Raw genomic sequence first — 144,179 nt, forward strand, 5'->3', positions numbered from 1 at the left:
GGATCTGGAACCAACTTCCAAGAGAAGTGGTGCTGGCTCCTACCCTGGGGGTCTTTAAGAGGAGGCTAGATGAACACCTTGCTGGCGTCATTTGACCCCAGTACTTTTTCCTGCCAAGGCAGGGGGTCGGACTTGATCTGCTCAGGTCCCTTCCAACCCTACAAACTATGAAACTATATCTGAAAAAGGACTTTTTATTGTCCTTGATACTTGAAGCTAGCCTAGCTGGAGTTCAGTTACAGCCTTGGCTTTCCTGGTTTGCTCCTTGCAGGACCAGACCAGTGTAGAATATTCCTCCTTGGAGGTGAATCCCACCCTCCACCCTTTGTAGGCCTCTTTTTAGCTGCAGGAGGTCTGCTAGATCCCTGAAGAGCCAGGGGGGCTGCTGTGCCCTCTTGCTGCCTTTCCTCTGAGATAGAATAGAATTAGCTTGTGCGTTGAGGATCACTCCCTTGAGGAGCAACCACTCTTCTTGAACTCCCCTCTCTCTGGGGTCATGGTCCCTTAGGGCCTCACTGACAAGCCTCCTGAGTTTGTCAAAGTCTCCTTTTACGAAGTCAAGGACTTCCGTGTTGCTGACTGACTTGCCAGCTTTACGGTGGATGGCGAAGGTGATCAGCTCATGGTCGCTGTCACCCAACTTCCCATCAATCACTAGGTCACCGATTAGGTCATCCCCTGTAGCCAGTACCAGGTTGAGCAGAGCTTTGCCTCTCGCTGGCCCATAGACTTCTTGAGCCAGGTAGAGGTCATCCACACATGAGAGGAAGCTTTGTGACCACTTGGATTTTGCTGAGTGATCCTCCCACGATATGTCCGGGTAATTGAAGTCACCCATGACAACCATGGTCCTGGAGCATGCAGCCTCAGCCAGTTCCCGGGCGAACTCCTGGTCGAGCTCAGGACTTTGGATATAGTATACTCTGTAGTATACTCGCACCGTTGTGTCCCCTGTGCCATGTTCCCCATGGATTTTAACCCAGAGAGTCTCCAGTCATCCACCCTGGTTGCAAATATCAGCTTGCAGGGACATGTAGCTTTCCTTAACATAGACAGCTACACCTCCACCCCTTTTATCTACATGATCCTTCCTGTACAGGGTATACCATCTGTACCCGAGGTCCAGTCATGGATGGAGTCCCACCAGGTCTCCGTTATCCCTATGACATCATAATTATTTGCATTGAGGAGGAGGACAAGCTCCTTCTGCTTATTACCCAAGCTCCTGGCATTTGTGTACAGACAGGCAAGTGTCCCCTTGGGGGCTCTTGCCTTGCCCACAGATTGTACCAGGGCTGGGGCAAGGGCGGGCTCCTTTAAGTGCCTTGGCCTGCTGGCTTTGCAAGGGTTGCTTAGCAGGCCAGAAGTGACGGTAGTCCCCCCATCTCCCAACAAGCTTAGTTTAAAGCCCAGTGGAGCAGGTCAGCCAATCTGGCTGAGAAGACCCTCCTCCCCAGAGAAGAGAGGTGGAGGCCATCTCTTCCCAGCAGCTCACTGCCTCTCTCGCCAAAGAGTGGGCTGTGGTCACTGAAGACAAAGCCTTCCCGATGACACCAGCACTGCAGTCTTTAGTTAACTACCTGGATCCTCCTCTCCCTCCTCAGCCCATAGCCTGAGACTGGGAAAATCGAAGAAAATACCACCTGTGCCCCCAGAACCTTTAGCCCCACTCCCAAATCCCTGTAGCACATCATGACCCAGCTGGGAGTGCTCCAAGCGTGTCATTGGTGCCCACATGAATAAGGAGCATGGGATAGTGGTCTGTGGGCTGGAGGAGCTTAGGGATCTTCTCCACAGTGTCTTGGATGTGGGCCCCTGGGAAGCAGCAGACTTCCCGGGCTAAGGGGTTGGGATGACAGATTACTCCCTCAGTCCCCCTCAGGATGGAGTCTCCCACGACAAACACTTTGCGTTTTTTCTTGGGGAGAGTGGGGGTGGTAGCTGCATTTGAGCCTGTGTTACCTGTGGGAGCTGGCAATTCAGCAGGCTCTGCTGGGGCTGCAAGAGGTTTGTACCTGTTGCTGAGCTCCAGCAGGGCAGGGGCCTTGGTGCAGCGGGCCTTAGGGCCCGTGACCACCTTGATCCATCCCCCAGTCTGGACAGAATGGGAGGTCCCAGAGTCTTCCCTTGTCCTGGAGGAAGACCGTGGTCTACCCTCCAGCTCCTGAGGGAGAAGGGTCTGGCAGTAGTAGTCTATCTCCTGCTCACAGTCCCTGATGGCACGCAGTCTCTGGATTTTGGCTTGGAGCTCCTCCAACTGGTGCACCAGAGACCCCAAAAGGGAGCAGACCCCACAAGGGGAGGTAACCATGTTCCCGGACACCAGAGCCTGAAAAAGGGACAGGCAGCCTCCGCAGCTGAGAGCCAGGGGCTCCATCTGTGTGGAGCCCAGAACCATGGGTTCTGTCTGTGTGGCTATCTCTGAGGTGCCGGGGGGGGCAGACCACAAGGGGACCCTAGGGGTGCGGTGAGTGCCCATCCACAGCATGCCACTGGTAGGCAGGATGGGCCTGAGTCTATCTACGCTAGAGTTCTATAGTGGTGGATCAGGTGCAATACATTAATTATAAATGTCTAAATTTTAAGGCTAAAAAGGGACCATTATGTTCTAATCTGACCTCTTGCATAATAACAGAGGCTACAGAGCAATTCCTGCATCACTCAGCAATCTCTGCATCAAGCTCTAACTTCAGGTTAAGCCAGACACTGCTTTGTTGAAAGATGGTCACTCTTGGTTCAAAGATGTCAGTGATGAAGAATCTACCACATTTCATAGTACATTGTTCCACTGATTAGTTCTCCTGACTATAACAAATCTGTGCACTTTTCAGCCACAATTTGCTTAACTTGAACTCTGAGACATTGTACATTATAATTCTATATTCCTATATATCTGCCCCTTTAATTTCATGAACACTATCTAATACTTCCTCTCTAATAAGCATATGAAAGTCTTAAGGTGTATGAAGCAAAAGAAGAGAGAGAGTGAGAAGACTGAGTACACTAGTGTGTGTGGGAGGAAGTGGGGGCAAGGCTACATGGGACACTTAATGCCCATTGGACTAATTCTACTGCATATTACCGTGATTGGTAAAAACCATGCTAATGTGCAGTAAATTAGTCCAATGGGCAATAAACATAATTTTAGAAGCATACACCTGTGCTAATGCTCAGTAGTGCCAATTTTGGCTCTTGACATTAGTATCTATTATTACTAAACTTAATGCACCATAATTACAGTGCATTAATGAACATGTAGATGCTCTGTATGTAAGATGTTGATAAAAATTATTCTAAAGCAGAACAAAATGGTAATATATATTGTATTATATCGAAGTGCAAAAGCCATTTTTTGTGTCTTGCAGTTAGACCACAGCTCTGTTGTTTAATATGCTGAAAAGAAGATGTTTGTTTTTAACAGCAAGGCAGATTTTTTCTTTGTCCTTTTTTAGGCTGCAAATAATGGTGCTTGCTGTATAGGGTATTTTTAAATATGAAGGCGTTAGATTTTGAAATATAAGCGCATGTTTCTTATTTTAGTATTTCAGTGTCAAGCAAGGAGAACAGTCTGTACATTCTGAAGACAATTCTGTAACCCTGAACTCAGTGGGAGTTTTGCTGTTAATCTACCTACAGACAGGATTCAGCCATTAATGTATAATTGGTTAAGTGGCTGCCACTACTGGACACCAATTAAAAAAAAGTTCTGGCATTTTGACTGCATCATACCAACCTGAATGATTATACGCCACCTTGCATGTTTTTACATTTGTTCGAAGTTTTAAAATGACCAAAGTTACAAGTTCAGATGAAGACCTAAATTTAGGAAAGCATTTAAGCATCTAAGTCTATATCTATTCAGAACTTAAGCATATTTTTACGTCCCATTTGGTGCATCAACACGTACACTGATGCATTTTAGTTAATGTGCGTTAAATCTAGTTTTTCTGAGCACTTTTACACATGGTCTGGGGTGGAGAGGGGTGGCACTTTAATTAGAGCAGCTCTAATTAAAGTGCTGCTGCATCTCCTGTATTAGTATCCCCATGCTTAAAAATGTCAGTGGGGGCACTTGAATTAAAACTCATTCAAAAAGCTTTTGTACAAGTACCCTGCCACCATTTTTAAGCATGGGGACAGACACATGAGATGCAGGAGGCTGCTGAAGCATGGCAACTGCCATGCTCCAGCAGACATGATTAATTGAGTCTGCTCTGATGAGCTGGAATCCCAGTGCATCAAAGCAGCCCCTGTGCTCATGTTTAAGCACCCTCTCTTGTGACGTACTAGGCAAACATGCATCAGCCTGGCTTAATGTGCACTAATTAAAACAAATGCTTTTTAAGTGATGCTTAATAAGGACTGGCCTGTTTTAATATGCATGAAGTAAAAAGCACAGTTTTTTTGTGAGATGCTTTAATGCACATTAAAATAAGCTAATGCCCATTAAAGTAGATGTGTAGGTGCACCCACTGACTCTGAAAGAATTTAAGCATGGGCTAAAGGCCACGTACTCAAGTCATGAATTGGAATGATTAAACCCCAGATCTTTCCTAACATACAAGCTTTTGGCAGACCCAAGTTGACAGATGGCTTTCTATACAATCTAACAGCAAAACTCCAGTGGACTTCCTATTTTTTTAGGGGAAGTGTGTCTGAGTGAGAGAAAAGACATGTGAACACTTAACTATGATGCTTTTAAAAACTTACCTGATAGCACTTTATGAGGAAGAAATTATATATAGCAAGCGTGGTTATATGGCATAGTAAAATTTACCAACTCATCAGTGGAAGTAAACTTTATATAATGATTGGAAAGTTGTCTTTTGAGGGGTTACTGTGTTTCTAATTCTTGCTGCAATATTAACTGAAGCTTGTGACATTAACAGTACCAAATTTTGTGTATTGACCATAACAGTCAGTCAGATTTCACATGCTTATTCCTAAAAATGCGATGGCTTAATAGAAGAGCAGACAACAAATATGTGCCCAAAAATATGTGACAGACATTGTAAAAGAGACTCCCGAATGTAGATTTCACACAATTCTGAGAAAGAGACAGCGGTGCACTGTAAAAGACCATTTCTAGGGTTCCATCATGCCTGTGCCCTACACTCTTCTCTCACGGGGGCAACTAGAAATTTGCTTTAGCCAACACTTAAAGGACCGGTCTCCTGATGGACTGTTGAAGTCACTTGGGCTACTTAACACAGTGAGGAACTACTATCAACCATACAGCAGGATGTGAACTATACATGAACCATGCTGCAAACACTGAGATTTATACTTTTATACCTCAGACTGTACGAGGACTGATTCTCTCTTACCCTGTACACCATTTTAGTAATGAAAAGGAAGAAAATTTAATAAGAAAAATACAATTTACACCACTTCAATGTTCCTTTTGTCCTGGCACTATATTCAAGGCACAAATCAGACCCAGAAGGATGTGTAAGGTATAGGATCCTAAAGTTCCTGGAAAAATAGACTCACTTGAAATGAATTATTAGACAAATTCAAATTACATGAATATATCTCTTTGTAGTCTGCATCTACTGTCCTGTCTTAAAGAAGGTATTAGATCTATATCCTTCACTAGATCTCTTGTAAAACTTTCCATTTAAGAACAAAGAGCATGCTGAACCTCTTATTAAAAACAAAGTTATAATTCAGTGTTCCTGCATTTCCTCCCATGCCTTTGGGATGGCTACATAGCAAGAGAATTCTGTGATCTTGAGTATTGCATGAGACCATAATTTGGGGGAAACAAAAAAAAATTGGCATTGAAAAATCATGAGTCATCTCTGTGATCCTTACAGCTGTGCTTTGCACTGGGGTAATAAATCATGTGTAAATAATAATCACTTAAATTAAATGTGTAGATGCTAGATAATACTTTCTCATTGTCACCCACTAATAACAGTAATTTTGTTTAGTAAATTGTATTGATATCAAATGTTTTTACAGTACAGCTTGCAATTATCAGGTCATACATTCCATTTTAAAATGACACAGTTTCAGCTGACTTTTCTGGATAAAATTATCTGACAAAAGTGTTTTGCCTCTAGTTTTGTTTTGTTTTTTGCTGTTTGCCTAATCATGGTAAGGAAATGAAGATTAATTTACCTAATCTTTCTCAGATTATATTTATAGCTACTGTCCTAGTACCAGCACACTCCAATGCCAGCATCCTCATCAAATGTACAGTATGTGGGGACAAGATGGCAGACTGGGTCTCAGTCTGGCCCCTGAGAAAGTTTTATCTCCAACACATACAAGCTTTATTCTCATTATAGGGAATTGCTGTGTGTTAGAGGAGCAGTGCATCCCTGTAAGCAGGAGTATGCATTTCCCTGGGAACAAACAGCAATAGCACAATATGTGCCGCTACTGCTTGCCTCTGGGAACTGCCTGTGCATGCACACTCTGGCACATGGCGCGTTGACCCAGGTGGGACAGGGGAGGCTGGGGCCAGCACCTGAGCTGGCCTTAGCAGACTTACTTTGGGTCCTAAGGGCATCTGGGGGCTGCAGCCATGACAATCTGGCAGCGCAGAGCCTGGCCGGCAGCCAAAGCAAAATTAGCAGCACAGGAAATACCTGTGTGGTGTGTGTGGTATGCGGTACCACAGACAATTTTGCAGAGCCTCATACCACACATCTGTACTCATCTGAATGTGCCCAACTAATCTTTATCCCTGAACTTGGTCAGTCCTTTTAATGTGCTGGGCCCAGGCCATTAAGATCCTTCCTAATAAGTCTCAAGGCCTGCAAATTTATTTGATAGTCTATTGGAAGCCAATCTAGAGAACAGATAAGTTTCATTTTTTTCCACAGTTTCCTGTGTTAGTGAACAGTTACTCTGTATTTACTGGAATTGTGTATAGTCTGCTATCTTCAGAGGCAAATCTATTGCACAGGTCTCACTCCTCTGATGTGGAATGGAAGACATTTAGCAGCTGATCAACCCCTTGTCTAAGAATTATATTCTATACATTTTATTTATCAACACATAAATATATATACAAGCTATGTCTGCCAAGGAATCATTGCAACATTTATTATTTTGCAATTTCTAAACATTCCCTTTACCATTTGAGCTACAATTAGAGTCAATACAAACAGAGATGAAACACTCCACATTCACACAATTATGAAAGATGATTTTTTTTGGATAATCCTTAGGCAGACTTGCATTGAGTTGCTACCATCCCAAATAATCCGTCTTCCCATGTACAGGATGAGTTCCAGTTGCCCATCATGCTTAAATAGAGAACCTATTAGGGGGAAAAGATGGCAAGGTCTACTATATCTTAACTGGGTTGTTAAAGCTGATCTTAAATGTGGAAAAAGGAACTACTTATGTTGTCAGCTGCAGCATGAGTCAAAATGCTTAGATTACTGGAGAGAGATAAATATTGCATTTTGTTTATAGTTTGTGGAACTATTGAATTTTTATGGAATTAACATGCAGTAAATACAAAGATATATTTTAAAATAATACAATAAATTAGGTGGCCTATGCCTTCAGGCACAATGTTTTGTGACCTATCAGGGCAGCAAAACAATTCAAAGGATTTGTATTAATACTTTGCAGACCAGTACAGTTTTGTGAGCTCTTCTTCTATACCAATGATCAGCAACAAAACTATTTCATTCCTGATACCTAGCAGCACCAACCACTGGTTTCATATAGTAGTCACAGCTCTCAGTTCCACACATATAAGCTACACATTGGCCTAAAGAACCAATGCCCAAGAGGCACTCTTTGCTGATATAACTGAAGCTATAACAATTCACGCAAATTAATGATCAGCCTTGCACCGAAGAGTGGGTCTTTGCCTGTCTCTTATTAGAAAGGAGCATGCTTTCTGTCGTTTGTGCTGGCAACCTAGCATCCTAGCCTGTGACCCAGCCAGACTGGCCCCACTAGAAAATTTATGGGAGCAGGCTTCCTTTCAAGACTCCCAATCTTGAAAAAAAAGCAAGGATGGCCTTTCTCATGGTGATCTGGCACTTCTGCTCCCAGCATGAGCCGTAGCTCTAAAGCATATAGGCAAATGGAAATGGAAATTACAAGAGCTAAATGAGCTTTCTCAAATTTCAGAAATGGATCTGCCTAGATTTCAGAGAAGAGTTCCATCTGGATTTTATATTATCTGAACCCGTTCCCCATTTTCCACATGTAACAATGGAAAACTGTAGTGCACCGAGGGCTGGCTAAAAAAGTTAGCCTAATATTTTTGATCAAAATATGCTACTGAATTGAAGCTCATGTGTTTCAAGGTATTAATATTGACAGTATTGTAACTAGTAGGGGAAGAACAGAGCACCAGCCCCAAGCACCGACTTGGATGGCATGCCATACTGGCACCACCCTCCCCCATGGAACATTTGCCATGGCAGATGAAGCCTGGAGCTGCCTGACCATAGGAACCAGGCTGCACCTAGTGATGCATCTCCCAGTGGTGTATCTGGGGGAGACAATGTTCAATGGAACAGTCCACCTTCCCTCAGAAGTCTTTGCCACACGAGGCATAGTCTGTGCCCAGTAATGTATCTGAAGGAGAGAGGGAGCGAACAGGACACCAGGGGCAGCTCCTAGGCAGACCATGCAGCATGGCTGCTGCCAGTTTACAACAAGGCAGGTCACCTGTTGGCAGCAGCCTGAGCCTGTGCTGCCATAGCAGCAGTCTCAACTGCAGCCACAACAGCAGCAGCTGCCTCCAGAGTGCAGGGAGCTGAGGCAGCCGAGACCCCACTCCCCAACACTCTTGTGAATGGCATAATTTCCCCTTCCCCGCCCCCTTCCCATGTCCCATGTGGTATACCTCTAAATCTTGAAAGGTTTTTGTGGGCAGGTTTCCAAGGCCCAAGGTAAATTTTTCCAGTTACATTTTCAAAGATAGAAAGAGAAACCAAATTGAAAACTTACCCCTTTCAATCCAAAACAGATATTTTGGCTAAGGACAGAAATTACACATAAACTGGCATAAGTGACTGGAAACTGGTTCCAATCTGTAACACAACAGAAGCTCAGTGCACATAAACCACTTTCAAAATGTCTCAAACTGGTTAAAGAGAAACCTGGATGTAGTCTCAGACTTCTGTTTTAGGTTAACCCTCATCCGTTCTCATGAAACCGTAACCGTTGTTGGTCTCATGGAGCAGAGACTGCTCTGGGAAGACCCCTAGTGGCAGAAAGGAGGAGGCTCAGCTGCCAGTCACTGGGGCTGCACAGGTGCTGGCTGCTGAGGCAACTGGTAAAACCAGCTGACCAGGAAGGGGCAGAGTTTATCCCTTCTTAAGCGCAGGTAGGAGGCCAGGAGGGCAGTCCCTCTCCAGCAGCCATGGGAGTAGGGACTCAGCTTGGACAGACAGAGGGGAGGACTCTGGCAGTGAGAGCATCCCCTGGTCACTGCTGAGGGTGGGGAGCCCTCCTCCCCCCCCCCCCCGCTCTCCCCCCCCCCGCTCCCTCACTCTCTAGTAGGGAGTAGATTTTTGTTTGACTGGACAGTCTAGTTTTTATGTTGTAGCCCAGGGGCTTTATGTTTTATGTTTACTGTTTTGACTGGAGGACCGGGCAAGTCTATTAGGGGTGGAGGAGGCCTCATAGGAGCTCCATGGTAGCATGGGGTCTCCTGGCGCCGGAGAAGGCGCAGCTTTGTTTGGGGGCGCATTGGCCCCAGCCCCAGAGCTAGGGGGTAGTGAGAAGCCCTGGAGCTAGGGGGCAGCAAGGAGCTCCAGAGCGAGTGAGAGAGGGGACAGTGAGGAGCCCCAGGAGTAAAGAGGAGGGCCAGAACATAACAAGGCCCAGGTCAAACCATGTCAACTCCATCTGCGAGGCTTGGGCTGTGGTGTAGGGGAGGAAAAGGAGCCGCAGGTAGTGCCCCCTGTCACCGGGGCGTGGAAAAAATGGGCAGCCTCTTGCTGATTACAACCATCTTCTAATCAAGTAAGATCAAGGCGTGGCAGGAGAGTAAGCAGGCGGTTGGCCCATTACAGGAGGGCGGAGCCACTCCCAGAAAGGCTCCGATATTGATACTCCTGTCACATGGAGTAACTTGTTACCACACCCGCATGAACAAAATGGAACCAGTGACAACAGTATAAATGTACCAAAAACTATTTATTAAACATACAGATTGTTTGAAAGAGTATTTATGATGATTTGAATCCAAAATATTATTTAACTAGAACTATGAACAAAATTTAAACTTTTTTTTAGAGTTTCAAAACTTGAATGAACAATTTGCTAAGTTTGCAGTTCACACTGTTTTCAAACTAACATTTACTTTCAAAAACGTTTCCTGTTTTAACTAAGTATTACATTCCTTACAAAGCAGCATTACTTATTGTGGTGCACACAAGTAAATCATTTACAATCTTCACCTTGTTTCTGGGTTTTGTGGTCATCTGTCCTTGGACAAAAAGCACAACGTCCACTAATGCTTGCTGATGGTTCTACTGGGGTGCATTGTGACAATTTGTAATTTAGGGCAGTCATACCAGACTTGATGGACTTAGATTACTTGTATCCATCATTCTTCATTTCATTTGCCTGTCAATCATCTGTTCTCCAAGATCCTGCAAAAAAAAAAGTACCATCTTCTTAAATGTGATCTTTGCTTCCAGTTTGCATTGGCGGCCCAGACAAATGATGAGTCTGGCAATGGCAGCCACATCCATCATATTGAAAAATAGTGTCATTGGCCACCTGTTGCTTTTTCCGCATGCAGGTGGTCATACAGACTAAGTGGTCAAAGTTATCCATCCCACCCTTATTTTTATTGTAGTCATGGATGATGTCTGGCTGTCTTTGCTCTCCACCCACTGACAGATCATGATGCGTGCTTGACAGCCGCAGCACGACTTTGGACTTCTTTGGAACATTGGAAACTGGGATGAGTTCCCCACCAAAAGCAAAAGCAGAGTGGATGATAGTCTTCCATTAGTTACCATGGATACCTGAAGTGGACATGAATGAGGCATGAATGAATGCTGACCTTTCAGATGCATCCACCCAAAGTGGCCAAACAGGTCAAGGCCTATCATTTATACAGAAATGTGTTAACGTGGGCTTGGGGTAAGTTGTTACCTGATATGGAAAAACACATTCACGCCTTGGGTAACATGTTACCCTGGGTAGTTTTTCATCTACAGAGAGCAAACCATTCATGTAAGCTAGCTGTTCTTTGGAGATATTGTGCACTGCCGTGCCAGTGATCATGTCCTAAAAAGAAAAGTGGTTAGAATTAAGCTTTAAAATACCACACAAAATATGCATCTAGAATAGGAAATTATCCTATTGGAATGTATGAAGGTTAAATTAGTTTCTTGAGCTTCTGTCCCAGACCCCCAATGTTCTGATTCCAGTGTGAAAGTATATTTTGAAAGTTGTCACAATGTGGAATTGTCGTTATCTGGCACATTCTAAAAGCACCATTAATGAACTTGATTCTGATATACAAGATTCCATTGACTTTAATGACTCTAGATTAACACCAGTGTGGGCTCAGATTAAGGACTACTGACATTAGACTTTGATACATTGTATGTATCAAATTATATTTTTTACTAAAATACAAAAATTGTTCCCTGAATATACATAATATGAGTATGTGGGGGAAATTGCCATTGTCCAACATCTGTATTAACATGCTAATTAAAATTATAACTTATGTAAACAACATAAATGCAGCCGAAAAAGGTATAATTATAAATCCATCTCAAATGCAAAAGAAAACATGTTTAAGTGTTGGAGCCATTTCAAGACTTCTGTTAGCTCCTGAAATTATGCCAAAGTTCTAATCTCTGCCTGGGGTAATTTATGCTGCTGGTGAGAGGACATCCAACTAAACATAATATCAAAAAGCCAGTGTGCCTTGTGAATGAGTCTCCAGTGAGTCTGACTGGCTATGTAGGTTTTCCCAGTTTTCAGTACAAACACCAAAAGAAAATCCACAACAGCATATGAGTAGTAATTACCATTTTTTCTCTGAGGGATCTAAGGGAATGCTGTTTACAAAGAGGAAGAGAAAGTGCAACAATATTATATACTGACATTCAGACATGCCAAAATACCATGGGAAGGACATCCTGATAACTTTCTTCAGGAATGTCTGATGGAACTTTATGGAACCTAATGGAATTTCTCTCCCATTAACATCACCTACTCCTCACTAGTCTCTGTACTCTCTCTATATAATTTTCTTTAAAGAAGGTCCATCTCAGTGCATGGAAGAAGTGCATTTAGGGAAACAAAAGATGCAAAATAATTAGATAAAGTGCTGTAGGTAACAGAATTAAAAGTAACTTAATAATTTTAGCACTATCAATTAGAATAAAGACAATACTTCTCCTTGCATGAAAAAAGAGCCACAAAAAATGAAATAAAAAAATGAAATACAGGAAAACAGCACAGTTTTGCATCTATTAAGTACAGGTAGATTGAGCAAATATTTTTTAGTTAAATACAGCTAATACCAATTTCACAAACTTTAGGGTGCTTATAAATGAGTGTGAAGGCTGTTCTAACATCACTTCAGATCCAGGGCCGCTTTGGACGCCGAAGCAGCATGCCTGGATTGAAGTGATAGCTTTAGGCTTTCCAAAGCAGTTTGGAGCTTCCAAACCGTGTCGGAAAAGCTTCGGACAGCTGAAAGCGAAAAGTTAGAAGAGGGAGGGAGAGGGGGCAAAAGACTGGCATGTGTAGGTGGCCAGTGAGAAGGATTTCTCTCTGGCTGCCTTTCCAATGACAGTATCTGGGGGGAGGGACCTAGAAACAGCATAAAAGCCTCTGTTTGGAGGTGTGCTGTGCCTTTTGTAAGCTTGTTTCCGTCAGCAACTGTGTCAGGAACTCAGAATGATTGTGGCTTGCTAGCTCAGTACTAGTTGAACTTACCTGCTCCTTTTTTTGTTCAAAGGAGTGGGTAGGATTTAGCTTGCTTAGCTTTTTACTATTCAATTTATTTCTTTGAATTTATATTTGCTCTTTTTTTTTGGAAACTTTGAAAAAAGAAAAGCTGTATTTTCTCTGCCAGCATGATCCATCACTGTGCAGGGAGGCACACAGATTGTGTGCGCGCACGCACACACACACTACAGAAGAAGAAAAATCAGATATTTATAGAAGTTTTTAGACAGCAGCACAAAATTTTAACATTACTCTTAACACTGAAGCAAACAATCAAAGAAGAGTCCAGTGCATGCATGCAACAGAGGGAATAAAACACAATACAAAAGGAGTCACACACACACACGAGACCTTTTGCAGCACAGGAAAGATTAATATGAAGCATGCTGGAAAGGCAGGTGCCAGGTCTTCTGGCAGGGGAGGGAGAGCGGGTAGGGGGAGAGCTAGAGCTGCAAGCCCCACCCCCGAACACAGACGCATTCTCTTCCCAAGCAGCCATGACATTTTGCTGCCAGTGGAAGCAAGGAGGTGGGAACAGTGTCTGCACCTGACGTCCCTGCACCTGCACCACCTCCCCTCACTCCAGAAGTAGGCACCAGCAGTGGAATCACTGTCTCCTCCACCCCAATGTCATCTCTCAGTGTGAGCCTCCTACTGCCAGAGAGGAGGAGCTGGAGCTGGAACCAGGGATGCTGAGCACACTGGCTCAAGCAATTCTGGGGACTGAGGGGAATCAGAGTTTGTGCTCCACACCCCTCAAGTTTCCCCTAGATCCAGGTCTCCTTCTCCAGAAAGCAGCACCTCGGAGGAGGCTGAGGTTGTGAGAGGCAAGTGACTTAGCTGAGGCAGCTCCTCCTGCTGTTGAAGCCTCAGCCTGCTGAGGAGGGGGATAAGGCAGGATCCTCACCCTCAACCCAGAAGCAGGTGAGTAGCATAGTGTGGGAGCATTTTGAGCTGGCAGATGATCCCAGGTTTGCCATCTGCCAGCACTGCTGAAGGCACATGAGCCAGGGCAAGGAGATGAGACACTTTTCCACCAGTGATGCTGCTGCATCTGAGGAGTCAGCACCCCCTTGCCCTTCTTCCTGCTCAGCCTGGCACCAGTGCAAGTGTGCCAAAAGGGAAGTCCCCAGCTCACTCCAAAGCCCCCTTCCCCCCAAAGCAGAGGCAGGCCACCCTGGACCAGTGGGGGAAAGCTGGACAGAAAGCGGGGTGCATTCCCAAGGCGAGCGAGATCACCCAGAGCATTGGGGAGATGCTTGCTCTGGATAGCCAGCCCTTCTCCCTAGTTGAGTGGCCAGGGTTCAGGTGGCTCATAGCACTTCTGGCCCCATCTTACAAAATGCCCACATGCACCACCTTTAGCAGGATGGTGGTGCCCTCCCTGTATGAGGCATGCAGGGAGTACTTGAGGGAGGAGCTGCACAAGGCAGGGCTGCAGGTAGCCTTGCACTTCACCTCCAACATCTGGAGCAGCCGGGGTGACGATCACGCCTACCTCTCCCTCACAGGGCACTGGTGTGATCAGTCAGGCCATTGGTGGGCTCTACTGCAAGCCAAGGTGCTGGATGAGTCCCACATGGCAAGGGAGATTATGGGGGCCATGAACCGCATGGTGCAGGGGTGGCTCATTGGGCAGGCCAAGCTCACCCACAGGTTCATGGTCACTGACAAAGGGGCCAATATGGTGAAGGCTGTCTGTGATGCCAACTTTGTTGGCATCCACTGTGTGGCACACAGGCTCCACCTCATAGTCAGGGATGCCTTGGAGGGGGACAGGGCTGCCAGTGATGGTTGCCACCACTACTGCTACAAGCCAGCTGATTTCAAAATGCAGGAAGGTGGCAGGCTACTTCCACACAGCATCAAGGGGGGCAAGATGCTGCAGGAGAAACAGGCAGAGCTGAGCATCCTGCAGCACAGAAATCATGCAGGATGTGGAGACTCAGTGGAACTCCACATACCTGATGCTTGAAAGGCTGGTGGAGCAACAGAAGGCCATCCATGAGATGGCACTTGCTTGGGGAGATTGTGATCAGCCCTGAACAGAGCTGAGTAGGGTACCATCTCCCAGATTTTGGTGGTCCTCAAGCCCTTCTTCAAGGCTAGAGACCCTTAGTGCTGGCAATGCCCTCCTCAGCCAGGTGATCCCCCTAGTGAGGGAACTGGAGAGCTAAATGGAGAAGTTCCAGGGGATCAATGTTCCTGGCTGGGGCAGGCCGCTGTCACTAGATGTGCAGGCACTGGTGAGGTGCTGAAGGAGGGCATCAGGATTCCACTGTCCCTGTGTTGAGTCCGTGAGTTTCTGTACGCTACCTAGGAGTCTGATGAAGTCCATAGGCCCAGTGGTTTGTTCATAGGAAAAGTGGTTTGTAATTTGTTTCCTCTCAGGATCAGGCCTGAGAGACTGGAAGCAGAGTATTTTTTGGGTGAGGAATGTGCCACCACAGGTAGTTGGGTATTGTTGTCTTTGATAGATTCTGGGGTGCAGTTCTGGGGGTACTGGAGATAGTTGGCAGTTTTTGTGTTTTGAGCTTTAAGAAGTTGGCTTCAGTTCTGGTGATGAGGTTAGGTGCTTGTTTGAATGTACAAACCACTTTTCAGAGCTGGGCCTATGAACTGCACTTCATCAGCCTCCTAAGGTAGTAGGTACAGAAACTCATGGACTCAATATATACAGTGGAATTCTGGCACACTGCAGACCTGCCAGACATCTGACACCCCAGGCCTCTGCACTTTTACCTGCACTGCTACATCCCCCTTTCCCCCTCCTCCTACCCCCCACCCCAGCCTGTCCCTCACCCCCTGATGCCTCCATTTCCATTTTCACTGACTGGCTTTCTTGCCTGCATTGCAGGCCAGGCCAGCCTCTGGCTTCTTTACTATTCCTTCCATCCAGGACCAACTGTAGTACTTCCTCCAGCCTGACAAAGGGGTTTTCAACCCTAAAGCTTCCAAAGATACATTTTTTTAAGTACTCCCTTTTTTTCATAATAAACATATAGACATAAAAACACAAGATAAGCCATCACACACCATGAGTAACATCATATGTCCAACACAACACACATCTTTACTTCTTGCTTTCAATTCCTTTATAAAAAGAAAGGCTCTGTGACAGTTTGGCTAGGCTACCTTTGATGCTGCTGATGCTACTGGTATTGACCAGCTAAGTTATTTTACCTGCCGCTGTACAGTGGTGGACTGGACTGAGGCTATGGGGAAGAGGAGACCTCACTGGGGCACACTGCCATGTTGTGCAGAGGCCCCAGCGCCAGGAAGGGCGCACCTTACACACACACACAATGTCACCCACCCACATCATGAGTTTTGCCTGTTAAGCCTGTAGCCAGAGGTGCAGGGCCCCAGAAGAAAGGCTCCCCCTGCACCTATCTCCTTGACAGCTGGCAGGTTTTGTGGCCTGGCAGGGCCCAGCACCCAGGCCTGCAATTTTCACCCCCTGTGCCCCAAGACAGATGCAGTCGCCCAAGCACCCACCCACATCATGAGTTTTGCCTGTCAGCAGCTTGAGGTGCAGTTTCCCAGACAGACCCCAGTACCAGACACACACAGCTGGCAGGCTTCATGCCCTCAGCAGGGGCCACCACTCCCTGCAAGTTTTCAGCCCGCTGCTCATCAACACACACAGGGTCATCTATGTCATGAGTTTTGCCTGTCAGCAGCTTGAGATACAGTTCCCCCCAAACCCCTGCACCTATCTTCTTGAAACTTGGCATGCTTTGTGGCCTGAGCAGGGGCCACTACCCCTGCAGTTTTCAGCCCACTGCACCTTACACACAGGGTCATCTATGTCATGAGTTTTGCTTGTCAGCAGCTTGAAGTGCAGTTTCCCCCAAACCCCTGCACCTATCTACTTGAAACTTGTCAGGCTTTGTGACCTCACCAGGGGCTAACACCCCTACAAGTTTCACCCAAATCAGATGCAAAACAACAAAGTTATAGATATTTCATTGATCCCCCATTATACCCTATCGCTGGATCTCCAAGGTGGCTCCAAAGCTTTGGAGCCGCTTCGGCTGGATCAAAGTGGCAAACTGATCCAGAGCTCCAGTTCGGATTGCTGACATCTGAAGTGCCTGGATCTGAAGCCAGATCAAATACCTGACTACTCACACAGGTCTAGTTCCCACCACTGTCCTGGGAGATACTCAGTAGAAACAACCTTGGTCCCTGACTTTTTATCCCATTTCTGGAAGTTGGAATCATCCTGACCTGGTCACTAAACAAATGCTAAGGTTTACCAAAGAAATTTTTCTGAAGACACAAATGTTCTGTCTCTCACAGTTTTCAAGCTACTCTCATTTAAAGAGAGTTATGGACAGGCAGACACACAGACAAACAGACTAAGCTCTATATATATAGATGATAGCACCTACAGAGCCCACTCAAGCTGAATGGGAAGGAAGTACCCTTCCCATGTAAAATTTAACACAATTTTCACAAAACAAAAATTCAAAACTGAAATATTTCAGTTTCAAACAAACAAACCTGAAATTTTCACCATAATGCTCCTGGAAACTGACCTTTTTTGGCTAAAACTCAAACAAATTTGGAAGGTTTAATTTTGTTTCCTGTTTAAACCATCTTTAATAAAATAAAATATAATATTTAACAACAAATTATCCAGATACGTCAGTATCTTCCCTGGTGATCAAAGCCCATTATCATCTAACTTGGGCACTCAGGAGCCAGGAGCAGTGGGGAGAGGAGGGATCCAGGCACGTGTGTGTCTCACATGCACATGTGCCCCCTTACCAAACCCAAGGTGGAGGCAGATGTAGCAGCAGACTTTGGGGCAAAGCATCTACACCAGAAGATAGGCGGGTGATCCAGGCTGACCTGGACAAGCTCAGCAAATGGGCAGACGAGAACCTGATGGTGTTTAACACTGAAAAATGCAAGGTTCTCCACCTTGGAAGGAAAAACCTGCAGCACCCTTATAGGCTCGGCAGTGCTACGTTGGTTAGCACTACAGAAGAAAAAGACTTGGGGGTCATCATTGACCACAAGATGAACATGAGCCTCCAATGCGATGCTGCGGCTAGTAAAGCGACCAAAATGCTGGTGTGCATCCATAGATGCTTCTCGAGCAAATCCCGGGACGTCATTCTCCCCTTGTACTCGGCCTTGGTGAGGCCGCAGCTGGAGTACTGCGTCCAGTTTTGGGCTCCACAATTCAAAAAGGATGTGGAGAAGCTTGAGAGAGTCCAGAGGAGAGCCACGCGCATGATCAGAGGTCAGGAAAACAGACCTTATGATGACAGACTGAAAGCCATGGGGCTCTTTAGCCTGGAAAAGCGCAGGCTCAGGGGTGATCTGATGGCCACCTACAAGTTTATCAGGGGTGACCACCAGGATCTGGGGGAACATCTGTTCACCAGAGCGCCCCATGGGATGACGAGGTCGAACGGTCACAAACTCCTGCAAGACCGTTTCAGGCTGGACATAAGGAAGAATTTCTTTACTGCCCGAGCCCCCAAGGTCTGGAACAGTCTGCCAGCGGAGGTGGTTCAAGCGCCTACATTGAACACCTTCAAGAGTAAATTGGATGCTTATCTTGCTGGGATCCTATGACCCCAGCTGACTTCCTGCCCTTTGGGCAGGGGGCTGGACTCGATGATCTCCCAAGGTCCCTTCCAACCCTAATGTCTATGAAAAGTGCAAGGTGATGCACCTGGGGAAGAACAACCAGCACCATGCCTACAGGCTGGGGATCTCCCTTCTCATAAGTGCAGAGGCAGAAAAGGATCTTGGAGTCATCATTGATACCAAGATGAACATGGGCCGGCAGTGTGGGGATGCAGTCAGGAAGGCCAACCGCACCTTGTCATGCATCCACAGATGCATCACAAGCTGATCCAAGGAGATGATCCTCCCCCTCTATGTGACACTGGTCAGGCCACAGCTGGAGTACTGCATCCAGTTCTGGGCGCCGCACTTCAAGAGGGATGCGGACAACACAGAGAAGGTCCAAAGGAGGGCCACTCACATGATTGGGGGCAGCAAGGCCGTCCCTATGAGGAGAGGCTACGGGACCTGAACCTGTTTAGCCTCCACAAGAGAAGGCTGAGGGGGGATGTAGTGGCCTGTTACAAACTAGTCAGAGGGGACCAGCAGGCATTGGGGGAGTCCGTGTTCCACTGAGTGCTACCAGGAGTGACTAGAAATAACGGCCATAACCTGGCAGAGGGTAAATTCAGATTAGACATCAGGAGGCGCTACTTCACTGTCAGGGCGGCTAGGGTCTGGAACCAACTTCCAAGCTAAGTGATGCTGGCTCCTACCCTGGGGGTCTTTAAGACAAGTCTTGACAATCACCTTACTGGGGTTGTTTGACCCCAGTACTCTTTACTGCCGTGGCAGGGGGTCGGACTTGATGATCTGCTCAGGTCCCTTCCGACCCTACTAATTATGAAACTATGAACCTTTGAACTTTGTCCAGTTAATTCCCCAAGTATCAAACCATACTCGATAAATTTAGCTTTCTTTTCAAAAGGATATTTCTCTTCCTTTGAATCATAGGATCATACAAAAGTACTGAAAGGGATCTCTTAAGGTCATCAAGTCTAGCCCTTTGCTCATGGAAGGCGAGCAATGTTGTAGACATCACATGGCAAGTCAGCTGATGAAAATGGCAGAATTCCCAAGAGATTCAATGACAGCAACTAGCATTGTCCACTATTTTTCCTCTTCTTGTTTTGTCAGGATTACATCCTTGTGTAATCCCAAGTATGCTTTGGATTGCATTTTAATGAATCCAGAAGAAAGATGGAGACAGAAGCAAGATTGAGACTTCTTACATTTGGCATCTCTCAGTCCCATGTCCATTAAGTTGAACCATTTACCAGGAATTTTTACTCTAAACTCATCAGTATTATACCATAGATAGTTGACTGACTTCTGAGACTGAGGAGCAGGGTTGTTTTTATAGATCAATGGAGCTAATAATGAGATGTATTAGTTATAGAGATTTATTAGAGTTCATTTTCTCTCTAACTGCTTATTCCCTTGAAGGTAGTTGGAGCTGCAAGTAATAGGACTGAAGGCTTGGAAGTCAGAGCTGGCAAAATTCTGTGGACTGACAAAGGGAAAATCCAGAATAAGTTCCTTTTAATTTTTTTTATATATAATGTGTTGGCTTACGACATGAGAAGTAGAACTTTTACAACTCTATAAAAATGTGCATTAGTAGCAGATAGGTATTTGCCTTTTCACTTTACAAAGATAGTACCAGTCTTCTACAAAGCCTTTTGGTAATATTTTGGATGTGAAATTTTCTTTGCATATTTATGGATAAACTGTACCACTTGCATGGTTGTAGATCGTACTCTATGCCCGATGATCATACCGACATTAACTTCACTCACAGCACCTTTAGTGTGATTATGTCATACTTGGCTGCATCTGCATGAGACACTGTGCAGTCATTACTGCATAGCCATTTAGTATTTGTATATACAAGTACTAAATGACTGTGCAGTAACCTGAGTTACTGTGCAGTAGCACCAATGAACACCTTTTCTGTGATGTTACTGTGCAGTAGCATCACATCATGGCTTTTGCCACGCAACACTAAAACTACTCTCTCATGTAGATGCAGCCCTTGTGTATCATTTTGAAAATATCACTCTGCCACATCAGTAGGACTAAAACCATAGAATCATAGAACATCTGGTTAAGAAGGGACCTCAGGAGGTATGTGAGTCCAACACACTGCTTAATAAAGGATAACCCTTTTCTAAACCATTCCAGACAAATGTATATTAAATCAGTTCTTAAAAACTTCCAAGGATGGAAATTACACAACTTCTCTGAGTAGCGTGTTCAATGCTTAATCACTCATAGTAAGAATGTCCTTCTTAATATCCGAATTAAATTTCCCTTGCTGCAATTTAAAACCATTGCTCTTTGTCCTGTCTCCTTCAGCCACAGAGAATAGTTGATCTCCATCCTCTTTTCACCCTACAGGTATTTGAAGACTGTTATCAAATCTCCCTTCAGTCTTTTTTTCTAAGGACTAAATAATTCTAGTTTTCAGTGTTTCCTTATAAACCAGGTTTCCCAGGCCTGTAAAAAAATACAGTTCCTCCTGCCTGTATTCAGTGAGTTTCCTTCCACCTGCATAATAGTAGAAGTTGTGGGACAGATTTGAGATCCCAGTAAGTGACACAATCAGGTATTATCAACTCCAGTTCAGCTGCAGGTGTATATCAACACTAGTGGCTGTTTTAATCAATTCTTATTTCTATAGCAAGATTAGCAGGCTACTAAAAAGTCTTGCTCATCTTCCTGAGCCTCTGTAAAATCTTAGCCATCTATCTGTGAAGATGCCAGCCATTACCAGGGACTTTCCTGGCAGTAGTGGAACCAGGAATGTGGCAAGAGGGATGCAGCCCTCCAACTTCAGTCATGCTTTGCAGTTGCAATAAGCTGTCAGCTAACTCCCTGGTTAATACAGGCTCCTGCCAGAACTCCACATGAGCAGTAAGGTCTGAGCTCACCATATGATTGGCATGGGTCTGGCTGGAGCCCCTCCTTTCATATGGCTCCAGAGCCCAAGGGGTGAACACTGGTGATGTTTGCCCTCCCCCTCCCCCTCTCCCATCTCTTTCCATGCTGAATTCAGCAGCAGGTGGAAAAGGAGACAAGCAAAACTGGCAGCACTCACCCACTGGGCTCTGGAGCTGTGTAAAAGGAGGGGCTCCATCCAGACCCTGAACCAAGAACTCACATGGAGCACAACCAAGAGCAGATGCAACCATATGGCCCCGTCCGTCTGTATCTGCCCCTTTTCCTTGGTGGTTCTCTACAATTACTTTAAATATCATCAAATCCCTCAGCAAATTAAACCTTTTTAAAATGCTTAACTGTTTCATTAGTGAAACAACGTAAATGTGTAGGTGGTAAGTAAGTTGAGTGCAGATGTAGCTATAAGTTTGGGGTGCTATTTATCTGCTATTTAGTCATGGAGTGTAACTGGCAGTGCTGACCTGTTACACTGATAACTATGCTTATCTTCAGACCCTGTACACTCTTCACAACACATCCTGTCCACCAGAGTAATGGTGCTGCACACCCTCACTTTGCTGATTATAGACTTTAATAGGACTACAGTTTTGCTCATGCAAGACACTTACCTGATTGGAATTAACTCTATGCTGACCCATCTGTAGACATACAGTCTATTTTGCATCAGTTTGTTACTAAAAACAATCCCACATCCAAGACATCCTTGATTCCAGTTGTTTAAAAGGTGTCACTGTTTGTTGTCTCATGCTGCTGTTGCTAATTGACTGTCTGAAGCAGTAAAGGGAGAGGTTTTGCAAATATGTGGCAACCCTATCATGCTGAGTGATACCATCTTTCCTTCAGCACCACAAGGAGACAGAAAAATTCAGGATCCAAGTTTCACAGTATATGGGACCACTGCGGCTAAGACCCACTAGTTTCTGTAGCCAACAGCACATAAGGGCCTGATGTGGCTAGCTAGCATCATATCCAGCTGCCCCTGACTCCCCAGTGTAAATGACCAGGCTCCCAATTACAACTGAGTTGACTGGGGGCAGCCTTTTGTACAAGCTCACAGCAGGGCTTAAACTCATCTCTCTGAAGCCATGATGAGACACCTTACCCACTCGAGAACCTCATCCTATGTGATTCAAGGGATCAGTCCAATGACTTATGACATCCCACTCTGAACTGCTTGCAAGCAATAAGTAAGCTGGGATATTTTTGTGCAAAAGATTTGTCAGTCATATGCAAATAACACATGCAATCACAGAAATCACAACTGACCCAGAGAAGATGTGCAACCAGAAAAAAAATCATCACCAAATGAAGATTTATTGTGAATCAGTCACACAACATTAGCCCCACTTTGCATTGTACTATGAAGCATGACATCACAATATGATGATGACATTTCAACATCCTGCTGTTATATGATGATGACATACCTTCCTGGTTTCCAGAGAACTGCCTTCAGGATATACTTCTGAAGATTAAAATGTAAGCCTGAGGGAACAAAATCATAATAATGGAGTAATGGTAAACCTAGCTTAAGTAAAAACTAGAAGAATAACCTAGGTGAATAAAACTTTACAGTAGTTCCCAAGATGATGACAAGTCAAAGGGATTACTGCTCAGTACTTATGATTATTGCTGGGCCAAGGATAATTGGTAGAGCTGTGCAAAATTTTGATGACTGTTTCATTTCGATGCTGTTTCGACTTGCTTCAAGCTTGAAACAGCAAAATCAAAATGAAAGAAAAGTCTTCAAAACAGCTTTGAAATGAAATGAGGGCACTTGAAGCTGGGCTTCCTTGCAGCTAAACAGAAACTAAAAGAGGATGGGGGAAGAGGGGGAAGTGCCACTGCCTGAGTCTGCATTCCCTTCAATAGCACCAACCATAACCCTGCTCTCCCTCCACTACCAACAAGCAGCACCAACATGACAGTCTCCTCCACCCCCTTTTCACTTTCCAGCCTGAGCCTTCCAATGCCAGAGGAAGAGCTGGAGCTGGAGCTGGATCTGAATGCCATAACAAGGGAAATTCTGGAGAAGGAGGGGGAATCATCTGCACTTGTGCTCCACAGCCCTCAATTTTCCCCTAGAGCCAGGTCTTCTTCCCCAGAAGGCACTTTGGAGGAGGTTGAGGTAGAGGTTGTGGAGGCAAGTGACTCAACTCAGTCTGCTCCTGTTGCTGTGCTTCTGCCCACTGAGAAGGGGGAAAAGGCAGCATCTGCTCATGCACCTGCACACTTGAAGTGAAGGGGTAGTGTGGTCTGGGATCATTTTGAGCTAGCAGATGATCCCACATATGCTATCTGCCTGCACTGCTGAGCCAAAACCAGCCAGGGGAAAAGGAACGAAACACATGAGCACCATGGGGATGCTGATGCATCTCTCCAGTCACCACCCCCTTGCCCTTGCTCCTCCTTAGCCTGGAACCATGAGACCTGCATCAGAAAGGTCAACTTGCAGCTTCAGAAATGGTGTCTCAAGGTAGGCTTCAGCTTTTTGGACCATGACCCATACTTCAGGATAAGAGACATGCTCGGGTGGGATGGGCTTCACCTCTCCCCCCAAAGGTAAGTACGTATTCTCTTTCAAGTTGGCTGATCTCCTCCAGTGGGCTTTAAACTAGGCTCATTGGGGGAAGGAGAGGATGAGGACGCAGGGAGCCATGGAACACCAAACCAAGAGTCACCCACAAGAACTGCCCAGAAAAGACAGGTGATGAGCACAAGAAATACCCAGGTACAGGACAGGGTCCCAGATAGTCCTGGGATTAGGGGGGCAGTGCATGCACATTCAGGAGGCCTTAAATGCCTCTACACCAATGCTCGTAGTATGGGGAACAAGCAGGAGGAACTTGCCCTCCTGCAAACTAACACAAGCCCAGTCATAGTGAGGCTCATTGAAACTTGGTGGGATCCAACACATGACTGGCCGTTGAATATCAAGAGCTATAGGCTGTACAGGAGGGATAGAACAGGGAGGAAAAGTGGGGGTGTGGCGCTCTACGTCAAAAAGCAATACACATCCTCAACAAACAGCACTGGGTCGGAGGAGGGGCAGACTGAAGTGCCTTGAGTCAGAATACAAGGGGGTTGGGGGTAAAGGGACTTAATGGTGGGTGTCTACTACAGGCCACCCAACCAGGGAGAAGAGCTAGACCAGGCATTCGCAGGTCAGCTTTCAGAGGCAGTTAAGTCAAAGGACGTGGTCATCATTGGTGACCTAAACTATGCAGACATCTGCTAGAAAGAGCAGTCACCCAAGTCTGACTGCTCATGTAGGTACCTAGCTGAGTTACAGGACCTCCATCTAACCCAGGAGGTCCATAGCCCTACCAGGGGAGACGCCTTGTTGGACCTGGTACCAGAGGTGATGACCTGGTGAGGGGGCTGTGGGTGCTCGACCACCTGGGCGACAGCGATCATTGCCTGCTGGAATTCACCTTCTAGTGTGAGGTGACAAAGGCCTGCAGCAAGGCAGCAGCCCTAGATTTCAGGAGGGCAGACTTCAATGAGCTAAGGAGAATAGTCGGGAAAGCACTGAGGTCCCGGAGGGGAAGGGAGGGGAGGGGAGGGGAACCAGGTGTCCAAGAAAAGTGGTTGCTCCTTAAGGAGACAATCCTCCAAGCCCAAAGGGAGGCAATCCCAACATGAATCAAAGGAAGCAGGAGAGCACAAAAACCCCCATGGCTCACCAAAAGCATCCGGGAATGTCTCCTAGCTAAAAGGGAGGCACACACCCAAAAAGAAGGTTCCAGGTAACGTGGGGCCCCTGCAGGACAAGCTAGGAAATTTGGTTGTCACACCAGATGACAAAGCTAACATATTTAATGATTTCTTTGCCTCCATTTTCCTCAGCAGGGACCGGACCAGACATCACCCCTCTGCGCCCCCTTAAACCCCAGGGGAGGCGCACCTAGGCCAAGGGTTAGTGAGGATCTAGTCAGGGAACTTCTGGAGGGACTGGATGTATTTAAATCAGCTGGTTATGATGATCTCCACCCCAGAGTCCTGAGGGAATTAGCTGAGGTCATTGCAGGACCCCTGGCATGGCTGCATGAGCACTCATGGTGCTCTGGTGTGGTGCCAGAGGACTGGAAGAGGGCCAATGTGGTTCCCATATTCAAAAAGGGGAGGAAGGAGGACCTGGGAAACTATAGACCACTTAGTCTTACCTCGATCCTGGGTAAGCTTTTTGAGAGAATTATTGTGGCATATGTCCACAAGGGGCCAGCAGGGGATATTATGCTTAGGGGCAACCAACATGAGTTCATTAGCGGCAGGTCCTGTCAGACCAACCTGGTGGCCTTCTACGACCAGGTCACCAAATCCTTAGATGCAGGAGTAGCAGTGGACATAGTCTTTCCGGACTTTCGGAAGGCCTTCGACACTGTCTCTCACCCCATGCTCATTAAGAAACTGGGGGGCTGTGGTGTCGACACCTACACAGTCAAATGGGTTGCCAACTGTGGCTGGAGGGCCGCACCCAGAGAGTGGTGGTGGATGGGTCATTTTCGACCTGGAGGGATGTGGGCAGTGGGGTTTCACAGGGCTCGGTCCTCGGGCCCACACTGTTCAACATCTTCATCAGTGACTTGGACAAGGGGGTAAAAAGCACCCTGTTCAAATTTGCTGATGACATTAAGATGTGGGGGGATGTAGGCACGTTAGAAGGATGGAATAGGCTACAATCGGACCTAGACAGGTTACCGGGGTGGGCAAATGAGAATAGGATGGGATTCAACACTGACAAGTGAAGGTGATGCGCCTGGGGAGGAACAACCAGCACCATATCTACAAGCTGGGGATCTCCCTTCTCATCAGTGCAGAAGCAGAAAAGGATCTTGAAGTCATCGTTGATGCCAAGATGAACATGGGCCGGCAGTGTGGGGATGCAGTCAGGAAGGCCAACCACACCTTGTCATGCATCCACAGATGCATCTCAAGCAGGTACAAGGAGGTGATCCTCCCCCTGTATGCAGCACTGGTCAGGCCGCAGCTGAAGTACTGCATCCTGTTCTGGGCGCCACACTTCAAGAGGGATGTGGACAACATGGAGAGGGTCCAGAGGAGGGCCACTCACATGATCAGGGGGCAGCAGGCCAGGCCTTATGAGGAGAGACTACGGGACCTGAACCTGTTCAGCCTCCACAAGAGAAGGCTGAGGGGGGATGTAGTGGCCTGTTACAAACTAGTTAGAGGGGACCAGCAGGCACTGGGGGAGTCCCTGTTCCCCCAAGCACTACTAGGAGTGACTAGCAATAATGGTCACAAGCTGTCAGAGGGTAGATTTAGGCTAGATATTAGGAGGCGCTACTTCATGGTCAGAGCGGCTAGGATCTAGAACAACTTCCAAGCAAAGTGGTGCTGGCTGCTACCCTGGAGGTCTTTAAGAGGAGGCTAGATGTACACCTTGCTGGGGTTATTTGACCCCAGTATTGTTTCCTGCCATGGCTGGGGGTTGGACTCGATGATCTGCTCAGGTCCCTTCCAACCCTACCAACTATGATACTATGAAACTATGAAAGAGCAGGACAGGTTGCAATTAGATCTGGACAGGTTACAGGGTTGGGCGGATGAGAACAGGATGGCTTTCAATACTGACAAGTGCAAGGTATTGCACCTAGGGAGAAAGAGCCGGCAGCATACCTACAGGCTGGGGAACTCCTTTCTTGTCAGCACAGAGACAGAAAAGGATCTTGGAGTCTTTTGACCCCAGCATTCTTTCCTGCCCATGGCAGGGTGTCAGACTGATGATCTGCTTAGGTCCCTTCCAACCCTACCAACTATGAAACTATGAAACTATGGAGTGTGCTCACAAAGAAGTCCCCCTTTCACTCCAAAGCCCCACCCCCTGAAGCAGAGAGAGGCCACCCTGGACCAGTGGGGGAAAGGCAGGCACACGCCTTCCCAAGGTGGGCAAGGTCACCCAGAGCATTTGGGAGATGCTTGATATGGATGGCCAGTCCTTCTCCTTTGTTGAGCAGACAGGGTTCAGGAGACTCGTGACACTCGTGGTCCCATCATACCAAGTGCCTGCACATACCACCTTCAGCAGAACAGTGGTGCCCAACCTGTATGAGGCATGCAGACAGTACTTGAGGGAGAAGCTGCACAAGGCAGGTTCGCAGGTGGCTTTACTTCACCTCGGACATCTGGAGCAGCTGGGGTGGAGATCACACCTACCTCTCCCTCACAGGGCACTGGTGCAACCAGTCAGGCCGTCTGTGGGCTCTCCTTCAAGACAATGTGATGGATGAGTCCCACACAGCAACCAAGATCATAGGGGCCATGAACCGCTTGGTGTGGGGGTGACTCATTTGGCAGCGCAAGCTCACACACAAGTTCATGGTCACCAACAATGTGGTCAATGTGGTCAAAATGGTCCATGATACCAACTTTGTTGGCATCCACTGTGTGGCACACAAGTTCCACTTCATTGTCAGGGATGCCTTGGAGGGAGACAGGGTTGCTGGTGATGGTGCCAGCACCATCAAGCTCATTTCCAAATGCAGGTACGTGGCAGGCTACTTGCACCGGAACATCAAGGGGGGCAAGATGCTGCAAGACAAAGAGTCAAAGCTGAACATCCCACAACACAAAAATCAAGCAGGATGTGGAGACTCAGTGGAACTCCACATACCTGATGCTCAAGAGGCTGGTGGCACAACAGAAGGCAATCCATGAGATGGCCTTGCTTGGGGAGATCAGGATTCAGCTTAACAGAGGTGAATGGGATACCATCTCCCAGATCTTGATGGTCCTCAAGCCCTTCCACCGAGACCCTCAGTGCTGGTGATGCCCTCCTTAGCCAGGTGATCCCTGTAGTGAGGGAACTTCAGAGCAAAACTCTGCAAAACCCTGCATCAGTGGATGGAGGTACTGGTCAGAGAGGTGGGGGGATGTGGAAGAGAGGCATACACTGTCCCATGCCAGCACACCATCCACCAGCCAGTCTCCTCCTCCACCACAGGTGCTGCCAGTGTGGGCCAACAGCATGACTTCCATGGTGGGGTCCAGAGGCACCAGATCCCACCACCAGGCAGGTAGCACTCAAGCCTTGGTGACTGCCTACCTCGTCAAAGATGTGGGGCTGATGCTGTGTGACCCCTTGTCCTACTAGGCAAGCCTCAGCCAGATGTGGCCAGATCTGGACACGGTTGCCCAGGAACACTTGTCCTGTACACTGACCAGTGTTTCAAGCAAGAGGGTGTTCAGTATTGCTGGTGATGTAGCTGGTGACACTGCACCACACCTCCTTTGTTCCTGGTTTGGTGGAGCAGCTGGTGTCCTTAAAGGTGAACCTCTCACTCCTGGGGTTCCCCAAGCTCCACGTGCAGACGGAGTGAATGCCACCCTCCTCACTCCATCTGCACTTCCTTCTTTTTTCTTTTACCCTTGGTTTCACAACCATTTAGGTCCCTGCTCTTAGAGATGGAGGGGGAACTCACTGCATCACCAACCAGCAAGAGAAGAACATGTCCCTGCTGAGCTCCCAGGCTAAGATGAACTTGGAGGTATGGACTGGGGCATGGGGAAGGAGGAGGCCCCAGGTCCTAGGCATGACCACTAAAACTGCACTCTGCCAGGGTTCAGAGGCCTAGTGGGACTGCTATTGTCATAGCAGCCCCCAAGAAATGCCAGGACCAAGGACCTCCCTGGTGAAAGGCAGATAGGAGGTGCCTTATAACCTCCAGCCACCACAGGAATCACCTGCAGGTGGTGTATGTGCTGTTCCTGGATGGAAGGAACAGTAAAGAATCCAAAGGCTGGCATGCAACGCAAGCAAGAAAGCCAGTCAGAGAAAATGGAAATGGAGGCATTGGGGGTGAGGAACAGGCTGGCGTAGGGAGGGAGAAGAGGGATGTAGCAGGTAAAAATGGAGAGGTACCTGGGGAATCAGATGTCCAGCAGGTTGTAGTATGCCAATAATCTACATTGAGCCCATGAGTTTCTGTATCCAGGAGGTTGATGAAGTGAAGTTCATACGCTCGTCTGTGAAAAGTGGTTTGTAAATTCCCTTTGAGGTTCAGGCCTGAGAGATTGAAGACAGGCAGTTGGTCGGCCCATGCAAAGTGGCTAGTATTCGATTCAGATTCTGACAATTCAGGGGACAGTGATTTGATTTGATGGTTTGAATCACTCTCCCAAATCAAATCTCAGCTGAATCTGATTCAGAGATTTGGCTGCTGCCAAATTGGCCAAATTTCTGAATTGGACAGGCCCCATCGCCCACGTGCTCTCCCAGCAATGTCAATGGCTGCCCTGCCCAGCCCCAGCTCTCTCTCTCAAAAAAAAAGGCCCTGAACTCACCAGCTCCTGCCAGGGAGCTGTGGCTGGACAGAACAGCCATAGGGGTGGGGGAAAGCTGGAAGAGCAGGATGGGGTTCAGGGTGCTCAGGGGACCTGGGGAAGCAGGCAGGTGATGGGGCCTGGCAGGGGCCCCTCCATGGTCTCCTCCTCCCTCCTCCATCGCCCCCCACTCACCAGTACAGAGTCCGGGTCCAGGTTCCTGCAGCAGCAAGTGGGGACTGCCCAGATCTCCAAAGCTCTCCAAATCTTTTCTGAATCAATTCAGAGAGCTTTCAATCAATTTGGACCTTTTTACTGGTCTCCTGATTCAATTCAGATTTAGATATTCAGCCACCAGATCGGGCCAAATCTCCTCCAGATTGAATCAGCACCCAAAGCTTCATACAGCCCTAGTAGTTGAGTGTTCTTGTCTTTGATAGATTTTTGGTGTGCACTCATTCTGGTGTGCAGTTCTTGCTTGGTGTCTCATACATATTTTCCATTATGTATTGGAGATATGTATTGTGAAGCTATTTCCATGCTGGAGATATTGTTGGCAGGTTTTGCATGTCTTATCCTGACACAGTCTGGATCCATTCAGTATGTTTTGGGCTTTAGGAAGTTTGCTTCTGGTGATGAGGTTAGTGAGGTTCAGTGCTTGTTTGAATTTACAAACCACTTTTCACAAATGAGCCTATGAACTGCACTTATTCAACCTCCTAGGTACAGAAACTCATGGACTCAATATAGACATTGGAATTATGACACAATACAACCTGCCAGACATCTGACTCTCCAGGTACCTCTCCACTTTTACCTGCTACATCCCTCTTCCCTCCCCCCCCATGCCTCCATTTCCATTTTCAGTGACTGGCTTTCTTGCCTGCATTGCATGCCATCCTCTGGTTTCTTTTCTATTCCTTCCATCCAAGGAGAGCACACGCACCAACTGCAGATGCTTCCTCAGCCTGACAGAATTTTCAACCCAAAAGCTTGCTAAAATATATTTTTCCAGCTATTCAGTTGGTCTACTAAAAGATATCAGAATGACCCAAAGAACCTTGTCTGCCATGTCCTTACACCAACACAGCTACAACCTGCACCCCTAGCACCTGCCCTGGTCAGCTGAGCAGAAGGAGGCAGGGCCCTGGGCACATCTAAGCCCCAGGGCTGGGGCTGGCAGGGAGACTTCTCTGGCAGCTTCTAGAGAAGAAGCTCCAGCAGGAAAGGAAAGAAAGGCTCTAGTCTGTGACAGTTTGGCTGCCTGAGATGCTAGTGCTATTGTGCTTCTTACTTACTTGTGTTATTTAAAGTGGTGGCAAAGGCTGTAGGGGAGGAGGATATTTCACTGGGGTACACTACCATGTCATGTAGAGGCCCCAGCGCCAGTAAGGGCATGCCTTAACACACACACAAAGTCACACTTGTCACGAGTTTTGCTTGTCAGCAGCTTGAGGTGCAGTTTCCAAGAATCCCCTCCACCTATCTCCTTGAAAACTGGCATGCTTCATGGCCTCAGCAGGGACTACTATGCCTGCTGTTTTCATCCTGCTGCACATTAATACAGACACATGACACGGGTTTTGCTCTGAACAGTTTGAGGTGCAGTTTCCCAAAAGCCCCACACCTAACTCCCTGAAACTTGACAGGCTTTGTGCCCTTAGCTGGGGCTATCAAGCCTGCTGTTTTCATTCAAATCAGGAAGGAAATGATGAAATTATAAGCATTTTCATAATTCCCCATTACAGCCCTATGGGTGAAACATTGAAGTGCATTGAAACAGCGAAACAGTTTCCACAAAATGAAATGGAAGAGTGCCTCAAAACAGTGTAATGAAATACTGTCCCTTTGAAATGCTGAAACAGAATGGTGCTATTTCATACAGCCATAATAATTGAATAAATTCTTAAATTACTTTCCATTTTACCTCCAGATACATCTGAGGCCAAGAAACATGTGTTACTATATTGCAGTCAGATATCTTGTTCCTCAAGGATTTTAAAGAGCTACTTTCTAGTGTTGTCATTACCAGGGATCCTGGTTTTCCATTTCCCATGGAAAAACAAAGAAAACCATGGATTTACTATTTTTATCAGAGAAAACATGGCTTTTCTCTTTTAGAAGAGAAACCCACAGATTTTCCCCTTTTGCAAAGAGCTCTGCAGGCTGGCAGAGTTCCAGCCTACAAGAGCTGTTTCCAAAAGGGGTGGGGAAACCCTCAACCCTGCTAGGAGGGGAAGGGAGGGGGGAAGGACAGGGCCCAACATTCACACTTACTAGAGGTTGCTTGAGGCTCAGTCTTCTTGCTGGAGGTAAGTGGGGCTGAGGGGTTATGGAGGAGGGCTGTAGGGAAAGCTGGCTTGGAGCTAAGGAAGCAGGGAGGTTTTCAGCCAGCCAGGCACTCTGTCCAGGAATGGGTTTGCAGCCTCCCCACTCCCAGCCAGACTGCTCAGCTGGCTGGAAACCCCCACCACTCCCAGCCCACTGCAACCTCCCTGCTCCATCAGCCCCCAGCCAGCTTGGGCACTCCCCAGCTGGGCACTGGTCTGGAAGGGGGAGGATTTCCAACTGCCCAGAAGTATTGGAGGTTTGTAGCCAGCCAAGCACTCTGGGAGCAGGCAGGCTGCAAACCTCCTCCTGGCTGGAGTGCCCAGCCAGGTGCAAACCCTAGGTCACAAACACTGTGCTCCCCACCCTGCTGCCCTCCCACAGGCTCTCTAGAGTGCAGCGGGTGCAACTGGTGCAGCAGGGCATAGATTTCATAGACATCAGGACTGGAAGGGACCTCAGGAGATCATCGAGTCCAGCCCCCTGCCCAAAGGGCAGGAAGTCAGCTGGGGTCATAGGATCCCAGCAAGATAAGCATCCAATTTACTCTTGAAGGTGTTCAATGTAGGTGCTTGAACCACCTCCGCTGGCAAACTGTTCCAGACCTTGGGGGCTCGGACAGTAAAGAAATTCTTCCTTATGTCCAGCCTGAAACGGTCTTGCAGGAGTTTGTGACTGTTCGACCTCGTCATCCCTTGGGGCGCTCTGGTGAACAAACGTTCCCCCAGATCCTGGTGGTCACCCCTGATAAACTTATAGGTGGCCATCAGATCACCCCTGAGCCTGCGCTTTTCCAGGCTAAAGAGTCCCATGTCTCTCAGCCTAACATTGTAAGATCTGTTTTCCTGACCTCTGATCATGCGCGTGGCTCTCCTCTGGACTCTCTCAAGCTTCTCCACATCCTTTTTGAATTGTGGAGCCCAAAACTGGATGCAGTACTCCAGCTGCAGCCTCACCAAGGCCAAGTACAAGGGGAGAATGACATCCCGGGATTTGCTCGAGAAGCATCTATGGATGCAAGCCAGCTTTTTGGTCGTTTTATTAGCCGCAGCATCACATTGCAGGCTCATGTTCATCTTGTGGTCAATGATGACCCCCAAGTCTCTTTCTTCTGTAGTGCTATCCAACGTAGCACTGCCGAGCCTATAAGGATGCTGCAGGTTTTTCCTCCCAAGATGGAGAACCTTGCATTTTTCGGTGTTAAACACCATGAGGTTCTCATCTGCCCATTTGCTGAGCTTGTCCAGGTCAGCCTGGATCACCCGCCTATCTTCTGGCGTGGATGCTTTGCCCCAAAGTTTGGTGTCATCGGCGAACCTGGCCAGTCCACTCCTGACTCCAATGTCCACATCATTAATGAAGATGTTGAACAGGATGGGTCCCAGGACAGAGCCTTGAGGGACCCCACTGGTCACAGGGCACCATGATGAGTGACTGCCATCAATCACAACCCTCTGGGTCTGACCACGGAGCCAATTTCCCAGCCAGAGGATCGTGGTGGAGCCAAGGCCACAACTGGGCAGTTTGGCCAAGAGGTGATCATGGGATACCAGATCAAAAGCTTTTTTGAAGTCAAGATATATGACATCAATCTCTTCTCCCTTGTCCAGGTGATAGGTCACCTGGTCATAGAAGGAAATGAGATTGGTCAAACAAGACCTACCCGCAACAAACCCGTGCTGGCTATCCCTTAGGATGTTAGCCTGGGCCAGTCCCTCAAGGATGGCCTCCTTAATAAACTTTTCTAAGATCTTCCCCCGGATAGAAGTCAGGCTACTAGGCCTGTAGTTAGCCGGATCCACTCTCCTCCCTTTCTTGAAGATCGGCACCACATTGGCCTTCTTCCAGTCTTCGGGCACTACACCAGAGTGCCAGGAGTTTTCAAAGATCCGTGCCAGGGGCAGAGCCATGCACAAAAGCTGCCTGTCACTGCAGGTTCTATGCTGCCCTGGCCACACTTCCTCTGCGTGCATGGGGGCAGTGCTCATCAGCCCTGCCCCCACCCCGCACACAGATCTGGGGGGTGCGGGTCCCCCCCTACCCCTCAGGAGTGCACGCTGCCACTGGGAACTGGCCCTGCCCAAGCCTGCAGTGGGCTGGCATAAGTGGGAGAGCCAGCTTGTGCTCCTGCTGTAGCAGCCACTGCCTTCCATTGGGGGCAGGAGGCTGTGGACATGGGTCTCTGGCCCCATAGCCCTGGCAGCTGGGGGCCCACTCCAGAAAGCTAAGGGGCACAAGCAGGGCTGGGGGCTGTGAAGGGGGAGTGAGGGACACCAGCAGTGCTGTGGGAGGCATTTAATTTTAACCATGGATTTTTGGATTTTTATCAGAGAATTTGTGATTTCTTGTCATGCAAAACCAGGGTCCCTGGATTACCTAAGTGCCTAGAAGTACTGCAAACTCTAGGGTTTGTTCTTATGCCTGAAGAGAATGTCATTTTTCATACTCGTTAACAGAAAACACAGGCAGCCAGCTTCATTTTACTTCTTTTCAATTGTCAAGCTTGTGAACTGTAAACACATACATAGACAATTAAAAAGCACTGCAGTGATCCAGCTCAGTGGTTGTAAAGCTGTAGCTCAAGAACTACTGATCTGTAGAATCCTTCTGTGCACTCCATGGAACTTCTTCTGTCACAATGATTATGCATTTACCAGTCTTCTTTTAGCTTCTAGCTAATCTCAGGATGCTTTTCAGTCTGGAGGCTTCTAGAACAATTCAAATAAAATCACAGAAACAAAAAATTAATAAAATAAAAAACCTAAGCACCAGCTTTGCACTATCTGCTGCTGCATCTGCCTTTTCTTTTAGTAGTATTTCTTTTGGAATGAGAAAAACTGATGAGCTAGCAATGTCATAGAAAGGCTGAACTGGGACCATTTGATCCCTGCAGACTTCCTGCCTCTGGCAGGGGGGGCGGGGCTCAATCTCACAAGGTCCCTTCCAGCTCCTAATGTCTATGAAATCTATAAACTAAAAAGTTACTAGGAAGGAGTTGAATGATGTCCTAATATATGTGAAGTCCTCCACCACAATAGAAAAACTACCCCACATAAAGGAGCTTGAAGAAATTATTTGCCCATTTTCCATTTCTTTCAGAGTGTAAAGAGGGCAGGGCTTATCAGCTTGCATCCCTGTGCAAGCTCATACCTTATGGTAAGCAGAACTTATAATATGTTAATTTAGCCCTCAGTGAAACAGGAGTAACAGAAGTTTCCAGACAGGCTCTGATTCCCATGGGGGACTCCAATCACCCTGACATCTGCTGGGAGGGTAATATAGCAGTGTGCAGTCAATCCAGAAAGTTTTTGGAGAGCGTTGGAGACAACTTCCTGGTGTAAGTGTTGGAGAGACCAACTAGGAGCCATGCTCTTCTTGACCTACTACTCACAAATAGGGAAGAATTGGTGAGGGATGTAGAAGTGGGTGGCAAGTTGGGCAGCAGTGACCATGAGATGATCAAGTTCAGGATCCTGACAAAAGGAAGAAAGGACAGAAGCAGAGCATGGACCTTGGACTTCAAAAAGGAGATTTTGAGACCCTCAGGAAATTGATAAGCAGGATTCCCTGGGAGGCTAGGCTGAAGGGGGAAGGAGTCCAGGAGAGCTGGCTGTATTTTAAAGAACCCTTACTCAGGGTGCAGGAACAAACCATCCCAGTGTACAGGAAGAATAGCAAACATGGCAAGCGACCAACTTGACTTAGCAGAGAATTCATTGGTGAGCTTAAACACAAAAAGGAGGCTTACAAGTAGTGAAAGCTTGGACAAACTACTTGGGACGAGTAAAACAATATTGCTCCAGCATGCAAGGATGAAGTCAGGAAGGCCAAAGCACAACTGGAGTTACAGCTAGCTCCAAGGGATGTGAGAGTAACAATTAGTACTCCAGCTCTCTAGTGCTAAGTAACTGGAGTTACTAGGGTAACTAGGGTAGCTAGGGTTTCTACATGTTAGCAACAAGAGGAAGGAAAAGTGTGGGTCCCTTACTGAATGAAGGAGGCAACCTAGTGACAGATGATGAGGAAAAGACTGAAATACTCAATGCTTTTTTTACATCAGTCTTCACACGTAATGTCAGCTCCCAAACTACTGCACCAGGCAGCACAGTTTGGGGAGGAAGTGAGCAGCCCTCTGTGATGAAAGAACAGGCTAGGGACTATTTAGAAAAGTTGGATGTGAACACGTCCATGGGGCCAGATGCCATACATCCAAGAGTGCTAAAGGAGTTGGCTAATGTGATTGCAGAGCTGCTGGCCATTATCTTAGAAAACACCTGGTGATTGGGGGAGGTCCCAGATGATTGGAAAAGGGCAAATATAGTTTCCATCTCTAAGAAAGGGAAGAAGGAGGATGCAGGAAACTACAGACCAGTCAGCCTTACCTCAGTCCCCGGACAAATCATGGAGCAGATCCTCGAGAATCCATTTCTAAGCACTTGGAGGAGAAGATGATTAGGAACCGTGAGCATGGATTCACCAAGGGCAAGTCATGCCTAACCAACCCAATTGCCTTCTATGATGAGATGCCGGCTCTGTGGATGTGGGGAAAGCAGTGGACATAAAATACCTTGACTTTAGCAAGACTTTTGATACCATCTCCCACAGCATTCTTGCATGGAAGCTGAAGAAGTATTGGTTGGATGAATAGACTTTAAGGTGGATAGAAAGCTGGCTGGATTGTCAGCCTAAGCAAGTAGTAATCAATGGGTCAATGTCCAGATGGCAGCTGGTATCAAGTGGACTGTCCCAGGTGTTGGTCCTGGGACCAGGTTTGTTCAATATCTTCATTAATGATCTGGAAGACGGGATAAAGTACACCCTCAGCAAGTTCATGGATGACACCAAGCTTGGGGGTGTAGTAAATATTCTGGAGGGTAGGGCTAGAATTCAGAGTGGCCTAGACAAATTGGATGATTGAGCCAAAAGAAATCTAATAAGGTTCAACAAGGAGAAGTGCAAAGTCCCGCACTTAAAACAGAAGAATCCCATGCACCAGTAAAGCCTTGGGACTGACTGGCTAAGCAGGAGCTTTGCAGAAAAGGATGTGGGGGTTATAGTGGACAGTAAGCTGAAAATGATCCAACAGTGTGTCCTTGTTACGATAGCCCAGGTATACCCTGGGGCAGTGGTGGGGTGGTCAGGCAGGGTGCTAAGGAAGGGGTCAGCTACTAGAGCAGCTTCCTCCCCTCTCTACAGAGCTAGGCCACAACCAAATACTTAACTATGTACAATTTATTACAAGAATAAATACAGACACTTAAAAGAAAACATAGAATATTTACAAGGCTTAACATATAATACTATATACGTCACGGAGGCACTGGGGTGCTCCGTGCCTGAGAATGAGGTAAGGCGAGCTGCCAATCACCGGGGCAGCCCAGCTGCCGGTTGCTGGGGCAACCAGGCAGGTCATGTGGCCAGAAGGGGGCAGGGCCGGGCCTTTATAAACAGCCCAGGCCAGAGCCTGACTAGCGGTTCCCTTCTGGCAGCCGCAGGAGCAGGAGCTCAGTGGCTGAAATGAGCAGGGCAGCCAGAATTGGTAGTGGCAGCCTTGTGGTGCTGACTGGCTGCAATGACGCCGGGGATGAGAGCCCCTTGACAAAAGGTAGGGTTGGAGGCCCTGGTGGGGGGCTCAGTGTTTATGTTATGAGCAGGAGGCTCTGTGTTTTATGTTGAAGCCAGGTGGCTTGTGTTGTGTTACAGTTACTCCAGAGGACCGGGTGAGGCTGTAGGGGAGAGAGGAGGCCTCACGGGAGCTCCCCAGGAACTTGGGGGTTCCCGGTGCCCAGCAGAGGCACAGTGCCACAGCGGGCACAGCATAAGGAGTGCCAGGAGGGTGCTCGCTGAGTGGGGGTTGTAGCCCCAGCCACAAGAGGCGCGGCGCAGGCCCCAGAGTGGGGCGGCGGGCGCGAGAGGCGCGGCGCAGGCCCCAGAGTGGGGCGGGCTCTGATTGATAAAGACCCAGTAGGGTCGGGGAGGCCAGGTAAGGCTCCGGCCGCCTGAGCCCAATTCAATATTTACCAGTAGCAGGACATTTGGAGTGAATAGTAGGAGCTAGGGCAGCGGCGACGAGCCAGGCCTAGGGACGCCAGGAACAGGGTGGCGGTGACGAGCCCGGCCCAGGGGGCGCCAGGCGGGCAACGAGCCCAGGGTGCCAGGGGAAGAGCACCTGAGGGGCAGGGGTCCGTACAACGTCCCACAGAACAGCTGCGAGGCTTGGGGTGTGCTAAAGGGGAGGTTTGTAGGCACGCATACCCCTTAAGGGAGGGGCGCACAGAGGCGCCCCATTTGGAGTAGGGGCAAGAACACACATACCGTTCACTAGGGGAACAAAGGCAGCCTCCCATTTAACCTATTAAACAGCAAAGTCGTGGCGGGCGAGGATTCGAGGGTGCCTAGTCCACCCTAACGTGACGGTAGGGGGTGCTAGGGAGTTCACGGCCGCTCCTAGGCCCCACTCCCTCACAATATATAATATTCCACAATTCATATATAATATCAAATATGAACCAAATAACTTACAACCTATACAGCACCATTTACACATAGGGATATTAACCTATATAACCCAAGTAACTTAACCATAATATTTCTTTAAACCTTCACAAGTAACAATACCAATATACACATTGAGGCATTAAAACACATAAACCATATTAACCCCCTTAAAGAATACCCCTAGCTATATAGCCCTTAATATGACAACCTCAAAATAGGGAGTGCACCAAATAGGGAAAGCACCTCCCCAAGGGGTTTCCCTGAATCCCCTGCCCTTTAGGGCCCTGGGCTGTGGACTCCTCACACAACTGAGGGTGGAGGCAGCAGACCCTCCTCACCCATGTCAGCTTCCCCTGTGGGGCCCGCTTCCCCAGTAACTCACACTTCCTCTCTGGAGAAGTCAAGACTCACCCCCTGGTGGCTGATCCCACAAAAGCCTCTCCCCAGTGGCACCTTCAGCTCTCCTCAACAGCCCAGCACCCTGCGCTGGGCACCCAGGGCTCTCTCTTGTAGGAACCAAGCCCTTGCAGGCTCTGACTCCCCAGTCTCACACCAGGGGTTCTCCCCTTTCCCAGGCCATGCTCTGGGCACCGGGGCTCATTTAGTTAAAGGTGGAGCTGCATTGTTGGGCTCTGGTCACTCGGCCTAGGGCCAAGGCTAATGTGAGCAACCACGAGATGCTTCCAAGGCAGTTCTCTGCACGCCAACCTGCATACTGGGTGAGGACCAAGTAGCTGTGAGCTGCTCCCAGGGCCAGCTCGCCATGTGTCGATCTGTACACTGACTGCCCAGCTGCTTGCTGGGTTCGCAGGCTCAAGCCACTTCAAGCAGCTCCTAGAGCCTGATCCTCATGCGCTGATTTGCACACTGCTGAAGCTCAAGCAGGGTCCCAAGGATGGCCATCTCTGGAACTCCTCTCTCCTTGCCATCCCTCGTCATCTCTCTCCAGCCTGCTGAGCATGCTTTTACACTCTTCAGGAGCTCCACCCCTGAAGTTCTCCAGACCTGGCTGGTGCAGTTCCAATTCAAGTCCAGTTGCTCCCTTCGGAAAAGGGTGGGGCATTGCTTCCTTTGTGCTACTTCTGGATTGGTGGGTGGGCTCCACCAATCAAACAGCAGATCCTCGATCCTGGGACTCAACCCAAGCTCTGAAAAGGTAAGCCTGCTACATTGCCAAGAAAGCTAACAGCATACTGGGCTGCATTAGTAGGAGCATTGTCAGCAGATCAGGGGAAGTAATTATTCCCCTCTATTCTGCACTGGTGAGGCCACATCTAAAGTACTGTATCCAGTTTTGGGCTTCCCACTATAGAAAGGATGTGGAAATGTTAGAGAGAGTTCAGCAGAGAGCAACAAAAATGGTTCAGGGGCTGGAGCGCATGACTTACGACGAGAGACTAAGGCAACTGGGTTTATTTAGTTTGGAGAAGAGAAGACTGAGGGGGATTTGATAGCAGCTTTTAACTACCTGAAGGGAGGTTCCAAAGAGGATGAAGCTAAACTGTTCTTAGTAGTGACAGATGACAGAACAAGGAGCGACAGTCTTAAGTTGCAGCAAGGGAAGTTTAGGTTGAATATTAGGAAAAACTCTCACTAGATAGGTGGTAGGCAGACAAGGTTCTTTGGATAAATGTGATATCTTTTATTAGACCAACTAAATAGTTAGAAAAATTGTTCTTTGCAAACTTTCGGACACAAGCAAGCTTCTTCATGCATAGAGAGAGTCTGCTGGTGTTTTGTGTCTGCTCTTGGGTAGAATAGATGTCAAAATGCAAAATGCAGGTCTGTGAAAATGCAAATGCATGGCAATGAGAATCAGAAGGAAAGGGAGACAATAGGTGAGAGACAGGTAGATGGGGGTGTAGGTGGGGGAATGTTGAACTAGTGACAGAATGTAGCTGGTAAAAGGTAGACTGTTTACCGGGGATTATCAGATGGCTGGCAGGTTATAATGTGCCATAAATCCAATGTCTATATTTAGTCCATGATTTTTTGTATCCAGTGGATTTATGAAGTAAAGTTCATAGGCTCATTTATGAAAGGTGTTTTATAAATTCCCCTTGAGGTTTAAAACAGAGAGTGGGGAGAGAGTGGTCATCTTGTGAGAAATATGCACTGGATATTAATTGGATATTTTTGTCTTTGATAGATATTTCAGTGTGCATTCATTCTGGAACACAGCTGTTGTTTGGTTTCTCCTACATATTTTCCATCAGGGCATTTAGTGCACTGGATGGGATATATTTTATTTCCAGAAGTGCAGGTGTAAGATCAAGTTCTGGGCACCAAAATGGCCCCACAATATGCCAACCTTTTTATGGTCCACCTGGAAGAAGAATTCCTCAAGAACTGCACCATCAAACCTATGATATACACAAGATATATAGATGACATCTTCATCATTTGGACTAAAAACCTGCAGTATCCGTTTGATTTCCATCACAAATTCAATAAATCACCACCCCTCCATCAGACTCTCTCTTGAATACTCCAGCACCAACATTTCCTTTATAGATACTATGATCAATATCCAAAATGGTAAAATACAAGCCACCATATACAAAAAAACCCATAGACCAACATACATATCTGCATAGAACTAGCAATCACCCTGAACACACCAAGAAAGCTGTAATATACAGCCAAGCCCTCCAATAACACCAAATTTACACTGTGAAGAATACTAGCGATCATCACCTGGTAAATCTCAAAGGGCTTTCACCCAAGTTAAATGATGAAATACAGTGTGAAGACATTTCTGGATGACTTGAAGTGGGGAGGGGTTGGAAGATAGGATCGGAATTAAAAATGATTAAAGCAATTCACTGAAATCAACAAGATGAAATTCAACAAAGATAACTGTTAAGTGCTACACTTAGGAAGGAGAAATCAAATGTATAAAAGGTATAAACTTGCTCAAATACAGAGGGGAGAATGATTGGCCTAGCTTCCGTACTGCAGAAAACAACCTGGGGTTACAGTGAACCATAAACTGAATATAAGCAAATAGTGTGCTTGTTGCAAAAATAAATTAAATTAAATTAAATTAAATTAAATTTTTAAAAAAGCCAAAAGCTTAAAGGGATATTTTAGCAATTCAAAAGAAGAGATCCTTCTCCTCTGTTCAGCACAGGAAAGGCCTCAGCTGAAGTACCATGTCTAACTTTGGGCCCCACACTTCAAAAAATATGTAGGGATATTAGAAAAAAGTCCAATGGAGAGCAATAAAAATTATTAGAGGTCGGGGAAAATGACTTACCAGAAAAGGCTGAAAGAACTAGGATTATTTAGTCTGGAGAAGAGAAGACTGAAGTGGGATTTGATAAATCATCAAATACCTGAAGGGCAATTACGTAAAGGGTGGAGACTGGCTATTCCCTGAGCTGTAGGGGAACGGGACATTGAGGGCCTAATCCAAATTTTAGGTTGGATATTGGGAACTCTTTCTCACTATGAGGTTGGAACAGGCTACCCAGAGAGGTAATAGGAATTTTTAAGAGCAGATTAGACAGACAACTATTATGCTTTTGTTAGGGAGAATCCTACCTTGAGCAGGGGGTTGAACTATATGACCTCCAGAGGTCCCTTTCCATCATAGTTTTCTATGATTTTATGAAAATGGGAAGTAGCTATCTATACAGAAGTTTTACAGGAAAGTTCTCAGGAGTTTAGTGGATAATTACCAGGGATCCTGGTTTTGCCTGATCTAAAAAAATCCCCAATTTTCAGTTTAAAAAAAGTAAACTCAAATCCACGTTTCCATGATTTAAATGAAACACCACTAATATAGATATATATGTATATAATGGTGTTTCCTTTTAATCATGGAGAAATGTGGATAGATATATATACATAGTGGTGTTTCATTTAAATAATGGGAAAATGTGTATTTGGGGTTACCTTTTTTTAACCAAAAATTGGGGATTTCTTTAAATCAGAGAAAACCAAGATCCCTGATAATCACATGAATATAACTTAACAGTGTGTAAAAAAAAAAAAAAAAAAGCAAATGAGATTCAGGAATATTAAAAGGCACATCACATGCAAGATGGGGGGCAATTATGCCACTTTACTTAGTACTGGTGAAGCTGGAGTACTATGTCTAGTTTGGGACATTGCATTTTAAGAATACTGTAGACATATTGGAGAGAATCCAGAGGACAGCAACAGGAATGATAAGAGTTTTAGAAAACATGACCTATGAGGAAAGGTTGAAGGAATTTAGTTTGTTTAGTCTAGAAAAGAGAAGAAAGGGGGGAGGAAGACATGATAATGATCTTCCAACGTGTAAAGAGCTCTGATAAGAAGGACAGTGAGCAATTGTTCCCAATGGCCACTTGAGGCAGGACAAGAACTAATCAATTTGCTTTGCAGTAAAGGAGATACAGATTAACTGTTAGGAAAAAAAATCTTTTTTAATTATAAGACTAGTTCTACTTAACAGGCTGCCTAGGGAGGTTGTGGAGTATTCCTTAATAAAAGTTTTTAAGGAGAGGTTAGCTGTACTTGTCAGAGAAGGTCTAGGTATATTACCTGGCACAAAGCACAAAGGTAGACTAAATAACTTCTTGAGATCCCTCCCAGCCCTACATTTCTGTGACATATGACACCAGGATTTTTAGATGCTCATATCTCAGCCAATTTGGACAGCTTTTCACAGAGGTAGCACAAGGAACATCTTTGAGACCAAAGCAAGCCTTCTGAAAAAATTCAAATCCCTGCTGAAAAATACAGAAATTCTCCGTGTAAGAGCTGTGAATTTTTTAAATATAAGTAAAACAATATCTATTTCCCCTAACCTTATTTATTCTAAAATCTGAGGAAAAAATTGTACCAAGGCAAATACTTGGCATAGGAAAATATGCTTAAACAGTTAATCTGGCCAAATTAAAAGCAATTTAAAATATGGTTTTACTAAGTGGAATCTACCTAATTTTTAATGCAGAATCTCAACTTCAAGGATCTAGCCAGGATCAGGGTCCTGCTATGCTGTGTAGTCAGTACTCAAAAAGAGCTTACAGTCTAAGCATTTTCTTTGTCTACAAAGACTGGGTGCTGTGATGGTGATAGTTAAATTTATGTTTGTTAAAAGGTCCAAGCATTAATTTGGAAATAGACCTAAATCCAGGAGATTGGTTTAACAATCACAAGCATTAAAAAATAATACTGCATTAGGAGCTATGTTTTTGCTCCTTGGGTCGAGTCTTCCAGGTGTGCTTAATTCATGTCTTCAAGTTTTCCTTCATAACTATAATAATTAGAAACACTCATTAAATACAGGAAAAGGTAAAACAATGTGTATTGTAAGACTCCTGGTTCTGAGAGTTGGCAGCGCTGCTTAAGGCCATGAATCTTATTTGACCTTAAAGCCCCTTAATACAAACAAGGTAAAACAGGTTTAGTGTAGAGAATATGGCCCATTATATGAACCAGTTATCAAACATTTCCCCATTGCAAAGCAACACATTCTTTAATTGCCTTTAAGATACATATTTTAAATAATGAAAGCACTTCAGTTTCTGTGCCACTGCTTATAAAACCCCTACCAGTATAAGATAAAAATGTTCACAAGCAACAAGTAAACAGTAGCTCCAGTCACTGAAAATATTGCAGAGGAGCCACCTTACTGTAACAAATTTGTAATCTTAATACCTGCTGTCAGTTACAAACCATCTTTGTAAAATGGGAGAAGGGATAAAGCATCATCACAAGAAAACAAAGGTAAATTCTTATTATTGAGAGACATGGCCAGGCCACAACAAGTGCTTACCCAACAAGTAATTACATGCACAAATTCTGTAGCTCCTGTGCTTAAAATGCATAACTGTATATCCAGGGCTTCCAAATCAATGGAAATCTCAAGGATTTCAAAGAGTTTTGACCCAAAGGCAGGATTGTTTAGCTACCGGTTTTCTCCAGAAGGGTCATGTTTGAAACAAAGTATTTCTAAAATAAAATGTAGCCTTCGGTTCTGGGTGCCGCATTTCAAGAGGGATGTGGACAACATGGAGAGGGTCCAGAGGAGGCCACTCGCGTGATCAGGGGCAGCAGGGCAGGCCCTATGAGGAGAGGCTATGGGACCTGAACCTGTTCAGCCTCCACAAGGGAAGGCTGAGGGGGAATGTAGTGGCCTGTTACAACCTAGTCAGGGGGGACCAGCAGGCACTGGGGGAGTCCCTGTTCCCCCGAGCACTGCCAGGAGCGACCAGGAATAACGGTCACAAGCTGGCAGAGGGTAGATTCAGGCTAGACGTCAGGAGACGCTACTTCACAGTTAGGGCGGCTAGGAGCTGGAACCAACTTCCAAGCGAAGTGGTGCAGGCTCCTACCCTGGGGCTCTTTAAGACAAGGCTAGATGAACATCTTGCTGGGGTCATTTGACCCCAGAACTTTTTCCTGCCAAAGCAGGGGGTCAGACTTCTTGATCTGCTCAGGTCCCTTCCAACCCTACAAACTATCAAACTATGATTTGACATATATTTTGTCCAAAACAAAATAACACAGCGTGAAGCAACAAAGCAACACAACATAGTTTACCATAATAGACCTATTTTTTTGAGAGTATGCCAAGACTCTGACGTAAGCATTGCAAAAGTGCATGGGGAGGTGTGGGGTTCAGTAAAGCCATTCCCTTCCAGTTATGATATCCTTGTGTTATCAGCTTTTCTTCTGAATGAGCTCCTGACATATTTGGAAATGAAATGAAATTCAGTGTCTTTTCATGATTGCAAAATAGTACATAAAGAATACTGAACACATTTGTTTCCAGTGAAATGTATGCTCGCTGTGGTTAGAAATTGAATCTGTCATCTTGGGTGAAGCAATATTAGCTGGTAGCTGAGGACACGCTCACCTGTATCTTCCTAAGCAACGGGTTAAGATGAGGTCATGTAAATTCTATTCAATTCTGAAAGACATTTATACTACAGGCCTAAACCACCAGATGTAAGTCATCTCCAAAAAACCTTAGGCCATGTGTAGACAAAACAAGAGGTGGGTGTGCACGACACTTTAAAGTGGGCTAAATGCTTTTGTACCACTTTAATGGTGTTGATGTTTGCACAATGTGCTTTGCAGGCTTTTTGCAATCAGTGGCGTATTGCACATTAGTTCCAGCCACTATAGGAAGTTTGGCGATGTAACACGCCTTAAATGACTTCTGGCACAGTGCCTGTTTGCTGAGCCTATTTGCAGCACCCGTTTGCCGCACCTACAGCCACGGAGCAAAGCACCAGGCTCCATGCAACTCTGCAGCTCTGGTAGCAGCCTAGGAAAGCAGGGTCTGCCCAGCAAAAGCAATGAACCTGATCTCCCCCACCCTCCCCAGAGCCTGCCGCCTGCCTGAGCTGCGCAGGGGCCTGGTGCTACCCTCCTCAGCTGCAATGCTGAGCCAGGTGCCTGTGGGCAGGTGCTGCCTTGGGGGGGGGGTGCTCTTCCATGGAGGGTAACCAGACCCACCCCCCACCCCATAGCCCAGGGACTGCTCCCCACCGGAGAGGCAGGTAAGTCAGTGGGGCACATGCACAACACAGGGGTTTAATCAGCTCTAAATTGAAGCGGTGTTTTTCAAAACCCACCATGTCAGTTTAGGGCCCCCATTTTGTCTACACATACCCTAAGCAACCTCAGGTCATCAGGGAGTTTCTAGGATTATCAATGGCATCCTTTCTTGGGACACAGGCATGTGGAGGAAAGATATACAAACACCTGAAGAAATGTCCAATATTTGGTTTCAAGCAGATCTTAACAGCACAGTTGCTTGATTGACTAATTAAAAATAAAGGTTCTTAAATAAGAAAAAATGCTCCTGAGAGGATACAAGAGACTGTAGCACCCTCACCTTTCTTTGATCCCAGAAGGGTTAGGGCCTGTCAGTGTCTGGAAGCATTCAACACCTTGCAAGGCACACAGATAAATTTTTATGACTTGATTATTTAGAAACTTCGTATGTCTGGCTCCAGTAAGGACTTGGCTTTCTGCAGTCAGTAGTTTCTGGGTTGCTCACCTTAGATATGGAAGCCCAATTATTACTGTCAGATAGAAAATATATTAAGAGAGAATAGATATAGAAGGCTGATACTAATTTAGGAACTAATGAATTATCAAGCACCAAACATACACCTATACACTGCTTATTGGGTAGCAAGATTTTAAATGAAAATGGCTTTAACTAAATATTTCTGGGAACCTGAAGTGTGAGTTTCTCATCTTTTTGGATAGCTACATATTTTCAAGTTTTCTGACCATATTTCTTGTAAAAAAATATGGCCTTAAAAATGTCTGTTTTCTCAAGAAATCCTTTCATTTTTTTCATCTTTGTGCCTAAAGTTTTATTCTAAATGCTCCTTATCCAATTTTTTTCCAAGGGTAGACTTTCTCAGTTGGATATGATAATATAACATGCCAAAGCCTGGCAGGTTCTCCATGTTTGGAGGTATTCAAATTGTTGCTAAAATGTTCAGCATCCTGATATCTCTGCTCAGTGAACAATTTCTCATGTTCTGTCCATAAACAGAGACCTGGAAGTCCCCCAGGAATGCAATGAATTCCATCGGGTTCATTCTCAGCTCAGCACTGGATCTGAGCTCCATGCTGGTGCTCTGGGATTCGATCCATTTGCATAATGAGGCTTTGTCTCTGTCTGCTGATGCCATTCGGCTGTATATATCTTTAAAAGCTATTCTCCCCTCACACTACATTAGTGCTCTCTGATGCATCATATATTTGCAATGTAACAAACAGCAATTTGGGGGGCAGGGTTTATATTTATTTGGAGGCACCTGCTTCCTCCTGTCAGAAGACACTTTGCTTCTATGTTAACAACAGTATTCACTTCATGACTCTCTTCTGTATTTAAAGGCACTTGTGCTCAGAATTTTGGTCTACAACTTTCAATATCCAGGCTAGACTTTTACTTTTACTTTGCTGAATTACTTATCCAACACTTCATTGCAGTGCAGTTCTCTAAAACATTTTAAAGTCAGCCACCTACCTCCACTGTGATCCAGCTCGGTGCTGAGTAGCGCCTGAAGTCCACTTCTGTCCTCAATACATCAGACAGCTGAAGAGCACACCTAGTGAATGTTTGACACCAACAGCATACCTAGAGTTCATTATAAAACATGGCCATTAGTGGCGGTGCCCAGCGCTAAGGCTGTTTTCTTTTCCATTTCTCTTTTTTAGCTTTTCATTATCTAATGTAAAATGCATAAATAGTACTTGCTTTGGGACCATAGCCCAAGTTTCCCTCCTCCTGCGAGAGTGCTGTCGTGACTAGGCTACAGAGGAGACCACACTTTTCTTTGCTGTCCTTCTCACCCCATGAATGTGGCATGCTTTGCTATCCAGCAACCCAGCTTCCACTGGAAGGTTGGGGGTGCTTAGTCATTAGAGCATTCTCTTGCAGAGTAGGAGATGTAGTTTTAAATTGCAGGAGGCAGAGAAAAGTGTAAAACTAAGGTCTCCCACTTTTTGGGTGAGTGTTCTAACTACTCAGCTACTGAGCACAATGGAGATACCACTACTGCTACCTTTGTTCAAGAGTGAACGAGACTGGGAGGTGCTTGGCCTTACACACTCAAAGCTGTTCTCAGTGGGTGCATCTACCTGTGCAATTAATGCAATGTGATAAACCTTGGAGCAGCTTACTCCAGAGTACACTGCTCCCAGCCACAGCACCTACACATGCATCTGGGACAGAAGCACTTGGAGCTGGAGCAGAGAAGCTCTGAGCTGGCAGCAGACTCAGGGGGCCATCCCCGGGCTCCTCGTGGTGGCGGAGGGGCTTCCTGGTGCACAAATGTGCCAAAACTGTGAAGCCATGCCACTGCCCCCCCAAATCTGCTACTAGCCCAGAACTGCTGTGCCCTGGCTCAAGGTGCCGCTGTCCAGCTCAATGTCCACCTGTGTTGCAGCGCAGTAAATGTCTCTGCCATAAGATAATATTATCCCTGACAGTACTGTCTTACTGAGTAGTTAATTAATTTACTGTGCCCTAATACCAGGGCATGCGTAGATGGTGATGCTTTACTGTGGAGCTAATTAGTCATCTCCACAGTAAAGCGCAAGTATAGATGCACCCAGGAGCCACATTTACATGAGATGCTTGCTGTGCAGTAACTTGTTACTACTGAAGCGTAGCTCATTAGTACTGCGCAGTAGCATTGCAGGGCATGAACCATGATGCAATGCTATTGCACAGTAATAACAAGCTACTGTGCAGCCGGCATCCCCAGGAAGCCATGTAGGGATGCTACGGTGCAGTAACACTAGTTACTACACAGTCATTTAGTACTTGGGTATGCAAGTACTAAATGACTGTGCAGTAACAACTGTGCAGGCAATGTTTTGTGTAGACATAGCCAGTGTGAGTCTGGGTACTTGGATCCTAAAATGACAGAGGCCATAATGTGCAACCTTGAGTCAGACACCTAAGCCCTGGAGAGAGGCCACAGTTCGCTCACCTCTGTGACTAGCCTTTCCTATTGGTGCCTCCTTGCTCAGCACCCAGGTGCTCTGAATTGCCCTGCTGAGAGCCCCAGGTCCAGTAACACCAAGCTGCCTCACACTCAATTTGCATCATCCTCCTGAATGCTAGGCACTGCAATACCCAACTGGAGGCACATGCAAGGTCAGTTTGGATCTGCCCCATAAAGTCTATGAATGCTGACTATTCTAAATTAAAACATCAGGGCATCTTGCCCTCTAACCATTCTGTTGTACCTAGGCAATAGCAAACATCTCATAAAGCTTGGATTGAGATCCATACTGCCATTTCAGCTACTTTTACAGCAGGTAAAAGGATTGGACCAATATAAAGGACACATCCAGACAAGCAGTGCATGTGAAAAGGTTTTCTGCAGTGCAGAACCAACGTTAAATACTGGGAAATCCTGGCATGTAAAAAAAAAATTATGCCAAGAAAAAAAGCACATTTTGGCTGTCAGCCAGGTTCTGCGCACCTGGATCATGGCCACTGCAGCCCCAGGAAGCTCCTCAGGACCCCAGGTAAGGCTGCTGGGGCCAGCCCAGGTGTTGGCCCCAGCTTTCCCTATCCCCCCCCAGGCAATCTGCCATGTGCCAGGCCACACATGCAGGGGCATTACCCAGGGACAAGTAGCAGTGGCAGAACTATGTGCTGCTGCTCTTTGTCCCCAGGGAAATGCACATGCACACGCATCTGAATGGCCCCGAAGGGGCCACAATGTTCCAGTTCAGATTGGGGAGGATTCCCTCAGCATAGGCACTGTGGAAACAGCACTCCGATTGCCTCCTGAGCAGTCTATCACAAGCTCTGGCATATAGAACCAGGGCTAGGGAAGCGAGGTGCATTCTGTTGGTGGGACAGCAGTACATGGCATTAAAGAGATACTGGGCCTTTCATACCCTGGGGCTTTTCCAAGACCTAGAATAGCTGGAGTATGGAAAAGTGTTTAAAGCAGTATTAGCCTCCTCCACTCCTGGGCTGCAAGTTCTATGCTGTACCTCTTGGATCTGCAGCACAGGACCTTATTTAACCCTTGATGTACATGCATGAAGGTGTTAAAGATAAAGTTTCCATTTGCCCTAAATGTCTTCCCTTTAGGTATTTTTGGGATAAAGGGGAGTGAGCAAGAAAGCAAGCATAATTTAAATTGACTCTATCAAAGTTTTATTCAATTCTACTATTAACTGTGGGAAGCAGAGAAATGATATGGATGTTTTCATGTTTCCATTGACCTGGTTGGCTGAGTTGATAAATATGCCATGCCCCAGAAGTAATTTATATGTTTAGAGGAAGGATCAGAATCTCCTGGGTGGGGCATCGGGGTTTTCAATTCGCACCTTCTCAGCACCCAATTCAGGAGGTAGCTGCAGCCATTTCTCTCTTACATAGGCAGCAACCAACCAGTTTCCTGCTCCAAGAGATTCCTGCAAACAACATCTGATTTTATTGCCATCATGACCAGTGTTGGCATTTCGATTCTCAAGAAAGTATCAGCCCTCCTATTTTCACCTTCTCAAGGACTGGCTTCTCCTTCTCCAAGTCTCTTCCAATGCTCTATATTAAACAGTGTGTTCTTCTTTTCCTCTCATTTCTATTTTGTACTCATTCTTTCTATCACTTGGCTCTAGCTCATGAAGTACTTTTCCCGTGGACATTTTGTGTTTATTCAAGCATTGCTCTGCTCTGTGACTAAAGCACCAGATCTTGTTGCCAACTAGACCTGTTTATTTCATAACACTAAAACACTGATTACTGCCGAGTATGTTGGTGCTTTTCCACAGTCAAGAATGAGTAGCCTAACAATAAAACAAATCATGCTCTGTAGCATGTAATTGTTACTTTCCCCTTATTCACATGAAATCTTACCAACCCAAGTTATATGCTCATTTTAAATAAGGATTACACATCCCTGCAATGAGAAGGGTACATTTCTTGTTTCTACATATTTTGATTCACTGCTCTTATAGGGGCAGAACTGCCTAACCTCTATGTTTGAGGCAAAGCAAGGAGAAGAGAGTATAAAGAGTCTCTCCCTGTACCCTGTATAACATGGGTAAAGGCCAGCTGGAATTGCAGTTCCTGACAACGAAGAGAACACAGGTGTGGGAAACTTTGCCTTTAAGAGGCTCTGGGATGAGTCAGCTGGAACTGGCTTCTGCAATGTGCAATCAGTTCAGACACTGAAGCAGGCAGATTTCTGTCCAGCTTTTTGGATGTCTTTACATGTGCTCTGGGAGGGAGGGGCATTTTAATTAGAGCTGCTCTCTAATTTAAATGAAAAACTGTGAACCCTAGATCTTTCAGCATTTCCTCATGTCGTGCTTCCTAAGCTTTTAATCACTTTCAACACTCTCTGCTGAACTCTTTCCAATCCATGCAAATATTTCTTGATCCATATGATTCAAACCTGGAGCCAGTACTCCAGGTGTGCCTCACCAGTGCTAAATAGAGTGGGAGAATCGCTTCTCTTGATTTGCAAGGGTCTCTGCTGTTGTTAAGATAGTCATCATAGATTGATGAAAAATAAATTGCGTCAAATAAACTTGATGTCCTTCTTCGACAAAGTAACCACCTGGGTGGATGATGGGAATGCTGTAGATATAGTGTGTCTAGACTCCAGCCAGGCTTTTGAGAGGGTCCCAAATGACCTTCTCATAAACTGGAAAAATGTGGTCTGGCCAAAACTACTATACGGTGGGTAGATAACTGGCTCAATAGCTGCAAGCAAAGGGTAATTATTAACAGATCCATGTCAGAATGGCAGGAGGTTTCAAGTTGAGTCCCATACAGGTCTACCCTGCGCTTGGTGCTGTTCAATATTTATTAATGATTTGATACTAGTATAGAAAGCTTCTTGTGCAAATTTGCAGATGACATGAAACTGGGAAGAATTGTAAACACATTGGAGGATGGGTGCTTGATTCAGAAGGATCTTGACAGATTGGGAACCTGAGCTACAGCTAACAGGATGAGGTTCAATGTGGACAAATGCAAGGTGCTACATCTTGGGAAGAATAATCAAAAACATAAATATAAAATGGATGACACCTGGGTGCATGTCAGCACTATGGAAAAGGATTTGGGAGCCTTGGTAGATCACAGACTCAACATGAGTGCAGTATGATGCAACCACATAAAAGGTGAATGCAATTTGGGATGCCTCAATGGAAGCATTAGGTAATGGTAGCACCTCTCTACTTGGCACTGGTTGAGCCTTATCTGGAGTATTGTGTGCAGTTCTGGGCTCCACGTTTTAAAAGGGACATGGAGAAATTAGAAAAGGTCCAGAAGCAGGCAACAAAGATGATAAAGGCCTTGGAAAGCAAGTCATTTGAGGAGAGGCTGAAGGAGCTAAGCATGTTCAGTTTGCAGAAAAAGCACTTAAGAGGGGACATGATAACAGTCTTCAAATACTTAAAGAACTGCAGTAAGGAAGAGGAAAGTACCTTTTGTCTCTTGCCACAGAGGAGGATGCAAACCGATGGCTTGAAGGTGCACCAGAGTAAGTTTAGATTGGATATCTGGACAAACTTCTTCACTGTTAGAATAAATAGGCAGTGGAATGAACTGCCTAGGGAAGTTGTGGACTCTCAATCACTGAAGATATTCAAGAAGAAGTTTGACAGCTGCTTGTCAGGGATGATCTAGGCGTAGCTATGCCTATGTTCTACCATGGGTATTTCCCATGCTTCTGAGCTTTGCTGGTTGCCCCTGCTCCACCTACTTTCTGGTATATGTGTCAGGGTGTTTTAAGCCTTCCCCAGAGGCACTGGGTGTTGGCTACAGCCAAGGTTGGGGACTTAGACTGTGTTGTGCCAATGCCCCTGCTGGGACCAAAGCCAGAGATTTCTGGCTAGAGGATCTTGCCCCTCCACTAAGGGTCAGACCAATCACTATATTTGGGATCAGGATGGAATGGTCAGATTGGTATGAATTGTGAGGGGTTTGCCTTCCTTTGTAGTGAGGGGAGCGGAGTTTTCCTCTACCCAGGCTCTCTTGAGAATAGATTCATAGATTGAAAGGTCTGAAAGGGACCTCACAAGATCATTGGGTCCAGCCCCCCTGCACTAGGCAGGAAAGACAATTGGGTTCAGGTGACCCCAGCAAGGTGACCATCCAGTCTCCTCTTGAAGAAGATTTCAAGGGTAAATGATTGTACCACCTTTGGAGGGAGTTTATTCCACAGTCTGGACACCCTAACTCAGGTTGGCTCCCAACCTTTTTAAACTGCGAACCAGCAAACCACAGGAGTAGAAGTGACCGTGAACCAGCAAACCGCAGACTGGTCCATGGTCACTTCTGGTCCAGAAGCCAACCCTCCTGCAGCCAACCCTTTACAGCCCAGTGCCAGGCCATGAAATGAGGATTGGGAACCTCTGCCCCAACTGTGAAGAAGTTTTTCCTAGTGTTAACCCTGAAATGGTCTTCCAAGAGTTTGTGGCCATTACTCATGGTTTTCCCCAGGGGTGCCCTGGTCAACAGTTGTTCACTGAGCCCTTGAAGTATTCCCCTGATATAGCAGTAAGCTACTACCATGTCCCCTATCAGCCTTCTCTTTTTTAGACTGAAGAAACCCAAGTCCCTCAGACTTTCCTCATATGGCTTGCCTTGCAAGTCTCTGATCATAAGGGTGGCTCTTCTCTGGACTCTCTCCAGCTTTTTCACATCCTTACTGAAGTACGGTGCCCAGAACTCCAGTTGTGGTCTCACCAGTACTGAGTAAATTGAAAGAATCACTTGCTTGGTTTTGCTTGAGATGCATTAGATGATGCATGCCAGAGTATTGTTTTCCCTGCTGGCTACAGCGTCAAACTGATGGCTCATGTTCATACTATGATCTATCATTACCCCTAAGTCCCTTTCAGTTGTGGTGCTGGTCAGCTTGGCACCACTGAGCCTGTAAATATTTTGGGGATTGTTCATCCCCAGATGGAGCATTTTACACTTGTCAATGTTGAACTTCATCTGGTTCCGATTCACCCAACCTGCTAGCCTGTCTAGGTCAGCCTGTATCTGCAGCCTGTTTTCAAGCGTGACCACACTCCCACATAACTTGGTGTTGTCCGCAAACTTGGCTGGTGTGCTCTTCACCCCCACATCCAAATCACTGACAAAGTTGTGGAAAAGCAGTGGACCAAGCATGGACCCCTGAGGGACACCACTGGCCACTTCTTCCCAGGACAAAACAGATCAGCTCATTAGAAATCTCTGGGTCCTACCCTGCAGCCAGTTTCCTACCCACCTAAATGCTGAGCAGTTAAGCCACAATCCTCCAATTCTGCCATGAGAACATCATGAGGTACCAGACCAAAGGCCTTTTGGCCTTTTGCAGATCTCCTCTCCCTTAACCAGGTGGCAAGTTACCTTGTCATAGAAGGAGATGAAATTGTTAAGGCAAGACCTGCCCATGACAAAGCCATGCTGGCTGTCATTCAGAATCCTACCTTCTGCAAGTGTATCATACATAGACTTCTTGATGAATTTTTCCAGGATTTTCCCTGGGATGGAAGTTAGGCTAATTGGCCTATAATTGCCCAGGTCCTCTCTTGAGAATACAATGAAAGCATTTCATAGAAGTAGGATATCGACTTCCACGGTTCCCCTGCTTTACCTTCGGCAGGTTAGGGTGTTAAGTCTGTGTTGTGTCAGGGCTGAAGGTATGTATGTATTATGTAGAGTTTAGGTTATGGATGGTATAGAATGGTTTGGATAGGGATGATCCTGCTTCAGGCAGGGGGTTGGACTAGATGACTTCTGGAGGGCCCTTCCAACCCTAGTTCTCTACGATTCCTGTAATTTAGGGAGTATTTGAATTAAATGTTTAGGTAAGTCACAAGTTAGAAAAGATGCAATTTGTAATAGCATTGCAGAAAATACTCCTTTTTTGGTTAAAAATGTAGCAAGCCCTTGGTCTCCTGAAGATGGTACAATTATTGGAGAGAAGGGGTCCAGAACAATTGTGGAAGGATTTATTTGAGAAAACAGGGAACCTCTTAACAGAGTAGAGCTGAAAAAGTCCAACCTACATTTGGAGCTCCCAGAAAAGTTCCTATCTCCCTAACTCAGAGAGGAGATAGGCAGGGTCACCACTCTGGGACTCACTGGTTATTTCATAGAAAGAAAAAAACAGAACACTTTACAGATGTCTCAATCCAAATTAATTAAATAAAAAGGAAAAAAAATCATTTCCCTACAAGGGGAGAAGTTCCAGAAGAAGTGTTTAAGGCTAATGTTTTCTTTGTTTGATGCATCAGAAGAGATCTTGTAGGTGCCTTGATTAAAATCAGATTATACAATTATGGACACTCCACTCCCCTATAGGAGACACTTACTTCTGACAGACATTTGCATTGTGTTTACAGCCCATGTTCTACTGGAAAGTACATATTTTCTGTGATGCAGAAGGTAGTATGGTTTAGAGAGATAATGTTTTGATAAGAGGGAAAAAAGTAGAGGAACATGACCAGAAGTTATGAGTAAGTTCATACCAGAGCTGCAAAGTTAGTATCAAAGAAACAAAAATATATATTCCATGTAATGGGAATGGGAACACTATACCTGGGGAGGGGGGGGATTAACACAACAAGGCAAATGGGCAGTTTTTCTGTAAAGCTGTAGCCATCAGCAGCATTCTTGCCACAGCAGATAAACAAGGGATACAAGCATTCTTTGGAACTGTGAAATATATGGAGAAATGTGTGTCTATTCTAGCTGCTAATAGGCACTGGAATAACTAAAAATCTAAGGGAATATTCAGAGACAGATCCTGGGGGTGAGCAGTGGCACAGATGCACTCCCCTTTCATTTGACCACATTTTAGGAAAAGCATCTGGGGACTTCAGAGCTGTTTCTGCTCACTCCAGCCAGGCTGGTGGGGAGCCAGGCTCAGGAAAATAAAGTCACAGCAGCAGGAGAGTTGCACTTGCTACCCCATCCCATCAGCATTCCTTGCCAGCCCAGGAGCAGGGAAAAGAAACTTGTCTGCCTGCTGCTTCTGTCTCTAGCTGATCTTGACTCCATGGGTAGGAGTGGCTCTGAAGCCACTGGGAAAGCCAGCAGCAGTCAGGGAAAAGAGGAAACGGGAGGAGAGGGAACTTACATCTGAGCAGACAGGGGAATGGAATAGGGAGGGAAGCCTGAAGGACTTATAGCCTACAGCCTGGACTGCCCACCCTGGTATTCATACGAGGAAGGGGGCTGGGATCCAGGATGCAGCAACCGCTGAAGCACTGGTGTCTCCCCCAACCCTCTCCTTTTTGAAATCTTGATCCACCCATGCCCATATTGTATCCAGATATTGGCTTCAATATTGGACACCAAACAGTGTGAATTCACAAAACTGGCAGTGAAGTTTGGCATTCCCACAGGTTACACATGGTTATTTTTAGCTTCTGCAAGATTTCCTCTTTTACACAGTCTGAGACACACAAAGTGTGTCATGTACATTTCATGATTTATTTCAAAACCCTGGGGAGCATGCAATTCAATACAAATGAATAATCCTTCCCACATCTAAGTGTGCTGAAAGCAATTGTTCCCTACCATCGGGGTTATCCTACCATTCACCAGCCTTGCTTTTCCCACAAGTTTATCCTGCTGGCTGGCAAGCTCTGCAATTACTTTGAAGGGCACTGTGCGCATACCCAGAACTGAATGTGGTTGCTACTCTTATTTTTGCTGTTTTCCACTGCCATGCTTCAAACAAAGGCCTAGTAGCAGCCATGCTCTCATTTTCTATAAGAAATTATTGATGAATTAATTAAAGAAAGATAGAGGAGTAACTGCTGAAACAAAGCCCTATCCTAGCAATCAGAGAGCTGACCAAAGTTAGAGAATACTTTGTACTGGCCCTCAGTCCTGAACACACCCAGTTCCCACAGACTTTAATGGGAGTTAAGAGCGCTCAGGACCAGCATTCCCTCTAAGCTGTGCAGTGTGCATGGCATGCAGGCACGCCTGGCAGCGCGGCATGAGCGCGCCTGCGTGGCCACACACACCACACAGCTTAGAGGAAACGCTGCTCAGGACCTTCCTCCAATGAATGCAAACCCTCTGTAGAGCAGGCCTTCCACTGGAGTCCTTAGTGGCAGTGCACTCCATGTGTGGTGAGACCATTCACGTGCTAATGTGCAATTCAGTACAAAATCTGGTCCTGTTTGATTTGCAGTTTTGCTGAATGGGCTAGTCAGAGCTTTATGTCATACAGTGGCTATATTCTCCTGTATTTCTAACTGAATTCACAGTCAGGTACCAAGACATGCTCAGGTATCAGTCAGATATTTCTTTGAATGGTACATTAGATAAGATTAATGTATTCTGGGGTATAAAAATGAATGTAAGAAATTGTGCATATTTAGTGGGGACATAATGAAAATAAGTAAATAAAAAGAAACAAGATGGCTCTTAACGGAAAAATACTTCTGTTATCTGAAAATAATATTACACAAGTTTCTCTTTTTGGAAAATATCTATTCATTCCCCTCATAAACATTTACTAAGGAGAAAACTATTTCATGAACATATGGCACTTGTCTCTGTTTTGGATGTAAAAACGTCTGGTATTTTGCTGACTTCATTTCATTGTGAGTCACTATGTAGCTTTGTATAAACATGGGGGTATTTTCATCAATTAGAAATAACTGAGATTTTCAGCATAACATTCCCATTGTTTATTTGTACTTTAGCACTGCTCCCAGTGCCCTAAACACTTGTATGCACATATGTGTATAGATGCACAAACAGCCACTAGTCCAAGCAACAGCCGCTGCTCCAAGGAGACTACAATGATGAGAACATTGTCTCCATTCTCTCCATGACTCTGCTGTAGAACCCATGATTGCCTCTTCAGTAAGGCTACTGTTTTCCTCAGAGCTTACAGTCCTTAACTTGTAGCAGTGATATTTCAAGAGGTAAGGTCTGTCAGTGAAGGTCTTTACCCCAAAGAGAAAATCCATTATTATTTAGTTATTGTGCTGTTTGCAGATATTGGTAGTGTCTAGTGCAGGGGTGTCAAACAGAGCCCGTGCAACCATATGAACAAGTCTGTGGATTGCTGCCTGACCACATGCGCCAGACAGTGCCTTGCCTTGCTAGGCTAGATCTGACTCTGCCCATATTGCAGGCAGCACAGGGGGTTGGGCCAGGGAGCTGTATGCAGCCTTCACTGGGCCCCCTGTGCTACGTGCAATACCAGATCCAGCCTGTTTGCTCCAAGTAGCACATGCCCTGGGGCTGGCACGTGTTGTAAGCAGCTCTTCATACTGAACTGGCCACATGCACTGTATTGGCACAGGGGACTGGCACACAGCATGGAGACAATGCACAAGGCCACTCCAGCTGAGTACCATATAGAGCATGCACCTTGTGCTAACCCCCTGTGCCACATGCAGTGCACATAATGAATACAGACCTGTACGCCTCATGCAGCTTGTGCCAGCCCTAGGCCTCACTTTGCGCAGCCTCCAGGGCTGGCATGGGGAGTCCACTACCTGCAGTGCACAGGCTGGACCTGGCACTGAATCACCTGTGCTGTGTGCGGGATGCAGACTGCCTGTACCACCCCAGACTGACCCCCTGTGCTGCCAGCAGCGCTGAGTCCAGCCCACACTCCACAGGCAGCACACCCTGTGCCAGCCCAAGAACTGGTGCATGTTGAATGCAGCATGCAGGCTGGACCCAGTGCTGTGGGCCCTTCACAGTAGGTCAGCCTCTGTTCTGTCCACAGACTGACTCAGTGATGCTCACTGTCTAGCTCAAGAGGCCATATGAGTATGGTACCCCTGATCCAGAGCCTGCCATCTTCAGAGGCTTCCTCCTTTCTGGTAGATTCCAGCAGCACAAGTAGAACCAAATTAAATATAGCCCTGTACTGCAGCAGCAGAGGGAGAAAATGACAATGTAAGCCTCACCTGGCTGAATATCTCTGTACTATTAGGATCCATAATCTTGCTGCTAAAACCTGGGTAGCACACTGGGGTAGCCATCCAGCAATCTATGCTCCTGAGGCAACTGTGATATTCTTACAGTGCATCCCAGGAATTATTGCAATCTAAACCTACCCAACAACATCTCTAAAGACAGCTGAATTTCAGAAATACACCAGGACTGTATGCATAACTGATTTTGGGGTTTGCTGCAAAACCAAAAATATTAAAATTTGGTTTGGATTGAATTGATGCTGAAATTTTCCAGTTTCTCACCAAAACAAAGACCTAAAAATAAATCAGACCTAATTTATATTTCACCTCTAAGGTGCGTAAGTGGCAGTTTGCTTATGTTTCGGTTATGCTTGTGTTTATGTGCATTTAGGTGCCAGAGGCCAGACTGTGGTTAGGGGAGTGATTTGGAGACCACAGGAGTTTCTGAGACATACCCAGTTCAGAGCTCCCTAGTGAGAGTCAGGGATTTTGGGAGGAGACCAGCATAAGAAGTGCCAGAAGTCCAGAGTACAGAGATGTGAGATGGGGCTGGGGGCCAGAAACTGAGCTCTGGGACAATCGACCTTGGGCTAGGGGGGACAGCTAGAGAAATAGGGGCCAAAACCAGGGAGGCAGAAGCTCCAACAAATGTTTGAGACTTGAAGGACTGAACATGGAGTCAGGGCCAAGGGTCCCCTCTTCTAAACATTGACTGACATCTACAAGGCGAGTATGGGGAGCCACTGGAGGCCATGATTATTGCCCTTAAGACATGACTGGGTTCCTCTTAAAGTGGAAACCCACCCTTAGTGTTGGGGGCAAAGTAGTCCTGAGGTTTGGGGTACAGAAGCCCTGAAGACTGTACACAAAGGAAAGGCACCCAGGAAAAGGCTAGCCCAGTCTCAGAGGCAGCCTCCCCAGTTAAAAGGTCCTAAAATCAAGTCGTAGGAGGTGAGAGAGAGGAGGTAAGTGGAGGCTGGAGAGCCTGGGCAGGAAGATCTGACCACTAGGGGGTATCAGATGCCAAGTGGATTGCCTGTCCCATAGGATAGTAGCCAAAGGACTTAATGTTCTGGTTGCAGAATGAAATTAGAAAGAGAACTCTTCCCCTGGAGATTTGTGTCAATATTCACTTTTTTCTGAGCTTATGTATTCATCCTTAGTGTTATTCTGCACTAAGCCTGGTCTCTGAAGCCTGTTTGTCTGCATTATAAATCACAAATTTCTTCAATTAAACTCAGAGAAACAGTTAACTATTTTATTGCCCTAATTGTTATTTTGTAAGTAGACAGGCTGTTTCAAAACACCAACAATGAAGATAATGTTAATACATTATTAATAATAACCACAGAATAAACAATTAATAACATCTGTTAAGGCAATTTCTTTCATAGTATCCTATTTTCTTTACAAAAAGCTACTAAAAGAAAAATCTTAAATTCCCCAAAGAACAAACAGCACCAGCCAAAGATATTTTCTTCTTATGCTAATAAGGCATGACTTCACTGCCAGCAAAATCAAAGCTATTCAAAGATTAACAAAGACCCATCAAAAGAGATGATGAGCAATAGCCAATGTTAGTATTTACTATGGGAACATTGTGTACCTCATTGCCTTCACCCAACAAGGCGGTTTGCAAATATTGTTTGAACACTATGCCATAGTTAAATCCATCTCAAGGTTTCCATCCTACTATTTGTTCCCGAAGAGTTTATTGCTAAACTGTAGAAATGGTTTTGCAGTAACCATCTAGAATTCAACATCTGAGCTTGAAAGAGAGAATACTTTACAGGTTATAATGGGTTCTGTCAACCTTATTTTGAATTTATGCAAGACAAAATAAAGTAGTTTGATTCAAAGACTGGGCACATCTACATGAGATGTTTTAATACTCAACAGACTAATCTACTGCATAGTAAAACACCACTGTCTACATGTGCACAGCATTTACTGTACAGTTAATTAGTCTACTGTGCAGCTGGCCAGTACCTATAGATACAGGTAGTAAATTAACCATCCAGTAGCTACTGCACAGTACCACATGTGTAGATGTTGACTGGCAGCAACTTTGCCCCTGGTCAGCCCAGGCAGCAGAGGGCCACAGCTGTTTGGCTAAGCCCCCTATGCCGGGAGAGCTGTGCAGCTATAGGGGCAGCTGTCTACTGACCTGCTTAAATAGTTTAAGCCCTCTAGTGCCACTCTCTGTCTTGTGTTCCAAAAGCAAGCAAACCTTTCTAGAAGAGGATTTTATATAAATAACAAGGCGCAGATCCATGATTGTAGATGGCATCAGTCTTCTCTTCTCCAAACTAAATAAGTCCAGGTCCCTATCATCTCCTCAGAAGTCATCTACCCCAGACCCCTAACCATTTTCATTGCCCTCTGCTGGGCCCTCCCCAATTCGTCCACAGCCTTTCTGCACTGGGTGACCCAAAACTGAACACAGATCTCCACATGTGGCCTCGCCAGTGCCAAATAGAGGGAAATAATCACTTCCCTTGATCTGCTGACACTGCTTCTAGTAATGCAGCTCAGTATGCCATTAGCCTTCTTGGCAACAAGGGCACACTGTTGGCTCATATTCAGCTTATTGTCCACTGTAACCCCCAAGTCCTTTTCTGCAGAGCTGCTGCTTAGCCAGGTCAGCCCCCAGCCTGTACTAGTGCATGGGATTGTTCCATCCTAAGTGAAGGACTTGGCACTTGTCCTTATTGAACCTCGTGAGATTTCTTTTGATCCAATCGTCCAATTTATCAAGGTCTCTCGAATCCTAGCCCTACCATCCAGCATATCTACTACTCCCTCTGAGCTTGGTGTCATCTGCAAACTTACCAAGGGTGTACTCCATCCCAGCTTCCAAGTTGTTGACAAAGATGTTGAACAAAATTGGCCCCAGGACCCACACCTGGGGCATTCCACTCGATACCAGCTGCCAACTAGACATCAAATCAATGATTACCCTTTGAGCCCAAAGATCCAGCCAGTTTTCTCACCACCTTACAGTCAATTCGTCCAACCCATACTTACTTATCTTGTTATGAAACAGTGTGTCAAAAGCTTTGCTAAAATCAAGGTATATCACATCCACTGCTCTTCCCACATCCACAGAGCCAGTCATCTCATCATGGAGGGCATTCAGGTTGCTCAGACATTCACCCTTTGTGAATCTGTGCTGACAGTTCTTAATCACCTAATCATGTTTTAGTACCGATGACAGTATCGGTGGCTATCCCTTCTTCTGCTCTCTCACAGGCATAGAAGAGTTTTCCTCTAAGACTTCTGCTTATTTGGAGGAAAATTCTCTGTGAAAAGCCTGCTGCTTCTTTTTGGGGCTTGAGATGTGAGGAGCATCTCCCCTCAGATATTTTCTTATCTTGAAGCAAGAAAAGTAGAGTGCCAGGTAGGCACGTTTCTCTACTTTTGATGTCTCCAAAAATCTTGCTTTCTCCATGGGATAAGGGGAACAGCAGTTTCTAGTAGCCATTTCCAAAATATCCCCAAAATATCCCATCTTCATATCAGACCCTCTTGTCAAATGCCACCTTGCTTTACAACTAAACTGGACTATTGCCCATGCTTACTCCCTACAGTTTGGTAGTAGTTTGTATGTAACTTGTATGTTTTCTCTATGAAATAACTCAAGATAACTAGGCTCTGCTATCTAATTTGAATCTTATTTGCATGATGCCATATTGTGTTAAGCTTTATTAAATGCGTCCTAATATTCCATAAATATTTTTCATTTGACCTTGTAGTGACTTTTTCACTGAGCTGCTTGCAAGCTTGTTTCTAAATGAGTAGTATGGGTCTTTTCAAAACAAGGATTCTGTTTAAATGTTCCCAAAATATTTTTTTCTGCTGATGCACTATGAACAACAGGTGACCCTAAAGACCCATCAGAGATTAATGTGCTGGAATCTATGTATTTCTGTGGAATGGAAGACGTCAAAGCTAAAAGCTTCCTTTACCCCACAGATAGTCAGTCTGAGTCCTGTTGTTTTTCCATTTTTCAGAAAAAAATCCTTGGCAAGAACCACAATATTTCCAATCATCATATTTCCAAGAATCTTCTCTTCACATCTCTCTCTTTCTTTTTCTTTTCATAGACTCTTTCATCATAGTAAATGCAGACCTCTCACCGTGATGTGGGCCAGACATGTGCAGGCGCCAAATGGCCTATGGCCTGGGATAACAGCAAATGAGCAGTGAAATCCAGCAATGAAATAAAAAAAGAGTTAAAAGGAATCACAGATGATTTTTTCCATAAAAGTTTCTCGGGTTTTCATTGGTTTGACTCAACCATGTATTTCATTCTGGCCCACTGGATGGCTGTCTGATCATACAGGGACACTGTGTTCAATGCATTCTTACACACAGTTGAAATCTCTGTCAAAACTGCCAGGGTTTGGACAGTTTTTCACTTTCTGACCTAAGTGAAACAGACTAAAGAGCAACTTTTTAGTCTGAGCTCCTGATCACAAATAAGGCAGATGCATGTGTGTGCGCACACACGTGTGCATGTGTATGCCTGAGTGCAGTGTTGCTGTCTAGTGACTGTCCCACAAGGAGAATAAGAGGCATACTACTGTTAGCAGTCTTAGGCACTTTGTTGCTGCTCAGATGACAGAGGTATGTGACTTTGTCTCATCATATTGGGGTGAAACAGACTGATTTGTAGCATTACACCTACAATTTCAGGACTAATCTATGTGGTCTCAACCCAGCAAAGCATGTTAGTATGAACTAATTTTAAACTCTGATGTAGTCCCACTGAAGTCAATTGCCTATTCATATGCCTAAAGTTCAGCAAGTATTTAAGTGTTTTGCTGAATCTGCACCTAATTATGGGTGCCCAGCTTTATGTATTTGTAGCCTGATTTTCAAAGATTCTAAGAAAGTTTGTCCTAAATGTTCTTTCTTTTTTCCATTACACTGCTGTTGGTCCTCACTAGGAAATGGGAGACCTTCTTGCTTATTCCTGAAGAGTTAGAAAATCTGTGTTCTGGAGAATAGGTATTAAGTTCCTTACTTAACAAAAAATACCTCTGGAACAACTGAGAGTGGAATTCTAGCTCTTAAACTCCATCCCAGAATAATAAGGACTAACAATTTAACCCTATAATTGCCCAATTACTACAACAGGGATAACTCCAGGAACAGATAGTAGAGCCTTTAACCTCTAGGTCTCTGAATTGCCTCCAACTCCAAGCTGAGAGTGATTACAAGATATCTCCATGTGATAGCTTATGTGCAGATTCAGTCCCATTTCTAGGATTCCATTACAATTTGGCAGTAGTCTCAGCAAACAGAACAAAGATCACGTAGCTCGGAAAACTTAGCTTTCACCTTCAGAAATCATCCTGTACTCAAGTAAGGGTTTTAAAATATTTGCCCAAGTTTCTAAGTCATGTTTGTCCCACTTTCCAACTCTTTTGCCATGGGATGTAGGGGAAAGCTGCCTGAAGTGGATTATTGGTAATTCCTAGTTAGAAGTTACTATAGTATAAGGGGAATTCTGGCTCTCCTTAATACTTTCCTAATTCCTAATAGAGGGGTGTGTCAGGCAGCTCACAGAGAGGTAGCATGCCTGAGATGCCTCTATACTCCAGCTATTCTCAGATCTCACAATGACTCGTTGGGCCCCAGGCTGTCTCAGAAGGCTCAGACCCCCCATTATAAAGCCACCCTTTCTTCCTAGTCCCCTTCTGATTTGCTGTGGCTCAGAACTGGGACCACTATTACAATGGTGCTGGGATGCTTTTAATGCCTGTGCTATACCTCTTGATGAAGAGCCAAGGATTTCAGTCAAGCCAGCCCCTTCCACCATCCTTAAAATTGTTTCCAATAAAAGAAATAGAAACACTATTTTGTCAAGCCCAGTTGTTTTATTTTTTAGTCAGGAGCTTCTAGGAGGAAGTCTGAATGAGTAAACAGGAAAACAGGAGCTGTTTTTACTTCGCCCATCTATAGAACGAACATCCAAGCTGACATCACGAAAGGGGCCAGCTGAACTGAATGCACCCAACAATTTGTTCCTGATGTGGCTCTGCTGACACTTGAAGTCAAGCACAGCAGGAGTGAAACACAAACAGACTGCCCTTCAGGATTAGACAACTGCAATAAATCCCTGCTTTGTTAGCAAGCAGGCTTCTTGCACATAAATCTTGCAAAACAATGCCAGGCCCAATCCCATTCCCTCTGCTCTGTTATCTTAACAGACAGAGTCAGTGTCTCTTGTTTCCAGGTTGATTATGAAGCAATAATGCTTATAGGGAGTCCTGATTAATGCTCTAATTTGTGCTATTCATGAATAAGATGCTTTATCTCAGCAGGAATAGTGTGCATCAGCTTCCATGTGCACCCTGCCTGCTTATTCATTAAGGTCCTTATCTGGACACTCCTCAGAGCCTTTGGGAGGCACTGGCTTCCACAGGGAGCTTGAGGGGCCACTCGCAGAAGGCACTCTAGTTTGCTGCAAGATCAAGTGCTAAGAACACCGTGCAGAAATGTCCCACAATGCACTCCAATCCTGCAAGTAGGAGGAGTTCAGCAGTGGGCAGGAGTCACTCAGCACCTCACAGCACAAGACTCAACATTTGCATAATGTAATTTGCATTGTAACCAGCAAGATTTAAGTTTATTTTTAGCACTGATAGCCTAGAATTATAGGCTTCACTGCAGCTCTTCACTCAGAGGCACTAGTGGGAAAAAAGGCTGTATAACATTGTAATTTTGTCTCTGTTAGTGGGGTTTTCTTCCTGCAACTTAGAAATCAGCACTTTTCATTCACTACTGTGATCGGGGAAGAACAAGTTTTGCCTCAAAGTTATAAATTCCCTAAACGTTATAATAAAATATACAATGGCTTTGCAGTCTCTATATTGTTAGCATATGATATATGTGTACACAGCATCTTATCTGACATGACCACCCAAGTGATCAATAAAAATTGGTTGCCTGCTATAGGCTGAACAAAATTGTTCTGGAAATCCTTAGATTACTGTACCGTCTTTGCTTAAGGCATAGAGACTCCAAGCTCTTCTGGAAATGGATCATCATATAGGTTTCACTGCATTAATTTTTGTCCTTCCACAGTTTCAACCCCTTAAAATAGAACCTCCTTGTAAACAATATTTATGTTAATTTGTTTATTTGCTACCATAGAAAAACAACAACTGTGGCAACAGTGCTAAGGGAACCAAGCCTGAATAGAAATTAAGAAGTGCCTCTGTTATGAGTAATTTTTGCCTCTATTTTAAACACACAAGAGTAAATTCTGCTTCCAATTACACCAGTCTAAAAGTGGGGTAAAACCAAAGTCATTCCAGTAGATCTAAGAGCAGAATTTAGCCCATAAGATCAAGTTACTACTTTAGAAAAAAAGCAATTCAAAACATTACAAATATCAATCACTGTCAGTTTATTTTATTCTTTCCTTTTATTTAGCTTGGTGCTGACATGCATAAGCTGAATGTAAATTGAATGTCCTCTGGTGTTTTATTACTTGCTAAAAATTTAAAAGCCACAAAACTAGTAGACTCAGTTTATGTTAGAGAACATAACTAGAAACCAGATTTGTTGAAGATAGAGAGGGGTGACTCCCTATCCCCATTTGCACTTCTCTAAAGTGGAGAATAGTATCTCCAGATATTAGATGAGAACATGACCATTTTACACTTAATTTACACTGGCGTAAATGACAACACATGATATGAGGCAAAGGAAAACTAGTTCTAGAATATATCAGATGGTTTTCTGGATTTTGCACCCACAATATACTGGAAGACATAACATTGTGTAGGAGACTGAATCTGTTCCAAATGATTTTGTCATAAAAGTGGTTCATCCACCTCATTTGAGCTGTGTCTCCAATCTGTAATTTGGCAAGAAGGAAAAATAAGGAAACAATAGATTTCTAGGTGATACATTGTGATCTCTTCCCACATTGACTTAGATTATTTTGCAGCAGTCTACCAGCTGGGTTCATTGAATATTGGTTTCCCACAGTATCCTCAGCTGCTGGTTTTAACTCCCCTTCTGCTTTAACCCTACAAAATCCATCTGCCTGCCAGGAGGTGAATATGATTCCCAAAGAGTCACTGGACAGACTTCAGCATTTACTGACTTTATTTAAACTCCTTGGGGACACCTAAATAGAGCTGCACAGAACTAACTGGAGTCTTGGGGAATTTGATCCTGGGCTTAATGTTACTATTTCCAGCAAACACAGAGCTTTTTCACAATGAAAAGGCAGAAACTTCTCCTTATGGCAATGCAAGATCTCCATTTGAATGGCAAGCTATAGGGTCTGACTCGTATGGCTGCATTTAATTCTGACAGACTCCTACAGTATGGAAGCCACTAAATTACTGGAACACTTTGTGGAAACTATGCTGGTATAAAACAGACATAACACTGAGGTCAATGAAGCTAACATGGTGTAAGAAAAAGTAAGTAGTCAGGTTCATTGTTACTTATGGTGGCACACCAGATGTTTTGTGCATCCCAGTAAAGTGTGAAAGAAGACTAGTCTGTTCCATCCAGGACAGCTAGATAAAAATGAGCCTCCTCCATGTCATTTTTGGAGCCATCGCTATTTCATAATTGCTGTAAGCCAGGAGGAAGTGATACAGCAGATTTCCATTTAGATCGTTAAGTGTGTCAAATTGCAGAGAGAGGGCAGATATATTACAGCTTGATTATGCCCCACCACCCAGGGGAAGTGCCAGGAGTTATTCTACCTCTCAGAGCTTTTGCAGTTGCAATGATTTAGGCAGTGTAGTTTACCACCCCCCTGTAAAGTGTTTAGCCCTGGCCCAGACGCTTTCATCTTTTCCAGATGGCTTGGGCCTTGGTGGAGAGGAGGAAGAGGGGAGCAGAGGAGGCCATTATACAGACCCTAAGAAGGGAGAAAAGAGGTCCCTTGTCCCTCCCCCAAACCTGGACACCCAGAAGGGGGCCAGGCACAATCCAGGCAATGGAGCCTGAGGAGATCCTCATGCCTCACTTTTTTTCTGTTTCCACAGAAATAAAAGGCAGTTTCACCAGTAGAAATGTCAACATTTCTATTAAAAAAGGAGTTCCCAGCAGGGGTATATTCATGAAAATGTATGAGCTTGCCCAGAAGAAGAAACTCCTCCAGCTGTCAAGGCTGAACATTAGCTGGTGAGATACTTGGACTCTGTCTCCTCAGCATCACTGAAACCTGTGCAGGCTGAATAGTGTAAAACTCTACCTGCCAGATGCAATTGAGTCTCACACTCAGCTTGCACAAGTGTGAATAACAACATAGCAGTGCAGGGCAGGAGGGTATCAAATCCCACTTACTTCAGAAAGTTTGGAGCAGCCCAAATTCCACCTTATCAGTTATCATGTGAACAACTGACTAAAAGGGAACCAGCTCCTGCATGTTCTGGTATGAGAGAGATACTGACTCGATGATCCTTCAGGGTCCCTTCCAGCCCAAATGTCTATGAAATCTATGAAATAAGGCATATAGGCTAGGCACAGAAATTACACATTTCATAGTTTCCTAGTTAGTAAGGTAGGAAAGGACCTGAGCAGATCATCAAGTCCAGCCCCCTGCCATGGCAGGAAAAAGTACTGGGGTCAAATGACCCCCAGCAAGGTGTAGATCTAGCCTCCTCTTAAAGACCCCCAGGGTAGGAGCCAGCACCACTTCTCTTGGAAGTTGGTTCCAGATCCTAGCCACCCTGACCGGGAAGTAGCGCCTCCTGATGTCTAGTCTGAATATATATAAACCAGTATAAGTAGGAGCCTACCTAATTCACTGTGGCTGCCTCCAGATTTCGTGGTCCTGGTGTAGCATCAAGTGATATTTTCACAATAAAGCACAGTAGCCTGCCCCCCATGTCTCTGATTGGATGGCAGGAACCAGAAGACCAGCCCCTCACCAAGGATTGACTGATGGCCCCAAACTGGGACTTGCTTGTTAACGCAGCAATTAATGCCTTCCCTGGGCTTGATCAGGGAATTAAGCTGGGGAAGGCATTAATTGCCGTGGTAGCAAGCAGTCCAGGACATGGTTAATGCCTTCCCCGGGCTTAATTCCCTGATCAGTTCCCAAGGGGCTTGATCAGGGAATCAATTCCTGGGAAGTCATTAACCAGATCCTAGACTACTTAACAATAATTTGGCAATTAATGCCTTCCCATGGCTTGATCAGGAGATCAGTTCCAGGGAAGCCATTAAACAGTCTAAGCCCCTAGTTAATCTGTAAAATAAAATATCTTATTAAAGTAAATCAATGGACAAAACAAATTTAAATGAATACTAACTATATACACTTTATTAATAATACCATCTAAGTGCTTAATCAAATTCTAAACTGAAATATCTTATGAAAAGAAAGCCGTATTATGCACATGAATTGTAACTAATACCAGCTATGTACACTTTATTAAAGGACATTATAAAAAGGACTTTACTGAAACTGAATGCTAACCTTAAGACAGGAAGTTTAGGTTATGTATTAATGCAAGCGTGCTGCACCCAGCCACAGGGGCTGGATACATTCTCTGTCTCTGTGGGGTGAACACTTGTCCATACACTGAGATGGTATGCTCAGCATCCACTGAGTTCATGGGAATGGTGAGGCAGCATCTTGCCAGTGTGTAAAAATGTGGAAACTGGTCACAGAGTCCCAAAACACTAGCAAGGACACAGGCATCTGGCACTCTTTGACAAAGTTCACATAAGCAGCACATTCACTGTCATGCTGTTTCCCCCATCCCAGGATTGTTTTCAATAGCTGAATGTCACATATCAGCAGAGACACCTGGTTGGGGTCCAGAATACAAAGAGCACTAAGGAAGTGAGTAGCCAGCTGTCTGAATCATAGAATCATAGAATCAGGATCAGAAGGGACCTTGTAGATCTTCAAGTCTGATACCTTGCCTGGGCAGGAGAAAAAACTGGGCTCAAATGATCCCAGCTAGGCAGACATCAAACCTCCTCTTAAAGACCCCCAGGGTAGGAGCCAGCACCACTTCCCTTGGAAGCTGATTCCAGATCCTAGCCGCCCTGACTGTGAAGTAGTTCTTACGGATGTCATGATGGCAGTGACATACCTGTAGTATTGGATCAGCTTCACAGCTATTGCCTGGAACAGCTCCCTTCTGCTGTGGTTTTTACAAGGGCACCTTGACAGTTCTTGCAATGCCCTGTCTTCAGCCCAGCTTATCAAGTCCATCACTCTGTTGTGTGTATGGTGGATCACAGCCTGCCAGCCTTCAAACCAGGTCAGGAGCTCTATGAACCAGGTGGCATTGTCAGCCACAAACATCACTTGAGCTTGAATGTTGCCTCACCCTAGGAGTCCATGAAGTATGAACATGCACTGTGTGCTGGATGTGATTTCCAGACCCTCACTCATGAACTGCCGGTAGTGCTGCACGTGCTTGGCATGGTAACAGACCACGCTGAACCAGGAATTCCACCATGTGAGCACAGGCTCTGGTGGCAGCGGCACAGTGGCACATGAGTCCTTAATTTGACTTGTAGTGGACTCCCTGTACCAGACCTTATGACCTGGACAGTGCTTGAAGGCTTTCTTGAAGGAAAACACCAGGCCATCCACCTCAGGGAACTGTGTGTGCCAAATGACACTTACCAGGGACAGAATGTGTTCATTGCAGGTGACATGAACAGCACTGGGCAGCATTCCTTGGAGTACCTCAGAGAAAGCCCTGCACATGTGCATGGCATTGTCAGGCAGGAATGGTGAGATCTTGTTAAAGTCTACACCATTGCTGACAACTACCTTCACAATTGCTTGGGACATGGTGGAAAAATTGACTGAAGTGAGGTGGACTGGCTCAGTTGAAAACACAGGCAGGTCCCAGTCAGTCCAGATCCCCAGTACAAATAAAAGGTGTAGTACTTAGTTGTCCTAAGGGTCAGTGGCTTCACCAGCCACAATGGAAAAGGAATGATACACTGCCAAGGAAGCCTTCATGGACTCTACATGAGAAGCAATGGCTGCAGGGAGATAGCCCTGGAGAAGTCGGTCGGCACATAGAAAGCTGCCAGCATTTGGGCATGTTTTGGGTCAAGTAGTCCTTTAACTTGGGGTGACCAAGTTTCTCCAGCAGGATGTTGCCCACCACAAAAGCTTCCATGAGGGAAAATGCTACCCCTTGCCTTGCCAACCTACTCTCTGTGGTCTGTTTAAACAGAGAGGACATGATCGCTTGAGTTTTGCTCTGACCTTCAGCACCTGCAGCAGGTTTCCTCTACATGCATGCCTCAGACTCCAAGAGATGATTGATGCTGGCTTTCCTGGATGCATCCAGAATTAGACTGCAGGCAGTACAGAAAAGTCTGCCTCCATCTGAGTGCAGGGTCCCTGCTGGATATTGTCTTGCACGGTCCACTGCTGAAACATATTTGGCAGTCTTGGAAGCCTTCTTCGCATTCATGTCTGCTCTTTCTCAGACAGCAGCAAGCAGACATACTGAAGCAGTAGCAAGCAGGCTACAATGTGGTTAATGCTTTCCCCAGGTTTAATTCCCTGAGCAATTACACAGGGCTTGATCAGGGGTATCAATTCCAAAAGCCGGTACCAAAACCCACCCAGCTTCCCAAGCTGACCCTTCACTGGATCCTGGACTGAGCTTATGTCAGGGACTCAGCCTCTGATTCACTCTCCCTTCTACTCACCCTGTACTCCAGGATGCCAGGGTTTCCCACCCTTTCTGGCTTGCAGCTGCCTTTTTTCTCCTGCTGTTTCACAGGTCATTTCCTGGTTTTTCATGCCCCCCACACTTTTTCCCAGGGACCATGATTTTTCATGAAGGGACCTACCAAATTTGTGATTTACGCAAAAATCCCGAAATCATTAAGTTGGTAAATCCCTAGGTATAAATGATCAGACACCAGTTCAGTTCTATAAAACAACAGAAGTTCAGTGCACATAAACTGGTTTCAAGGTGGTCAAAATCAGATCTAGTTTCAGACTTAACTGATTTAGGTTATATCAGTTTATTGAACTTCTATCCCAGAACCTCTCCAGGTTCAAGTTAACTCTCAGTCCCAGCATCCCAGGATTCTTTGCACCTTCCCTGCAAACCTCCTCCCTTCCAGAATGGATGGGCTAGCCTTGGCCCAAGCTGTCTGATCCAGCCAAACAGGGAGACATGCTCTAGCACCCCCCACCAGCTTCTGACCTGGGCCACTGCAGGCATATGGCTGCATTTCCGGAATCAAAAGGGAATGTCTGTCCACTTGCTTATCAGTTCAGTGCAGCTTAGACTAACCTGCAAAGACTGAATTGATTCAGCCTCTGGCTTTTTCACTGTCTGTACTTAGCCCCAGAACTAAAAGCTGTCCACAGGATCCTGAAGCACCAGTTTTGGCACAAATAGCATGAGCTGGTGACAATCACTCCTTTTAGAGAGATTTTTACAGAGCGAAGAAAGAGTTAAGAAACTCTCTGGATCTCCCCTGCTAACCACAGTGTTCCTCATGGTATCTGATACAAATAAAATATGAACTAAATAGGTCCATACAAAGCATCCCTGAGTAGCTGGCTTGTCCTTTCCTTTTAGGCTTCTCTTTCAAGTGTTTTTTCTTTGATTTCTGAATGAAATTTCTGCCCTGCCTTTGTGGTCAACCATCCCGACCATCTAAAGGTTTTCTAAGAGAGAGTCTCCTTTTCAAGAGTTAGTAATCATGTGTAAAGAATCTTAGACATAAATACTTCAGTGATGTGTTCAAGAATAAGATGCAGCAGAAATACCAAGTACAAAAAAATAGACAAAAGTCTGAAAGAGCTAGCTTTGCTTTTTTTGCTATATTATCCTTTGTGCTCAACAGGTCAATGCCCAGCAACCCCACAAAATACCTAAGCCTGAGGTTCCTAGCTGAGATACAGGACCTCCACTTAATCCAGGAGGTGCACAGTCCCACCAGAGGAAATGCCCTGTTGGACCTGGTTCTGGCCACAGGCGATGACCTGGTAAGGGGCCTCCAGGTTCTTGATCACCTGGGCGATAGCGATCATCACTTGCTGGAATTCACCATCCAGCGCAGGGTGTCAAGGGCCTGCAGCAAGACGGTAGCCCAAGACTTTAGGAGGGCCAACTTCAACAAGTTAAGGAGACTAGTGGGGGAGGCGCTGGGGTCCTTGAGGGCAGGGGAACTCAGTGTCCAGGGCGAGTGGTCGTTCCTTAAGGAAACAATACTCAGGGCCCAGGGGGAGTCCATCCCAACAAGAAGCAAGGGGGGCAAGAGTGCCCGGAAGCCCCCTGGCTCACGAAGGGTGTCTGGGAATGCCTGCTTGCCAAAAAGGCAGTGTAGACCCAGTGGAAGGGGGATGCTATCTCCAAAGAGGAGTACACCTCCTCTGCTCAGGCCTGTAGGGGGGCAGTCAGGAAAACTAAGGCAGACATAGAGCTAGGACTAGCGTCCAAGATCAAGGATAATAAAAAGTCCTTTTTCAAATAGATAGGGAGGATGAAGAAGGCACTGGGTAATGTGGGGCCCCTGCAAGGTACGCTGGGCAATCTGGTGGTTGCACCAGAGGAGAAAGCGGAACTCTTTAACCAATTCTTCATGTCCATTTTCTTGTGCAGGAACTGGGACTTCCCCGCTGGGATGCCAGATGGACTCGAGGGGAACGCCTCCAGACCTCAGGTTGGGGAGGACCGGGTTAGAGAGCTTCTGGAGGGGCTGGACGTGTTCAAGTCAGCAGGTCCAGATGCTCTCCACCCCAGGGTGTTGAAGGAGCTAGCTGGGGTTATTGCAGGGCCCTTGGCACGGCTCTACGAGCGCTCGTGGTGCTCGGGCCAGATGCCAGATGACTGGATGATAGCTAATGTTGTCCCCACCTTTAAAAAAGGGAAGAGGGAGGACCCGGGCAACTATAGGCCCATCAGTCTTACCTCTATCCTTGGGAAACTCTTTGAGAAGATTCTCAAGGAGCACATCTGTGATAGGCCGGCTTCAGGGATGATGCTCAAGGGCAACCAGCATGGTTTCATTAGGGGCAGGTCTTGTCAGACCAACCTGATTGCCTTTTATGATCAGGTCACAAAGGCAATGGATGCAGGTGTTGCCGTGGACATAGTCTTTCTAGACTTCAGCAAGGCCTTTGACACCGTCTCCCACCCCATCCTCATTAAAAAACTAGGTGCCTGTGGCATTGATGCCTACACAGTCAGATGGATTGCAGATTGGCTGAAGGGTCGTACTCAGAGGGTGGTGGTGGATGGGTCATATTCGACCTGAGGGGAAGTGGGCAGTGGAGTCCCCCAGGGCTCGGTCCTGGGGCCTGCACTGTTCAATTTCTTCATCAGTGATTTGGACAACAGGGTGAAATGCAACCTGTTTAAATTCGCTGACGATACCAAAATTTAGGGTGAGGTGAGCACGCTAGTAGGGAGGGAAATACTGCAACAAGACCTGGATAGGTTACAGGAGTGGGCTGACATAAACAAGATGCGTTTCAATACTGGCAAGTGCAGGGTGCTGCACTTAAGCAGTAGAAACCAGCAGCACACTTATAGAATGGGAAACTCCCTTCTTGAGAGCATGGAGGCAGAAAGGGGTCTCGGAGTCATTATTGACTCCAAGATGAACATGGGCCGACAATGCAAGGTCTCGGTTGGCAGGGCTAACCGCACCTGTCGTGCATCCACAGGTGCATCTCAGGTAGAGCCATGGAGGTGATCCTCCCCCTCTATGTGACACTGGTCAGGCCACAGCTGGAGTACTGTGTCCAGTTCTGTGAGCCCCATTTCAGGAGGGATGTGGACAACATTGAAAGGGTCCAGCGGAGGGCCACACGCATGATCCGGGGACTACAGGGCAGACCCTACATTGAAAGACTGTGGGACCTAAATCTGTTCAGCCTTCACAAGAGAAGGCTGAGGGGGGACCTGGTGACTGTCTATAAACTCACTAGGGGGGACCAGAAGGGTTTAGGGGAGACGCTGTTTCCCTTAGCACCCCCTGGCATGACAATGAACAATGGACACAAGTTATTAGAGAGTAGATTTAGATTAGACATCCGCAAGTACTACTTCACAGTTAGGGCGGCTAGGAGCTGGAACGAACTTCCTAGGGAAGTGGTGCTGGCTCCTACCCTGGGGATCTTTAAGAAGAGGCTTGATGACTACCTGGCTGGACTCATTTGAGTCCAGTCTTTTTCTCCCACCCAGGCGGGGGATCGGGCTTGAAGATCTACAAGGTCCCTTCCGACCCTACTTCTATGATTCTATGATACGCTCCTATATATTTTATACTGCAAGAGTCTACAAGAAACATAATTGAAGATAAGTATAAAAGTATCTCTCCATTTTATTTCAGTGTGACTATTTTGCATGATGGTAATAGCAACAATAAGGGCTGTGATGAAATAATTTTAAGAGGGACCCCCCCACACAGCTAACAGTCACCACTGGTTTAAGCCCCCACTTCCATGTTGTGTAGCCACTACATTCCATCCCTTGGCACCACTAAAAAATACGTACTTTTCCAGTTGCCAGTACCTAATTTGTGTGTGAAACAATGCACACTTTATTAGAGGTAAAAGGGAACAGTATCAACTTGGGAAAATATAGTAACAATACATCTATATGAATGATAAATAAAACATTTTGTTGTAATAATTTAACAGTAATCTGTTAACCCTTTTCCCCACCCACCCTTGTGAATATCCAATAGCCAAATGTGCCTTTACAACATCACTTCTCTACTAAACCCAAAGCACAGTTTAGAGGCATTAGGGGTGCTTGTACATGTGAAGGGGGTTTAGTCCTCAGGATTTTATTTTATACCCCCTAAATTGAAACAGTGGATTTTTACTTGAAACCCACCATTTCAATTTAGGGGCTTCCATCACTGCTATGGTGAGGGACCCAATCCTTTTTTTTCTGGCAGAACCTGCCTGCAGCTGGAGGGCAAGCTCCCAGAGGGCCAAGGGGCTCCTGACCTGTGGGGGGCCTTGGGTCTTCCCTCCATAGTGGCAGCATGCCCCTCCCACCCCTGCCAGGGCCACCCAGGTGGGCTGCTCATGGGCCAGGTGCTGCCCTAGCTTGGAGGCAGCACCCAGACAGATCCAACTCGGGAACAAGCTGGCTTGCCCCTGGGGTAGCACAGGGAGGCAGCAGGAGGATGACTGGGTGTGCCAGAGCCAACTCTTCCTTGAGCCTGCTGAGGCTTCCAGCACCCCATGCACCATCTGTGCCACCTTCTCTGGCTGCCAGCACACCCAGCAACCCCTCCTACTGCCTCCCTATGCTGCCCCAGGGGAAGCCAGCCCATTCCCAGGTGGTCTCAGGTGGTGGGAAGGCAGCAGAATCAGTGAATCGGGAGCTGAAAGCCCCAGCAGGCTCAGTGAACAGTTGGATCTAGTTGGGTGCTTCCTCCAAGCTGGGGCAGCAGCCAGCCTACTATCAGCCTGTCCAGGCAACCCTGGAGAGTACTGCTGCTATGGAGTGAAGGACCGGGGCACCCCACGGCTCAGGTGCTGCTCGGCCTGTGGGCAGGATCTGTGAAGAAAACAAAGGGAGCGGGCTGCCAGGCATCTGCTGAAGGGAAAAGCAGAGAGGAACCCAGTCCTTTTTTTTTTTTGTGAAGCTGCCTGCCTCTTCTGTAGCTGGGGAGGTGAGCTGTCAGCTTAAAGACTGCATCATTATGAGTAGTAAAATTGCAAAATGAACTACATGGGGATGTGGTTTAGTTTGCAACATTCCCATCTTCAAAAAAGGGAGGAAGCAGGACCTGGGAAACTATAGGCCAGTTAGTCTTACCTCAATCCTGGGCAAGCTTTTTGAGAAAATTATTCTGGCGCATGTCCACAAGGGGCCAGCAGGGGAGATTATGCTTAGGCTCAAAAAACACGGGTTTATTAGCGGCAGGTCCTGTCACACCAACCCGGTGGCCTTCTATGACCAGGTCACCAAATCCTTAGATGCAGGGGTAGCAGTGGACATAGTCTTTCTGGACTTTCAGAAGGCCTTCGACACTGTCTCTCACCCCGTTCTCATTAAAAAACTGGGGGACTGTGGTGTCGACACCTACACAGTCAAATGGGTCACCAACTGGCTGGAGGGCCACACCCAGAGGGTGGTGGTGGATGGGTCATTTTCAACCTGGAGGATGTGGGCAGTGGGGTTCCACAGAGCTCAGTCCTGGATGTGACTGATCTCACTAAATGATGATCAGTCCAGCAGTCATTGGATCGTCTCATGACATGCATGATATGAACATCTTTTAGATCACGTGCTCTTATGATGACATAGTCAAGGACATGCCATTGTTTCAAGTAGGGGTGTTGCCATGTTGTTTGGTGCCTGTCACATTGTCTGAAGATAGTGTTAGTAATGGCAAGATCATGCTCTGCACATTTACTGAGTAAAAGGACATCATTAGAATTGGCCTTGCCCACTTCTTCCATCCAGATGGTGGCCCTCCACATGTTAAAGTCCCAGCCAGCTCTCACACTGAAGTCTCCAAAGAGGATGATCTTGTCCTCTTTTGGGATGGTATTCAGGATTTCATCAAGGTCAGCATAAAACTTCTTTCTGTTCTTTCTCAGTGTCGAGTGTTGGAGCATATGCACTGGTGATGGTAGTAAACAAATTGTTGGTCAGTTGGAAGTTGACAGTCATGAGACACTCATTAATACCAAAAGGGAGTTCAGTCCTTCAGCTGACAATATGGTTCTTAATGACAAAACCAGTGCCATGTATTTGCCTGTCGTTTGCAGGTTTCCATTTCCAGAAAAATGTGTAGTTCCAAGCCCTCCTCCCTCAGTTGACCTTCATCTGCACATTTTCTCTTGCTGAGAACAGCGATATCAATGTCATATCATGAGAGTTCTCAGGTGACAATAGGTGGCAACAGTAGGTGATACAACATCTGAGTGATGCTAGGACGGGGTATAGGGCAGACTGAAGCCCCAGGAGAAATCCCTATCCTGGTTGCTATTAGCCAGCTGTGGTAGAAACTAACACCTCCCAAACGGTAACATCACCAGAACATCAAGGTATGGCAGGAGAGAGTTGGGCCTCACCACAGTGAATTCCAGACAAATTATTGCAAGACCAGTGCTCCAGGCCAAGAAGGCACTAGGCAACCAAGCACATAGCCCTTACTGGTGCTAAGCCCCAACACTCTCCTATAGCTACTTCTCTCTATCTGTTCTTATTGCGTCTATTTCTATATTTTATATTTGAGCATTCTGTAGTATCTACCAGGAGTCCTGTGAATTCTGAGTATACATAGAGCTTAGACACTAATGTAGTATTAAATATGAAGTCTCCATTGACTTCAGGGGATCTATGCCATTATGACAAATTACAGTGGAATATACAACCTAAAGTGGGAGGAGGATGTGTGTGTGTGTATATGTGCGCATGCACATGCATGTTTCTTCTTTATAGTGCAAAGCCATACCAGAAAACTTACCCTTTCATATGGCTTTCTACACATGAAAGTCTTCATTCTGATAGTAGCATATTGACTTCTTTAAATAAAAATATCTAATTCACTTATAGATTATTGTGGGGTTTGTTCATTTTTTAATTATCAAGCTTGTTTTTAGGTCACCAGAGAATCTTAAAAAACAAGCAAAAAATAATTGTGTTGTTCTCAGAGGGCTTTTTAATACTACATACATATATTGTCCTGCTGTAGAAATAAAAAGTTGCTGAAGTGGAAATGAGAACTGTAACTGATACACTTTTAAGACTTTTTCACTCACACAAACCGGTTATTATTTTACATGAATTGCATGGTTGATGCTTTCACCTGTCCAAATAGCAAAAGCAAGTCTCTACAAAAGAGTCAAAGTTAAATCTGAGCATGCATTCACAAGATTAACTGTACTGAAATTGAGCTGTTTGGTGGATGAAGAGCATTTACACTTGCATTCAGTGTAAAGTCATCAAAGTGACAGCTTTTCTTTTGTTTGTAACTGTGCATTGCCTTCCATTAAATACCTTGACAGAACAGGGACAAAGTCAAGCTTTTGCATTTTCCAAATTATTCCTGGAATGTGTATGTGAGAAGCTGGAGTAGAGCATTTATGTACAAAGTGACAAATCCTGTTAACTTTATTCACATTAAGCAATCCCATTAACATCAGGAAAATGGCACACGTATATAAGGCAAGCAGGACTGAGCTCTGATGACTTGTAGGCACATGTTACATTTAAGTTTCTGGAAGCCAAAGGGCCACAGGACTTGGGAAATTAATGTAATAATCCATCTAAACTGCTATAGTAAAAAACAAGATACAAGTTTTTGTTTACCATTGGTGAAATTTCTCTCCCTCAAAAGTTAAAGCTTTGAGTATCTGAGGTGCATTGGACCTCCCTAGTACCAGCAAAAGTATAAATTCATTTTTTAGTCACCCATTTACTTTTCTGTGACCCATTGGCTCTCCATCCCCTTTCAAATCTCAAGGGAACACATTAGTGGCATTATTGGGCCCTTGTCTCTCCACCTCTTTACTTGTGGCATGCTATAGGGTTTTTATACTACGGGGTTTTTATGGCTGGGATGTGCAAGAGGGACTAAAGTTGACCTTCTTGTACAGCCTTTTAGAAAGTGGTTGCGTACAAATGCAAAGAACTGGACTCAATGGACTGGCAGTCCCCTTCCAGTCTTACATTCTCATGCTTTTTTCCTTCCTTCCTTAGTCTGCCCTAGTTTATTTAACTGTTTCTCTCTTATTGTTTGTAAATAAACTCTACCGTTCTAAAGTTTTTTAACATTCTGTTTGTACAAAACAGGAACTTGATCATTATACACAAGAGTTTTCAGGATTGGGCCCTCTGCTTTTACTATACATGCACCAGAATTCAAATTCACTTCATTCCCTTCCTCATTTTTTCTCTTCTGTCTCCACTACCTTTCTCCACACTCTCATTGCTTCTCTTCCCCTTCATATTTATTTCAAACTCTTTTTTTGACTCCACTGGAAGCAAAACTTAATTGAGCCTTCATTAAATAGTAAAGCTGTAATTGCCTTGCCCAGGACAGAAAGATTATGGAAAACCCACTGTGTATCTCAAGCATTCAAATACTGGGAGGGATCAGGTATTCCTGAGCTTACCATGGGACACTGAAAGAAAATAAATGGTAGAGTAATACACTCTTAAGCAAAGATAATTCTTGAACCATAAAATTCCTAGATCCAAAAGCAGGCTAAAGTGTGGAATTCTCAAGCACACTTAAAGCAGCTGCTGCAAAGAACAGATTCCTGGGATGTACTTGGGTGCATTCCTGGCCTGACATAATACCTCTGTTAACTCACTTTTCAACCACAATAAATTTTTTCTTAAATCATTATTATAGCACTATAATGTACAAATACATAGATGGTGCCTATTCATCTTCCTTGTTGTTTGCCAGGGCAAATTATTATTTTGGATAAAGGGGTAGCAATAATTTTCATGCCATCATTTTTGTAGCTTTCTTATTTAGTTCTAGATGAATGCCAATCATGGACCTAACAAAATCAGACAGCCTCATAATAATGTGCTCAGTACCTGCACAGACAAAAATTCCAATCTAGTGGGAATTTTGCATACGTAAAAACTGCATGAGTTCTTCAGAATATGTTCCCATGGGCATAAACCTCTATTTTATTCTTATTCTTAGCTCTTCCCAATGTACACCTAAGTTTATAGGAAAAAAATATATAGCATTTTATTGTACTACTTGAGGAATTGTACATGATCCTCTAAGTCAAGACAATCCTCTGGGCCCCCCTTAGATCCCAGGGGAGGTGCACCTAGGCCAAGGGTTAGTGAGGAACTAGTTAGGGAACTTCTGGAGGGACTGGATGTATTCAAATCAGATGGTCCGGAAGATCTCTATGTGAAGGAAAGCTACATGTCCCTGCAAGCTGATGTTGGCGACCGGCATGGACAGCTAGAGACCCTCTGGGTAAAAATTCGTGGGGAATACGGCACAGGGGACACAACGGTGGGAGTCTACTACAGACCTCCCACTCAAAGTCCTGAGCTTGACCAGGAGTTCGCCCGGGAACTGAGGCTGCTTGCTCCAGGACCTTCGTTGTCATGGGTGACTTCAATTACCCGGACATCTCCTGGGAAGATCACTCAGCAAAATCCGAGCGGTCGCAAAGCTTTCTCTCGTGCATGGATGACCTCTACCTGACTCAAGAAGTCTATGGGCCAACGAGAGGCAAAGCGCTGCTCGACCTGGTACTGGCTACGGGGGACAACCTAATCAGCGACCTAGTGATCGATGGGAAGCTGGGTGACAGCGACCACGAGCTGATCACCTTCACCATCCGCCGTAAAGCTGGCAAGTCAGTCAGCAACACAGAAGTCCTTGACTTCAGAAAAGCTGACTTTGACAAGCTCAAGAGGCTTGTCGGTCAGGCCCTCAGGGACCGTGACCCGGGCAAGATGGGAGTTCAAGAAGAATGGTTGCTTCTCAAGGAAGCGATCCTCAATGCACAAGCTAAATCTATTCCAACACAGAGGAAAGGCAGCAAGAAGGCACAGCAGCCCTCCTGGCTCTCCAGAGACCTCACGGACCTCCTGTGGCTAAAAAGGAAAGCCTACAAAGGATGGAGGACGGGATTCACCTCCAAGGAGGATTATTCTGTGCTGGTCCGGTCCTGCAGGGAGCAAACCAGGAAAGCCAAGGCTGCAACTGAACTCCAACTAGCTTCAAGCATCAAGGACAACAAAAAGTCCTTTTTCAGATATGTGGGGAGCCGAAGGAAAAGCAAGGGCAATGTTGGACCCCTGCTAAACCAGATGGGGTAACTGACAACTGATGCCCAGGAAAAAGCCAACCTATTAAATAGGTACTTTGTGTCAGTCTTTCATCAGTCCCATGGGACGCCCATGCCTGCTATGGGACAGGGAGATCCGGGTAATGGGGATCCCCTACCCTCCATAAATGCTGACCTCGTGAAGGAACACCTTGAGAAGCTGGATACCTTCAAGTCAGCCGGCCCTGACAATCTGCACCCCAGGGTACTCAAGGAGCTGGCGAGTGTCATAGCCCACCCCCTGGCACGGATCTTTGAAAACTCCTGGCGCTCTGGTGTAGTGCCCGAAGACTGGAAAAAGCCAATGCGGTGCCGATCTTCAAGAAAGGGAGGAGAGTGGATCCGGCTAACTACAGGCCCATTAGCCTGACTTCTATCCTGAGGAAGATCTTAGAAAAGTTTATTGAGGAGGCCATCCTTGATGGATTGGCCCAGGCTAACATCCTAAGAGATAGCCAGCACGGGTTTGTTGCGGGTAGGTCTTGTTTGACCAATCTCATTTCCTTCTATGACCAGGTGACCTATCACCTGGACAAGGGAGAAGAGATTGATGTCATATATCTTGACTTCAAAAAAGCTTTTGATCTGGTATCCCATGATCACCTCTTGGCCAAACTGGCCAGTTGTGGCCTTGGCTCCACCACGATCCGCTGGCTGGGAAACTGGCTCCGTGGTCGGACCCAGAGGGTTGTAAGTGATGGCAGTCACTCATCGCGGTGCCCTGTGACCAGTGGGGTCCCTCAAGGCTCTGTCCTTGGACCCATACTGTTCAACATCTTCATTAATGATGTCAACATTGGAGTCAGGAGTGGACTGGCCAAGTTCGCTGATGACACCAAACTTTGGGGCAAAGCATCCACGCCAGAAGAAAGGCGGGTGATCCAGGCTGACCTGGACAAGCTCAGCAAATGGGCAGACGAGAACCTCATGGTGTTTAACACCGAAAAATGCAAGGTTCTCCACCTTGGGAGGAAAAACCTGCAGCATCCTTATAGGCTCGGCAGTGCTACGTTGGATAGCACTACAGAAGAAAGAGACTTGGGGGTCATCAATGACTACAAGATGAACATGAGCCTGCAATGTGATGCTGCAGCTAATAAAGCGACCAAAACGCTGGCTTGCATCCATAGATGCTTCTCGAGCAAATCCCGGGACGTCATTCTCCCCTTGTACTCGGCCTTGGTGAGGCCACAGCTGGAGTACTGCGTCCAGTTTTGGGCTCCACAATTCAAAAAGGATGTGGAGAAGCTTGAGAGAGTCCAGAGGAGAGCCACGCGCATGATCAGAGGTCAGGAAAACAGATCTTACGATGACAGGCTGAGGGACATGGGACTCTTTAGCCTGGAAAAGCGTAGGCTCAGGGGTGATCTGATGGCCACCTATAAGTTTATCAAGGGTGACCACCAGGATCTGGGGGAACGTTTGTTCACCGGAGCGCCCCAAGGGCTGACGAGGTCGAACGGTCACAAACTCCTGCAAGACCGTTTCAGGCTGGACGTAAGGAAGAATTTCTTTACTGTCCGAGCCCCCAAGGTCTGGAACAGTCTGCCAGCGGAGGTGGTTCAAGCACCTACATTGAACACCTTCAAGAGTAAATTGGATGCTTATCTTGCTGGGATCCTATGACCCCAGCTGACTTCCTGCCCTTTGGGCAGGGGGCTGGACTCGATGATCTCCCAAGGTCCCTTCCAGCCCTAATGTCTATGAAATCTATGAAATCTATTAAATCTCCACACCAGAGTGCTGAGGGAATTAGCTGAGGTCACTGCAGGACCCCTAGCACGGCTTTACGAGCACTCGTGGTGCTCTGGTGTGGTGCCAGAGGACTGGAAGAGGGCCAACGTGGTTCCCATCTTCAAAAACGGGAGGAAGAAGGACCCAGGAAACTATAGGCCAGTTAGTCTTACCTCAATCCCGGGCAAGCTTTTTGAGAAAATTATTCTGGCGCATATCCATGAGGGGCCAGTAGGGGAGATTATGCTTAGGGAAAACCAACACGGGTTCATTAGAGGCAGGTCCTGTCATACCAACCTGGTGGGCTTGTATGACCAGATCACCAAATCCTTAGATGCAGGGGTAGCAGTGGACATAGTCTTCCTGGACTTTCGGAAGGCCTTCAACACACTCTCTCACCTCGTTCTCATTAAGAAACTGAGGGACTGTGGTGTCGACACCCACACAGTCAAATGGGTCACCAACTGGCTGGAGGGCCGCACCCAGAGAGTGGTAGTGGACGGGTCATTTTCGACCTGGAGGGATGTGGGCGGCAGGGTACCACAGGGCTCGGTCCTTGGGCCCGTGCTGTTCAACATCTTAACCAGTGACTAGGAAGAGGGGGTAAATAGCACCCTGTTCAAATTTGCTGATGACATTAAGATGTGGGGGGATGTGGGCATGCTAGAAGGAAGGAATAGCCTACAATCGGACCTAGACAGGTTACAGGGTTGGGCAGATGAGAATAGGATGGGATTCAATACTGACGAGTGCAAGGTGATGCACCTGGGGAGGAAGAACCAGCACCATACCTACAGGCTGGGGAACTCCCTTCTCGTCAGTACAGAGACAGAAAAGGTTCTTGGAGTCATCATTGATGCCAAGATGAACATGGGCCAGCAGTGTGGGGAGGCAGTCAGGAAGGCCAACCGCACCTTGTCATGCATCCACAGATGCATCTCGAGCAGGTACAAGGAGGTGATACTCCCCCTCTATACGGCACTGGTCAGGCCGCAGCTGGAGTACTGCATCCAGTTCTGGGCGCTGCACTTCAAAAGGGATGTGGACAACATGGAGAAGGTCCAGAGGAGGGCCACTCACATGATTGGGGGCAGCAGGGCAGATCCTATGAGAAGAGGCTACGGGGACTGAACCTGTTCAGCCTCCAAAAGAGAAGGCTGAGGGGGGATCTAGTGACCTGTTACAAACTAGTCAGAGGGGACCAGCAGGCACTGGGGAAGTCCCTGTTCCAGGAGTGACCAGGAATAACGGTCACAAGCTGGCAGAGGGTAGATTTAAGCTAGACATCAGGAGGCGCTACTTCACGGTCAGGGCGGCTAGGATCTGGAACTAACTTCCAAGACAAGTGGTGCTGGCATTACCCTGGGGGTCTTTAAGAAGAGGCTAGATGTACCCCTTGCTGGGGTCGTTTGACCCCAGTACACTTTCCTGCCATGGCAGGGGGTCGGACTCGATGATTTGCTCAGGTCCCTTCCGACCCTAGAAACTATGAAACTATTTATCCAACAAGCAGCCCAGGGGCCACATGTAGCCTGCAAGGGGGTATGTGTAGGGTAAATTTGTGGTCCCCATACTCCCACTGAGCCACCGCTGCCCACCCCAATCATTCCAGCCGCAGCTGCCAGAGGCTCCAGGCGCACCCCACTCCAGCTTCTGCTTCCTGCCCCATCCCAGAGGCAGGATGGAGCAGCATAGCAAAGCCCATAGTGCCAGGGAAGCCCATGGTGTGGAGCACAGTGTGGCACAGCACAGTGCAGCAGAGGAAATGGAGCCTCATGCTGAAGGTGAGGCTGGGGCACTTCTACATGTGCATCCTTGTGCACAGTGCCAGGGTGGTGGAAATGCACCACCTGCCCAGTGCAGCAAGGAGTGGGAAATGCCTGCACCCCCAGTGAAGTGGAGGGTAGGAAGGACCATGTACTCAGTGCAGCAGGAGGTGGAAAGCACCCATGTTCCTGATGCAGCAGGATCTGGGAAGCTCCCACATGCCAGATGCAGCAAGGGAACACCTGAGGGGGGTGGGGGGTGACCTGTACAGCCGCATGCAATGATTTCCCCACTAGCATAGTCCACAGGGCATGCAGTCCCCAGCTGCTAAGAAGCTGGACACCCCTGGTGTAATTAAAGACTGCTGCAGTGTTAAGGCAGAGTTCAAGTTGCACCTTAACTTGGGAATGAATTGGCTTGAGTACTGAATTGTGTGACTCTAATATTCTTTAAATATAGATATAGTATGTGATAGTGTACATTTCTGTTTAGGTACAAGTTGGAAAGGAGGGATGAGGGCAATTCTTTTGAATTTACCAAATTTATCCTAATATTTGCAAAAGTATAATAGGCTTTTGAATTGGCACAGTGGGTTAAAACCCCAGGGTTGCTTTTTGGTTTTTTTAAAGTCAGGTCCTCCAGTATTGTACTGTCCCCTACCACTGTTCTGGTGCATACAATCAATACAGACAGTAGTCGCACTCTATTGACCTTCAAATTCACTTTCATTTAAACTCGTACCTTTGCTAGTCTTTATATTGTACCTTGTGATATAACATAGGTCACAAACAGGATTGTCTTCACTCCAAGACTGTTTTTTCTTGGTAGTTTAGGTAATAATAGTTGTGACAGATGTTTACAGTGTATATGGATAAGAGAATTTTGATGAACAACAAAACCAGAAAAACAAAACTCCTGCTTTAGCCCAAAATGAATCCAGAACAAACTAATTTACAATATTTTCAGAGTTGCCTTGTGTAGTTTTCATTCTTAAAAATAATGTAAAAATTTATATCACATTATTCAGAAAAAATAGTTGCTAGGTATCTTGGGGGGTTTTCAGCGCCTGAAAATGGACTTCAAGGGAATGGACTGTACAACAAAACAATCTAAAAAAGAAATATTTGTGACTAAAATTCCTGATTTTGATTCAGCCCTAGACTGCCTTTTGTTTCAAAGAATTAGAATTGCATCCCAGAGCAGGTGAGAAACAACCATATGAAGCAAAACGATCAAATTTCATCAGAAAAAGTCTAGCAATAATGAAAGCAGCCATTACATTAATCCTCATCTTCAGACAAATTTTACTTCAGCTCAGCAGGTGAAACAAGACTGGGCAAAAGGTGACAGCAGAGTAATCTGCTCTTTCCTTTTCTTAAGCCCATTGCAAAACCCATTCTCCTCATTTTGGTAAAGCATCAAACTTTTAACCCTTCAGTTGGGGGACAGCAGTTATGTTTCTTTTACTTATGGTCGGGGATATGAACCTTTGGCCATATGAGCTCTGCATTGGCAATTTACCAAGATCTTGCCAGACATGTGTAATTTGTATAGCATGGAAAAATTGTATTCATCTTCACTTTTTTCATATGGGTAAAAGCATTGGAATCTATGGACCTGAACCAAGGTCAATGGAAAGACTGGTGCTGACTCAAAAGATCTTTGGAGCAGGCTTCAAGAATCCAACCCAATCTCAATGTCCAGACCACCACCTGCAGGGACTGGGCCATGACTACGCTTTAAAGGCAGCACTCCATGGACCCCAACAGACTATAAGGCCTTGGTTCAAGTATTCAAGGATTAAATCATTCATGGGCCCTGATTCTCTTCTCTTTCTCCTTTTCACTTTTTCTTTATACTAGGATAACTCTTTTGATTTGGGCAATTACTCCTGATTTTATGCTGAGGTAATTGAGAGAAGAAATAGACCAAAAGTCTTCAAAAGAGAATCTTAGCAGTTAGCACTAGTTTCATAAGTAATATTTATAAAACCTCCCCTAAAAGCAGAGCATCCTCTGACTTAAAAGCTATTTGATTCTTAAACAGCTTCTTTAATCCAAACAAACTGACCTTTAACTTGGACCTTGTAACTGTTTTGACAGAATTAGCTATACTATCTAGAAACATAAATGACGCATAAAGTTCAAGTTTTTTCTTTAACATTTAACAGGTATTTGAAGAACTTTGAGTAAAATGGCACATTCAAAGCCTTCACAAGAAGTGCTTTTCTCAACTCTTCAAAAATTCCAGCACACTTAAGATCCATCACAGGTAAATTATCACAGTAAAAATGTTTTGGTCTTGAGAATTTCTTATTTCCTTGGAAAACCATCTGTAACAGAGAGCCAGAAGGCTCCTGTTACTTGAGGAGAGAAAAGTAGCAAGCAGAGTTGGCTACAATGAAAATAGCCCACCAGGAGAGGTGGCAGAGGCTAGGAGTGCCTACCATGGAGCTGATTACTCTGTGGATGTGTCTACACGTGCATTTAAGTGTGCCTAAATTTACTGTGCATTAACTTAATTCGCATTAGGAGGGTTTAGGCAGCTGTCTACATGTGCAGGTGTTAAAGCTCATTAAGGCTGTGTGGAGTGACTTGGGACTAAAGTTAGTCCCAGGTCAGTCCACACACACAGCATTAATGTGCTTTAACATGTCTACATGGGCATTAATGCACTTTAATTTTTCACACCAAAATTTGACACCTGCATTTGCAGGTATCAAATTTAGGCACAAATAGCCTAAAGGTCACCATTTTAATGCATTTTAAGGGAGTGAACATGTAGATACACACCCTTAATGTGCTATAATTTAGGCTAATGTTCATTAAAGCATCATGTGTATATGTGCCCTATGATAATCCAGCAGGGAAGAACCCTGCTTGGGAAGCATGGACCCTGCTGCAGCAGCAAGACCAGCAGCAGTAGGCTGCACTGAAGGCTGGTCAGCAAGCCTGTTCAGAAAACACCCATGACAGCTCAAGGAGCCACATGACCAAATGAGACACAGATTCCAACCATATAAATCCAGGGCCTGAGCCAAAGAAGGCAGTCTAGCCCTGGAGGCTGCAGTGGAAGGAGCTCCAGAGCAAGAGGGGCCAGGAGAGCCCCTACCTGGCAATGATGCTACCTTGAGGGGGATGAACACAATGCTGCTGCTTTTCAGAGGAACATGACCCAGGATAAGGAGAAACCTGGTGGTACAGACAGGTAGCCACTGTATCTGTTTGGGACCCAGAGTGGGTTAATTTGTGTTATATCCAAAGGACTTGTTCTTTTTTTATGGTTTACCAGTGGTTTGGATGGGACTGAGAAGGGTGGCTTAGTGCATTGGAGGTATGCGACTGCCTTGAGTCCTGCCAGAGGTCAGGCTTTTAGCGCCGGCTGGGCCCAGAGGGCCCAAATCCCAGAGAAGGGCAGCACGAAACCAGGGTGGGCCCAGCATGACAGGGGCCAAGGGCCAAATACCCACGAAAGGCAGAGACGGGGGCAAGAGGCCCATTGAGAGCCAAAGCTGGTTCAGCGCCCAAGAGGAGCCAAGACAGAGCCAGGGGCTTGAAGTCCAAGAAGGGCAGAGCCAATTCCTGAGAGGGGTGAGAACCAGGGGCCATGAAACCAAAATACAAGAGGGGCTAAACCAGGTCCCAATAAGGTGAGACTAGGACTGGTCCAACACAATGCATCTGAGCTAAGCAGCCCAGCAAGAGAAAAGGAATAGAGGCCAAGTGGACTGAGGTCCCAGCAAGGGAGATGAATTGGACGGGCAACACCTGTGAGGCATGGACATGGTGTAAGGGGTGGTTGGAGCCATATGATCAGCCCTGAAGGCTTACAGGTGCCCTGTAGCATGGACGGGCTGAGAGTATCCATTCAACTTAAGGACAGGATTGAGACCAGCAGTGTCCAGGAGGGACCTACTGGCTATTAGTTAGACTTAGGCTTGTTCTAGGAGCCTTAGGCAGCCTCCCTTTCAATCCAATAAGTGCATCAAAGCATAGCAGGAGAGAAGAAAGGGAGGGTTCTCTGGAGGCAGAGGGGGGTACAGGTTGCATGGCCACCCAGGGGCATCACAGCAATCCCAGGAACATTACCCGGTTACAGTATCCCATGTGATCTTCCTCCCCAGGATTTTAGTCTTGGGAAATTTCTAAACACAGTTCTGTCTTATGCAGCAAGGGCAAAGGAAACCATCTGAGTTTAGTAGCAGTGGGAAGTGAAGGAATACAAGTAACTCAAATACAGTTATAGTACTACCTAAGGTCTGAATCTACTTCCCAATATATTACTCTGTGGTATACTTATTTTCAAATATGTATCCTTGCTATTAAACTAATTACTACATGACAGCAGTATTCCTAGGTAATTCTTGTTCTTTTCTGTGCAACACAAGTGGACTCGGCATGGAAGATGAAAATAGTTGAGATGCGCTGCACAGGAGTCTAATGCATTTGTAGGTCAACGTCCCCTGTGAGGAGCCCTATTCAGTAGGAGTTTCATACAAAATAGTCCAGTTTGAAGACAGGGAAGGAGAGAGTGGGGAGAGAAATAGGCCCAATAGTTCTACTGCTACACAGATCTATCTATCAGGCACTGATACTCTCACCCTGTCCTCCCTGACTGGATCTTGTGCACACAAAAAAAATCATGTCAGCTCCCATCTTCAGTTTCCAAGAGGAACAATATTTGGCAGTAAGGGAGAATTTCATTCTCCTCCCCATAAAATGCTACTTTCCTAAACAATCCAAATGTGGACTAATAAAAAGGCAAAATCAGGTATGAAATCTGGGATCTCTTATTCAATTTTTATTGCCATTCAGCTTAACTGAATATAGTGAAAACATCAGGCCTTTGTTCATAATGTCTTCACAATCTTTTTTTCTAATAGCAAGGTGGACCTGAAAGTACTAAAACAACTGCAGAAGAAGAAATCATTATTTTCAAATAATTAACATACTCGTATATATTTTAACTTTTCCTCACAAAACTGGGGGTAAGCCTGTAAATGTTTTGTGCATTATCTGCCCTGGGAGGCCAAGGCTAAGCACAGAGTTTGAATGAGCAAAATACATGCAAGTAATTGTCAAAACCAACTGCCCCAGAGCTGAATTTGCTGTAGAACAAACAAACATGACAGTTTTTCACAGGTTAGATGAGGCAGAAAAACCAAGGAGAATAAAGACACAAATGATTTTTCATTGGCTTCACTCTCTCCAAAGGCTTAATGTCTCATCAAAATGCTGCACATAGCCATGCTGTAGCAGCAAGTAATTTAAACGAACTAAGTAATTTTAAACCATTTGATTGGGTTATCCAAAGGAAGAGGATCAAAAGGTATTTGTTAGATGCCATTCTATGCAACTGAACTGTCTTTTTCACTATGCCAGTCTCCAGATTCCAGGACACGTCTTGACATGTCTAGATAGGTCTAGATGAACTGTCCAAGGATGAAATTCACTATTTGGGGTTTTGGTGGATCTTAAGTGATGCATTAACCTTATATGCCCTGCTATACAGGGACAAACATCATTTTGAGACTAAGTTTTACATTAAAGTTAGCATATTTGAATTATATTTTTTTTATCTAAGTTTCTTGCATGTACTACCAAATCTTCTAAGCCAGGTGTGGCCAACCTGCAGGGCAGGTGGCACTGATGGCGCAGGCAGCCTCTGCGTGTGGCACCCATAAGATCAGGGAAGGGGCAGGTAGCTAATTGGGATGGAAGCAGAAAGCAGAGCAGGAGATCAGGCAGGGAGCAAAGGGCAGGAAACAGAAAGCAAAGGAAGAGATTGGGCAAGGAGTACAGAGTAGAAAGCAGAATAGCGTATTGGAAACAGGAAGAGGATCAGAGCGGCACCCAGCGAGAACACAGGGATAATTTGTGGCATGCCTGCCAAAAGGCTGGCCCCCATAGATCTAAAATACTTTTTAGCAATGCATCTTCTGTATAATCTGTTTTTCAGTATTTCTCATGTTGAATCTTGTGCATTGTGTGTAGACGAAACAGGAGCCCTAAATTGAAGCAATGGGTTTTTAAAAACACTGCTTCAATGTTGGGCCAATTAAACCCTTGTGTTTTACACACACCTGACTTACCTGCCTCTCCAGTGGCGGGGAGGGGAGGGTGAGCTGCCAGCAGGCAGAGCGGTCCCTGGGCTGCAGCGGGGCGAGGGAGGCTGGCGCTTCCCTCTGCTACAGTGGTGGTCCCCCCAGGCAGCACCCACCCGCAGGCACCTGGCTCGGGCGGTCCCGGCGCACACTGCAGCTGTGCAGGGAAGCACCAGGCACTTACGCAGGCAGGCAGGCTCTGGGCAGAGGTGGGGAGATCCAGCTCACCACTTTTTTTTTTTCCTCTCTTGGGCAGAGCCTGCCTTCCCAGGCTTCTGCGAGACTGCCTGCAGGGCTTCCTGCAGAGCCCCTGAGCTTCATGGACCCCAGTGCTTCCCTCCACGGCTGGTAGGGCAGCAAACTAGAACTCCTTGGAAAAGTTTTAATTGGCTCTGCCCCAAGTCATTTAAGGCTCATTACACCAGTGAATTTGCTACAGCAGCTGTAATTAATGCACAATACACTGCCAAGGCGTGCAAACACCGACACCATTAAAGTGGTGCTAAACATTTAGCCCACTTTAAAGTGTCATGCATACATGCCCCTCATTTTGTCTACACCCGACCTTAGAGAATAAATAGAGGCTGTATTTGGAGAGAATTCACCCTTGGCATGCCTCTAAACATATGCATCTTAGGATCATTCATTGTAAGTAGGTCAACTAGACTGGAATAGATCAAAGAAGCAAGAGAGTTTTGGTTTGAAACCCCATCACCTGAGAAACAGCCTTGCTTTAAGACAAAGCAGAGTGTTTGCATTCCTGTACTATAACTTTGCACATCCATTTAAGTTTTCAGGCTTTTCTGAAATATGGCTTTCTGGAAATTACCCATGTTGACAATAGTATGACTGTTGTATAAACTAAGTACTGTTCACTTTGCATGTTATACATCAGATGATGACCTTTGTATTGGAATTCCATAGTATGAAAAATATTTCCTCACCGGGTCAAATTAGAAGTGCACGTCTTCTAAGCAGGAAGGCAAATCGTCAGGTAACGATAACACAACCTATGCATGTTCTGATATGCACAGCACTATCCGTACCTATAGGCCATAAATGTAATTATCTTAATGGAGTTTTATTCCCTAGAATGTACCAGATTTCATTTTTCATACTTTGTGTAAGGGCTGGTTTTGATTGTGCAGATTATTGCCCATAAATCTAGCTGTATTCGCTGGCAATGTCAATAGTAAGAAAAAGTAAAGTAGGATTATTATAGGTTCAGAACTGCAACTAAGTTGGTGTGGCATGATGTATGAATGAAACACATTATGATCTGCCACCCTCTAAGATATTTCTCTTATTGTGTATAAATACATATAATACACATTAAACCATACTCCCAGTGAAATCAATTTGATCAATCATGGTAGAATCAAGCCCAGAACAGGTGCATATTAGCCAAGCAACAATTCTTGGGAAAGGTACAAAACCATCTCTGTACGCTCGAAGGCTGGAAACAACCAAGTAAAAACTGAGTCATCACAGTGGAGACATGTTTTAGGGAAACATGCTCCCCACTGTGCAGGCTAAGGGTAATGGTAAAGCCATGGTCTCACCTACTTTCTACCCCTCTCTGCTTGATTTGGAGTGCCACATGCCTTCAAGGGAGTAATCTGGGAGCAATCCACATGCACTTCAGAGGTCAGGGCCTGCAGTTCTAATTTGGACATGTGTGGGCCACATCCAAAGATGCAAGGGAGAATCCCTTACACCCTCCACTCTCTTTGCACACCACCAAAGCAGTATCTAGCCCCAAGAAGGGACATTGCGCAAAGGCTGCAGGAATAAAAAAATTAATAAGATTGTGAAATTAAAACAAATATCATTTCAGCCTGAATATCAAGGAAAACGTGTTGACCATGGACAATTCAGTTAAGAAGAGTTATGGAACTCAATCCAATTTTCCCTGCACTGCAGAGATAAGATTGGATTTTAACTCATTTCCTAAAAGTCCTCGCAAGTTCCTCTGGCAAATCATTGCATTTGTTTTGCCTGGTGTATTCAGTATCAGAAAAAGGCAGCTCTAACTGATGGATTCAGCAGGAGCAATAGTTAGGTATGCAGAGGTCATGTCCAAGTAGTTCTGACCACATTCTGCCCAGCTCTAATCCTAGCATTTGATGTCATAAAAGACACTAACTGACCTAACTAGCCTAGTTTTCTTTGAGGGGGTGGGGTGATTCTTCATTTCTCAATGCTTCATTTTGACCTTTCCCATCATTCTCTACCTTTTCCAGAAAGTAGCTTAAATGTCTCTTCAGTTTGCTTGAAAGGAATAGAAATGAAGAGCTGTTATTGCGAGGAGTTTTCAGTGAGCTATATGTAGGCCAAGTGAGAAAAGTAGTATAAAGATATACCAGCTGATCCATTCTGTATCAGACATTAATATCCGGGAATAAAATGTAGATTCCAAGTGAATTTCAACGCTTTTTTCATTTAACAGTACTTAGCTAGAACTATATACGTATCACAGCCACAATCTAGCATCTGAATTTTTTGTGGTGAAATTCCATGGTGTGTACAATATCATTTTACATGTTTTCATACACAAATAGAATATAAGTTTGTGCATGCACGTTGTAGTCTTTTGATTCTGATGTACCAATTGCAGCTATTACATTAAATGCAATGGAGATGGCTGTAGTTATTATTAAAAAGTCAACATTTACAAGTCATTGTTATATCTAATATATGAGAGAAGCAGTTTCTCACAGAGGCTCACAGAGGGTGACAATTTAAAATCGAACACTACCTTGAGATATTTCTATACTATTTCTTCTTCCCTTCTGCCTACCCCATTTTAAAATAACTCCATTTGTTCCTCTTGTATTTCAAGATCCTATTCTAAACTGCCTTTGCAGCACTATCTGAATAAGGTTGAATTTCACGCAGTGAGAATAAATATGCCACATCTTGAAATCTGGGTACTACAATGCAATATAGAAAGTATGCAATGCATATTCACAATCCCAGCAACACAAAGCAGCAGCAGAAGACATTAGCTTTGTTAAATTTTTTATGTAAAACATGTTATTTCTCAGAGGAAAAGAACTGTTATTTTTATCTTTCTGAGGGAAAAGGCGATACTGTAGTCACCTAACACATTGGTAAGATTGTAGGTTGCTGTCATTAGTGCACCTTCTGTAAGGGTGATAAAGGATCCAACAGTCAGATGAGGAGTAAATAAAAAGTTACTGGGATTTTTTTCCTTTTAATTGTTTGGGATCCCAACTCAATGGCAGACTATCAACCAAATACTGAAGATTTTATATGAGATAAATCTGTTGAGCCAAATTTTGTTCTCAATTACATTGGTTCAAATTCAATCTCTGAAACTGAAAGTGGGTTGAAATTAAGGATTCTATTTTTACAATGGAAATTTTAACCTGAATAACAACTGGGTACAGAATCCAAGTTTTGAATATATGTGGTATATAGAACTAAGTGCTTGTGAATCCCAAAGAAATTACTAACGAATATTTAAAACTGTTTATGGAAAACCCGCTAAGAATTAATTTCTTGTATAAGGATAGAAAAATTGACTAGAAATAGGAAACAAGCTTTCAGATTATAAAATGAGAATAATTTACTCTTTGCAATGTGCTGTATAGTTAACAGCTGAAAATGCCAAATTCATTGCTTTAAGGCAAATTTGGGGATTGAAATATTGCTTTTTGCCTTATTTCAGTCAGGTAATTTAATGTGATGTAGTTTAGCTTTATGATTATTGGCTCATCTATTCACTCAATTGCACATTTACTGGAAAATATATTTAAGATCAAAATTCATTTTTCTTTTCAAATATTAATTTAACTGGTTGTTTTAAAATTCAGCTTAGGTCAGATTGGGACTAATTTGCACCAGACTATTTAATTACTTCATACACATTCTATACTTAAGGAAGACACAAAAAGTTAAATTATCCCTAATGTAACTCCCTGGGCTGCATTATAGTTTTTCCAGGGATTAATTTGATCTGCCATGTTACTCAATGCATTTTTTTACTATCTTTGGGGAGGAAAAAACATAATGGTCACCATGCTCAGTCTGGTAGTCCCAGTATGGAAACAGATGAGAACCTTGGTTTTGGTGGATGTGCTGTAGTTATACAAATGCCAGGGGAAACAGAAGGTAAAACAGAAATAATAACAAATTTTAATTGCAAGGATACCTGCAGTTGTGATCTTGTCCCTTCCTGTCACCTTCTAAGGTGAGTAGTGCATATGCCCCTTGTAATCTACATCCTCCAAGTCTCATTCCTAGGCTGATGAGAAACAGAATCACATGTGAGCAAAAGATTTTCAGTGAACCTGGGACCACCACGAAAAAGCAGCAACTACTCATTTGTCCCTTGAGATAAAAGAAAGGATGCTGGAACATTTCCCTGAAAGATGCTCAGGGGATTGCTATTTTTTAGGTGCAATGTAGTATATGTAACCAGTTCCCTAGTCTCCTTCTACAAGGTTGGTAGTAGGCACCAACAATGAGGAGTGACTCTTGTTGTTTACTTTGTTTACTTTATGCAGTGTATAATTTCTGGCATTGGTGGTTCCTGGAAGAGCATTTTAAAAGCTCATACATAAGCATTTATGGAAATGAATATTATATTCTCACACACCAACAGTAATGCTGGAAGTGCTTTGTGCCATATAACAGTCAAAGAATAGATGCACTATCATGTGAATTGCCTGACTAGTCATAACTAGCTAACAAACCTGAACAGTGTATACTTGCAAAGGATTTTTTTGTGATCAATCTTCCAAATTTACAAAAGTAGTCATACCATTCTGAATAACAGATAAATGCCTGTTACTTATCAGATGGTGTTATCCAATGGCCGTAAAAGAAACTATCACATGTACTTTGACCTAAATTTGTAGTAGAACAAATTCCACAACTATCATATGTATAACAAATGACAAGTATGGGAGTTTGCATTTTTGCTATGAGTTACCTACCGAACATCTGCAGTATTTCAACAGTTTCAACTACGTGCCTCTAAAATAAGCATCTTTAATCTTATTTGAGAGAGTAAAGCCTTTCTTGTTCAGCTATTAACAAGCCTGCAGCCAAATCAGATACTCTTTAAAAGTTAAGAGTTTATCTATTATGTATGTTTTTCAGAAGCAATTTGCAAAACAATGGGGCTATTTCTAATGTAAATATTGTGTAATGTTATCACAGAGGATCTCTCATTTTTCAGTCTCAGAACATGAAGTATCACTTATGCTTGTAGTGTGCATACTTCTATAATTTTAAATAATCTAGATTGGAAGGCTTTTAAAAGCTTTGCATGTGAGCTGCCTACTATAGAGTCATCTAAGTTCTATCATTTGATATAAATAGATTTTGCTTTCCCCTGAGTTGTTCTTCCTTCTGCATGGCTTCACCTCTTCTGAGGTCACTGATGTATTGCGCTGATGTCTGCAAGATAAGGGAGGTCAGCTATGGCCATTCTGGGAAACAGAAGCTAACTTTTGTATATGAGTCACATAACGAAGAAACAGGCTATCTGGCCCTTGGTTTTTACTCAGCATTCCCACTGATTTAAATAAGAGATTTGTGCATGTCAGAATTCAGTAAATACTTCCTCATTTATCCTAGTGCTTTCAGTGAGAGTATATGTCAAAGAAGGAGAAAATAAGGGCATCAGAAACTGACTGTTTTATTATTGGTGGTACACTTTACCAAGTAGCATGCTTTCTATGCAAGAAAAATAAATAAATCATGCTCAATTTACCCTTATGTGTCAAGCAGAGCACATTTTCAGGGAACTGAAGGGTTTATTAAATAATTAAATCCACCTGAATTGCTTGGTTGTTAATGAATAGAGTTTGCCTTGTTATCTAAAGTGACATTTGGCAATGCATAGAGAATATAGGGTACATTAGAAAAGGGCGGTGATCTTGAGACCCAGGAGGTCTGGGTCCAATTCCTGGCTTTGCCACAAGCTTCTTATGTGACACTGGGCAAATCACTCCACTTCCATGTGCTCAATTTACCGAACTGTAAAATAAAGGTAGCAATTCCTTTCCCTACCCTCTGTTCAGGTGGCAAACTCTTTAGGGCATTGCTTCTTCAGTGGCATGTGTAGAGTGCCTCAGGAATGGTCTGAAGCTTCTTAGCATTATTTTAATGGATAAACAAAGAAAAGAATACATTTAAAGAGGCATTCACATCAGAAGACACATGCACCATGTTGTTTAATAAATATGCATATACGTGGAGGCCATTGCAGAATTCAGTAAGTTGACCTACCATGTCAACATTTATTAGTCAATACAGTCTTTTTGCTGCTTATAACTGTGCAAAGCTTAGAAAGTCTACTCAGAATGATATATGCTTCACATACCATTCTGTTTGCACAAATCAAAGCTTACTTTAAGATCCAAATTTCAAACTTATTTCTTTCAAAGCTTTTTTTTCAAGGCAAAACACATAATAGTATTCCCTGGGTGTTACATGACACTGGGCACACCTACACATGCACTTGCTCCAGCCTAGATTTACTGTGGAGTAAACTACTGCAGAGTCAGGGTTTTGGATAGGTGTCTACACATGTGAAGATGGGGGAGATTTGCTCCCTTTCTTGCAGCCCTGCAATGGGCCCCTGAGGCCACTGGGGGCAACTCTAGGCTCAGCTGCAGCTGCTGGCAGCTTGCAGCCCTCTTTAAAAGCCAGCCCGTCTCTCTGTTCCCTGGACAGCCTCTTCCTCGCCCCGAAGCAGCATACTCAGCGAAGGGGCAGCATGCAAAAGCCTTCTCCATGGCCACTCTACCTCCTTGCACCATGGTTGCTCCAGCCCTGGCCCTGGCAGTGATGACCAGTGCCCTGCAATCCTGCTGGCCATTGTGATCTCCCTCCTGGCCCACTGCATTGACCACCACCAGCCATCTCACCCCACCCAGCTGCCCCATGCCCAACAACTGCCTGCCCACCCACAGCACACTGCAGTGCAGCACAGTGCAGCATCTCAAGGCCATGACCACCGCATAGCTGCTACCACCTGGAGCACCAATAAGGGGCTCCAGGATGCCACTGCTGGGGCTGCCATCACCTTCATGGGCCTGCAGCCCCACCACCTCTGGGCCCACTGTGCCAGCCAGCATAGGTAGTTGTACATCGTCCAGCAGACATGGGATGATGAATGATGGCTGGACACCTTCTGCAAAACCCGGGCCACTTTCTGGGATTTGCTTCACCAGTTCCATCCCCATCTGGAGTGGCAGGACATTAGCATGCACCTGGCCCTCCCTGCCAACACTTGATTTGCCCTTCTGCTGCTGAAGCTGGCCATGCCCACCAGCCTCTGATAAATTGGACACATGTTCATCCACGTGAGTGCTGACTGGGTGGGCAGCATGCATGACACTCACACATTTCAGAGCTCCAGCCTGGCAGGACAGTGGAAAGCAGCTGCTTCACTCTGGAAGTGCCAGACCTGCAGCTGGGTACCATCATGGTCCCACCCCTGCTCACTAGGGACTGTGCTGCCCATAAGTGTCGTACAGCTTAAGGCCCTTCCTAAAGGGCCAATTGGCCCTTCCTAATGGGCCAATGGCAGTGGCAAGGTGGGATCTGGGCTATATTACCCGGGCTATCTGGTTATTATTTCTTCTCTCCTGCCATGACTTTGGTGTTATATTTTTGGGAGGCAGTACTCCACAGGCAACCTTCCCAGTCCAGCACCCTGGTCTCTTGGTCAGGCTCAAAAACCTCCCCTTTACCCCACCCTGACCACTTCCAGTCTCTGAAGAAGATGGTCAATGCTGAGACTTAAAGATGATATCTGCCTGTATGGGTTGCAATAGCTGCCCCTTGGCAGCAACCCACGACCCAGCTGACCTTCACTTGGACCCTCTTCTTGTCTATACAGTTCTACATAGGTGACTGGTAAGGGTTGCATGGGGGCGTACATGCCTCCTCTGACAGGGCCAGTGCCCTCCCGATGGCTGACACTGATGCTGTCAGTAGGGCTGGTGCCCCTCCGACAGGGCCTCCGCCAGTGGCAGCAGCTTCTGCAGGTGTGCCCTCAGATTCAGGAGAAACCAGTCACTCGTGTAGCTCTACAGGGTCCTCAGCTGCTCTGCCAACCTCCTTAGTGCTAACAATGTGTGTAATTCAATTCAACAAACGAAAGAATCAGAATCAAAAGGTGGCAGTATCCGCTGCTGTACTTCCCGAGCCTCTTTGGAGGTAATCCCCTCCCAATAGAATCCACTAAGGGCAGTCCAGCTTATTCTACTTAACCTTATTGCCCGAAGCACTTTACAGGCTCACTGGCCCCGAATCATCCTCTGTCCCATCATCATGGGGCTTGGCAACCTGGCTATGGCCCGAATTTTTTATTTGGATTCTCCCAGTCTGCAAACTTCAGTGCTGGGTTACGTTTCCCCTAGGCCAGTCCCTCACTCCAGAGATGGGCAGGGCTTCTGGGTGGAATACATCCTGACACTTGGGCTCTTCACCCCCTCTGCCGCCTCCCTGGTTCCCTCTGACCTTATTGTTGTCTCTCTGCCATCTGTGTCACCAGAGTTGCCCCATCTGTTCTGGCATCCACTGGAGGCTGTGTTGGGGAAGCAGCATTCCTCTGAATGCTGTGTTGCTCCACCTGGTCTGCTGGCTCCACTCTGGTGGCCTCCTGTTCCCTTTTAGTGGGCTGCTTTGGGCCTTTCACTCACCACTTTCAGGAACTGCTCATGCTGAGGTAAGCAGGAGGCACTGGTCATTCGGTTCACTCTCTTCTCCCCTTTTACAGGGACCCTGCTGACCCACTCCTGCCCTGACTCATGTGGCCCTACACTGGCCACCTGGACCCCCACCACTTTAACTACTGCCTGGGCAAGACCCACATCCAAGTCAAGTGCATCTTTGGCTGCCTCAAGGGCCACTGGCACTTCTTTCCTGCCTGCCTCAGGGTTGCTGACAACAACCACCCCCAGGTCATCATTGCAGCCTGTGTGCTGCATAACATTTGTAAGGCATGGGGACTGCTATTCTGCAAGGCCTGGGTGAAGGAGGTGTTTTGCATGGAGGACATTTGGAGGTGGCAGCCCCACCTGCAGCAGCAGACCCCTCACACTGAGGCTCCAGGAGAGCTGCACATCCACCAATGGGGGCCAGAGCACCAGGTGCAGGAGCATCTGGCTAACCACCTCCTCTAGCACTCCCCACTCTAGCCCCCCTACCCCACTGCCCACAGACCCCCTGCCCACCCCCAGCACCACTTTCATGGCAGAGGCATATCTGAACAAGTCTTTATTCCCCTCACATCACACCCCCCACCTCTCCCCACTCTCCCCTCAACACACAGAGCCCCCACACAGCCCCCTCCCTCCCTAACCTAGGGCCTGCACCACCCACCGCACCCACCAACAATTAACTCTCTTCCCTGTACAAACTATTTACAAAGTGTTTTCTTTAGTGTCCTGGAGTAGGGAGTCATGTGGTGGGTACACCTAGGGGGCAGACCCCAGGGGCAGATGACAATCACCATGGGTGTGGATGCTGTGGTGTATGCAGTGGGTGGGGGGCTTGCTCCAGGGTGATGGCAGGTGCTGGTCCTCTGGCATGGGTGGTTCTCCCTCTACCACGTGCTGTCTGTGACCAGTAGGGCCCCTGTGGGGTCCTGTACCTGCTGCTGGCTGCTCCAACTCTATGCCCCCTGGGCCCAGGCTGGGGAACTGGCTGGCAGTGGTCCTAGGGTGGGGGGTGGGCCAGGGGCTCCAGCCAGCTCAAGGCTGCAGAGGCCCTCCTCCCAGGCCCAGGCAGGGGCCTGCTGCGGGATGGCAGGTGGGAGCAAGGGAGCCTGCGGGGCTGGGAACAGGGGCCTGCCAGCAGGTGGCACAAATGCAACCATCAGGGCCAGAATAGAGTCCAACACCTAACAGTCATTGTCTGTGACCTGCACTTCCTGGCCCAGGATTGTGTTCTGCTCCAGCAGGACCTGTATCCACTCATGTTCCAGGGCCAGGAGCTCAGCCTGGAACTTCAAATCAGCCCTGTCCCATGCCTCCTCACGCTGGTCCCGTGTGTTCTCCCAGGTGCTGTCCTCCATCCCCCGGGCCTGCACATTCTGCTCCCGCTCCTCTACCACCACCCCCAGCTGCTGGGGGAGGAGGGTCCAGTCCATGGTGTTCCTCTGGTGCAGCTGGTGCATATGTAGGGCCCTGGCAGTGGACAGCAGCAACCCTGAGACAGCATTCCCACTCACAGCTGCGGCCCCTCCCCCATGTCCAAATGCTGGACCTCCAGAGCCGTGAGACAGAAGCCTTTTGTGAGAGTTTACAACATGTCAGAGGCAAGATGCTGTGCACCAGGGGCCATATGCTGCCCGGCCTCAGATCAGTGGTTAGCCATGCACAGGTGCCCAGGGACCATGGTAAGTCAGGGCAGACCTATGCTGAGGCGGCCACTGGCAGCCTGCCTCTCCCACCTTGTTTCCAGGGCAGGACAGAACAGGCTCCCGGCAGCACCTGCTGCTGTGGCTTCTGACCCCTCTGCTGCCCTTTTCCCCTTGCAGGCCAACCACTCCACTGGCAGTGTGTGATGAACTACTTGCATGGGCAGAGAGGTGTCCAACTCACTATATGCTGCTGCTGATGATCCTCAGGTGCACCTGCACTCCTGGTTTGGGACCCTGAGCTTCAACAGCACAGGGTACAAGCCTGAGCCATCCCGCAACTTCTGCCACTGCCTGGAGGGCTACATGTGGCAGTGCTACATGTCCCTGACCCCTGCTTCTGGAAAGGACATGGTCACCAGCATTGACGTGTGCCTTGGAGTGTGAGAGGCCCATGCCCACCCAGATGTGAGGGCATGGGCTGCTCAGTGGCATGGGCTTCTCAATAAAGGAACTCAAGACCAGAAGAATAAGGGCTGGGGTTAGGGTTTGGGGCTGGGGCAGGTACTCCCCCCAGTACAGGGCTTACCACATGTCTGGGGCTGGCGTGGCTGGTAGCTCAGCGCAGTCCTCCCAGCAGGTGAAGGCATGTGGCTGCAGTCAGTATCTTTAGCCTGCAGGGCATGGCATGCAGGTGTCTGACCAGGCCCCCCTCAGCCATGGTGAGCCCTGGGGCTGTTCAGCTGATGATGCAGGTGTTGACCAGAGCTCCCCAAGCCAGCAGCACCCAGAGCAGGGGCACAGCATGGGACTGGCAGATGTGTGGCAGGGCAGTCTGCTATGGGTGTGCAACAGGCAGATAGAGCTGGCCCTACTGCACAAAAGCTCCCTGCAGGCAGCCCTGGGGTGCTGCTGGCCCCAATAGCACTGCTCTGGATGCCACGTGGCAGCACAGTAGATAGCAGCACTACTGGGGTGCTGCCAGGCAGTCAAAGGTATCCTGTGGCCTGCCTAGGGGGACACACAGGGCCTGCAGTACCCTCAGGCTCCCACGTGTGTGTGCCCCAGTCCTTCTCTAATATGAAGTGGCTCTTCCACATAGCCATTTTTAGACATTTTAGTTAAAATTCATACATAGAATATACCTAGAGTTGTTGGTGGTAGCTGCGTTGGTCTATGTAGAATTTGTAGAATGTAACTACAAATTATACTATATTAGAGACAATTTTTTCCTATGTGACTAATACAGAATGTGGCATAATTATCCATTGCCAGCAGTTAATGTCATTGTTGTCATTGGTCAGAAATGCAATGACTTTTTGGAAAATGGCTTCCAGTGTCCTTGGAAGAGGGATGATTTGTCTGAGTAATAGGAATGGGTAAACTTAATGTCACTTCATGGAACCTGGATTCCTAGATTATTTTGGTTGGTTGGTTGATTTTGATACTTTATCATTATTGTTCTGTAGAAATGTGTTGCTAACACTCCTGAGATAACTATGTGTTACTAGTATGATGTTACAGATGGGGAAATGGAGACTCTCAAGCCACAATGTAGAAAGGGCAGTTCAGCTTAGAAGTGGATAAGGTGATTCTACATACAGGTACAATTTTAGAAAGAAATTTTGAAAAGAGCCTGAGTTAGTTAGACTTCCAGCATAGACAGCATGACAACAGGGAAGCTATTTTCTTTTTAAAATCTCATCCTTAAAAGTTAAAATGTCAATAAATGCAAAAGTTAAAGTTCCCCATCAGCTTTACTTGCCCACTGCACACACAGGAAAGCACCAGATTTACCTTCCGGATACATGTATTCAACTCTCATCAAAGTCTCTGGAGTTGTGTGTGCAAAATTCATTTGTTTTACATCATGATTATTTCACTTATTCAATTGGAAAATCAACCTTCATACTAGTCCTCCTTAGGGACTGATCACTAGGAAATTTTCAGCTTGTGATGTTGTCATCTTGGGTATGTTTGCATAAAAAAGTAACAGCTTGATTTTAGAAGGGCTGCACACCTGCAGCTCCCATTGACTGCAGTGGGATTTGTGACTGCTCAACACTTCTGAAAATGAGACTAATCATTTTATAGAAGAAAAAAGGATTTTTTTACTTTATTATAACCCAGAACATATGAACATATTCTTGAAAGTATTCTTGCAAATAGTACAAAAATGCTTTGGGACTGAGATAGTGCATGGCTATTTCAGCCAAAAAGCATAGTTTTTCAGAAAATTATGAGCATGTAGAAAGCATGCTTAATGGGAGTCTTGCTTTATGGTACAATATGATGAGAAATTCAGTATAAAAATAAAATGAAAACGTTGCTGTTATATGCATTATAATTTAATAAGTGCTTACAAGGTGGGCGAGTATGTTAAAGGCTCCTTTGACTTAATATCCCTGCAGTCTACTTGTTTTTTGTTTTGGGTTGTTTTTTTCCCACAAAAGTGCAAACTGGTTTGTTTCTTTCTTGCTCAAATCCATTTTTATATATCTCAAAAACAGCAGCTTCTGATTCAAATGATTCTGAGAAGGCATTCATAATCGAATTCAAGTACAATTTTTGAATAAAACCACAGATAGGTTGTTTGTTTTTTCAAGCTAAAATTAGTTATAGGCATCAATACAAATGGTCTGTATACCTGCAAGTCTGTGTGGTGTGCTGCCCACAGTACCCACATGGTGCCAGATACTAACTCAAACTAGCAATTTGGAAAGATTTCAACATGTGCCTTCCTGATTTCCTTGTCTAGGGGCTTTCTGAGTAATTAGAGATTGCCAAGTTCTTTACGTAGGCCATCACCACATTAACTAAATAAAGCCAAAATCGAGCTTTAGAACTAGCATGGTTACGTGTATTTACTGTATTGTATTCCATCATTTATTGATAAAGTAGAATGGATTAGAAGAGTCCTCACTTCACCATCCTCTTCAGATATAACTTGGTCAGCTAAATTAATGTAATCCATCAGTGCTACAATATAGTTTACCAATGGGATTCAGTCATGAACAATTCACCATAGAATCATAGAAAGTTACGGTTGGAAGGGACCTCAAGAGGTCATCTAGTCCAACCATCCTCTGTACATTCTTATTTTTGCACTATTTATATACAAAAATGAAAGTAGTGTAACCTGACCTACTCATCACATAATGAGGTATTACTCAGCTAACCATTGTGAGAATGCAAAAAGTTGGAAAAAAAGCAATGGTTATATACATACCAAAGTGCTATGATAACTGTAATAACACCAAAGTGCAAAGATTGGAGAATCTACCTATGTATCTGGGCACAACTAACTCCTTCAGTTGTATGAAAATAATTCATATATAAGTCATATATAAAGTCATATATAAAGTAGATGGCTAGAAGATGAGTCATTTATATTGGTTGCCTTATACTTTGTCACAGCCCTATCTCCTTTCTTGCACGCAGTCTGATCCTCATATACTGTAGTAACATTTGGCACGTGAAGTACTTGTTTTTGGGACAGGTGAGATGGATGTATGGATGGATGGAAGGAATATGATTCTGACTGTATATATATCTTGAGAAACATTTCCTCCTAACATTCCAACACTTGCACTGGAAGTAAAAGCTAATAGCACCAATGCAAGCAAGTGGCAAATTTAGCAATCTCATTTCTAAACCAAGTCCCCTACCTGCAGAAAAAGCAGAACAGAACAGAAACTGGAGAATGGGCCAGCCAGTGAGGGATTAACATAGACCAATATGCTGCTGACAGCTCTGCTGTTACTCCTGAGTTTTGCGTATGAGTTCCTCAGCTATGAAGGATAACCAATTGGCCAGGGCTACTGGTTTTAGTTCTCCAGTGGAGAGAGAGAGGAGATAATATGGCAAATACAGCAAGAGGTTAAGCAAAATTAATACTGAAATTAGACAGCAGTGACAGTATTGACAGTCAGTGATAATCAGGGGACCAGGTTTTCCATTTGCTGCAGGGAAACGCAGATTTTCTACTTTAAAGGAGAAAAACATGGGAAACCACAGATTTCCTCTGGCGGGCTGGCAGAGTTCCAGCCTGCAAGGGGTTGCTTGGGGCTGGAGGGAGCAGGATACAGGGGGCCGGGGACATCATGAGCACATGCTTGTGCACACATGCACATGGCAGCCAGGCAGGGTGGTGGACAGCAGCTCCCACAGCTCCCTCCAGGTAAGTCTATGGGGGCAGTGGGGTAGGGGCACAGGCAGCATGGCAGGGGGGGCACAGGTGATGTGTGTGGGGGTGGAGGAGGCACATGCCACCATAGATTCCTGTACCCACAGTGGGGCACGGGGCTGCAGATGGGCCAGGCCAGCTCCAGGCAGGAGCCACCTCTGCAGCCCAGTGGGCAGGACCCAGCACGGGAGGGAGCATCGGAGCCCCATGGCCCCCAAGGTGAGGCATCCCCCCGTCCACCATCCCAGCAGCAGCAGAGGCACAACTCTGCCCCACAGCTGCCACTGAGCCTCACCTTGGCAGCCATGGCAGCACAGTGCTCTCTCCTACACTAAGTCCTGTCTACTGGGCTGTGGAGGCAGTTCCTGCCTGGAGCTGGTCAAGTTTAGCTGCAGCTCTTTGTCCCACTGTGGGCACAGAATTCTGAGGGGGGCTTGTGCCCCCTCTGCCCCCCCATACACATTGCCTATGCCCCTCCCACCCTTCCAGTACATCATCAGTGCCCACACCCCACTTCCCCACACACACACACACACACACACACTGCAGGGCTAGGTTCTGAAGGTGGGGAAGCAGTGAGACTGAAGAGAGGGGCACCAGCAGGGCTGTAAGTCAGGAGTGAGGGGCATCAGCTGGGCCAGCAAGGCAATGGGTTAGACATGAGGGGCAACACACAGCAGGGGGGACTGTGAACTGGGAGTGAGGAACAGTAGCAGTGACAGGGGGCTGTGGGTCAGGAGTGATGGGCACTGGCAGGGATGTGGGGGCTATGGCTTGAAAATGAGGGGCAACAGTATGGACAGGGGCAGGGTACCAGCATATCAGGATAGGGCTGCTCAGTGCCATGAAGCAGCGGGGAGGGAGGAGGGGGGATAGCCATAGCTGGACCAGCATCATGGTGAGTGAAGGGAACAGGGGGAACTCTGATTTTCCATGGTAGAAAAACCAAAATCAAATGCCAAAATATATAGGTATACAGAATTTATTTGATTATAATGATTGAGGCACTGGTAGGCTTCCAAATTACTTTAAAAGTGTAAATATATCAATAAAATGTTGTTGAAAACATACATATATAGTGGAATTTCATTTTAATCATGGAAAAATGTGGATTTGAGATGCTTTAATCAGAGAATTTGCATTTTTATCAGAAAATTTAGAATTTGGGATTTTTAAACAGAGAAAACCAGGATCCCTGGAGATAATGTTGCTTTTAGAAACATGAGCTCTGTATGTTAAAAAATAAATTCCCTGGACTATTTTGTTTGCTTGCACTACGTGCTGACTAGAACAGAAGTCCAGATAAATTAAACTATAAAAAACCCATTTCTGTTTATAGACCATGAGCAGAAAACAGGGCAAAATTCTATTTTTCACTAGGGTATTTTCATCAAAGTGAATATGTCTGCAGTGTTTGCAGCACTAGGCTCTTTGCTGTTACAAACAGAGGATTTGCAGCTTTTGGTAAGAAATAAACAGAAATAACAATTAAATTAAGCAACAAGGATCAGGTTTTCATGAAAATATCCTGTTACAGGCTGACAATGTTTGCGTGAAACACCACATCCTGTTAGCAAGGATTGATGTTGCTGGGAAAGGGTAAACCAGGTTCTGCTAATTTAGTGAAGCAGGTGGCTTCCTATCCCAATCTGATATAAGGGAGTGATGAGAAAAAAGGGCAAGGAAAATGAGACAGACTTTTAAAACTTTTATAATAAAAAAGGTAAAAGCAAAAGGTGAAAATACATAAGTTTGCCCCCTTCCCCACAACCCCTGGGGCTGGGCATGAAACCCTTCCCACAGTGTTTCATGGACTTTCATATTTAGGACTAGCCCTCCATCTTCTACCTTACAGAGTACTCCCCTCAGTGGCTCAGAGCTGGTCCACATTTTGTTGCAAGGTAAGGTGTCCAAACTTGAAGGAAACACAGGCCCAGATCAGGAACCAAAAGAGCTGGAGAGTATTATCAGAACCAGCCCATGAGACAGTTTCTGCAGCTCTTCAGGGTCATCACTTTTACCTCATCCAGAAGAAAATTAGCCAGGCAAATCACACTCCCCTCAGCACCTCATTATGAGATACAAAAGATGTACACAGTTTCAAAGAAGTCCAAGCCCAGCATGACAAAGAAGGCACTGAGAGCAGCAAGGAGTGGCCATAGCTAGGAGCAGTCTAAGAAAGTGCATCTCTTCCACCTCATCCTCAGAATTAGCAAGCCACGAATGCTATCAGGTCTAAGTGGCAGACAAAGGTGCTAGTGACCAGGGTCCAGTGCAGCAGCCACCACTGGAGGTTGCCAGTCCTGTTGTAGGTGAACAGATTGTGAATGGCGTGCCAGGCAGAGTGAGTTTGCTCTGATGTTGCTGCCATTAGATGCCACCTCCAGGCCATGTCAAGCCAGGTGGCAAGAATGTGGGTATGAGGTACTTTGTACAGTGTCTTCTTAAACAGGATCTCAGAGCAGATCTTGACACTGCTCTCACTGGGCACAAAGAGTACAATGCCCATCACCTTTGTTGTCCACCTCTGCAGACACAGACAGCAAAGTGATGGCATGTCTAGCGAGTTGCTACTGGGGAGGGTGCATCATATGCAAAGGTAGTTCTCCAAGGCAGTGACAGGACCCACCAGGAAAGCAGTCTTCATTTCAGCCAAGAGGCAGGAAGTTAAGTGGGTGAGCTGCAGGCCAAGCCATGCAAGCCAGGACTTCAGCTGTGAGCCAGGGGGACTGAACTAAGTTGAGGAGGTGGATCTGCTTGATGTGTGCAACCAGACCACTGGTGAGACTCATTGTCCCCTGCTACAAGACCGCAAGACCAGGCTCCTGCAGCAGGGGCATGGCCTGGGGTCTCAGACAGAAGGCAGCCTTCCAGGCTTGGGCAAAGTTATGGTAGAAGGATGAGAGGGTATCCTAGCTGGGGTAATAAGGATCCAAGAGGAAAAATTCCCAATCAGGGCCAGCACCATACCTAGACTCCTGGCAGCCCCAGAAAAACCTTTAGTATCAGGCCCCCCCTTCACCAGAGATAATGACAATAATAATAAAAAAATTACCATGCTGCAGAGCAATGAGATCACAGGATTGGAAACCCCTTTTCCAGGGCAAGGACCACAGCAGGAGAACCCTGTAGCCCTGGGGAAACAATCCAAAAAACCCCACAATGGAAAAAAGCTTACCAGCTCCAGGAACAACAAAGGAGTAACTGGCAACACACATGCAGGATGCATGAGTCAGGAGGGAAGGACATTACCTCCCCATCCCTTTTCAATTTGCTTAGATTCTGTTATACATTTCCTTTGCCCTGAGGCCAGAGCACAGGCGCAGGGGGAAGGCCTGGGGCTGAGAGAGCAGAGACCCTTGGAAAGGGGTGCAGGCAGCGCACTGGTCTGGCTGGGCCAGAAGGGACATAACTACAGTGAGGAAGAGTGACCCTCTCAGTCCCTTAAGGACCCAACAGACCAAGCCTGGCCAAAGTGATTTAGGCCTAGCAAGCCAGCCACAACTATAACCTGCAGGCAGGATGAGAATATGTTGTGAGACCAAAGCGGGGTGACATTGTAAAGGCCAAATACCCAACAGATTAAAAAATATCTACCCCTTGGGCAAGTCCATCTGGTTGGCATATGGAAGGGGTGTAGAGGAGGTGGAGCCCTAAGCCTGTCCATGGACAGCACCTCCAAGCAAGGTGCAACTAGAAGGGAACCTCCCGCACCAGAACAGATGATCAAGACATAGCGGGTGAGTATTGGAAGCTTCCCTTGGGAGGTGACGTACGGTCAGCACGGGTGCCCTAAGAAGGTCCCAGCTGAGGCAGGACCATCTGAGCCTGAGCTGCTCAGGAGTGCCTACTCAAGTCTAGACAGGCACATACCATTTTCAGGCCCCCTTTCTGTCTGGACCCCAGGCATCCACCCAGTTCACCCATGCCTCTGTCAGCCCTGGTCAGGGCCAAGGACCTGCACCCGATGCAGGAAAGAAAAGGCTAGCCATCACTGAGGAAAGTGTTCACCAGTAAAGAATAGGCTCTGAAGGGCTTGCAGGTAAAAATTGGCCTCCCTGGTCACCAAGTCAATCAGGCCTTCATCTTCCTCATTGGTAGGCAGGTAGAGGACAGCTCCCTGAAGCCAGTGACTCCCATTCCAAAAGAAGTCTACAAAGATGTTCTAGAGCTTCCCAGGCAGGATCATTGGTGGATCCAGGAGGTTGGACAGGTGCCAGTGCCTCTGCTATAGTCATACCTCAGCCTTCTCACTAAGGCCTTTCCTGTTCTTGGTTAGCAGGCCTAAGAAAATGCCCAGAGCTTTCAAGCTATTGTATCACCAAAACTGGCCTCTAGCCCAAGTGCCGAGAAGAAATGTGGTGGTTTTGGCCCAGTTGATGTGACCAGAGGAGGCATCCTTGTAAGCCTGCTGACACTCAATCAAGGACTGGATGTCACTCCCACTGCTCACAGAAACAGTCACTTCATTGGTTTACACTGTCATCTTGACTGGGGGGCCAGGGCTCTGGCCAGTGGGAGGGGCAGGCGTGTTAGGTGCTGCTACAGGGCATGGAGCAGTGATTCAATGGTTCAAGCACAGAGCAATCTGGAGAGGTGACAGCCCCGCTGGATGCCTCTGCATGCTGGGAACAGGGCTCATAGAGTTCTGTTCACCTTCAGAGGGGTAGAGATATCCCCGTATAGGAGCCAAATGGTTTAAGTGAAGAGATGCCCAAAACAAAGGCCTCCAGAGTCTGGCATAAGAAGTCATGGTTGACCCAATCAAAGGCTTTCTCTTGATCCAGGGAGACAAAGCTGATGATCAAGTGAAACAGCTCTGCAGCTGCCAGTAGGTCACACAGCAGAAACAAGTTGTCTTCAATGATTCTTCCAGGTACAAAGTAGCTCTGTTCAAGTCATGGCCATTTTGAATCTTGTTCATGATTTTTTAATTGGCATACAGGAGAGATACCATTAGCTAGTTCTTTATGTTACCAAGGTCCCCCTTCTTGGGCAGAAGCATAAGGAGGACTTGCCAGCAGCTTACTGGTAGGACCCCATCCTCAAGACTCTCTTGGAAGTTACACAGGAGGTCTGGGTCTAGGCCACAGTGTCTTCTGGAATTCAATAAGTAATCCATCAAGGTACATTGCCTTCCTGTGGTGAGGCTCTCAACAGTGGCAGTCATCTCTGTCAGGGATAGCTCTTGCTCAAGCTTATCTGCCTTGGACATGGAGAATTTAGGGAGACCCTTGTGAAGGTGTTGAATGGCCTCTAGAAGGCAGGCTTTGCTGCCAATAGCTCTCTGCAGAAGCTAACAGCATCCTCTTGGATCTCAGCAGGGTCAAGGAGCACGTGGCCTGAAGAGGTCTTTAGATAGCTAAAGTCTTCTTCTCTGTGCACTTTTTCTCCAGAAGACAGAGAGATTAGGCCTAAGGAGTAAACTGAGAAATTTTCAGGAAAAATCCCTGGGAGCAGCCAAGCTGGAAAAGTCGAGGACTGTATTGTGTGCTATTTCATGTGAGCTCCTTTTGCAGATAAAATCCAACTCAAATAAAAGGGCAATATTTGACCCTTTGGGGTTTCTACAACAATAAATGACTTGGTTTTATTACATGCTGGTGCCATATGGTAAGAAAAAATAAAACAATGTACTTTGGCATGTGTAGACAAAACAAGGACCCTAAATTGAAGTGGTGGGTTTTACAAAACATCACTTCAATTTAGGACTGATAAAACCCCCATGTTGTACACACACCCCGCTGACTTACCTGCCTCTCTGGCAGGAAGGGGAGGGCGAACTGCCAGCAGGTGGAGCAGTCCCTGGGCTGTGGGTGGCAGGGCTGCTGCTTCCCCTTGCAGCAGCGGTGAGCACCACCCCCCACCAGGCAGCACCTGCCTGCAGGCACCCAGCTCGGGAGGTCCTGGGGGCACTGCAGCCACAGAAGGAAGTACCAGGCCCCCATTCAGCTCAGGCAGGAAGAGTCCGGGGGGGAGGAAGATCAGAGTTGCCACTTTTCTTGGGTGGAGCCTGCTTTCCCAGGCTGCTGCCAGGCTGTCTGCAGGGCTTCCTGCAGAGCCATGGAGCTCCATGGAACCGGATGCTTTGCTCTGTGGCTGTAGGGGCAGCAAATGAAAACTCCTTCAAGGAGGTTTAGTTTGCTGCACCCCAAGTCATTTAAGGTGCATTACGCCACCAAATTTCATACAGTGGCTGGAATTAATGAGCAATACACCACCGAGGCTTGCAAACACTGACCATTAAAGCAGTGCAAAAGCATTTAGCCCACTTTAAAGTGTCATGCATACACGCTTCTCATTTTGTCTATACACGGCCACTGTATTTACAGTTTCTCATGCACTAAAATAGTTCCAACTTTTATTACAAGAATATTTTCTTAAAAATCAGATAGTGGAAGTTTGCCTGCATAGGCCAGCAGGGAGTATGTGCTACATATCCTTCTGTGTGTCATAAGATACATGAATTGTTATACCCGTGATGTCAGACCTAAGGTTTAGGACCAGAACATGGGACCTGGATGAAAGCTGTGTATAAGAAGCCACAAACAGAAACCGAGATATTAGCTGAGGTTTTAGATCCAATTTCAGCATCCAGGATAAAAGCCAAATCCTCATATACAGATGAGGCACAAGACAACCTGGTCCAGCCCAGGCACCATCCTCAGGGACGGTGGGGCCACACTAATCATGTGGAACAGGCTGAGAGAGGGAGCAACAGAAGAATTCTGGGTAAACTGTTTGGAGCTCTGTCTGGTGATGTTTGCCAGACATTTAAGACTGGTGAAGAAACAGAACTAATTGAAAATGGGAAACAAAGGTCCATCTCAGGTGTGAGAGTGAAGAGGAAATCAAAATGTATACAATGTAGGAGCTCACCATGACACTGAGCATTGGGTATTAGCATTTACATTATTCAAATGGGTGACACTAATCTGTCAGCATGCTGGCCTTTTTGGCTAATATTAAATATAGAAAGGGGAGATTGTCAGAGTTAGCTCTGGCCTTCCCAGTGCTGGCCTGGTATTGCAGTACCTCCAGGCCTGGTTCCAATTTCCTGTGGAGAGAACATGTGCCTGTTTTTTCAAGGGCCACAAAAAAGCGGGGGGTCCCTATCAGCATGTTTGCCTAGTATGGGCCAGGTGTTCTATAGCCATGCTCAGTGTTGTCTGCTTCATAGTTGGTTTCCATTATTGAGTGACTGGCATTAGTCTAGAGTTAGTTAGTCTAGAGAAGTTGCCTGAGGGAGGATAGCAGTCTTCAAATACAAAAAGAGCTGTTATAAAGAGGAAAGCAATTAATTGATCTTTGAGTCTACTAGGGACAGGTCAAGTGCTTAAAATTGTAGTGAGGGAGATTTAAGTTACAACTTTCTAACTGTGAGGGTGATTAAGCACTGGGACAGATTTACCTAGAAAAGTTGTGGATCGTTGGATATTTTTAAGTGTAGATTAAACAAATATTTATCTAGGATGGTTTAGACAGGGATGATCCTGCCAGGAACAGAGGGTTAAACAAGACGACCTTTGGAAGACCCTCTAGTACTATTTTTCAATATTTCTGTGATAATGTATTTCTTTAATATATTGCTTGCTAATATTTTCGTGATATAACCCAGGAACACAGCACATAAAGTACCTCTTCTAAAAGAGAAGAGACTTGATTTTTTAAATATTTTAATGAACTTTCTTTAAAATGATTAACATTTTATTTTCATTGTCCCCTCCTTAGTATTATTATGCTGTAAATATTTGTCCAACTTAGAAATTATGGTTGTTATTTTTTCCTTAAAATAGAGGCTAAGACCCAGCTAGACAAAGCCTTGGCTGGGATGATACAGTTGGGGATGGTCCTGCTTTGAGCAGGGGTTGGACTAGATGACCTCCTGAGGTCCCTTCCAACCCTAATGTTCAGTGATCCTATGAGTCTATGATTTGTATAACCAGCCTTTGCTAAGGGCTGCTCCAGCCTGGCTCAATGTGCTATGGAGGGACTGGCTGGGGCACAAAGGTGCTTCAGTACAAGGGCTAACTGGCAGGCAATCCCCGCAATGAAGCATTCTCATGCCCCACCCAGCCCTGTCAGCAGCTACATATGCACTGCAGTGAATTAAATAACTCCAGGGCAAGATAATACTTGTGTTTACAAGTAGTAACTTATGGCAGCATGTATCAGTTTACTGTGCCTGAAGAGGGCCATACATTTAGATGCTGAGACTTTATGGCAGAGCTAATTATGCAACTCCACAGTAAACATTTCATGCAGATGTGCCCAGTTACAACAGAACTATTCCATTGACTGTACCAGTATGACTGAGAGAAGAATTTGGCACTAGATGCTTCATTGTATTTCTGTGAAGTTACCCAACTAGTTTTTCTACACAATCAATTAAATTTAATTTAGCTACATACAATAATTGTTGGGGTACGGGTATGGTTCTGAGATCATGTGGAAATTAAAGGAATAGAGTTAACTTTGCTCTTGCCTTATTGGAATAGTTCCTAGTTCTGAATGTTTGTAAAGCTTTCTCCTTTTTTCAATGGTTCAGGACCAAAAAAAGAATAAAAATCTTTTTTGGCAATGCCACTTAAAATGAGAGCTACAAACTATAGATGCTTATTATAGGATTTGAAGAACATGGACACTGTGATATTGAAAGTCTTAAAATAGGGACAAAAAATAAAATAACCCCTTGAACCTCGTTTAAATTCAAAAGAGAAAAAAATCCTAGGCTTGTTAGCATAAATAGTATGTGAAATATGCATATGATAACAGCCCCTAAGAAACATTTTCCCACAGAGGGAATTCCAGCAGTATTATAAACTGTATTCACATATATTGTATTTTCTAAACAAAAATTACATCAAGCTAAAAAGATATAGAGATTTTCATCTACCATTTGTGTGCAATTAAATTGAGTTAGTTATCTTTGTTTGTATTATAAGGAACAAGATTTCTGCTGAAAGCACAAGATGTTGCTAACTTAACACCCTTTCATCTCACTAAGTGTCACATTGTAGGTGGTCTAGTGCTTCCTTTATACAAAACTTTTCACAGGATTATCTTGATTCAGTGCTACTTTTTAGCTTTGGGGTCAAAGAAGAAAACTGAATAAGAGAAGTTGGACAAACATTGAAAATAGTGCATTGACATTAGGACAAATATAAATATATCACATATAGAGTAAGAAATGTTTTGAAATCTGCAGCAAAGTAAAAATTTCAGTAACCCATAAGTTCTATAACCAACATGTATTGAAAATACATTTGCAAATATATGCATATCAGAATTAATCAGACATCATTTTATTTCTTATTTCAAAGACCAAAATAGTAGCGTATTTTAATACCTAACCAATATTTACAAAACATTTAGCTAGCTGCCCCTTTCTTTTTATAGATATTTTTTCTTCTTTAAAAACAAATAGAATTTTTTTTCCTGTCGATGTAGTAGTTTCATGAAACCTTTATCTGTTTCTATGTTGTTAAAAGACATGTTGTGTGTATGTCTTTAAAACAGTTTAGAGTCTAAAACAGAATCCTCCAATCCCCCTTTCTCTTCCCCCATCCCCTTTTTCTTCTTAGAGTTTCACTTTCATCTTCCACAAAGCTTCCTCAATATGTAACATGGAAGTATCCTGGGTTTACACTGTATACACAGTGTTCACTGCATAAAGAAGAATTAATACCATGACAAATGCTGTCGATGGAATATATCAAAATGCTTTCATTGCAGAACAAGCCTCTGTGACAAACTATGTTTTATATACTCCAAGGCCATAAATTCTAAGGCATGTTAACCAGGTATCTCTTATTGTACTAAATCTTAGAAAGCTTTCTGCAATATTGCATTTGCAAATAAATCTCATCTTAAAGCAAATATTTCTTGTATCAGATGACCCTGGCGCAGTATCACAATTAACCCAGAGATCATTATTATACAGGGATTGTTTTTTAATGGTTCACATAACATGTCAAGGTCTCATTTGCTAAAGAATCGTAGCAATGCTCTAACATAGAGTGGAACCTTTATGATAACTAATCACAGGATCAAGCTAAATTAAGAAGAAATAGTCCAAAGTCCAGACTATTGGGACTTACAGGACATGTCTACACATGCATTTATGCCAGCTTAAATATACTGTGTAGTAAGCGGGGTAGGCCAGCATCTATACATGCAGGTGTTAAAGTGCAGTAACTCTGTGTGTGGACTGACTTGGGACTAAAGTTAGTCCCAAATCAGTCTCCCCACCCAGCGTTCCTATGCAGTAAGGTATCTTATTGTGTGTTACTGCACAGTAGGACTGTGCAAAGCTTCAAATCGCAATTCGGATTCGGAGATGATTCAGATGATATGGAGGCTGAATCTACAAATCTGAACTGAACTGTTAGAAGCTTTAGGCTTTCTGAATTGATTCGGAGCTTCCAAATCAATACAGAAAAGATTCAGCAATTCGGAGATTTGACTATGGGGTATAATGCGGAATCAATTAAATATCTATAACTTTGTTGTTTTTTGGCTGATTTGAATGAAACTTGCAGGGATGATAGCCTCTGCTAAGAGCATGACTTATGCCATGTTTCAAGGTGATAGATGGAGAGGTTTCTGGGAAACTGCACCGCAAATTCTGAGCGCAAAACTCATGTCACGTGTGTCTGAACCCACAGTGGGGTGACAACTGCAGGAATGGTAGCTATTGCTGAGGCCACAAAGCCTGCCAGGTCAAGGAGATAGGTGCAGGGGTTTCTGGGAAAGTGCACCTCCAACTGCAGACAAGCAAAACTCATATAAGTCATATATAAAGTAGATGGCTAGAAAAATAAGTCATATATAAAATAGATGGTGCCCAATGCCATTTATATTGGTTGCCTTACACTTTGTCACAGCCCTGTCTCCTTTCTTGCATACAGCCTGATTCATCATATAATGTAGTAACATTTGCCATGTGTAGTGCTTGTTTTTGGGACAGGTGAGATCTGGACTGTGCCTGTGTAGCAAAACCCCCAGTTTTTCTTTTTTTTATTTATTTTAAAATGCATTACCTCCCCTTCCCCAACCATTTCTGACTTTTTCTCTCCCTCTCTATTCCCTATAGATAAGTATAAGGAAGCTAAGATGTAGGATAAGCTTTAACATTTTATTTTAGGTAGTAAGTTTTATTTTTCTCTCCCCTCTTTGCAAATAAGTTCCCTGCTATTTTGATATTGATACCCAGTTTAATACATGATAATTATTATGTTTGTACTGCTTTTATATTGTATGATTACTGTTTTAGGCCTATATGTAAGTTAGCATAAATCATGTCAAGTTTCCATTTTGTATGTCAAGCCTCCATCTTGTGTCCTCTGCCCAGGCATCCCCTGTGTTGCAACTGTATGAATTGTGTACCTATAACAGGAAACCCTAGCCCTGTTACTAGAAAGCAGGCCCACCCCTTTAAGGCCCAAACCTTCTGGGCCCCGAAAACTGGTGCGGAAGAGGTTAATAGCAGCTGGGCCATCTAGTCAGCTGACCAGAAGAGGAAGGACTATAAGAACCGAGGGCAGAACAGCAGTAGGGAGGCAGGCAGATGAAGGGGAGGGAGAGCATCCCAAAGGTCCAGGGAGAAGCATGGCGAGTGGTCCAAAACTTGGAGGAGGGAACCATGGAAACGCTGCGAGACAACAGACACCGTGAGCCAATGGATGGGGTCTGAAACATGAACCCAGTGTAAATGTAAGATGACATAATCACTTGGTTTTTAATTATTTTACTGAGGGCAGTTATGGCACCTGGAAGGGACTGTCCATATTCCTTGTGATTATTGAGAACTGGTGATTTGGGAGAGGCTATTAGGGGACGGAGGAGGCCTCATTTTTGGGACCCTCTACAGAGTGGGCACCCTGGCACCAGTGAGGGCACAGCTTTTGGGGGACACAAACCCCGGTATTTGAAGGACTATTTTAAGAAGGCCAGGTGAGGACTAATGTACCAGAATGCAGTTATATTTTGTCTTTTGGACTGAAAGAGGCAGATTTGGGTCACACCCAGGTTTTGAACCTGCAGGTTGTGAGTCTGGCTCCTGTGCCTCTGGGCCAGGGAGTACCAGGCTCCATAAGGGAGCAGGAAAACCTAGAGCCTTAGAGTCAAACCCTGTTTAATAGGTTCGGACAGAGAAGCCTAGCCAGAGAAAACAGAGGTCAAGCCATAATAGAAGAGACCCCAACATACCCAAAGTAATAGGCAGTCTCCAGCTCAAAAAAAATAATATTCCATCAAGACATGACAGATGAGATTAGGGCAGGACTGAAGAATTACAGAGCAGGCCCAAGGGCCCTCCATGTAAGGTGTAGATAACCAGAAAGATGGTGCCGGGGAAGGCGAACCATCACAGTACCCCTCCCATGTAAATTGGTTCCCAGATGAGTGAGATTGATTGGGAATGACTGAAATAAAATGGTAGCAGGCCTCTACTGAATGGCCTGTAATGACCAGGCCATCACCTCACATTGGTTCATCCAGGAGCCATGGACCTCACCCAGGAACAGAGACAAGAACCTAGCATTTGAAAGACAAAAGACCCTGCAGAACCAGCAAATCTACCATTGTACCCCACCATTACAGACACCCGAAACAAATACAGTTAAAAATACAATTCAACATAAGGCGTCGAGTGGGTAAGGTAACTAGTAGGGTGAAAGTGCTGGACTTTAGGAAAGCTGATTTCAGTGAACTCAGGTGATTAGTGAAGGACGCACTACAGAGTAGTAGTTTTGAAATGATGGGAGCCCAAGAAGGGTGGCTGTGCCTTAAGGAAACTATCCTTCGAGCACAAAGCGAGACGATCCCCGTGAGAGGTAAAAGAGGGAAAGGGGCCAGGAGGCTTCCCTGGCTGACCAGAGAAATCCAGGGCAGACTAAGGGCCAAAAGGGGAGCACATAAAAAGTGGAAACAGGGAGAGATCACCAAAGAGGAATATACCTCTTCTGCTCGTGCTTGTAGGGAGGCAGTTAGACAGGCCAAAGCTACCATGGAGCTGAGGATGGCAACCCAAGTAAAAGACAATAAGAAATTGTTTTTTAGATATATAGGGAGTAAAAGGAAGGCCCAGGGAGGAATAGGACCTCTGCTAAATGGGCAGAAACAATTGGTGACGGACAGAGGGGACAAGGCTGAACTCCTCAACAAGTTCTTCGCCTCAGTGTTCCTAAGCGAAAGGCATGACAAGTCTCTCACTGGGAGTGTAGGGAGGCAGCAGCAAGGCACCAGACTTCCATGCGTGGACCCTGAGGTGGTGCAGGGTCACTTGGAAGAACTGGATGCCTTTAAGTTGGCAGGCCCGGATGAGCTCCATCCGAGGGTACTGAAGGCACTGGCCGACATCATTGCAGAGCCACTGGCGGGAATATTTGAACGCTCGTGGCGCACGGGTCAAGTCCCGGAGGACTGGAAAAGGGCCAATGTGGTTCCCATTTTCAAGAAGGGGAGGAAGGAGGACCCGGGCAACTATAGGCCAGTTAGTCTCACCTCCATCCTTGGCAAAGTCTTTGAAAAAATTATCAAGGCTCACATTTGTGAGAGCCCAGCAGGGCAAGTTATGCTGAGGGGAAACCAGCATGGGTTCGTGGCAGGCAGATCGTGCCTGACCAATCTAGTCTCTTTTTATGACCAGGTTACAAAACGCCTCGACGCAGGAGGAGGGGTGGATGTTGTATACTTGGACTTCAGGAAGGCCTTTGATACGGTATCCCACCCCATACTGGTGAACAAGTTAAGGGGCTGTGACTTGGATGACTGCACAGTCCGGTGGGTGGAGAATTGGCTGGAGGGTCGCACCCAGAGAGTCGTGGTGGATGGGTCGGTTTTGACCTGGAGGGGTGTGGGCAGTGGGGTCCCGCAGGGCTCGGTCCTTGGACCGATACTCTTTAATGTCTTCATCAGCGACTTGGATGAGGGAGTGAAATGTACTCTGTCCAAGTTTGCAGATGACACTAAGCTATGGGGCGAAGTGGACACGCCGGAGGGCAGGGAGCAGCTGCAAGCAGACCTGGACAGGTTAGACAAGTGGGCAGAAAACAACAGAATGCAGTTCAACAAGGAGAAATGCAAAGTGCTACATCTAGGGAGGAAAAATGTCCAGCACACCTACAGCCTAGGAAATGACCTGCTGGGTGGCACGGAAGTGGAAAGGGATCTTGGAGTCCTAGTGGACTCCAAGATGAACATGAGTTGGCAGTGTGATGAAACCATCAGAAAAGCCAATGGCACTTTATCGTGCACCAGCAGATGCATGACAAATAGGTCCAAGGAGGTGATACTCCCCCTCTATCGGGCGCTGGTCAGACCGCAGCTGGAGTACTGCGTGCAATTCTGGGCGCCGCACTTCACGAAGGATGCGGATAATCTGGAGAGGGTCCAGAGAAGGGCCACTCTTATGGTTAAGGGCCTGCAGGCCAAGCCCTACGAGGAAAGACTAGAGAAACTGGACCTTTTCAGCCTCCGCAAGAGAAGGTTGAGAGGCGACCTGGTGGCTGCCTGTAAGTTCATCAGGGGGGCACAGAAGGGAATTGGTGAGTATTTATTCACCAAGGCCCCCCCGGGGGTTACAAGAAATAATGGCCACAAGCTAGAAGAGAGCAGATTTAGATTGGATATTAGGAGGAACTTCTTCACAGTTTGAGTGGCCAAGGTCTGGAACGGGCTCCCAAGGGAGGTGTGCTCTCCCCTACCCTGGGGGTCTTCAAGCGAAGGCTAGATGTGTATCTAGCTGGGGTAATGTAGGCCCAGCACTCTTTCCTGCTTATGCAGGGGGTTGGACTCGATGATCTATTGAGGTCCCTTCCGACCCTAGCATCTATGAATCTATGAATCTATGAAACTTCACATCCCTGCATGGAGCACACATGCTCAGTACACCAGGGGCTGACCCTTGCCTGGGCATGCCTCCTGTCACTAGGATCACACAAGGTCTGCCCCTATAAAAAAGAGGCAGTGAAGACAGACCCAGTGGGACACCCTCTCCATCTGGACCAGCACCATGCCACACCACCTATCCACCCAGAGGCCATGCCAGCGACCACCCCCCCAGACAACACCTACTGGACAAGGACCCCTTTCCAGCCTGGATAGGTAGCTATCACCCCTTACCCCCTCTTCAACCAAGGACTTGGATTCTGCTTCTCTTCCCTACCTGGGCTCCAGCCCTTCCACTGAGTCTCTTTCTCCTGCTGCCATTTTGTGTGTGTGCGTGTGTGTGTGAACCAATAACTTCATGGGGCTGTGTAGTGTGTTGTCTGTTTAATAAAACTGTTATTTGGACCTCTAAGTTGGGTTTTGCTTTACTATGGTTTGGCTCTGCTCCAATCTCTGCTCCTCACCCCTCTAACGTCTGTCTCATTTCTCCCTCTCCTGCTTCTGGCTCACTACCAATTCCAACACCTGTCCTAAGCTCCTCTCTGCCTCCAAACCCCCTGTTTCTTTGCCACTGTCTTATCCCCACTGCCCTTTCCTTTTCCCCTGAGTAACCAGGATTCTGCCTCAGTTTCGTTCCCAGCCATCTCCTCCTTGCCACCACTTATCTGCTCCCCCTACCCAATATCTCAGCTGTCTGCTTCAGTTTCCAGCCCCAGTCTACCTTAAGTAAACCCAAGCCTCAGTTCCTCAGCCAGCTTCTCTGTAGTCTACCAGTTCTAATACTGCTTCTGGCAACTTTCACTCCCTACACTTTAACTCTGTCTCTCACCTTAACCTTATCCCAGGTACCACAAGCACTCACATACACGCTGTACCATCCAAGTTAGGAACTTACATGTGTGTATGTGTAGGTGGGTTGTATGTGTGTGAACTGGTGAGTGTGTGTGTGTGTATATATATGTATATGTGTGTGTGTATGTATGTGTGTGTGTGTGTGTCATTGTGTGCATGATATACAAATTAGTGATCTGTGTCTGACTTTTGGGGTGTATAGCATATGTGCTTGAATTGGTGATAGGTATGCATGTGCCTAGGCTGGTTTGGATGTGTATGTGCCTGAGCTGGTAATGTGTACGTGTGTGTATGCACCTAATTGATTTGTGTGTTTGTATATGTGCAATTGTCTAACAGCGCAATATTGAGATCCTGAGAGTTAGCCTGACCCCACAGGGCAACACCTGTAGCATATCATCATCACCCAAGCATGTCAAGTAGCACCCTCAGCAATTAATATAAAGGCTGTAGTTTCCCCTGAGCACAGTACCAGCAACAGCATCCAACTGTGTTGAGGTAGCTGTCCTGAATAATATCACCAAGGTATTTGTGGCCTCAGCAAAAGTTTTCACCCTGCTGTGGCTTACCACACACACGTGACATGAGTTTTGCTCTCAGGATTTGAGATGCAGTTTCCCAGAAACCCCTGCAGCTATCACCTTGAAACACAGCACGCATCATGCCCTTAGCAGAGGCTAGTACTCCTGCAAGTTTCATTTGAATCAGCCAAAAAACAACAACGTTATAGATATTTCATTGATTCCCCATTATACCCTATGGCCAAATCTGCAAATCAGCTCTGAATGTTTCACAAATCAATTCAGAAAAGCAATTCAAATCGTCAAATCCAATTCAGCCAACTCTGATTCAAATAGTTGCCTATTCACACAGGCCTACTGCACAATAATTAATTGGGCATAAATTGGATACCTGCTTAATGCAGATATCAAATTTACACTCAAATCAATGTAAACCACCATGTTTACTGTGCAGGCCTGAGAAGTAATTTTGGTTACTGTGCAGTAAACGTGGATGTGTAGACACACCCACACAGGCCAAAGGGTTTGAAAGAACTCTGACCCCAGTCCCCCACATAATTTAAAGTGGCAAGGCAATTAATATGGTGTTGCACCTTTGTACCAAGGAGAAAGTTACTGAGGTTGAGAGAAATTAAATGTATGCATATAAGAGAAAGCGAGCACTTTATGGAATCAGGATGGCAGATATCTCAGAAAAGGAGAAAGCAGAGTAGGTCTAAGAAAGGAAAAGTATGATCAGATCAAGTGAAGATGCTCTGAAAATGACTTCCAAACAGGAAAGTGTAAATAGAAACAGATCCATGTTTAGTTGTAGCATGAGCAACAACCAGAGGATGTGGTTTTAGTAAAGATAGATGTTACGTATGAGGATGAAGTAATACTTAAATAAAGTAAAAGAACCCTCAGTTGTGTTTCCTGAAGGCCTGACACACAACAGGTTGTCCATAACCCACAACTATAACCATCAGAACAGATGTGAAAGGCCTTTCTTATGTATAGCTCAGAGGTGATTGCAGGTGATGACATCAGTAAAAGGCATTTGACAGAAAGTAAAAACACACCCTGTTCAAATTAGCTAATGACACTAAGATGTGGGGGGATGTGGGCACGCTAGACAGGAGGAATAGGATGCAATCGGACCTAGACAGGTTACAAGGGTGGGCGGATGAGAACAGGATGGGTTTCAACACTGACAAGTACAAGGTAATGCACCTGGGGAGGAACAACCGGCACCATACCTACAGGCTAGGGAACTTCCTTCTCGTCAGTGCAGAGGCAGAAAAGGATCTTGGAGTCATCATTGATGCCAAGATGAACATGGGCCAGCAGTGTGGGGATGCAGTCGGGAAGGCCAACTGTGCCTTGTCATGCATCCACAGATGCATCTCGAGCAGGTCCAAAGAGGTGATCCTCCCCCTCTATGCGGCACTGGTCAGGCCACAGCTGGAGTACTGCATCCAGTTCTGGGTGCCGCACTTCAAGAGGGATGTGGACAACATGGAGAGGGTCCAGAGGAGGCCACTCATATGATCAGGGGGCAGCAGGGCAGGCCCTACAAGGAGAGGCTATGGGACCTGAACCTGTTCAGCCTCCACAAGAGAAGGCTGGGGGAGATCTAGTGGCCTGTTACAAACTAGTCAGAGGGGACCAGCAGGCATTGGGGGAGTCCCTGTTCCCCCAAGCACTACCAGGAGTGACTAGTAATAACGGTCACAAGCTGGCAGAGGGTAGATTTAGGCTGGATATCAGGAGGCGTCACTTCACGGTCAGGGCGGCTAGGGTCTGGAAGCAACTGCCAAGCGAAGTGGTGCTGGCTCCTACCCTGGGGGTCTTTAAGAAGAGGCTAGATGTATACCTTGCTGGGGTCATTTGACCCCAGTACTTTTTCCTGCCAAGGCAGGGGGTCGGACTTGATGATCTGCTCAGGTCCCTTCTGACCCTAGAAACTATGAAACTATGAAACAAGAGATGAATAGGAATTTGAAATGTTCTCCACAATCCTAGGAGATATACCAAAGAATAGCAATGCAGGTAAATCTGTGGTGTACTAGAAAATGTGCTCCATTTATTGAACTGTGAAAGCAGAGAAAAACATCTGCTATGTATAATGTTTTATGAGCTAAATATTACTCTTAATCCTACATGACTGACAAATTCTCATTTTAATATCAATTTGTCTGTTTTTCCTCACTGAAAGATCATGGCTACTTTGTTTATAACATACTCCAAATGTAAGCAATCCACATATGCAACAGAATGGATTCCCCTGCTCATATTAGGAACATAAGTACCAGCATCTCTATTGATCACTTCATCTCTTTTTGAGATACTTCTGTAAAACTAAATCCACTTTATCCAATGCATTCTACACAATAAAGAAGTACACCAGACTCTCTTTTTCTTCTTCAGCAATCCCACACAGTCAAGGATGATTGTCTTCCATAATTGTCTTATCTGTGGGTCTGAAGATGGCTGACAAGGCCAATCTGGGATCAACAGACTCTGCTGCAACTCAGGCACATGTTTCCATGAGGGGAGAGTGGCTCTGGATTCTTGATTCAGTCCACAACATGCTGTTTCTGCATCTTACACTTTTCCATCTCCTGTTGTCATCATAAGGTTTCAAAAATACTGAGATTCTTGCAGCAGACTCTTCCTCCATTTAGGGCTGTCCTGGATGATACTCTTCCATAAGTTGATATTGATGTTGCATTTTTTTCAATTTGGCCTTAAAACTGTCCTTGAAGCACTTTCTCTGCCCTCCTTTTAAGTGTACACCTGACCGAGTTAAGAAAATAAGACTTGCTTCAGGAGTCTGGAATCAGACATCCAGATGATGTGGCCAGCCCAGCAAAATTGATGTTAGATGATCATCATTTCAATGCTCATGGTGTTTGCTTATGAGAGGATGTTAATATTGATGTGTTTTTCTTCCCATAGATTTGAAGGATCTTCTGCAGGCAGCGTTGATGGCCTTTTTCCAATGACTTGAGGTGTCTCCTGTACATTGTCTAAATCTCAGTTCCATACAGTAAGTTGAGGATCATAACTGCTTGGTAAAAACCACGAGTTTGGTTTCAGACCTGACGTCACAATCTTTGAACATCCATTTCTTCACGTATCCAAAGACTGCACTTGCACATTTAAGGTACTGTTGGATTGCTTCATTGAGGTCAGCTTTCTGTAAGAGAAGGGTTCTGTGGTAAAGGAAATAGTCAATTTTCTCCAGAGTCTCATCATGAATCGAATTACTGGAACTGAAGACTGCTCATTAAAGAGTGACTGGCTAGTGACAATGGGAACAGGACTGGAAGGTCTGGAAACTCCTAGTCATGAACTGGCATGAATGCAACAGTTACAAGAAGGTCATATAGCACTTGAATGGGGACAGAAATGAGATCTGGAAGCTATAACTGTGACTGAGAAGCCCTCTTCAGGATCCACTTGGCTCACCCTACATGGGGAAGGGGCTAGAAAAAGTGCCCAAAATGTAGCCTGTCTACCTTCTTCCTGCTTGGACAACCACATCCAGTGGAATCACCTTTACTGCAGTCAAAATCAATAGCTATACATTCAAATCAAAAGACATACATTCAATACTGGGACCTGGAGCATTCAGACCCTCAGGGAATAGTGAATACCCAGAGTGCCACACTGCAATCACGGATCAAGAAATCAGGTGACACAACATCAACATCACTACACTGAGGAAGACTCAGCATGCAGGAGATGGGTAGCTCAAAGAACAGCTATACCTTCTTCTGGAAGGGTAAACAGGAAAGAGAACACCAGCTTCACAGAGTTGGTTTCATCATTAAGAATGAACTCATAAATCAACTCAACAAGTTCCAGTGATGTACCATGGGTCTCTGGCACCTGGGGGCCAATGACTGCACTTGTGGCCCCTGTCCATAGCAGAGGCCAATCGCCGAGTGGCGGGGACAGGTTCCCTGGTGACTGCTTGTGAAGATTCACCGTCCCAGTGAAATGGCTATAGGAAAATACTGTTTTGTTAATCTCAAAATAGACAGCTTTTTGGATTCCTTTATATTTCACCTGTTTTAATAACCAACTTTTGTTCATGTTCTGCCCATATTTAACCTACTGCAATTATCAGTTTCCCTATATGGTGTAAATGATTAGAAATGTGCTTGAAGCACAGCTCCTTACACACAACAACATAAGTGTGAGAAAACACTTTATAAAGGAAAAATGTTCTTTGCAAATAACTGATAACCTATAGCTGAAGTGAAGCGTTTATGTACATCTTTAAGGTTATGATCTGACAGCTCTGAAGCACTGATATCATCAGCTTCAGAATCTGGAGTCTTTGCACCATTCTCCACAAAAGAATTTATAGTGGAAAGTCCATTTGAAAGCAAATAGCTGAGCAAAAGATCCAGCCCCTCTTCAGGCCCTGCAACCTTTTTATTGTTTTGCAGCATTTTTTTTCCTTATATAAGGACTGCTCTGTGTTTCTCACACATACCCAACTCTACCCACTTTCTCTGCTGCTGCACTGAAAACTCTGGCTCTACAGATGGCAGAAATTAATTGCAATTTCACTTCTCCAGTGGAAACTGCTAGTGTAATTTGTATTGCATGATTCTACTTGATTATTTCAGTTGAAAGTTTCAGTGTACGTGTCCAAGGGAATGCATGCTTCTTCTGTGACTTCCTGTCACAGGAACAAAATTTTAGGGGCGGAATCCTTAAAAATTATTGCTCTGGTTTCAGCAATATCAGGGGAGCATGCCACTACAGTGACGTAGCTGGTGATCATGTGTAAACCAGCACGATCGCTATGTCCCCGAAGTGCATCATACGTCTTAATGCATCATTCACTTTTCATGAACATCACAATATTCATATGGTGTAGGTAGCTTTTATTATCTCTCTTATATACATGGGGGAAAGGAGGCTAATATGTGAAGGGTGGGATTTTTTAAAAGTAAGGGGAAGCATTGGCACTTCTGCCCTTGACTTCAGCAGGAGCAACACTGAATTCTTTTGAAATTCCACCTTAGGTAACTTGCCTAAAGCCACAAAGGGAATCAGAGTTACAGTCAGGATAAGAAAGCATGAGCTCACTGAGTGCAAGCTCCAGACTCTGCCTCATTAAGTGCTGCTGAAGTGCAGCTGGGATTTTCACCTGTGAAGCTCTCCTTTCTACCACTGCCCCTATGTATTTCCTTTCACTATGAGAATTTAGAATACAGTCCTTCTAGCCCCAATCTTTTCTTGGTCCCTAGGCTCACAGAGTAATGCCAAGTGCTAAAATCCTTTGGGAGCTGAGCATCTTACTTCTGTGGTGCTCCTAGCCACTCAAAGCCCTGTGAGTAAGAGCCGAATGACAGAAGAAAGGCTGAATAAGAATCATGAACTAAATTATTCCCTTGATTATACCTCAGGAAATCCAGTATGATTCCACTGACGTAAAGGACTCCAATTCTCCGCTTTGTTCTACATGACTGAAAAAGTAGACTGTGGCTGCCTGCTCACCAGCTTCCCATTCCTAGAAAAGATTAGAGCAGTAAAAGGTCTGTTCTGTTTTCCACTATTGGGTTTACCTAACAGACCTTAAGACAGAGGAGAATCAAGGAGACTCAGCTCTTCTATGCATCCATCCGCCCTGACATGTCTCTAGTCTGCAGCATGTCACCCACTTGTATTTATGTTGAGGGTGGAGGCATAGCTGACCTAAAAGGCAGTTCCATTAATACAGCAGATCTGTCTCTGTGAGTTTCCTCTGGATTTATAAGTGAGAAGTCTATATGGCCCCAGGACGTCAAGGATTAAACACTAGGGTACACGCTCTCGCTGTGTCCAACAGGTGCAGATATGTGGCGCTGCAGACCCGTCAGCAGTGCCACACACCACACATGCATGCATTCCCTGCACTGCTACCTTGTAGCGGGGAGGGGGGAGGGGTTTGACGCCCCAGAGAGCCCAGGGTCAAAATACCCACATCAAAAAAAGCGGTGTGGCACATGTGGCAGCAGCACACGCCATCCAAAACCGGAGCCTGACCGGCCAGAGCCATGTTCTGGCTGCCAGCCAGGCTTCCTCCTGTGACTGGACCCCAGGAGTTGCTGGCCCCAGACTCCCCTACCCCACCCAGGGTAACCTGCCACATGCCAGAGCGCTCATGGCATGGGTGTTCCCCAGGGACAAAGAGCAGTGGCACAAAGTGTGTTCACATAAATCTGCAGCGCTATGGATACTAAATTATTAAATTCACAAGGAAATTGAATACTAATCTTTTAATCCTTAGAATGTTTGAAAAAGTTTCACACAGCAATTTCAATGTATTACACTATGTCCTCTGTGGGCGTGGGAGAGATTTACTTACATAAGCTCAGTTCTGTACATATTGTACAGCATGGTTCTGCTTTTATCCACTAGTCTGGTGACATCCCAAGGATGACATCTAGGATCCTCATGTCCCCTCTGCCCTGCATCCCACAACAGTTTTGAAACGTGAAAACAGCCAGTCTGACAAAAAGATACAAAGGCACGTTCTCTGTCAGGAACGACTCATCCACAAGCTGCTGGCCCTTGTGCCTATTAAGTACTCCTGGGCCTACAGAAATTGGAGCATGAAAAATGCTAACAAAGGTGTAACTAACAGAATCAAGGCACTGTTACATACTGTCCTTACTGTGGCGGCTAGCCAAGATTTGCAGCTACGTTTGTGACTTTTCTTTCCTCCTTCTCTACATGATTTATGGCCATGTTGGTCTATGCTATATATGCTGCCAGTGTACCCAGCCTATACTCATGTTTCCAAGAGAAGCCTAGCAGACCCTGAGTACATCTTGTGTATCTTTGGTGCAGATTCTTACATGCACAGAGTAAGGAACAATAGGATCTACAGGATTTCAAAGTCTGGCATTCAGTCACTAAAAACCAGTATCTTCTTGACTTCCAGTTTGTTGCTCCAAGGAATAGAATAGTTTACAGTTCATTTAAATGAAGGTTAATTATATAGAATCTGTCATTTAAGATCAGATTATGCTCTAATTTAAACTAGGGAAAGTCAGAAGCAATTGCACTAGAGTTATGAGCTAAAATGCAGGTGCTGAAATGCAATACTCGCTTCCCACGTGCAAACAGACAAGGAGCAAACCAAGAGCCAGCCCAAGAATGCAGAGGCTATGTTGAAGGTAGCCCTTTTTTCAAACGCTAATTAATATAACTGTGTTTATGAATGAACAAAAGCAGTAAGGTATTAATTCTTCAAGTAGGGAATCAACAGGATTCAAGGCCTGTGTTTTAGAATGTGGTATAACTAGGCGTTAGGCCTAGTTGAACTTAACATTTGTGATTTACCGATAGGTGAACTACTCTAAAGATTCAGAGAAAGTGAAAACAAGTGGGCTAAAAATTATAATATAAACTGCAAGCATGCCCAGAATAAATATTTTAAATATTTTTAGGTAAATTTGGAAAAGTAAAAGTGCTAACAATCACAGTAGGTAGCTGCAGCAGTGCTATAGCAACCAAATAACCTAAGTGTTAATTTTGACTGCAAGAAAGGAGCTATACAAAATGGGGTTTGGAAGAGAACAGGGCTTGAGCAAGTAGTGATAAGTAAGTTTGACTTACAGTAAGCAGAAGCGTAAAGGGTTTAAAAGAAGCAGCAAGGGAAGTTCAAGTTAGATATTAGGAAAAACTTTCTCACGAGGAGGGTAGTAAAGCACTGGAACAGACTAACCATAGAGGTTGTGGAATCTCCATCTTCGGAGGCTTTTAACACCCACCTAGACAACACCTTGGCTGGGATGATCTAGCTGGGTATGGTCCTGCTTTGAGCAGGGGGTTGGACTAGATGACCTGCTAAAGTCCTTTCCATCTCCAATTTTCTATGACTCAGCAATATAGTGCTATAATGTAGAACAGACAGAAGGCACTCAGAAATTGTCTACTATTCTGTCTACTGCTCTCACTTCAGAGTTTCTGGTCAATAATGAATGTGTAAGTAACCTTCAAGCTACAAACTCTACTTATCCTGTCTAATTTTTCTTTCTTGTGTAAAGTTATGCTTATGTTATTTATCTCTGGGTTTTTAATACTGTATGTGTATATCTATGTTTCTTCTCTTTACTATGTCTCCTCATAAGACTTATCCAATAAACAGTCACCTTTGTACTAGAACTGGGTTGTCCTTTACAGTTCATAAAGGTTTGATTAGATCTTAATCCATTCTTAAAAAAGATACACCAAATAAATAAAGGAGGGCTAGTCATCCTAGCAAATATGATGCATCTGAGAAACTAACACATGGCCATCTCAGCTCTATATTGTCCAGTATTTCTTAAGAAGAAGTAGGGGAAAATACACTGTATTTTGACTTTTTTCCATTATTTCATTGGTCTTACGCAAACCCTTTTTGTCTCCCAAATCACAGCTAAATGTGTTCTGTTGTGTTTTTCCTTAGAAAATCCTTTCTTTTTTTACACAGCAAAAAGGTTTTCTCCTTTTACACTTGCTTTACAAGGCAAATTAGGCCTGCTCACTTGCATGTGAGCTTACTGAAGGCAGGTGCATACTTTAATATATAAGGGCAAAGGGACCCCCTTTCAAACTATAAAAGAATACTAGGCATGTTTTAATGTGGAATATCTGTAGGATTTATTCATAAACCTAGAATTATGAGCTTTTTTTTTTTACCTGTACACATTCTAAGTCAGTGTGAATAGGCAGAAGCAGTATTTCTATGCTATACAGAGATCATATTAAAAGTGTCTATATTAGCAATTGTTCTAGTGATATGATAGTAATGTGAAAAGGAAATGTTATTGTAATGTTGTATTTTCATTACTAGAAACAGAAAGTCACTTGTAAAAACACTACACAGTAGGGGTGTGTGAAGCAGGCCCAGTTCAATTTCAATTTGGCTCCAATCAGGAACAGTAATTTGATTTGTTGATTCAGATCATTGTCCCTAATTTGATTCAGCTGAATCCAAATCTGAAGATTTGATGCTGATTTGAAGAATCAGCGATTTGGACATAGACACAGCTTTAAAAGTTTTTTCAATCTACCTTGAGGTACCAGCGCGTCTTGTGCACGCTGCAATGCTAGGGCGCATGGAGCATCCCACAGGAGTGTGGGAGGGGCCTTCCACATGCTTGACAGCAAACCCAGAAGTGGACCAGAAGTACTTCTGGTCCACTTCTGGGCCTGCCAGGGAGCATACAGGCCTCCCCCCAATAGCCCCCCAGCTCAGTGATCAGCCACAATGGGACCCTGGGTGCCCTCCCCCCAGACCCAAGAGACAGCAGTCGCTGAGCTCGTTGGGGGGGGGGGAGGGTGCTCTCCAGCAAACCCTGAAGTGGACCAGAAGTACTTCTGGTCAACTTCCAGGTCTGCTGGGGAGCACACTGGGGACCCCCCGCACTTCAGTGGGATATTCCATGTGCCCCAGCATCACAACATTCACAGTGGCCTGCTACCTAGAAGTATGTAGAAAAACATTTAAAGCTGTCTCTATGTCTGAATCTCAGAATCTTTCTGAATCTCTCCAAATTGAATCAGAGGGTTCCAATTTGATTTGGAGAGATTAAAGGGTCCTCTGATTCGATTCAGATTCGGAGATTTGGCCACCAAATCAGGCTGAATCTCTGCTGAATTGAATCAGGGACCAAAGTTTCATACAGTCCTACTACACCATGAAGTAGTTCTCAAATCACTAATAACCGTGGTGGCAATGGTTACTTAGTATTTAACTGAAAGTGACTGTTGCACTTTGTACTGAACCCAATAATTTTAACATGCAGTAGATTTGTTCTGAGAAAATCTACAAGATCCAGTTCTCTTAAGGACTTAGGTAAAGTTTAGGCAATATCCTGCTGTCATTTTGGCTTACAGTGGAACCTAGACTAGAGCTGGGTTCCAGCCTGTTCAGACTACAATGCTTCCATACATTTGCAGAAGATAAGGTTACATGCCTTTAGGTCTTTAGAGCCCAAAATGTAGGTTAGAGATGAATTTAGGCACCTAAGGTATTTTGTGGCTGCTAGAACGTGGGTGTTCCAGATCGATTTTTGAGATTATGACACCTAAACCTTACTTAACGTCTGTTTTGGTATCCGGTTTACTAATCTAGATTTTGCACTTAATAATTCAGAAGCCTATGTCTAATTTTCAAAAGCAACTTAGAGTACATATACTACAATATTTGTTGTCTATTTTGAGGTCACCCACAGCCACCTTAAGCTGATTTCATCTGCAATGTAGCTTGTAGTCCATACCAAAGACATCCACATTGCACTTCTCATTTCTCATACACCAAATCAAGATGTATCCAATGTTTCTATGTAGCATGAGAGGTAGAGACCTTCTAGGTATTGATCCATGGCGTGGGTGACTGGTGCCATCTTAGTTGGGGGGGGCACATGCCCCCCCAGGGACCAGTCAGTGACTGGGGAGGATCCCCCCATGACCAATCTCACCGACCGGGGGGTCCCCCCATGGCCAATTTCAACAACCAGGGGGCTACCTGCGGTCAATCGCACCAACTGGGAAGTGGCTGCAGCACTCCCAGAAGCAGCCATGGCACTCCCAGAAATGACTACAGTGCTACATCTGGTGCTTCCACTCCCCAACCGGTGCCCACAGAGGGGGCACCAGTGCTCCCACCTGCCCCCCTGCCCATTACCTAAGCAGGGAGGGCAGCCTGTCAGGGGGTGCAACAGTGCTTTTGGGGGGTGCATGTGCAGCCCTGTGCACCCCCTACGCATTGCCACTGATCCATGGACTACTTGTTTTTGTTCAGCAGCCCTGAGGCCAGAAGTCATTGCAGCCTGCCATGGAATGTATTCTTGAAGGGCAGAAGTCATAACTGCTTGTCACACCAGGTCATAGGCAGCCAGGTCTGGAAGTCTCTTAGGGTCTGGCAAAGCAACTCAGAAGGAGTGCACAGAATCTGAGTGTTAGGAAGTCAGGAAGGCAGAAGCCAGGAGGTTATTTTAAAAAGCTGGATCAGACATCTGGAGGTTCAGAGAGAGTGCAGAGTCAGCAGGCAAGCCAGGCTGGGTATCCAGGAGATGAAGCCAGGAGTCAGATTAGGAAGTCAAAGGATCACACCAAATGCAGGGTCCGAGGGCAAGCTGGGTCTGGTAGCTGAGGGATCAGTAGGAGAGCCAGTAAAGGCACAAACCAAGGGGGAAGCAGCCTGGGTACAGTTTGAGCCTGTTACGTGGACATTTAATCTTCCAGATCAGGGGTTTATCTGGGAAGAGGTGGAGACTCAGTTGCCCCTGACTGGCCATTCCAGTATCAGGAGCAGGTGGATAAGTAAGTCCAAATGGAGGCTTCTGGTTGGATTGTTTGGACTGAGTGATTAGTTAGAGAAGTGTTAGGCCACAGGTTCAAGACTGCAGCCTAATGCTATTGCTCAAAATCCTGTTCAGTTTAACAAGGTTGTAGATCAGTGAATCAACCACAGATCTACCACAAAAGCCTGTCATTACTGTTGCCCAAGTACTTATGTCTTGCAGCTGGATTGCCTTTTGGGAGCTAAGGTGGGTAACAAAGCACTTACTAAAGTATCCAGTACAATGTCCAGCAAGGCCACAAACCACTACTTATAATAAGGAATCAGACAATATAGAAGTGGAAAATATATTACGGTTTGGACAACCTGATGAAACCTACTGCTGCCAACCTAATCCTAATTGTAAATGTACTTGGACTTCATGTGCTTGTTTAAGACATGCTGGGTGCATCTATCCATGCAATTAAGGTGGAGCAATAAACTACATGTGCACCCAGGACCGCAGCACTTTGAGCCAAGGCAGAGCAGCCCCAGGCTGATAGAGGGTTCTTGGGGTCAGCCCCAGACTCTGGGTGGCAGCATCAGGCAGCAAAGGAGCTACCTGCAGCATGAACATGTTAAAGTGAGGGGCTAAGCAGCAGGCAGCCCCCACACTTTAGCACCCTCCTGCCCCAGCCATCCCCTGTCATTGTCTACACATGCGTTTCAGCTCACGTAAGTACTCCCCCATAAGATAGTAGTGTCAAGGACACTACTTATACTGGAGTTAATTTACTGCACCATAATACCAGCGCACATGTAGATGGTGACACTTTACTGCAGAGCTAATTAGTCTACTCTGCAGTAAAGCACATTTGCAGATGCACCCGCTGAGACCCAGTCTAGTAGATGGCCACCTCTGTTAACTTTTGCAAAATAGCATTGCAAAGAGGAATTCTTTTCAAGCTGCTACTGACGTTATTAATCTCGATGTACTTTTTCCAGATGCTTACTAGGACGCAGCTGTGCTCATCAGGCAACCTAGCAGCACATCAGGAAGCCTGGTTTGCTGTGGCTACTACCAGGGTCTTAGTTAAGTATACCTTGGTGGACCTCAAGGAACATAGTTTCATAGATGTTAGGGTCAGAAGGGACCTATTAGATCATCAAGTTCAACCCCCTGCCCTGGGCAGGAATGAGTGCTGGGGTCAGATGACCCCAGCCAGGTGTCTGTCCAATCTCCCTTTAAATACCTCCAAGGAAGGGGAAAGCATCACCTCCCTTGGACGCATATTCCATATTTTGGCAACCCTCACTGTAAAGGATTTTCTCCTGATGTCCAATCTGAATTTACTCTCTTCCAGTTTGTGGCCATTATTTCTAGTTACACCAACAAGTGCCCTGGTAAACACTGTATCCCCTATTTCTTGCTGCCCCCCGATGAGTTTGTAGGTGGCCATGAAATCACATAAAGGGTCAAATGATGAAGGGGGTTAAATAATGCAACAGAGAATCATGCAATAAAGGGAGAAGGAAAGGTGCAGAAGAACCAACATTCAGGAACAGGAAATAGTAGAATTAGCATTGACCATCTTACCCAGGTACTGTGTTACAGCCGTGTAGTACAACAATATTTTCTGAACACATTGAGAAAAGGGAGGACTAGAAGGTCAGTGCTGATGGATTTCCTTCATACCCTAAATTCAGCAGAAATCCTATAGCTAATGGCGTGCTCCCAGAATTTGGGTTTATGGTAAGGGATGAGATGGTTGGCAAGTTTAGGCTTAAGAATGACTTCAAGGTTGGTGCTAACTATCAGTGTGAATATTCTGCAGGTGTTTAGAAGCAGAAGTCTGTGCAACATCTAAACAAATAAGTCACTTCTGAAAATTAGATAGAAGTCATATAGATGTTTTTTGGAAATTTTACTAAAAGCTTTTAATCATCTGACCATATTTTTTCCAGGATTGAAGCATTCCAGTTGTTCATAGCTACCATATTAAACAAATCACAATAACTGATAATAATTACAGCAGGATGATCTAGCCAGGTTATTTATAACTTGTCAAGGTTTCTTCCCATGATATTTACTACTTGCTTAGTTGGGTTTATTTCCACCCTGAGCTGAATGCAAACATGCAGAACTTTTAAACATATAGAACTTGCTCTATAGAAAGTGCCATCATGTGTTTTCACTGGGCTCGGACTTGGGCTCAGCCACATCATTGCCTCCGCAAGGGCGGCCAGGTGTAGAATGGGACAGGAAACACTTGGGAAAGGCTGAAATGTGCAGAAAAAGTATGGCCATCTACTTGATAATGGGCAGCTTCAGCACTTTTGATCCTTTCAATTAGATCCAGTAACCATTACTGTTACTTTGTGTGAAGGCTTTTCTGGAGTGCATCTAACTATTTGCGCCATTGCATCCATTGTTTTCTTCCAGTTTCAGACTTCTCTTACTTTAACGCTTTGTAACAGAATCATAACATTTCTTCAGTCTCTTTGGGCTACTAGATAGAACAATCAGTGTTCTCTAAACGACAGTGTCCTTCCGTCTTGTCTAAGCTTCTTCAGCTTCTCCATGTTTGGGGTCAGATTTATCTTTCAAAGCCTCAGCTTGTGCTTTGGTCCTAATCTAGCCTTGAATTCTGCTTAGATGCTAGACTATTGCTGTCCTGAAAATGTCTATATTTTCCCTTCAGATTCTTCTCTCTGTCATGCAGGATGTACTGTAATGTTGAACAGAAAAGTTCCCAACCTAAAACCCAGCTTACACAACTTTCACTCACACTAGTGAGCCTTTTACGGGCCTGGTCCCACTAAAGTTAATGGGATTACTCATATGAGCAAATGATCAATAGTAACCTTGATAGGTACATGAATCTGTGTTTCATTTTCTTTAGGCTCCACCTACTGCTCAAATCACTTCTTGCACCAGTCCTTCCCATTACATCAGAAAGGATGAAATATTAGTATAAACATGCATTAGTACATACATTAGCTAAACAATGTAAGGGCACCACTATACCACTCTTATGCTTAAACTCCTCTGCCACTCAGTAACCCTATTTAAATTACCATATGATAACATTAAAATTAAAATGGAAGTGAGTTTTTAAACAATTTAAATAAAATGTATTTGGTTTTTTTAAAGAAACTAATAGACTTTGACTTTGGTTCTCCTATTGGTTAAGGTGATGTTAACAGGAAATAACTAAAATTTGGCATTATTCTTTGCAAGATTACAAGACAGCACACCATGAGAGACTTTAACTTGTACTTCATCATTACTTCATCACGGTTGCTAAAACATTTCCTGCCTCCCAAAGCATCAATATATCCGTTACTATTTTTTCATTTCTTGACTATCCAAACTAGGTGTTGTACTAGCTCAAAGCAAGGAGTTCCCATGCTAGAAGTGTTATGTTTCTCAGGCATAAAACTACAGAGCCTGGAATAAGTAGAGATGCAGAAACTGAAAACACTTTTATTTAACCATCTGATTCTATCTAACAGAGTCAGGAGTGAAAATCACATTATTCCATATGCACATAATTCAGAAAACAGAAAGAGTTGCATCTGTGATCCCTCATGCATGACTCAATATGCAGAAAACATTTAATAGTCAAGGCTTCCTTGTTGGCATGTATACTTAGTCTTATTAGCAACCCAGCTGCCTTGTCATTTCATCTCTCAAATGGATCATGGATGTATTCTCAATTGTAAATGCTGTTCTATGAAAAAAAATGCAAGGAAATTATACAAAGGGTGATTTTACTCTAAGGGGTGGTTGTCAAATCAGCACTTTCTCCCTCAACTTATCTGCACTTAGTGTGTATATTCATAGGGTGCATCTACACAAGATGTGTTAATGTGTCTTAGCCTAGTTTACTGTGCAGTATGGATGTGCATCTACACATGCGTGCCCTTGCTGTGCAATAACTTAAACTAATCGCGACTAAATTTGATACCTGAAAAATGCAAGTATCAAATTTAGTTGTGATTAGTTAATACACAGTACCACACATGTAGACGTGACCTGGCACTAACTTTAGTGCTGGGTTTGCCCTGCCTGAGCCCATCCCCAGGGCTCCAGGCTGGGAGCTTCTTCTGACCCAGGGCTGACCTGCCTCTCTAGCAGCCTGTAGCTGTAGGCTATAAAAGCCTGCAGCCACTCTGTGCCCTGGGGCACACTGCACAGGCATCTGAAGATCCTACTGTCTGACCAGGAACACTGTAGGCCCAGTGTGCCCCTTGGACAGGACACAGGCAGCCTCTGCAAGTCTGGCTGGACCAGGGAATTGTTGGGTCGAACTTTGTCCAGTAGCCCAGCAACCTGGCTCCATGAGCCTGCACATCTGGCTCCGTGTGTTTGTCTACCTCTGTCTGGGTCTGTGTGTCTGTGTGCACACACATGTGTCTGTTCTGGGTGTGTTCTGGTTCTCTATGTTTGTGCATGTGGTTCTCTGTATACATGTGTGTGTCTGGTTCTCTCTCTGCTCTCCTTTTTCTTTCTCTTTCTCTCTCTCTCTCCCCTCTTTCTCTTATTTGTCGCTTCTCTCTCTCACTGCAACATGCTTAACAAAAAGGAATACACAACAACAAAATCAAGATTTATGATTATTAAATCTACTAATATGCAGTGCATCCTGCCATGTACCACACCCCTCCCCCACCCCCATTTTGTTTTTCTGGCATCCCAGCACTCCGGCACCTTCCAAGGTAGACATTGGGGGGTTTTCGGCACTCTGGCCAAAAAACGTTGCCTACCCCTGCTCTAGCAGCTCAGGGAGCCCAGACCAGTGGCTGTCTCAACAGCTCTGCAGCCCCAGAGCCTGCCATGAGGAGCAGCCAGCCATTTCACTGCCAGCCACCAGGAGCATCACACCCCCGGGGGGGAGGGGAGCCTAGTCAGGCACCAGCCTGCCGCTCACCATGGACTGAGGACATTGGGTGTAGCCAGTCTCTATCGCCAATGGGGAGGCCCAGACCAAGCCATCATCCTCACCAGCCCTGGCCAAGTGGTAAGTCCTGCACTGGGGGAAGAGCCTTCCCAGGCCTAGTCCCTGCTCCTACCTCTGGCCCTGGCTCCTGCCACCACTCGCTGCCTGGCCCAACCTCACTCCCCTGGCCCTGGGTCTTCCCACACACACACACACACACACAAAGCACACAGAGAGGCAGGACACAGCTCAAAACTTTACTGAGCAGCCCATTTCCCTGCAGCTGGGCATGCATGTGCCTCTCACACTCCAAAGAAGGTGTTAATGTCAGTGGCAATGTCCTCCTGAGCAGCAAGGTGCAGGAACATGTAGTACTGCCACAGGTAACCCTACAGGTGATGCTGGAGGTTGCAGGGCAGGCCAGGCTTGATCCCCACACCGTCATAGCCAGGGTCCCAAACCAGGAATGCAGGTGTGCACCAGGAGGATCAGCAGCAGCAGGACATAGTGGCTTGGGCACCCCTCAGCCTGCACAAATAGCTCATTACACACCACCCAGGGCATATGCATCAGGGGCACACTCGAGGTGCAGCAGTGGTATGGTGGGGAGCTGGCCCCAGAGAGGCCCCCAGTGGGGAGGGCATAGCTGTGGCCAGCTCCGTGCCCCAGTTATCCAGGAAACCCATGCATCCTGAGCCCAGGCACCGTGGGCTGGGTGGCAGTGTTCCTTCTAAGCTGTGCAGTGTGCACATCCACGCAGGTGTGCCTGGCAGCGCAGCATGAGTTCACCTGTACTGCCACTCACACCACACAGCTTAGAGGGAAAGCTGCTGGGCAGCAGCACAACAGAGCAGTTGGACTGCAGGGAGAGGTGGGGGGAGTGGGGTGTGGAGTCATGGCAGCAGGTACAGCTGGGAGCCTGGCCTGACCTTCCCTGGAGACAAGGCAGGGCAGGAAAGCTGCCTGCGGCCAGCATGCAGTGGCCTACCAGCCCCAGGGGAGCAGGCGCGGGTAGGGGATTCAGCCAACAGCTGTCTGGGCCCAGGGCTGCCCAGCCCAACTTACCATGGTCCCTAGGCACCCATGCCTCTGAAGACCCAACATCTGGATGTGGAGGAGAGTCCACCAGCCCCAGTGGTAATGCAGGCTCCTGGTCACCTCCACGCAGCACTGGAGCTCACCGCATATGCTGGCTGCACCAGCAGTGCATGCACAATTGAACCCTCCTTCTGCAGCAACTGGTAGAGGTGGCAGAAGTGTGGGAGGTGTGGGCACAGGCCTGGCAGGTGGAGGACATTGCCCAGGAGGAGGCATTCTGGGATAAGCTTCTGGCCCTGAAGCAGGGGCACCTGTGGCTTCTGTGTGAACAGATTGCTGTTCAGCGCCAAGCAGAGGAGGCCATGGACAACAACCATCAGGTCCTGGACTCCCTCCTGGGCCTGGCAGTCGTGTGTGTTCCCCCCACTGCCCAGCCCCTGTTCCTGGCCTCACAGACCTTCTGGCAGCTGGCCCCTGCCCTGAGTCCTCTGCCACCTGCCTGGGCCCAGGCCCACTGCTCGCCCCGAGTCCACACATCCAAAAACCCAGAGGTTGCAGGCCAGGCACCAGAAAAGGATGCTGGCCCTGCCCTCAGGCAGCCAGAGGGGGAGTGCCCCCCTGGAGGACCACCGGCTGCTGTCACCCATGGATGATCCTGCTGTCCATCAGTGTTGCCTCAGCCCCTGGATCCGTGGGGGAATGGCCCAAAGCTGGCTGCCTGCCCTGGGCTCTGTCCCCTAGGTGCTCCCACCCCACATCCCCCCCACTGGGGAGCAATAAAAGACTGATACTCATATATAATTTTCACATTGAGAAGCAGGTTTTTTATTATTGGAGGGTGGGCAGGGTGGTGGACGGGCTCTGTTTGTTGGGGAGAGAAGGGGAGGGGGCTCTGTGTTGGGGAAGAAGGGGCAAGAGGACTATATGTCTTGAGGGGGGAGGGATGGAGGTGGGGATTGTGAGGCGAATAAAGATTTTTCTTTCAACCATGTGCATGTCCTGAGAGTAGCACTAGGGGTGGAGAGGCAGGAGGGAGTGTGTGGGCAGTGGGGAAGGTGGACTATAAGGGTGAGTGCCATAAGAGGTGGTTTGCCAGAGGGGACCTCCTGCAGTCCAGCCCCAGAGCCCTGAGACTGGGAGCTTCTTCATCCCCAGGGCTGAGGTAGCTCTTTGCCTGCCCCAGGCCCTTAAAAGCCTGTAGTAACGCAGGGGCCCTGGGCCACCTACAGCCAGCCTCTGGCCACTGTGTGTCTCAACAGAGGGCACAAGCCAGCTGCAGCAGCCTGTCCACACTTCGGCACTGCTCCCTGGAACTGCATCATTGCACAGCTGCCAGGCTTGTGCCGTCACACTACAACGGGTGCTGCAGGCAGCTGCCAGGCCCAGCAGCACCCTGGAAAACCTGCAGCCAGATTCTGGCCTCCAGGTCCCACTCCAGCTGGCCTCAGGCTAGCCACAGCAGCCTGCCCAGACCCTGCCACTGGTTTCTGGCACACCCTCGCTGCACACCTGCCTGTCCTATGGCGTGCCCCTGCACTGGCTGCTTCATGCTTCTGTCCAGGCCCACCAGCACTGGAACTGCCATGTGAAGGCCCAGTGTGGGGACCTCTGGCATTGGAGTCCATCTTCTGTTCCTGAAAAAGAGTTTAAAATCTACGAAAAGCCATGTTGGTAAATCAATTTTTTTTTTTTTATTATTATTATTATTATTTATTTATTTATTGCTACGAGCAATCCTTCCTTTTATGGTAAATTTTTTGAGGGACACAGCACATGACATGCCATACAAAGAAATTTTCCTTGATTCTTTCCAACCTTGATTCTTTCTTGCAAATGTGTCACACACTGTTCTTCCATCCAGTACCATAGAAATAGGCAACGAGCTTTAATCTAGGAAGTGGTTTCCTGTGCCTTGATACTGTTTTTTTAGCAAATCTTTCTGTGTTAAGCTTTGTTTTTGTTACTAACTCACTAAAAGAGAACTTAGAAATTTTGGTACATCTAAAGTAGGTGTGGTACTATTTATAAATCAAAGGTAAGTTATGCAGTTTTCACTAGATGGTTTATATTGCATATTTGAAATCTGGAGGTGTTTCAGGAATGTATCATAAAACCACCTTCCATAAACTGTCTCTCAGGAAACAGTAATGATAACAGGAGCAGACAGCTCTCACTTTAAACAAGTTACCTTGTACATCTGATTTACAAAATTTCTGGAATTTTTTCACCCAGGTTAAAAATATTTCCAGCTTTTTGAAGTCTTATCAGCTGAGTTTTCAAAAGCATTCACTTCACTTTTAAAATTTGCTAACACCTGAATCATTACAATGCTATTTATTTCTAAGCAACAATGGCTCTATTTTTCCATAATTTAAGATTCAATAGCTGGCAAGAGGCAATGGAAATGCTTGATTGTGAGGACTTCATTTAACAGATAGTTGTGCTTGAATAGGTTAATTAACAAGCTAATCTTTTACATATTTGTTCAGATAATTTGGTAGAACCCAACCCTCTCTCCTGGATGGCCAAGTGCAATTTAGAAAATGATGAAAATCATTGTTCTGATAAAGTATTATATAAAAAGAAAATTAAGCTGCTTGACACCCCCAAAACAGTGAATAGCTAATTGCCATGAAGAGCTTAGTGCTTTCTGTAATTTAGTCAAATTAAATTGAAATTCCAATGGATTTCATTTCTCTCCTCTTTTCTTAGAAGAATGTGTTCAGATCTTCCTGGCTGGCAGTCTGGGTGCCAGAGGCCATAACAAATGTGAAACAAATTGGAGGAGCACAATGAAAATATATAAAAACCTGTTAAATTACTATGTTTCTTGATGGTAGGCAAGCTCTAAATTTAAACTTGGTGACCATAATGGGATGCTGGTCCGGAGACAAGTGCAGATTTTTATACACCTTCCTTACTGTAAAGGTTACATACTGTAGATTACACCTTCAAGTGGAACTTTCACACTGAAAATGCACAGAAGATACAAAAACAAGAACGTTTATGCAAAAAAAATACATTGACCCATATTTTGTGTGTTCTTTTGCTGTTATTGAAGATATTTGTGTTAACAAGGATTTTCTTTCACAGCTCAAATTCTCCATCTGCTTCATCCTCCCGCAGTCAGATTCCCTTTATACTATCACAGCCTGTTCATGTACAAAGCAAACCTAATAGATTTTTACTTCATTTTTTCTTGATTTTTTTCCTCTGGTTGTTTATGACCCAAATGCTCTCAAGGATTTCCAGTCTTGTCTCAATTGTTTTTTGCTGATGGACACATCGAAGACCCATAGAATTCAAACAGGAGCTCTTGTAGCCCACAGGACAAATTGTTTAATCTTTCACAGCGTCCATTTATTTCAACTGCTTCTTGAATGTTTAATTAAAATGAATTAAATAGGATTTAGGGGTGTCTTTGTCACAAAAAAAAAATCCGAATTGACCCTGTTCCAGCAGGTTCCAATTTCCAAAGGGACCTAGGATCCATTTGTCATTCGTTTTGGCCTGAAGAGTTGCCTAAGCATCCTACTTTGAGCTTCTGTTCATATGCAAAAGTCATGCAGATCAAGCACCTCAACACCTCACTCTCTCCTAAATTCCACTGCAATCCAAGTCAGAGGGAGAGAGAGAGCACCTAAACTCCACTTATACATGGGTAAAGTATACCTAATGTCTGTCAGCAAACAATAATTAATAAGAGAACTTAGTTAAACAAGTTAAAGCAAGCTGGCTGACACCAACAGCATTGAGTTCAGAACAAATCACAGCATTTCACAATTATCCTCAAGCCCAATAGACAGTGTCCACCCTTTGAACAGTTGTCTACCAGTTAGAGCACAGAAAGTGAAAGACATGGATTCTAGGCCCTTGTCTGCTTAAGGGGATTCCCACTTCCCAAGAGAGTGCCCTAACCAGCAGCCTATAGCACCCTCCCCCCCAACCCTGCTGAAGCTGAGCTGCTATGCAGCTAAGAGGGTAAGAATCACGGGGCACTTTTACACATGCTCTGTGGACAGAGCGGTGTGGGGGACAGCGTTTTAATTAAAGTGGCTCTGAGAGCTGCCCTAATTAAAGCACCGCCATGTCTCCTATATCGGCATCCCCATGCTTAAAAATGGTGGCAGGGACATTTGAACTAAAGTTTATTCAACAAGCTTTAGTTCAAGCACTCCCACCACCATTTTTAAGTATGTGGACACTGATACATGAAACACAAGCAGCTAACGGAGCTCAGCAATTGCCACACTCCAGCAGACTCGATTAATCTGGCATGTCAGAGCAGCCTTGGTGCTCATGTATAGGCACCTATGGAGCCAAAAGGAGAACAAGGAAGAAGGTATTGCCTGAGGTTACCCAGTGGCAAAGGGGAAGAGTTACACCATCTCCTGAGAGGCAGTCCTGTGTGCTGGCTACTAGGCCACATGACAGCTCAAATATTGGAACCAGAAGCCTAAATTTTATCTTATCTTCTATGGTTATGCCATGAATCAAGAAAAACAGTTATACAAATACTGGAACATTGTGCAAAGTGCACGTTGCTGCATTTAGGGAGAAGGAATCCCCAGCACACCTATAGGCTAGGGGATGACCTTCTCAGCAGCACAGCGGCAAAAAGGGATCACTGTACAAAGAGAATAGTTTATATGGGACTTCCCCATGGCAAAGAAAGAGTCCTTGTTCCTTAGAGCCTGATTGTTTGTTTGTAGTTCAAAGTTTGCAATGTCTGTGTGTTGTGAGTGAGCCAGAGGTCTTCAGCTGAGAGCAAATTT

Source organism: Crocodylus siamensis, chromosome 1 (assembly GCF_052110815.1).
Source record: "Crocodylus siamensis isolate JL-2025a chromosome 1, ASM5211081v1, whole genome shotgun sequence".
Taxonomy (NCBI): domain Eukaryota; kingdom Metazoa; phylum Chordata; order Crocodylia; family Crocodylidae; genus Crocodylus; species Crocodylus siamensis.